Genomic DNA, 118865 nt, shown 5'->3' on the forward strand with positions numbered 1-118865 from the left:
GCTATTCTTCCACACACCATTATTACAGATCCCCAAGGCGCTCTATTACACCACCACGTTACCACCGCGCATACTACTCGAGATCTCCATGTCAACATTCGCATTGCTCACAATCCCCGAGATCTCCTCCTCGCTCCCGTTACTATCGTCAAAGGAGCGCCGCTTCTTACTCACCGCAATATTCACACCACGGCTCTCATTATCGTGGGTACACCTCGCCCCATCGTGATCGTTCACGTTCTTTCACGAGGCACTCACCAACCTTGTCTCCAGAGCAACGCCAATTATACTCGCCACGGCCAACGACCCAGGACTCTATCCCGCTGGCTCAACGTCCTCCAACACCTACTGGGGATGAGTTAACAGCTTCGGTCCCGCACGGCGACATCACTCAGTCACCCATCGCAGAGCAACAACCCGCAGCTTCTCCAACAGATGTTTCTTCCTCTTCCCCAGATGACACAGTTTTTAACTATGAACCCGCGCTCGTGGATGATTATAAGCAATTCCATGAACTTTTTAAGCGGGTAGCATAGTCTCAAAAGCTGCGTACCTCCGAGGCGCCTCAGAAGCAACATGCCCTCCTCAGAAACCTACAACACTCTAATAAGCCGAAACTCGCTCTCCCCTTTGATGCCGCGATCCTTGAGATAGCTAACGACATCTGGCAGACCCCAGCATCTGTGCCTCCTACCAACAAACGCACAGACAGGAAGTACTTTATTGACTCCAAAGACGCAGAATTTCTTTTTATGCACCCCACTCCAAATTCCATCGTCGTCGATGCAGCTCAGCAAAGGGCGAAGTCTGCACAATCAAGGAACTCTGCCGCGGACAAGGAATCCAAGCGCCTGAATTTGCTCGGGAGGAAGGTATATTCCTCGGCCACAGCCACATTGAGGATGGCCAATTATTCCGCCCAACTCGCCAATCACGACTTCGATAATTACCTGAAGTTGGTGCCTCTAATTCAATACCTACCAGACTCCAAGCGGGACGTACCAAAATCTATCGTGCAGGAGGGTTATACAACAGCCCGTAATGCACTCCAGATATCGCTGGATATTGCAGACTCGGCCTCCCGCACTACGGCGACATCGGTCGTCATGCAACGTGCCTCTTGGCTCCACCTTGCTTCAGTACCAAAAGATCTACAACCCCAGGTGGAGGACCTTCCATTTGATCGAGCTTCCTTGTTCGCCCAGAACACTGACCAGGTGTTCCATTATGGAAAAGACTCCCGAACTACTCTAAGAACCCTCGGGATGTACACTCTGCCTTTCAGGCGCAGGAGGGCATGGCCATATAACAAACAAAGGCCTTCTTCCTCGTATTCCACCCAACGCTTCAGGCCCTATGACCAACAGAAACAAAGGCAGTGCCCCCAACGTCGTCACCAGCAACCTAATAAGCAGCAGAGTCACCAACAACCTCGGCAGCAGGTTTGATGCCCTTGTCGAGGGTTTGCGCATCATCCCCCTATTGGAGCCTTTGTTGTGAGTAACCAAGCTTTTCCACCGCCGCCTAAACCCTTATTGCCACCACTGGTTTGCCATCACCATGGACTGTTGGGTCAGAGAGATCGTAACCTCTGGACTCGCCATTCCCTTCTCCACTCTACCTCCCTCCAACCCCCCATCCCCGTCCCTTTTCAGGGACCCCTCTCATGATCTGTTGCGTCAGGAGGTCATGCACCTACTTACCATTGGAACGGTAGAAGAAGTTCCCTCCGAGTTCCGAGGCAGAGGTTTCTATTCCCGGTACTTCCTCACCGAGAAGAAATCCGGTGGATGGAGACCGATCCTGGATCTTTGCGGCCTCAACCGCCACCTGCGAAAACAAAAATTCAAAATGGTTACTTTGGGCTCCATCATCCCAGTGCTACACAAAGGGGATTGGTTCGTGTCCCTCGATCTCAATTTCCATATTGCCGTCCATCCAGCTCACAGGAGATTTCTATGCTTTACTGGAGGCAACGATCATTATCAATATGCGGTGCTCCCCTTCGGCCTCTCCGCAGCCCCAAGAGTGTTCTCAAAAACCCTGGCAGTCGTAGCTGCGTACCTTCGTCGGGCCGGCATTACCATCTTTCCCTATCTCGACGACTGCCTCCTCACGGGCCCTTCCATACAAGAGACCGAGACCGCAGTTACAGTTACAAGAGGTATTTTTGAGACTCTTGGACTAATCATCAATCTCCCAAAATCTTCTCTGGTTCCCACGCAAGCCATCGAATTCATTGGAGCCAGACTGAACTCTATAACTGCTATGGCGTACCTACCCATGGACAGAGCCGACGCCATCCGAGACCTAGCGAACGTCTTACTTACTGCTCCAGCAGTCTCGTGCCATACCTGCCTGAAGTTGTTAGGCCACATGGCCTCTACTACGTATGGGTATGTCTACACTACCCCGCTAGTTCGAACTAGCGGGGTAATGTAGGCATACCGCACTTGCAAATGAAGCCCGGGATTTGAATTTCCCGGGCTTCATTTGCATAAGCGGGGAGCCTCTATTTTTAAAACCCCGCTGGTTTGAACCCCGTGCAGCGCGGCTACACGGGGCTCGAACTAGGTAGTTCGGACTAGGCTTCCTATTCCGAACTACTGGTACACCTCGTTCCACTTGCCGCCACTTTGCCCACCAGATCCAGGGAACCACACTACAGATCCTCACAGACAACTTATGCACCATATTCTATATTAATCGACAAGGCGGAGCCAGATCCAGAACTTTGTGTGCGGAATCAGTACGCCTTTGGAATTGGGCGATTCGCCACAACTCACGCTCACAGCCTCCTACCTCACCAGCAGGATCAATACCATTGCGGACGCACTCAGCAGATCCTTCCAATCCCAACACGAATGGGAACTCCTCGATTACGTACCCATCTTTTTCAGCGGTGGGGCTATCCAGAAATCGACCTCTTTGCCACTCGCGACAACAAGAAGTGTCGCTGTTACTGCTCGAGAGCGGGCATAGGCAAGCAATCGAAAGGAGATGCCTTCCTGCTCAATTGGGGGACATATTATCTCCTATACACCTTTCCCCCAATTCCCCTGATACCCCAAGTGATAGGGAAAATACTATCCGACACAGCGACAGTAATCCTGGTGGCTCCCTTTTGGCCTCGCCAAACCTGGCTGACGCAGCTCATGCAGATGTCAATATCCCGACCTCAGCGACTTCCACAGCTGAGCAACCTGCTGTCGCAGCAACTTGGCAATCTTCTCCATCCGAACATCGATCATTTGCACCTGACAGCTTGGCTCCTAACTGGCTCCAAGGCCTAGAGCTGACCTGCTCCCAAGCAGTCAGAGATGTACTGGTACAAAGCAGACGCCACAGCACTCAGAAATCTTACCTCCATAAGTGGCGTCGCTTCTATGCTTGGTGCCAATCGCAGACCATTGATCCTCCCAAGGCACATATCCAATGCATCCTAGACTATATGCTTCACTTACATTCGCAAGGCTTGGTGGTTGCTTCCCTAAGAGTGCATCTGGCAGCGATTTCGGCCTTTCACACTCCGATAGACGGTTTTTCTGTCTTCTCACGCCCTCTCACGAAGAGATTCTTTAAGGGTATTTCTAATCTTTACCCACCACACAGGCCTATCGCAGAACCTTGGGACCTTGCCTTCATACTGGATACTCTTACTCGCCCACCATTTGAACCTTTCGCAACTTGTGATTTGCAAACTCTCACTATCAAAGTTGCCTTTCTCCTTGCGATCACTTCAGCCCGTCGAGTTTCTGAACTCGCGGCACTCTCCGCTGATCCTCCCTACACCGTATTCACTCAACACAGTGTCTCCCTGAGATGTCACCCCGCCTTCGTGCCGAAAGTTAATTCATCATTCCACATCAACGAGCCTATGGTTTTTCCTACCTTTTACCCTAAACCACATGCTACACCTGAGGAAGCGCGCCTGCATACATTAGACGTCAGAAAGGCGCTGGCATTCTACTTGGACAGAACACGTCCCTTCAGGAAGTCCTCACGATTGCTATTATCAGTGGCGACCCGTTCTAAAGGTCATCAGCTATCATCACAACGCATATCGTCCCATATCGTTAACTGTATCTCTCGCTGTTACACCCTTAGGGGCAGGACTCTACGCTGTCCACCAACAGCACACTCAACCAGGAGCATGGCTGCCTCCACAGCATTCCTGAAGAACGTCCCCTTACATGACATATGCCGTGCAGCGACCTGGTCGTCGTCATCCACATTTGCTCAACACTATGCCCTTGACCATCTCAGAGCTGCAGACGTAGCAGTCACTCAGGCAGTCCTTTCATCTGTGCACAAATAATTCCAAAGCACGATCAACTGTCAGGGTGACTGCTTCATATTCACCTATAGTGGAGCACCCACGGGGACATCACTCAAAGAAGAAGAAATTGTTACTCACCTTGTGCAGTAACATCTGTTCTTCGAGATGTGTGTCCCTGTGGGTGCTCCACGACCCGCCCTCCTCCCTGCTTCGGAGCTCTTGTCTTTCTCTTTTTCAGATGTTCCAGCTAGGAGGAACTAGCGCGTCGGACCGCGCGATGCAGAAAAGGCGCAAACGCCGCAGGGCACTCTGGGCATGCGTGGTCCTTCGGAGGGGGCTACTGCTGGCGAAAACATTCCGGATTGTGGCGCCGGGACGAGCCCGACACCTGTAGTGGAGCACCCACGGGGACACACATCTCGAAGAACAGATGTTACTGCACAAGGTGAGTAACAATTTCATATCCATCCTAGACCTCCCCCACTGTAACTTGAGACCATTGCTCCTTGTTCTGCCATCTGTCACTACTGAGTACAGCCTTTCCCCATCCTCTTCGGAACCTCCCTTCAGGAAGTTGAAGGCTGCTATCAAATCTCCCCTCACTCTTCTCTTCTTCAGACTAAACACACCCAGATCCCTCAGTCTTCCTGTACATAGGTCATCCAAAATGTTTCAGTGTCCTCTTCCTTATGCCTAGTTTTTAGAATACTATTGTTTTTCAGCTCTATCATCTCTTCTTCAAATGTGGCCCTCTCAACACCAAATCTCACTGCTGAAGGTGAGACTGCCTTTACCTCATCTGAAAATGGATTTTCAGTAAATTCAAGAACTGTCTTCAGGAATTTGACATCTAGAAAATGAGAAGAAAATTCGGTTTTCAGCTCTCAGATTTACTCCATAAATAAATCAGGCAAAAAAGATGCATATTCACTCAGCTGTGTCACTTGTGAGTTGAGGATGGGAAAGTGAGTTAAATCTTTCTCATGAAGCTGATCTGCAAAAAGGGCCAGTTTTGTTTCAAATGCGGAAACATCGCATATCAGAGAAGGCAGGTTTTTTTCTTTGCCTTGAAGTTTAAGATTGAGTGCATTTAAGTGGCATGTCATATCAGTGAGAAAAGCCATATTTAGCAGGAATGTCTCTTTGTTTAACCACGACAGTAAATCCTGGAGATCCTTTGCCTCCAAAAACACTCATGCAGCAGGCAGTAGATCCATAAACTGATCTAACACTTTGCCTCGACTCAGCCATCTAACTTCTGTTGCAAGCATTGCTAAGTCACCTTACTACGTTTCTTACTCCTCAAGTAAAGCTCAAAATTTTCAATATTTCAAGGCATTTGCAACAATGAAGTTGACGATTTTTGTGACATTATCCACTGTGCTCTTGAGAAATCCTCTCTTCAGTTTGCTGCATAGCTGTTCTTGGTGCAGAATGCAATAGTATGAAAAGAAATTTGGAAACTGTGGATTTTTCTTCAGCAATTAGCCCCTTCTTTTTTACAACCATGGAGGGAGCACAATCAGTTGTTACCGAAGTAAGCTTCTTCAAATCAATGCATTTTCCTGGTCCTTCAAAAAATGCCATCAGCGCAGAATAAGCATCCTTTCCTCTAGTTTGACCCATCAAAGGTATCAGAGTAAGCATTTCTTCAACATACTTTTTGCCATTGAAAAAACACACCTGATTATGAGCTGAGATATGTCTGAACGATCATTAGATTTGTCAATTGCCAGACTGAAATACTTAGTGCTTTCAGTGTCTTTTAGCAATTTAGAAAACAGATCGCCTGAAATGCTTTCAATTCATCTTACAACTGTTGAATCAGACACTTGGGCTGTGTCTAGAATGGCATGATTTTCCAGAAATACTTTTAACGGAAAAGTTTTTCCGTTAAAAGTATTGCCGCAAAAGCGCATCTAGATTGACAAGTGCCTTTGCGCAAAAGCATCTGTGGCCAGTCTAGATGCGATTTTGCGCAAGAAAGCTCCGATCGCCATTTTAGCCATCGGGGCTTTTTTGCGCAAAACAGTTCTTCCCTTAGGGTACACTGGCCGTCTTGAGCAAGTATTCTTGCGCAAGAGGGCTTTTTCCCAAGCGGTAGCGGGAAAGTATTTGTGCAAGAAGCACTGATTCTGTACATTACAAAGTCAGTGCTCTTGCGCAAATTCAAGTGGCCAGTGTAGACAGCTGGCAAGTTTTTGTGCAAAAGCAATTGCTTTTGCGCAAAATCTTGCCAGTCTAGATGCACCCTTGCAGTTTTGATATTTGTTTAACTATATCCTCTTTGTTTTTAATTCTGCAAAAAGTGATTCACTGCAGTCAAAGAAGCACGGCTTCATCAATTCACCTTCGGTGAAAGTTCTTTTTGATGTAGCTATGTGTCAAGTCATTTTGAAGGTGGCTTCTGTAACAACATCGCTGTCTTTAACCTGTGAACTGAATGTACCTTGTTGAGTACAGAAACCTTCCAGTAAGGAATGTATCTTAGTTTTCCTTAAATTGCTGTCAAATGGATACAAGTCTTTGAACTCAGGTTGACAAGATTCATGGTGCTGTTGCAGGTTGGTTTTCTTTTAACGCAGCGATAGTCTTTTGACAAAGAAGACACATTTTCCATTTATCTCTGCAAAAGTGAATTTCATCTCCCAAACAGGGTTGAAAACCCTGTATTCATCCAACAAGCGTCTCCTCTTTGATGCCATTTTTAATGCTTCTTATTAAAAAGAAAATTGTATACCAGCGTTCTGGGTGTTTAGCTTGAAGGATCAGGTTGTGCATTTCTTGGAGTGATTTCGCAGTAAAAAGAAAAGTTTCCAAGTCAGAGTGCTCCAACCTGCGGTGGGCGGGGGCTGGGTGAGTCAGGCCAGATACAGGAGGCAAAAAAGGACAGGTACTTGGGAGCCCTGCCCTGGATTCCCAGCAGGGCTGACATCCCTGCGTGGGAATCCGTCGCTCCATGTGGGACGGAGGCAGGGCTGCCCAGCTGCGGGACTGGACCCAAACATGGCCAGTGTGACCCAGTCAGCACCTCTCAGGCTCTGGCCACTTCCCACAATGCCCCGGCACCAGGGGTGCGCAGTCCAGTGTCGACCACCAGTGAGGGCCCATGGACCGCTGTCTCCCCCAGGATGGTGTGCATCTGGTCTTACTGGGGCCAGGTGTTGGCTCCTGCCCTCTCGCCCTCAGTGGCCCTGACAGCCCAGGTGCAGCTCCTTGACCTTGGCCCGGACCTGTTCCAGGATCCGGACAGGATGTCCCTGGTCTGCCAACGCCTGGGCCATGCAGCCAAAGATGTCCACGTTGTGGTGATGGGACTGGTGGTTGTGGAGGGCTTCCTTTTGCCCCCACTGGTCCAGGAGGGCCTCAACCTCTGACCCCAACCAGCATGGGGCTCTGTGATTGCTGCCCTTCTGTGGCTGCTGGGAGCCTTGGGGTGGCTGCTGGGATGGGGGTGCAGGCTCACGGGGTGACTCTAGGGCAGACATCTCCCTGGGGCTCCTGGGTGCAGCAGGCAGAGCTGTGTGGTGGTGCTGCTGTGTGTGCTGCTGCTGCCACACGGTGTCTACAGGGTATGTGTGCCTTTAAGTGGGGGTCCAGCAAGCAGGAAGTAGCGAGCTTGAGTGCAGGTATGGAGCGTCCTAGTGGTCACCTGCGTTTTTTCCTGGGAGGCCAGTTCTTGCACAAAAACTCTTGTTGCCCGTCCACACTGCCCTCTTGCACAAGAAGGCTTCTTCCTCGTACGGAGCATCAGAACTCTTGTGCAAGAAGCCCTCAGTTCCGAGACTCTACTGTAAATTTACTTAAGTGAGAATGCGTGTGCAGTGTAGACGCTCCGCAAGTTTTTGCCTGCAGTGTAGATGTAGCTTAGGAGTCTTGAGAGCAGTAAGGAACAGATCAACAAGAGGCTGAGCAGGTGTAGAATGACTGTGGAGTGTGCTTTTGGCCATCGAAAAGCCCACTGGTGATGTTTGTATGGGAAACTGGACCTGGCTGATGACAACATCCCTATGCTTATAGCCACATGCTATACTTTCCATATTGTTTGTAAAGGGAAGAGTGAAAGCTTCATTTAGGACTGGACTGCAGAGACTCAGCACCTGAAGACTGAGTTTGAACAGCCTGAGACCAGGGCTGTAAGAGGAGTACAGTGCAGGGCCATAGGGATCAGAAATACTTTGAGGAAGCAATTTGATGTTGAAAGCCAGGAATATCTGTTGCCAAGCCTGTGAGTACAGTGGCTGCAATGCTAATGTGGGATTCTGGTTGGTCCCAATGATGCAGTTAGTTCAATAGTGCCTGTTGCTTTGCTAGGATGTACTTGCTTGTTTTCATGTAAAGATTGTTTTCAAGCCCAAGAATTTCATTTATGAAAAGCAACAAACAGTGAACCCACACTCAGCATGACACTTCTGCAGTTTATGGGGGGGAGAAGGCAGAAAGAGGAGGTGTGGCCATGGCACATTTACAGATTTGTGTGTGTTCAGGTATCATAAGTAGCTGTGCTGTGCAATTGGTGCTGCAATTCAGGGCTAAACTGCACAGGGACAGGACGGGGGGGGGGGGGGGTGAGGCGGAGGGAGGATGCACATTGAGTGCCTGTGGGAATCTGCAGGATTGGACACTGTGGGGACAGGATGGTGGCCAAAATGGGTTGGTGGGGGGGGGGGGGTACATGGAAAACAGTTTGGGGACTCTAAACCAGAGACCGCCAGAGATTTCATGAAGGGACTTTGCTACTGAGTTTACCTGGACGGTGCTCAAATACCAGCAGAGATGGTCAGCTGTATGAAACAGTCAGCTGGCTGGATAGAGAGGGATATGTATGGGGATGGTGCATAGATTGTTTAACCCAAAATCTCTCCAGTCCACAGCCTTCCCCCAAACGCTTGGGACGGAAACCGGTATTTGCTGCAGTGAAAAAGTTCTTGGTGGAGGGGGACCCTGGGCAGAGAAGAGTGCTCCAGGTTGGGGCGCCCAGCCTGGTGAGGAACGCCCTGCAGCAGCCGCTCACCCCCCAGTTCTTTGTGCGGGGCCCCAGTCCAGGAGCGGCTCCTATAACCCAGCCAGAAATCCCAGAGCACCCTCCTTAAGAGTGCTGCGGGGTGAGGGCACCCAGAGTCACAGTCTCGGCAGGCTCCCTGCTGGGCTGACTTCCCCCAGCCCAAAGGCCGTGCCCGCTGCTAGCACAGGAGCACCGCAAGCCCCGCACCAGTGAGGGCGCTCCCGGCAGGCGGGGACGGCGGCTCCCTGCCGGCAAAGGCTGCCGTCTGCCCGGACTCCCCACCGCGGAATGTGAGCGCCCCCGGGCGTCAGAGGCTGGGCAGCCTCAGCCCAGGAGCCGGTGACTGGGGGGGGGGGGCTCACCCCAGGGCAGCCCCCGCCCGGCTCCGGGAGGCAGCTGCTGCCCCCAGCCCTGCGCGGCGCCCAGTCACATGGTGCCGGTCTCCCTGCCCTGCGCGGCCGGTCGCTTCCTGGCCCGGCAGGAAGCAGCATGGAGCGCGGCTGCTGAGCGCTGCGGCGTCGGATCAGCCTCTGCGCGCGGGGCCCGGAGCGGCTGCCCCGATGGCTGCTCAGGTACCAGGCTCCCGTCCACGCCGCGCCCCGCCCCGCCTGCAGCTCCCGGCTCTGCGCCACGCGCCCGCCCGATCCACAGCGGCGCCATCGCCTGCAGCGAACGGGGCAGAGGGCTCCCCGCTATCGAGCTGAGCCCTGCCGGGCGGGGAAGGGCAGAGGGCCCCTCCTTATAGTAACGAAAAGGGCTCGGCCCCTGTGATCATTCAATACCCCTGGCGTTGGGTGGCTGGCCTTGTTGTAACCCCTGGTCCACACGCCCTCCACGTAGTATTGTATTGTGCTGGGTTGGCTGCTCTCCCACCCGGAACCAAGTGCAGGGAGAGGACCCTGCGTGTGAACAGGTGGGTGGGCTTGGGAGGACCCAGTGTCTCCTGGGAAGGGTGTTTGCAGCTGCACCTCTCTGTGCAGGGCTCTGCCGGGGAGGCCATGGACCAGCGGCTCCAGCAGGCCCAGAGGTTCAAAGAGGATGGAAACCAGTGCTACAAGGAGGGGCGCTTCCGGGATGCTGTGAGCCGCTACCACCGGGCACTGCTGCAGCTGCGAGGGCTGGACCCCAGCGTGCCCTCTCCTCTGCAGGCCTTTGGGCGTGAGCAGCCGCCAGTGACACCTGAGCAGGAGAGCGCACTGCACAGCACCCAGTCTGACTGCTACAACAACCTGGCTGGTGAGTAGGGATCTTAACTAACATGTAATTGTGTAAACGTGTAATTGCTGGACATTTTAGCAATTGCACGTTACATGCCGGAGAGGGGGGGCGGAGGCAGGTAAGCACCAGCTCCTGCCTGCCTCCCCCTGCTGCCTCTGATAAAGAGGCAGCAACACGGGGGGCAGGCAGCTCCACACAGGTCCTTATGTGCGGGGAGCCAGCTTGAAATCTGCTTCCCATGTGTACTGGCTCCTGCTTGCCCCCTGTCTCCATGCTGCTGCTGCCTTTCTGTCAGAGGCAGCAGGGGAGGAGGGTGTTCAGGCAACTTCATGGGAGCCAATGCTTGTGGGGACCCAGCTCTTAAGCCAGCTCACCCCCCCCCCCAGCATTGGCTCTTGCCTGCCCTCTCCACCTGCGCTGTTGCCTCTGTTGAAGGCAGGGGGAAGAAGAAGAGAAGAGAAGAGAAGAGAAGAGAAGAGAAGAGAAGAGAAGAGAAGAGAAGGAGGCAGCTTCATGGGAGCCAGCACACACAGGGAGCTGGCTTAAAAGCTGGCTCTCATGGGAACTGCCTCCTGAAAGGGTGCGTGTAGTTGTTAAGATTAACCAGTAAGCCCAGGCTTATCGTTTATTCATGTAAACGACTACACACTGACCTCCCTAGTGGTGAGGGGGGGCTGCCTTCTAGTGACATCACCATTGAGTCCCCTGGGGGTGTCCTAGCTCTCCAGTGACATCACAGTATCCTCTACTTTTCCATTGCTTCTCTAGGACAGCCTGCTGTGCCCCCTTCCGCACTGATGCCCTGGTTCTTTGGTGATACCAGTGCCATCACCATACCCTGCTTGTGGGTTCCCTAATCCTCAGGGTGGCACTGCCACCCCACCCCTCATTCTCTGTAACCTGTTTGCTCCCTCAATGACACTCCCTTCACCTAGGAGTTCATCCTGTAACCACCATTTCCAACTGGGCATGCCAATTCTGTTAGTGATGTCACTGTGCTGTTATAACAGTGACCCGCCCTGGCCCCTTGCGCCCTTTCACTGGTGCTGTTCCTCCTCCTCCCCAGCCTGCTTGCTCCACATGGAGCCAGTGAACTACGAGCGGGTGAAGGAGTACAGCCACAAGGTGCTGGAGAAACAGCCTGAGAACCCCAAAGCCCTGTACCGCGCTGGCGTGGCTGCCTACCACCTGCGGGACTACGACCAGGCCCGGCACTATCTTATGGCAGCCACAACCAGCCAGCCCCGAGGTGAGAGACGGGTTGCTTGAAGAGTGGCAGGAATTGAGAGAGTCACTTTGATAGGGAAGAGTCAAGGCCTTGTCTCCACACCCCCGGGGAACCATCCTGCTGCACCTCATCCCCAGAGGGGATCCCTATGCCGAAGGACAGTGGGGGTGGCAGGACAGCTGCACTGGTGGCAGAGGCATCTCTTGGGGGCAGGCAGCAGGGACATGTCTTGGATGCAGCTGTCCAGGGGCAGCAACGTTGGCAGCTGATAAACATTGGTCTGGGGATTGGGAGGGGGTAGTGGTGATATCGCTGTGGGTGGGCGGGCAGGGAGGAGACTTCTTGGGCAAGGGGCAGCTAGTCAGCCTCAGGGGTATTATTAGCAGGTGCATGACTTGGTGCTGGTGGAGGATGCTGGAAGCTCAGCTAGGGCATAGGAGGAAGCTGGGTTTGCTCCTCAAGCTGAGGGGACAAAGTATGTTTGGGGGGGGGGGAGAATGAGTTTGGGCATTCAGCTCATGCCTTGGCCTGTCCTGTCTCTCCTCCTGCTCCATGGAGACGCCAAAGTCAAGCGGTACCTGCAGCTGACAGAGACCCAGCTCAGCACCTACCACCAGAAGGAGAAGCAGCTCTACATGGGAATGTTCAGCTAATGAAAACATGGCTCCCCCCACTAGACACCACCAAGGCCACATGGATGCACCTCCTTTCCTGGACAGACTGCCAGGCCACGGGGATACCTCCACTCATGTAGCACCAGGGTCACGGGGACATGTCTGACTTCTGCTGATGTTATTGCACCCACAAGGTCTCTTGAGACCTTGCTGAAGAGGAAACCCTGGGCATATGGCTGAGACCTGGCTCCCTTCCCACTTGTCTGCAGGGCAGTGTCCTTTGTACCCCCAAGGGCCTGCGCATGCCCAGTCACAATTGCACAGGCTTTGCCACCCCACCTTGTGGTGCCAGAGACAGAGAGCGAGGGCCAGATCATTGGCTCTGTCACTCCCCCGGCCCTCTTCATAAAGGGACCTGTCTCTGCAGCTTGTGTGTGTGTGTGTCTCTCTCTTCCCTGCCTGGGCTCTCTTGCAGGGAGCTTGTTTTAGGGAGTGACTCCCAGCTTTGCTGCTTCTGGCCTGAGCTACGTGACCTGACCCCCAGCCCCGTCTGGCCCTAACAAACAAGAAATAGCTCCTCTCTTCACTGTCTGCTGCTAGCTAGTCTGCCCTGGGGCTCATGCAGTGACTGCATGCATTGTGTTGGGCATCACCTGCACCCTGCAGAGGGGCCCAGATTAGACCGGGACTGGAGGGAGGTGGCTTATCCTCAGACAGAGCACACACTGGGCTGCTGCCTGCAATATGCCCCACCCTGCAGTGATGCTTCATACCCTTCCTTCTTTGCCCATGAGGCCCCAGTGATAGCTGGGCAGGTACAAATGAAGGGTGGGAGGAGCTGCATTTCAGGTGCTGACATTTTGGCTGCTCATATCAGCCTAGCCTGAAGCCCAAACGATCCGGCTTACTCCCAAGCAGGAGATTTCCTCTGGGGGACTTGGGTCTCCTTTCATGTGGGAGCTCCCAGCTCAGCCTGGCATGTATCACCCCTCCCCCTATGCCAGATGTGTTGTGATGACCAGAGGTGAAAGTGAGGTGTGCGCCCCAGTGCACTACTCCAGATAGCGCTGGCTGGGGCATTCGGCTCTGCTGTGATAGCAGCAGCCAAGAGGCAAGAAGGCAACTTAAAAGGGGCCAGCTGGGGGCATGCTGTAGGGGAGGTGCACACACTCCCAGCCGGCCTACTTGGAGGGCTGGTAGCAGCTCTCATCTGCCATAGTGGCCTGGCCCTGGTCCCACTCCTGCCAAGGGGGGATGGAATCAGCTCCTGTCCAGCCGTGGCAGCCCCACAGTCTGGCCCCATCTGGTTGCAAGAGGCACTGTCATCAGCCCTGCTGCAGGCATGTTTGATGGGTATGGGTGGGTGTGAAATCAGCCCATCTGGTCCTGGCCAAGTAAGTTAACCCAGGGCCCCCACACACACTCTAGCCCCAGCCCGCTGCCTTGTGTCCGGTGACCTCCACTCACACCCCTTGTCTGCAGGGCAGTGTCCTTTGTACCCCCAAGGACCTGCGCATGCCCAGTCACAATTGCACAGGCTTCGCCACCCCACATTGTGGTGCCAGAGACAGAGCGAGGGCCAGATCATTGGCTCTGTCACTCCCAACCCTGACTCCTGCACCTTCATGCCCTGAGCCCCTCATACATCCCAGCCCTGATTCCTGCACCTCCCTCCACTCTCCTAGCCTCTTCCCCTCTCCCCTGCACCTTTACGTCCCCAATCCGCTGCCCTGAGCCCCCAGCACTCCACCCCTCATAATTCTTGCCGATACTGTTGTATAGCAACCCCTGCCTTGAAGCTGCCCCGGGAGGCAGGTTATGATAGGACAGTACCTGTCAGAAATGTAAGTTACTTCACCCCTGGATATGCTTAGGGGCTGAGAATCGCAGTCCCTGGGATCAGCCAGTACTGGGCGTTTCTCTAGGTCCCACAAGCCTGGCCCCTCCACCTCTCACCCATCCTAGCAAAAATCCTTCATTCCTGCCATCCACATGTCCTGACTCCTCCCTGCTGCTTAAGCAAACAGCTCCCCCAGGCTGACAGCTGGGAAATGGGGCTGTGGACTCTCCTCTCCCTGTAATGTGCAAATAGCAAATTGCCAGCAAATGCTGGCACGGCCCCAACTTCTCAGCCCCAGCACCCAGGCTAAAGGGTGCTAAGGTGAGGCCAGACAGGGAGCTGTTCCCTCCCAATGGGTGAACCCTGCCCCAACCAGAGAGCTGGGCTCTGCCTCCTGCAGGGCCATGCGTAGTGCATCTGGGTGAACAAAGCCCCTCTGTCAGGCATCCTGGAATTAGCCCCAGAGGCTGGAAGGGCAGGAAGGAAGAGCCAGAGAGCCATTGCAGGTGGGAAGGACAGGCGTCTCAGGTGAGAAACTGATCCAAACCAGCCTGGAGCAAGCATCTGCCCCATAGAGATGAGCATGGGTGTGAGGCTGCACTGGGTCACATGAGGCCAGGGCTCCAAGCTCTCAAGGGCTAGAGCTGGCCAAGGGATTGTTTTTAGGAACTCCCGGCAGATGCTATTGTTGCAGCTGGGGCACTGATCTGCCCGGCTTGTAGGACACATGGGAGGGGGGGCCTGCCTGCACACAGGGCAACACCAGTTCAGTGAGACTGGTTCACTTCAAGAGCTGCAGAGCCCTGTTTCAGTGCAGCAGAAGCAGATTAGGAGCTTGCAAGAGCCCTTCAGCCAGGATCTCACTGCACAATTCAACCGCCATGGCTACGTCTAGACTGCAAGCCTCTTTTGAAAAAGAGCGTCTAGAGTACAACCAGTACTTTTGAAAAAGTGGGTGTTTACTGGCACCCCTGGCCCTGGCTAAGGGCAAGGCAATTAATGCAATGCAGGGAGGGGTCATGCAAGCACCATGCTGAGAGTCCATGCTAACAAAGCAGCTTGTACATGCCTTCCTGGCCAGCCTTTCCTACCACCCCAGAGCAGGATGGTGCCTGGGGCAGCGAGGCCCTACCCCTCCCAAGCCAGTAAATCCTGCACATCTAAAACAACCACCAAATCCTGCACATTCACTTTTTATTTTTTCATTTAGAGTGGACATGAGCAGTGAGGCTCCTTGAGGTAGCCAGAGCCAGACAGTTCTACCCCCTCTCCTCCGCCCCACAGCAGCCGCCTGTCCAGGCTGGGCAGACAGCAGCACCTACCCCTAGGCTTTGGGAGACACAGGGACCCAAGGTACTTATTGAACATTTGCTTTCAAGCCCATACTAGGGGTCCAGACAGTCTGTAGAGCCCAGTGTGGCTCCTGCCCCCTCTCGCCTTTAGAAGCTGAGGGGCCATTTCAAACTCTCTGCCTCACAGCAAGAAGGTTGCTCTGGCCTGTCCACACTCTAGGGAGAGGGTCCTCCAAGCCAGCCTAGCCCCTACAGTTCTGTCAGCATTGGGACAGGGATAGATTCTATATCCCCTCCCCAGCACGTAGGAGATCAGGGTGGATGAAGCATCAGACCCTGCCAGTTCCAGGTGGTTTTCTACTCAAGAGAAGAAACACAAAGGGTGTGTGTGTGGGGGGGGGGGGATGGTGCAGACTGTCTAGGGAGGGGGCAGGCAGAGCTGGCAGTCCCACTAAATGGGGAAGCAGCCTGCAGCCCCAGGAAGTCACTTGGAGGCTCCACTGGCCTTTGGCACCAAGGGCCTCTTCATTCTCATCATCCTCTTCAGCTCCTTGAAGGAGCAGGCCCTGTGCAGTTTGAAACTGGCCATGGCTGGGTCGCTGGAATCCAGGGTGGCAGAGGCTTGGAGTGTGCGGGCCCTGGGTGGGCCCAGCTGCCGCAGGCGCCAATCCCCATTCAGGCTGAGCACATCCACCTCACTGAGACTGGAGGCACTGCTGCCCTCAGCCCGCGGGGGCTGCAGCGCAAGCTGGCTGCCAGCAGGGAAGCAGGAGTCTGTGGAGAAGGCGAGCTGGCGGCTTGGTGGGGGGAAGGGCTCAGCTTTTGGCCTCTCCAGGGCCTGGCTGGAGATCTCCAGGACGGATACCCACTTGTGTCTGCCAGGGGGCTCCAGGCAGCGCTGAGAGCTGCAGCGGTACACAGGGCCTGGCATGCGGACATTCATCTCTGAGCTGCAGCGGCTCCCGCCCTCGGCCCGGAGAGCTGGCCTGCGCCGGAGGCTGATCCTGCGGAGCAGCTCCCGGGGGCTGAGCCAGCTGCGCTCTGCACCCTCACGTGCCTTCACCAGCTCCCGTGAGGCGTGCTTACCCTGGTACAGCCGCTCCTGCTCACAGCCAAGGCCCTTTCTGGAGGAGGCCTTGACCCTGACCACGTGGGTGAGACAGGATGAGGCCTCCGCCCAGCTGGCTCCCTCTGGCTGCTCCCGGCACAGCGAGAGCTGCTCCAGGAGTGACCCCACAGAGCGCTCACTGGACCCCACTGAGGAGGCAGTGGAGCCTCGGCCCCCTGGGCCATCCAGGGACTGGGAGCTTTCAGGCCCTTCTGGAGAGCGGAGATGGGAGCAGGTGGAAATGCGTCTGCGGATTTTCCAGCCAGGGAGTGGCCCAGGCCACAGCGGGGATCCACAGACTGATGACATGGACTGGCTCTTCTGGTGCCCTGCCAAGTAGCCAAGCTCCGCGCGGCCAGCTGCCAAGCGACACCTGTACCTCAGCACCAGCTTGGCGATGTAACGGTCCAGCTGGGCTTGGCGCTGCTCCTCCGAGAGGGCCGGCTCGCTCTGGGGAGAGCCCTCCTGCACAGTGCAGATGGCTGCCCGCTCACTGAGGTCCTCCTGGGATGGGCCCCGGGACAGGCCACTAGTGAAGAGCGGGCTCTGCAAGGCCACGGCATGCAGCGGGCTGGGGTAGTGGTAGATCTCGCTGGTGCTGCGGGACACCAGGTCACACTTGTACCGCAAGAGCTGCAAGTTCTGAGGGAAGGCTGGAGAAAGCTCACCTAGGCTCAGCAGGAACTCCAGGTCCCCTGTGGAGAGATCAGGCACCCTGGATCAGAGACAGAATCTGGCCTATTCTGGGACACACCAGGTACCAGAGCCAGTATTCCCTGCATGTTGCAGGGCTTGGCTACACCAAACTGGACCCAGTATCTGAGCTGGAGGTAGCTTGGCTGAGTGGTGACCAAATGGCTGGGTGCCCATGGGCACTGGCAAGGATCCTGGGGCAACTCCTCAACTTCAGAGGAGAGCTAAGAGAACAAGTTGAGGGTAACAAACCTGCCTCTGAGACCACGGGCTTGTCCCCACTAGGCGGGGTCTGCTGGTACAGATATCCAGGCACAGATACCTCAGTGGAGGTGCAGCTTAGACCATTTTCCCCAGCAAAATAAATAGGCCTTTTTTCTCAGAGAGCTTAACAGGTACAACTGGATCTACACTAGGGCTTTTGCCAGCATAGCTGTCAGTGAGAAAGATGAAGAAAAAAAAATCCCCCCCAACACAGCTGTGCCAGCAAAAGCCCAGGCATAGCTGCAGTTTTGTCACCCAAAAAGGCCTTTTGCCTGCTGAGTGACATGTGCTCAGGGGGCTGGAATAAGCTAGGCTGGCACCAGCCTAAGCTGCAGCCCCATTCCGAGTGCTTTGCTGGTGTAGTGCACAGGCACCACATACGGACATAGATACACCAGCAACGTGCTCCCAGCACAGGCCTGGCCTCGGACTGGATGTAAATAGGGTTGCCAGATGGTTCCCTCCTCCTCCACCCCCCCAAAAAAAATACAGGAGAAAAATTCTGTTGAGGAAAAAAAAGGGGGGTGGAAGGGAGTTGTTAAAGCAAAAAAAAAAGAAAAAAAAAGTGCAGAGCCTTTAAGTGGCCCCGCACTCCCCACTCCCCCGCCAGACACAGCAGGGGAAAACTGTCCCCGCCAGGCTTCCGTCCAAGGGAAACAGGAAATACCGGACATTTCGCATGTTTGATATTTTCTGTTTTTCTTTTTTTAAACCGGACGGGGGACCTGAATACCGAACTGTCCGGGCGAGAACCGGACACCTGGCAACCCTAGACGTAAAGCATGTCAACAACATTAGCCTTTGGCCCAGAAAACCCAAGAAGATGGGTGATTCCGTGTCCCAGAGAAGAGTGGGACCAGAGGTGGGGTCAGTAAATCAAGCCCAGGCTTCTAAGGCCTTTTATACATGGGAAAGTTTCCTGCTGTGGCTGCCCAGCTGCAGTGAAAGCGTAGAACCCGTGGGGACACGGTTACACTGTTGGGTTGGTCTAGCTGCCATGCATACGAAGTGGAATAAACTCTCCTGCGGCACGCCACCTTCCTACTGCAGCCTCATTGGGTGAACTACGCTTGTTAGGGGTGGGGTTTTACTCTATTGAGGCCTTCTCAGTGCTGACCAGCCCTGAAGGCCTGCTTTGGCTCAGCCATGAGTGGCAAGTTCCTTGCAGGAGTGGCAAGTTGTATGGACCTATGGTGTCCATGTTCTAGCAAATTCAGGGCCCTGGAAGCCCAGCCTCACAAACGTTCAGGGCGGGGTCTCTCCCACAGCCCTGTCTGCTGCCCCTACATGCCTCACCTGCCACCCCCACGCGCCTCCCCTGAGCATCACCTGTGCCCTGGGCAGCAGGCAGCCACTGCTGGCCCTTGACAGCCACTGCTGGCTAAGAGCAAAGTGCTGGGGCAGGCTGACTGCTGCAGCTGTGCAGGGAGGAGGTGCAGTTGCATGGCAGCCCTCCACCCCAGCAGGTGACTCTGAGGGGGCTTAACTAGTTTGAACCTCCTGAGCAGCAGCCTGGGGCTTGGGTTAGTGTCATGCCAGGAGGAAAGGGGGAGGGAGAGCGTACCCCAGAGCTCACTGCTGGGGGAGAGAAGGCTGAGGGGAGTCCTCTGTGGCCTGAACTCCAAGGCAGCGTTCTGGCTACTCCCCAAAGTTCAAACTCCTCATCCCTGGCCCAGCTACAGCCCCCCAGCACCAACCCTCTGCCCCAGCCCTGAGCTCCTTCCTGCACTGTGAACCTCTCATCCCCAGACTTACTCCATAGCCTTTACCCACAGCCCTGAGCCCCTCTCACATCCCAGAGCCTGCCCCCAGCCTTCACTGCCTCACACCCCAACCCTCTGCCCCAGTCCCGAGCCTTCTTCTGCACCATGAACCCCTCATCCCTGGACCCATTCTTTACTTAGTTCTTCAGAAGTAGTTCTTCGGGATGTTTTGCTGTGGGTGCTACATTGTCTGATTTGTCTGCACTAGGTTATTTTACACCAATATAGCTGCAGTTGTGCAAGCCCCTTGTGCAGACGATTCATGCCCAGTTAAGCAGGACTTGTGCTGGCACAGTTTCTCTCAGTGTGAAATCCTAGTGCAGCCAAACCCTTAGGAAGGTGACAACTCCACTTCATCTAAAAAAATTAGTTTTATAAAAAGAAGCCCGAAAGACCCACAGAAAAACGTTTCCCCCATTGTTCTTTTAAATTCCATTGAGAATGCTGTTTACTTCCTCCTGAAGGACATCGCAAAAGGCAGTGCTACATTTTGTTTTAATTTTAAAAAGTATTTGCATTTGAAGGTTATTGACCCAGGAGTGTTTGGTTGTTTTTGTATGCAACGGAGTATGAATAAATTTGATATTCTTAGTTAGATGCACAATATCACTATTGTAAGGAAAATGTAATACTGTTAAACTGTTACGCGCTCACTGCATCCAGTCCGTTCTTACGTTATTTTAAAAAATGGATAACACCTTACAAGGGGGCATGCACAGAGTGGGAGAGGAGAGGGGCCAGACTTGGAGACATTCTAGACACCATCAAAAATCAGACAAGCCTGCTGCCACTGGCTACATGCCGGAGTCCCAGGGCTGGGTTGTCCAGCCTGACCCATCACAATGAACTTTCCTGGCCTTCAGATCTGTAACAACTTGGAACAAAGTTCCTGGAGTGTCTGTCAGGCAGCAGGGAGCAGGCAGGCCCCACTCCTGCCTGGCATCCAGAAATCCGAGAACATTTGGTAGGGGACAGGCCCAGAGACGGATGAGAGTTTTGCGGGGCCCAGGGTTTGGGACCTATTGAAGCGTGGGGCCGGGGGCAGCACAATTTTGCGCATACACCACGGCCACGGCCGACAGGTAGTAGCGCATGCGCGGGGCCTATTGAAGGGCGGGGCCTGGGGCAGCCACCTCACTCGCCCTGCCCTCTATCCGCCGCTAGACAGGCCAGCCCCTCACCCATGGGGGCTTCAATAGTACCTAACAGGTTGTCCAGAGCCCCTGTGCCAATGGGGAAGTTAGAATGAATCAGCGTCCCCCAGCCAGATTCAGGGTTATGTCCCCATCTTGCTGCTCCCAGAAGCCCACTGGCTGGCAGCAGGACTCTGCACCCGGAGCTGCCCATTTCCCAAATACCTGTTGAGACGGGTCTCCTGGCAGCAGCATGGGGGCCACTGGGAGCATTGGGTGCTGTTACCCGCTGCAGCCGGAGGTCAAGAAGACGGACGGTGGCCTCATCGGTAGAGTGCGGTCGGACACAGCCACTGTCCCGTAGGCCTGGGAGGTGGGAGAGGGACCCGACGCTGCAGTACGAGCCCCCTGGGCACTCGCTGTGCATGGACATGGAGGAGTCAGACAAGGAGCCCATCTCGCTGGTCTCGTAGAATCCTGGGGCAAGAGGAGAGGTTCACTGTGGGGGCCTGGTTGCCCCTCTCTCACCTTGGCCCCTCAACCCCCACTGCGATGGTTCTCCCCTCCCCCAAGTCCTCCACTAGCATGTCCCAGGAATCTGGGTTGTAGAGGATGATCCCGACAGGATAGAGGGCCCAGTTTGGAGCCTCTGCTCGCATCACACTTCCCACAGGAAGAGCAAGCCACGATGCCTTATTGGTCCTGGTGGCCAGGGCTTGCATCCCAACTGCACATACCTGAGCTGGGCCTGGAGTCGGCCTCTGAGGTCTCTGGCGCAGTGAAGCTGGGCTCTACCTGGGCCCTGGGCCTCTTGGGCAGCAGGAGCTGCTCGCTGAAGCCAATGGCTCTCAATCCCAGGCTCATGCCTGGTGTTCTGCTCTCCTTGGTCCCGGCCTGGAGCCCCACGTCGATGCTCTCGGAGGAGCAGTAGGCGACACATGGCTTCTCAGGGATGCCCAGCAGGTCCTCAGATTTGCTCCGGTCAAGCTTGACTGGGGGCAGCGGCTCCTTAGCCCCCAGGCTGCCCCATCCCTGCTGTGGCAGGACCATGAACAGGGTTAGTCAGCGATGCCCACAGCCACCAAACCAACCCGGGGCACTGGCATCTAATGACTGACGTGATGTAACCAACATGACACCAATATTTAAAAAGGGCTCTAGTTGCGATCCTGGCAATTACAGACCAGTAAGACTAACTTCAGTACTGGGCAAATTAGTTGAAACAATAGTAAAGAATAAAATTGTGAGGCATGTAGAAGAGCATAATTTGTTGGACAAAAGTCAACATGGTTTCTGTAAAGGGAAATTCTGTCTTACTAATCTATTAGAGTTCTTTGAAGGGGTTAACAAACATGCGGACAAGGGGGATCCAGTAGATATAGTATACTTAGATTTTCAGAAAGCCTTTGACAAAGTCCCTCACCAAAGGCTCTTGTGTAAATTACATGGTCATGGGATAAGAGGGAAGGTCCTTTCCTGGACTGAGAACTGGTTAAAAGACAGGAAACAAAGGGTAGGAATAAATGGTAAATTTTCAGAATGGAGAGGGGTAACTAGTGGTGTCCCCCAAGGGTCAGTCCTGGGACCAATCCTTTTCAACTTATTCATAAATGATCTGGAGAAAGGGGCAAGCAGTGAGGTGGTAAAGTTTGCAGATGACACCAAACTGTTTAGGATAGTCAAGACAGAAGCAGACTGAGGGACTCCAAAAAGATCTCACCAAACTGAGTGATTGGGCAACAAAATGGCAAATGAAATTTAATGTGGATAAGTGTAAAGTAATGTACATCCGGAAAAATAACCCCGACTGTATGATGGGGGCTAATTTGGCTATGACAAATCAGGAAAGAGATCTTGGAGTTATCGTGGATAGTTCTCTGAAAACTTCCACACAGTGTGCAGTGGCGGTCAAAAAGGCAAATAGGATGCTAGGAATTATTAAGAAAGGGATAGAAAATAAGACACAGAATATCTTATTGCCTCTGTATAAAACTATGGTACGCCCACATCTTGAATACCGTGTACAGATGTGGTCTCCTCACCTCAAAAAAGATATTTTGGCCTTGGAAAGGGTTCAGAAAAGGGCAACTACAATGATTAGGGGTTTGGAACGGGTCCCATATGAAGAGAGGTTAAAGCAACTGGGACTTTTCAGTTTAGACAAGAGGAGACTGAGGGGGGATATGAAAGAGGTATATAAAATCATGAGTGGTGTGGAGAGGGCAGATAAAGAAAAGTTATTTATTAGTTCCCATAATAGAAGAACTAGAGGACACCAAATGAAATTAACGGGTAGCAGGTTTAAAATTAATAAAAGAAAGTTCTTCTTCACACAGCATGTAGTTAGCCTGTGGAACTCCTTGCCAGAGGAGGCTGTGAAGGCTAGGACTATAACACAGTTTAAAGAGAAGCTAGATAATTTCATGGAGGTTAGGGTCATAAAAGGCTATTAGCCAGGGGATAGAAATGGTGTCCCTGGCCTCTGTTTGTCAGAGGCTGGAGAAGGATGGCAGGAGACAAATCGCTTAATCATTGTCTTCAGTCCACCCTCTCTGGGGCACCTGGTGCTGGCCACTGTCGGCAGACAGGATACTGGGCTAGATGGACCTTTGATCTGACCCAGTACGGCCATTCTTATGTTCAGACACAGCCCCAAGCCTGATCTAAGCAGAGCGCATCCCCAGCTATGACTGGGCCTCCTCCATGGCACTGGAGACCCCCCAACTCTGCCCCAGACTGCCTGCCCCAGCCAGGCCTGTTGGGCACTGAATAGACCCTGGAACCTGACCAAGATCAGGGCTCCCACCACATCAGTGGCTTTTCAACTCCTGTGCTGGGCACCACAAAAACCTCAGAACCCTCCCGAGATCAGCCCCACCCCTCTCATCACTGCAGAATACCGTCCCTGCTCCGGCAGGCAGGCCCCTTCTCTCCTTTGTGCTGGCACTGCACTCCAGCAAGCTCCGGTCCATAGGGGAAGTTGCACAGGTTGAATCAAGGCAATTCGGTACCAATTGCTGGTGCAGGCGCAGCCTCCCATTGATTCCAACCTGGCTCAGTGCGGTGTCACTGCCAGAGGTACTCCTCCGAGAGCAGGCTGAAGTGACAGAGACAGTCCCCTGCAACCACACCCATGCGCAGTGCTGGTTTAGCCCCATGGCAGCCGCCCAAGAAGGAAGGGATATGCCCACTGCTGAGTGAGCACTGCAAAGCTCCTGTTGGCACCTCCTGGGATCAGAGCACCCTGGCCATTAGCCTCCAAGAAAGGAGCAGCATCACCCCCTTACAGTGACAGGCTGACAGAACCTGCCCCAGGTGGCACAGGAGAGCAGAGACCCCAGGAGTCCTGTGCACCGCTATGTGCTTAGCCCTCTAAGTATGGTCTCCTCCACCTAGCTAGATGCCCCTCCCCCCAGCTTCAGACTATCTGTGGAAACAGCCTGGAGGCACAGGGAGGGCAAGCTGCTCCCAAACCTTCCCCAGGGGTGGAGGGGGGTGAGGGATAGTTTGGCTGTTCTAGCCCCCAGCAGCGGATGGAGGCAGTTCTTTAGCCCAACCCCCTCCCTCATTTTATTGCTCTCTCTCTGGGGACAGGACTTGGCAGTCAGGGGCCTCCTTCCCCGCCCCAGGAACCTGGAAGCAGCAGCAGCCACAGCCAGGCTAGGAGTTCAGGAGGCCAACGGATGATGCACCTTGACCCCAGGCTGGTGATCAGAAGCACTGATAAGATCACAAACTTCCCTGGCTCCCTGCACTTTACCTCAACCTCCCCTCCAGCCCCCTGCCTCCATGGGTGGGGGAGGGGGCCGGCCCTGCCCTTCTCACCCCCCAAGATATTTGCAGATCTGTATCCTGGCTGACGTGGAGCTGGGGGCTGCTTAGCTTCCTCCGCAAGAGGGGCTGGCTCAGGTTTTATTGGACTCTGTGGTTCAAAGTGGTTAAAAAAAAAAGTTAAGCAATATGGGGGGGGGGGGGGAGAAATCACAGTGGAAAACAGGTCCTGTTCCCTCAAACCACAGCCCTAGACACCTCTCAGCCTAGACCCACAGCCGCCAGCACCAGCCAGGGTGACTTGCTCTGTAGCATCATCCCTACTGCCCCACATGCCTGGCTTCCCCTTAGCCTTAGGGCCCAGTAACTGGGAGGGGAGCAATGGGAACCCCCCCACCCCCAGCCCCACCAACAGCCAGGCTAACATAGCCAAGGAAGAGGGGGGAGAGCTCCAGAGCCAAGCTGGCGGCAGGAGTGAAACATGAGCCTGGAGGCCCCTCTCAGCCTTTGAGCTCAGCTCCATCCCTCCCAAGCCCTGACCAGGCAGCTGTTGCCTTTGTGTGAGCCCCCCTCTCCCCGTCCATCTTACCTACTCAAGCAGAGAGACACGCTCCACATGGGAAAACTGAGAGTGCATGTACAAGACTTCAGGAGTTGGGGGGGTATGTACATGCAGGAGCTTGCTGGGGTGCCTAGGGTGGGTATGGGGGTTCACATGCACCCTTCACCTTGGAAAACAGCCAGGCCCCACTGACATTTCTGCCACCCACCCCTGACTCAATGCCTTCACCCAATAATTTGGTTATTCAAAGCCTCTGCTGGCATTAAGCCAGACTGGTCCTGAAAGCCAGGCCTGGCCTCACTGCTATCCCCTGGGAGGGGGCAGGTTGCAGGTTCCCAGCTGTTCAACCCCCCCCACCCCACCCCCGCATAGGCACAGCTGTGTATGTTACTGGGCATGAGTGGGCATGCACTGGCCAGGCTGCCCTGGGGCAGTTCCCCCCTCTTTCCACTCTGCCTGCAATGCCAGGTGTGCAGGGCAGGCATGGAGGGAACAGATACTGGAGCTGGCTAGTTAAGACGTTCCTCATAAAGAGTAGACTCCAGTTCTGCTATTTGCTCTTGAATGACACCAGGGAGAGGATGGAGAAGCTGGCACTGCCCACGCCAGCGCAGAGCTGGCCTGGGAGGACAGCCAGGCAGGAAGTGAGCTCAGTAAACAACAGGTGGTTTGTTTCCTCTAACAGTCATCAGGCTGACCAGCCAACGCCCACCTCCCTGCAAAACAGATCCACAAAGACCAACTCACCAAGGCCAGGGCAGCAGCCTAGGCCTGAATCCTACTCCCTGCCTCAACTCCCCAGACAGACAGAGCACAGACACTATAATTGACAGGGGTTTCCCCACCCCTCCCCGCTTTTTCAGCTTTACGTTTTGGGGTTTCTGTGTGCCTCTTGCCTACTTATCTGAAGAAGCGGGCTGTGCCCACAAAAGTTCATGATACTATTGTTATATTTTTGTTAGTCTCCAAGGTGCTACACGACCACTTGTTTAAGTTTTTTTAAGTTACAGACTAACACAACTACCCCTCAGAGTCAGGGGAGACACCAAGAATTCTCTCAGAGTCCCACAAGGCTTCAATGCCCTCTATCCTGGGGCTCTGACTGTACAAATGAGGGCACATCTATTCCAAACAAAGTAGGCTGAGAAATGCAAATAGCACAGCCCGAGGTACAGCAAAGTGCACACTGCCCCTTAGTTAGGCACCAGAGCACAGGGCAGACGAGGGAGGCCTCCTGTATGCTGAGTGGCAAGGTGAGAGATAATATCTTCTCTGGAACAACTTCTACATTGCAGAGTCAGATCAAGGCAAGGCAGCTTATGTCAACCTAACTATGGAAGTGACTACATTTAAATTTTACTCCTGCCAATGTAACGGCCATGCAATGCTGATTTAATAATACCATCTTCACGAGCAGAGTCAGTTGATGTAGTTAGTTGACAGTTACTGGCTTTCAGGAGCTGCCCCTCACTGCCAGTATAATCAATACAAGTACTCCTGAGGAGAACACACACCACTCACACAAGGAGCAACAGGTAGACATGCACAAGCAATGTAATTATTTGTAGAAGTGCTGTAAGTCAGGAGCCTAGACATGGCCTCAGAATATCACTGCTAAATACAAGACAAAACAGCTTGTTTAACATAAGTCATTAACAGGCCATTTCACCTTGAATATGAATATGCTGAAATATGTTAACAACTTATGCTCAACAATCTGTTCCATCTTCTACTAAGCACTGACATGCTGAGTACATTTTCCAGGTCTGAGGAAAAGCTCTGTGTAAGTGCCAAAGCTTGCATCTCTCATCAAGAGAAGTTGGTTCAATAATATCTATTATCTTCCCCACCTTGTGTCTCTCAATATCTTGGGACCCATATGTCTACAGCTCTGCACAGATAGTCTAAGAGGGAAAATGGATTCTCTTTTCCTTCTCCTAAGCTGTTAAGCAGCACTGCAATGTACTTTTGGGTAAGTTGCCCCAGCCCACACCAGACGTGGTTGCATTCAAGAAGTGGCTGAAGAGAATTTATAAGAGACAACTCACAATACAGGTTGTATCTAGTATCAGGCAATAAAGCACCAATGCCTCCACATGCCAGGAAACGGCTATACAAACTTCATGCACAAAAAGGAGGAAGTGGGATTGGGATGGGTGCAAACACAAGGCAGAAATAGAAGATAGGTAGAGACTTCAGTCTAAAGTCAGTTAAAAGAGCCTGAAACTATTTACTTCAGATAAGAGACATGAGAGAGTAACACAGAATAGTAACGGGCAGAGAAAAGGCAGACGGGACTCCATTCACCCCCAAAATTGATGCAGAACAAGGAGATATTGAAATTAAAGAGGCAATACTTTTAAAACCAAAGAAAGGAAACAAGCACTGAATTAGCCTGTGGAACTCACAGCCACAAGGCATGACGGGGACAAGAGCCCCCCCCCCAGCAGGATTCACAAATGGGCTGAACATGTATGTGGGTAATGGGACCATGTCCAGGTTTCAGACAGGAAAGGCTATATAAGGGATGCAGACTCAACCTCAGGGTACTTCCCAGATCCTAAGGGAGCAGGGAACTCCTCCTGGACAAGAAATAGTCCTCCGCACTGGAGTTCCTTGTGCCTTTCCTTGATCAATCTGTGCTGGCCACTCGTACAGGCACTGCTTAGGCCTGGGCTGTTCCCCCAGACTGACCGACCCTGCCTTTGAGGAGCTTTCCAGGCTTGTTTGCTGCAAAAATAATTTCTTTCTCCAAGTGGAGCACACTCTACCCCCAGGCAGAGCACTGGGGATGTCACCCAGCTCAGAGCCCTGGAGCCTTCCAGCTCTCCCACTTGTGCCCTGCCCAAGGGCCACTAACCCTTCAATCCACCTCCCCACGGCCAGGGCAACCATTGTCCCTCCAATCCAGCATACCCTTTTATCCCCCACGCATGCCCCTGTCCTGCTCCATCACACTCCCAAACTCACTATAGTTACACCAACTCCCCAGGCCAGCTCCCATGTTCCACCTCATATCCCACTCCTAAGCCAGAGCCATCACCATCCCGCCAGCCTTCCATATCCCAGTAACAGATGCCCTCCCTCTGTCCCATCCCATGCCCCCCCCCAATTCCACTGTACTCCCCCTACTCAGAACCAGCCCCTCCTGCAAAGTCACAGAGTTTCAGGCCAGATCACATACACTCCTGTGTATCACAGGCCGCCAACACAGCCCCCTAAACCCAACCGCCTTTCCCCTGGCCAATGCATCCCCCCTCTCACCTGTCGCTGCCTCCCTGGGCCAGCCCCCGCCGGCTCCCAGATGCCCAAGGCGCTCTCCACTGTTCCCTTTTGCGTGTCTCTCAGCAGCTCCAGCTCCAAGATCCCAGCCAGGCTGGCCTGCAGCCGCTCCCCGATCCGCACCCGGTCGCTCCCGGACCAGAGGGAGGGCAGTACAGCTCTGCGGGCCATGAGCACTCCGAGTCAGGCGGCAGTGCTCGGCTGGGGGAGGGAAGAGGCGCATACACCGGCGGGAGGAGACCGAGAGAACTGGGGGCAGTGCATGCAGCAGGGGCAAGAGTGACCCGGCGGGCAGCCAGGACTCACCCGGCGCAGCAGCTGCAGAGGGAAGTGTGCACCGCGAGCAGGATCAGGGTAAGTTGCATGCCGGGAGGGGGGTAAATTGCATGGACAGGGTCAGCACGGGTGGGCGAATAAATTACACCCACCGGCTGCAAGGAAATCGCATGCACCGGGAGCAGGCTGAGGGGAGCATTGTGGGGGAGCCCCCTGAAGCCGGCACCGGCTCTGGGCGCTTCTTGCCAGGACTCGACACACACAACAGCTCAAACAAAGGGGCTGGTTTTGAAAGAGTCACGTGGGGGCGGGGCCAAAGGCTCTGGGCTCCTGATTGGGCCCGAGCCGGGCAAAACATTTCGTAGAGCAAAGTTAGGATCAGAGTGGGAGTAGCCGGTAAATATCCCCTTAGGCTCCCCAAGTGCGCCGGGGGAAATTCCCTATGTACTCCTTCAAATGCCCTATAGGGCAAATTCCCCAGATACCCCCGGGGGGGGGGTCAAATATCCTCAGTGCACGCCCCGGAATACAGCCCGGGGGCGCAGCTCCCATCACTCCTGGGAGGGATTAAATGCCGCGCAAATCCCGAGAGGGGCCGGTGTCCCCAAATCCTTCCTCCAGCGAGGGGCAGCTTCTCCTCCAATGTACAACCCCCAGACCTGTATCATTGCCCCATGCCCCGGACTAACGATAAGTCCCATATCACCCTCGGCCCGGCCCCCACCATGGCGGGGGGCCGGGCCTGGGCTTGTTTGTCCATTCCTTGCTCCCGCTCTTCCAGCCCGGGGCACAGCCACGTGGGCTGCTGCTCGCTCCCGTAAGGGAGCGAGGCGACTGGATTCAATGACCATGAGGCCGAAGTCCCCTCTGGCCGCTGGGGACAGGGGCAACTAACAGACCTTCCTATACCCCATCCATCGGGGGCAGGGGCAATTAACAAACGCCCTCATCCACCGTCTATGGGAGGCTGGGGCAATTAGCCCTTCCATGTCTCTACCATAGAGCAGGGGCGATTAACAGGCCTGCCCTCCCTCAGTCTGAGCAGAAACAAAATCAGCCCCCAGTGCTCTGCGCCCCCAGCCCCGTCAGGGCCCGGGTCCCAGGGCTCCCCCCGCGGACGGGGCGGAGTTGCACGGATCCTGCTGCAGTGGGGCAGCGCTATTTAAAGGGCCTCAGGGCCGGGCGACGCTTGCTCGCGTCCTGCAAGATGCTGCCAGTGGCTGGCAGCCGGGAGCCCCGCGCCCCCTTTAAGCAGCGGAAATGCTTCGGTGAGAGGGGAGTCCTGGAGGGTCCCTGCAGAGAGGGGAGATGACAGGGCGTCTCCTGCAAGGAAGCTCTGGCCGTGGGAGACCTTGGGGTGCCCTGCCCCCTTCGGGCTTTAAGCAGGGGAGCTGAACCGGGGTTGGATCTCCCTTTGCAGCGGGGGAGCAGAGAGTCCTGCTCCGGGCTAGCTGCCCCACCCTCGCTCGTTTTCTCTGAGGGTCCAGAGCTCTGTGGGCGCGGACGGGTCTCTCCCCCTCCTTCCGTCCGGCTTCGGAGGGCGCTGCTGGGGGTAGCCCTGACTCAGCCTCGGCCCCTCCGGCTGTGACCCTTCTTGGACCCACTTCTCGTTCCAGCTACCAGGAAACGCGAAGTAGCAGCGGTCCGCTCCAGGTTCCCCAGCAAACTCCCGGTGAGTGGGTGGGGCGGTTGCCTGGCGGGAGGAGGTGGGGCGCGAGGGCTCAGCGTACAGCAGCGGCCGAGAACACCAGCCACTGCATGGGAACTGGATCCTTCCGTCCGCAGGGGCAGGGAAAGGCAGGGGGTAGCCTGGGCTGGGGGAGGAGTGCTACCTTCCCCCTGCTCCCGAGCCACGTGCCTTTTTTTCCTCAGGTGATCCTGGAGCGGTACCCTAAGGAGAAGATGCTGCCAGCTTTGGATAGGACCAAGTTCCTGGTTCCCCAGGAGCTGACCATGGGTCAGTTTGTGACCATTATCCGGTAAGACAAGAGAGGAGCAGTGTGATTGGAGGTGAGGGTCTGGTTGGTATCACACTCCTGGTGTCTGTGCCCCAGCCCCTGCTGGCTCCTGCTTCCCTCTCTGAGTTGAGACAGGAGAGAGCTGTGACCCGGGCAGTCACTAGCCCACTTATGCTGTGCTCGAGTGGGTGCTAGAGAGAAAGGTGCTACCTACCAGAGGCTAATGCAGAGACTGTTCTCTGAACCATCCTTTCTTGGTGCCCTGGGTAAGGGGCATCCATCTCCATGCACTGCTGCTTTATGGGTGAAGTGTAGGGGGTGGCTGTCAACAAGTGCAGGCAATGTCCCAATACTGTTGTGCCCTGTGCCCCCTGCCCCCGGGCTGAATAGGCAGTGGGTGCTTTCAGGGAAGACAATTCAGTGCTTTCCCTTCTTACCTTCAGGTGGGACTCAGTTCTCCTGCTTTCTTGCTTCCCCAGAAACAGGATGTCCCTCAGCTCCACCCAGTCGTTCTACTTGCTGGTGGATGGTAGCCGGAGCCTGGTCAGCATGTCACTCACCATGGCTGAAGTGTACACACTGAACCGAGATGAGGATGGGTTCCTCTATATGACCTACGCCTCCCAGGAGATGTTTGGCTAAGGCTTCTGGTTGTCTTGGACTCCTGCACCTCTGAGAGAAGCCATTGTTGCCCATTCGAATGTTGCTACTTGGTAAATGGGATCATTCCACCCTATCTAGTCAGAATAGGAATGACATTCCTGCCTGGCCGGGGGGGAGGGGGCATCTACCCGGGTGTGCTGACACCAAGGAACCTGCCTATTTCCTCTCTGCCCCATGTGACTGCCTGAATGGTTTTGCTCCAAAGGGAACACTGCCTCCAGAGTAAGGACCCCTTCAGCCCTTACCCTGAGTCATGCAGTCCCCATGGGATGGCCTTATGTTGTGAGGAATAGTTACACCTACCAGCCTCTTGCACTGTGCATGATTCCCCTCACCATGAGACCAAAAGGATCCCACTAATTAAAGGTGGCATCGGAAGATGCTGGTCAGTGCTGGCTCTGAGTTCCTGCTGCACCACCTGGGGCTGATAAAAGCCCAGTCTATTCCCTCTGATTTTGGGGTGGATCTGAGGAGGTGAAAGATGACTTCATCTTATTTTGAGAGCTGTCTTCCAGCAACTTTTCTAGCCCCTCTATTGACCACCCTTGTAATCCCTGAGCAGGGTGATCCTCCTCCTCAAGGCTAGCCCTAGCTGTGCGGTAGGGCCGATCCTCCTGTAATGGAGGCTCTCATTTGTGCAGGGGGGAAAGGTAACCTTGCACTTGGCTTAAGCACTGTCTGTCCTTTAGACTGCATGTGTGCTCACGTGAGATTCAGAAGTACACCCTGTAGCCACCAGTTAACCCTGTTAAATGTTTCTGTAAATGCTTATCTGTGTGAAATGGGACTGGCAATCCAATCCAGCATGGCTGAGCCACTGCAGTTCCTGAGAGTAATGATTGCATTGGGAGGGCACAGAGCAATCCCTGCCAGGTGCAAGCAGCTCATGCTACCCAAGCCAGTAGAGAGGACTGAGGGGAGTGTGCCAATTATAGCTGTATTTAGAGCACATGGTCCCTTGGTCTATTATCCGGTGCAAATAACCCACTGTCTTGGGTAGAGGTTCTGTGCTTTGGAGAACCCCACAACTTTTTAGCAGCTCCCTGTATGAGGGTTGTTTAGCAGGTGCTTTGTTCACCCCCCCCCCTTGCCTCCAGTGCTGCTGAGTTAGTAAAAGCTCCTGGAGGCCTTGCTGGAAGCCCATCATTTCAGACAGATCACAGGCTGCTTCTTTTTTTTTTTTGTGCTGGGGGCTCTCACTGATTGAGAAATGGGGAAAATGAAAGCTGGGTTAGAGCACCCAAGGCTTCTAATAGTGCTGAGCAGGTAGAGGCTGAGATGGCAGTTTGTATCTTTTCTGCTCCCTGCAAAGTGGGCAGCATGTACCAAGGCCTCTCCTTCATTGCTGCTGTGAAAACTGATTTATTGGAGGGAAGGAAGGATGTTCTCCTGTTCTGGAAACATGTCTGAGAAGGCTGGAACATCCACTAAGAGTTCCTGCTCTACAGGAATAAGGCTTGCAGTCAGTCCTCTGGAGTCCTTGTATGTTGATAACAGGGACTCCTGCACCAGACAGATCTGAACAGGGACTTGGAACAGTGTAGGTGAGGTTTCTTTTTTTTTTTTTCTCCCTCTTTTCTTCCCATTCAACTCTGAGGAGGAAAAATTCTCTTTATTTTTTCCTACAAATTCATTCTCAGCTAGGTGGGAGTTCTGCCCATAGCACAAAGCACCGAGGAGGCCCCTTTCCGTGGCACCAGTGTGATCTTCCTGTGCTACTTCTGGAGCCTAGCTAATGCAAATAGGTATACAGCAGTTTGAAGTTGGAAATTCCATTGGAAATTGGCTTGGTGGGGAGGGAGGGCTCTTCTCTGGACCTAGCCAGAAGCCTATCTGTCTTCTCTCTATGCTCAACTGATCCATACACATACTGCCCCCCTCATTCTTCTCATGATCCTGCCATTATTAGCAGCATTCCATAAACTAGAGGTTACTGCCTCCACCAGCTCCCATCAGTCAGAGATACAGAGGCTTGGTGCTGTTCACCTGCTCTTACCCCATTCCAGAGTGGTAGTGGCTAACTGACCGTCTAACCAGGAGGATTGCCTCAGACAGACTGGCTGTATCATAAAGGTGAGAGCCACAAACACTGAAATCCCTCCTCCACTATAGGAGTGAGTTGTGCAGTTTGCATTGCTATAGCCTGTCCTGTGGATAAACACAGGACTTGCTGGCCTGCGCCAGAGGCTGGGACTGCAGCAGAGCTGACCCGTCATGACCCAAAATGTGCTAGAGAGAAGAGACCACAGCACAGACAGCGGAAGCACCTGGTGCTAGTTTTACTATTGAACTCACATCCTAGGCCATGACCCCTAACTCCCAGCTTTGTACAGAAATGAGTACTTTCACTCTGCTTTATATTTAGACGATCAAACAATGAATCAGATAAAAGGTGACTGCGCTGTTGGGTTTGGTAGCATAAATATGAGGACCGTTTAGCAGCACTTCAGCGTGCTGAGACGCTTCCTCCCCGTGGAGTGAGCAGGAACCCTGCTGCATTCACTGTGGAGGGCAGTGTTTGAAGAGAGAGCTGTAGTGACTGGCAGGGACAACGTTAGCTTAAAGAGCAGCTACCTAGGGCCATGGGGTGGTTTGGAACAGTTGAGAGTCCGAATGTTGCCATAGGAAACAACAATGGGAATCCGAAACTCTTGGCCTGGGCCCCTATCAGGGTTTTGGTTTCCTGGCTTTAGGTGCTTTCTATCAATTTGCCCTGATAACCAAAGACCCCAGTTAGCAATACACATATAAACCATCCCCTGCAAATAACCCACTAGAACCTTTTTGTCCCTTCTTGGGTACTTTGCAGAAGGGCTAGTTGTCTCTAAAGCCCCATAGCTGCTGGAAATTTAATCTTTTGGGATGTTGGGTGGCTTCCTGGATTCCCTGGTAGCTCATTTGTGGGGGGAGAGGAGCTGAAAGGGCCACTCCTATCGGTGGGGAAACCATTTTTTAAAACTAACTTTACTTCTCTTGATAAGTCATGATTTGCTTAAAAATAAAACCCTAACAGCAGGGAGCCTTTGTCTAAGGGGGACTGTGTGGAATGAGAATAACCTTCAAGGAGGAATTATCTGGGCAGAATTAGCCCTACCAAGATTAACAAGAACCACCAGAAGGAGTGGATGGCAGGAAGGGAAAGTGAAGGATGTGTGTCTGCTCAAACTCACTGAAGCAATCACTCTTAAACCCCCCTCTGTACAGCGCTTCTGTCCAGAGCAATAATAACCCTTGATAGTCAGATGCTGTCCTGGGCCTGAGCTCCCAGCTGCTGCAGCCTACTCTGAGCATAAATATATGTGAAAGTGTTCTCTGGATAGTTTAAATTATTCTGATCAACACAGCTGTTTCCAAACTATTTACAAAGCTGGCAGCAGTCCAAACTGGAAAGGCCAGTGTAGTGTGCCCAGAACAGAACTACCCTGTATAAGAAATGACAGTGACTCCTTCAGGCAGGGACAGAGGTCTTACATGTGGTTTGGGTAGGAAGACAACTAATCAAGGGTATGAACCAGAGCAGCTCCTGATTTGCAATGAGGTCCCTGTGCTGATGGTTGCTGTGGCTCCTGATTAGAGTTCAAAGTTCCATGCTAGCATCCAGGGGGGCCTCACCATACATCCAACCCATCTCTACAGGAGAGAATCCAAAGGCTTCCCCTATGGTTTCGAGAAGTCCGGCCTGTCCTAAATCCCCAAGTGGGGCACAGCGGGGTTCACTACGAGGGGTTCTCCACATCCTGTTTGCAGCGCTTGGCTGCCAGATCTTCATTGTGGGCCTTGCGAATATGCCTATACAGGTCCCCAGACTGGGTATAGCTGCGCATACAGTAGCGGCACTCATAGGGGCGCTCACGTGTGTGCACAGTGGCATGGCGTCGCAGTGTGTAGGAGCAGGAGAAGGTCTTGCCACATGTCTTGCAGGTGGGAACATCCTCAGTGAAGATACCGAAGTTGGGGTGTGCCTCGTACTCTGGCAGGTACATCTGCTCATGCAGTGGTGGTGTCACCATGCTGGAGTAGCCCTGTCCACCTGGCACTGGGATCATGTGGTAGGGAAGATGTTCTTGTGGAAGGAAGCCACCCTCTGAGGATACCTCCTCCATGCCACTGGGCTCCTCAAAGCCATTGGGGTGTCGGCTGCAGCCCCCAGCTGGCCCCACCTCCACTGTGGGCCTCTGGAAAATGCTCTCCATCCTCATCTCCATGCTCCGCCTCTCCAGCTGCTCCACTGTGTCGGGCTCCTCATCAGAGATCACAATGGCTTCCACCTTCACTTTGATGGGGCCCCTGTCCAGCTCCTTGGGGTAAAAGCCATCTAAGCTGCCCACCCGTGGCTCCACAGTTAAGTTCTCAGGGATGGTTTCCAGGCTGGATGGAGCCTCTGACACATTGCCTGGGGGGAAGTAGCTATGGGGGATGGTTTCAGTGGAGCTGCTGGGGCTGGGTAGGGAGACATCTGCAGAGGCTGGGGGGAGAGGCCTGCCCAAGACAGGTCCACGGGGTGAGTCACCCTCCATTCCTGGTTGGGTAGTATCGGCCATGTCTGCAGTTGGTGCAGGAGGCTGTGGAGGGCCTGCTTTCTCCAAGGGATTGTTCTTCCACTCCTCTTTCTTGTTCTTTCCTGCCTCACACCGGTGCAGAGGTGGTGGCAAGATATCAGGGCTCTGAAGCTGGCACTTGGAGGTGCTAGGCAGGAACTCAGAGCTGGCTGGGGAGTCCTCCTCCTTCTTAGTACTGTCAGCCTCCGCTAGTGCCCGTGCCTGAAGCTTCTTCTTGCATACCTTGACAATGTCATTCATGTGCAGGTAGCTGGCAGCTGCCAGCACATCCTCTACTGGAGTGTCATTGAAGGCAAGTGTACCCTGGTACATGAACTCCAGCAGGAGCCCAAAGGCTGGTGCTGTGACAATCTCATTATTGATGCAGACTAGGTCCAGCTTGTCCAGCCGCTCCTTGTAGAACATGTGAAAGAAAGTGCTGCAGGAGGCCAGCACGGCCCTGTGTGCTAGGAACTGGGTACTGCCCACCATGATTGTGCAGTCACAGAGGAAGCCTTGGTGTCGCTGCTCTCGCAGGCTCTGCAGCAAGTGCTTACTGTGGTCAGGGAACTCCATGCTGAAGGCTCTTAAGAGGACAGAGCAGGAGTGGGCATAGCCTTGAATCCCTTGGGCAGAGGGGAGGAAGGAAAGATCATAAGTGTTACTTTAAGCTGGAGGGGCTGAGGAAACATCTGCTCCCCTCCAGACAGTCCCATGAGCCCCTAAATCTCATGCTTTATCTGTCCCCTTGCTGCCTCAGCCTGCACTTCTTTACCTCATGGGCTGTGGGGCACCCCTTGCCTTGCATCTTTCATTATCTAACCCCTTGGTCCTCTCCAGTCTGCCCCATTGTGAACCCTCTTATCTCATGTTGAGCCTCTATACCCTTCTCCCCCCACAAATTGCCTTCTATCCACACTTGTCGTCTTCCTCCTCCAGCGGACACAATAGCTAGTGGCCCCTGCTCCTGTCATCCGCTAGGCAGGGGCCCACCTGCCCTACCCACGTTAGAGCTGGAAGCTAATAACCCCCCTTATTCCCCGCTCGTGGCAGTTCTCTAGGGCAGGTGTCCCCCATGCTTCCAGGGGAGGTGTGCGGTAACGTGGCTCTGGGTGTCCCCTTCTACGTGAGCCTGAGGTGGGAGAGGAACCTGCAGAGAGAGAACCTGGGAGGGAGGAGGGTTGGCGAGGGGGTCCCGGCTCTAGGGAGGGGACTGGGACAGAGAAACTGGGCTAGGTGGTTGCTTTCCGCCCCCGTGGTGCGTGAGGGGCACTCGGGGATCCCAGGGGAGGGAGATCAGGCCAGGGCTGCTCCGAGCGGGGCGCTCAGGCGGGGGAGGATGATGGGGGTTGCGAATCCCGGTTTAGGGGGCTGGGGCCGGCCTAAGTCGGGGGTAGTGGGGCCGGTTCTGGTCCCGCGTGAGGGGAGCGGGGCCGGAGATCGCGTGCGCGGGGCCAGGGCCGGTTCTGGTCCGCGTGAGGGGAGCGGCGCGGGCGGCTAATCCCGGCTCAGGAGATTCTTTGCCCCTTGCCCCCCATATCCCCACTCACCACAAAGCCGCGGCCTGAAGGGATCCGCCTACTCCCGCCCCATGCTGCCAGCCTTTGCCCCTTCTCCCATCTCTGATGCTTGATTGGCTGGGGATCTCTGTCACTCTCCAGTGTCCCCCGGAGATTGGATATCGGCCGCTGTCATTCAATCCCCATTTCTCTCCATAGTTTAAAACACCCGTCACTCAATGCGATCCGTCTGTTGATTGGTTTCCTATCTGCTGTCACGCTCACGCTCCGCTTGCTGACTGGCCGATTTCCAGCCAGCTCATCCCTCCGACTTCCAGACAGCTCAACGAGCTAGTGTCAGAACCGATCCTTCCCATTGATTGGTCAATGCGTTGTGTCACTCCACTGATCCCGACTGCTGATTGGTGAATTAATCATTTCGCGTAAGGGGGAGGGACTTCGGTCTCCACAGTACCCACGGAGAGGCGTGTGCGTGAAGGGGGCAGTGTGAGCGACGCGGGCATAGTTTCGCTGGGGGAGGGGGGTGGGTTTGTTTGCTCGCTGCGCTCCTCCCTTCGCTTGTCCCTGGCCACTCGTTGGGCCCGGCGCGTGTCCCGGCCCCTCCCTGGCTGCGCTGGCCGAGAGGCGCCGCCTGGCCCCCAGAGCGCCGGGGTTCGCCGCCAGGGGGAGCCGCGGGCCCTGGCCTGCCCCCCGCCCGCTGTCATTTCAAACCAGCCCCGGGGTTTGAATGTCAACGTGCGCGGGAACCGCGCCCGCCTCTTCGTTCCGCGCCAATCGCCCGGCATGAGGAGACGGGGGGCGCCGCGAGCGGGGACTCCCGTGAGGCGCTCCGTGCGCCTGGCGCAGGGCGGCGCGGAGGAGCCGGTGAGAGCGGGGAGCCCAGCGGGTCGGGCAGGGCGGCCCCGGCCCCTCACTGGGTTGAAAGGGCGGCGGGGCAGGCACCGCGCCCGGAGCAAGCTGGCGCTCAGTAGCGCGAGACGGCGAGAGCCCCGACCCCCGGTTCCCCCGGCCAGCCTGCTACCGCCCGGCGGGCGAGGCACGGAGCAGGGTCCCGGGTGTGGGCTGCGCTGGCCGAGTGCAGCGGGGGGCGAGAGAGCCAAGCTGATGAAGGCTGCGTCGGCCGACGCTACGACGGCAGGGGTGCAGCTCCCCGGCTGGGGCATCCCCGCGTGCTGCGGCTCCCCCGAAGGGCTCCGTCTGTCACCTGGCGGTGTCTGGTCCAAGGCTTTGGTCCGCGTATCTGTGTCTCTCGGGCTGTGAGGTTTCACAGGCCCGGGGGCGGCCGCTAGATCAAGCTAAGTTTTAGGTGCAGACCAGGCTCTTGCTGCAGGCAGTTATTTATTAATCCAAGAAAAAGCGGAGGTGACTTGACGACAATCTGTAACCGTAGAGAGGGGAGTTCTAACAGCAGAGGGCTCTTTAGTTCAGCTGTCAAAGGCAGTGGGTGGGAGCTGAAGACCCTCAGACTAAAAAAGTGACTCAAACTGAAAGAGACTCGCTTTCAACAGTTTTAGAGGGGTAGCCAGTGTTAGTCTGTAACTTTAAAAAATAAGGAGTAGTCCTGTAGCACCTTAGAGGCTAACAAATCTATTTATGCTATAATGAGCTTTTGTGAGCAAAACCCACTTCCTCAGTTGAGCAGACTGGAGAGAAAAGGGAGACCCCTCACAATTTATTACAGAAAAAGGGGGCATACCTGTCAATTGTAGTGCCCATACTAATGAGGCTAATTAAGTGGGTTGGAAGTGTCTCATAATTAGCTTTTGATGTCAATTGGGTGTTGAATGTAAGGAAAGCAGGTTTTATAGTGGCTCATCCAGTAGGGATGTAATAGTGTAGTCAGTTAACTGATAAGCAAAAGCTTATAGGTTAATGCTATAGACTACTACACACATTTTCCCCCTCTACCACTGCCAGTAAATTTTTTAGCAGGCTGGCTAGCAGCCCTGCTCAGTCTCGGCTTGCGATGCGTCCAGGACCTACCCCTGCTATGGCTCTGCATTTAAAATGTATTATGAACCAAGCAGGCAGCCCAGCTGAGTCCTGGGTTCGGGCCCTCCCCCTGCTGTGTTTTTAAAGTGTATTAGGAGCCATGCAGGCAGCCGGGCTCAGTTATGGCTCAAACTGGGTCCAGGAGCTCAGATCCTCTCCCCTCTCCCCCTCCCCCTCTGATACAGAGGCAGCAGCATGGAATGGCAGGGGGCTCCTTAGGAGTGAGGTGCACATGCTGCTGACCCCTCTCCCAGGGACTATAGAATACTGTAGTAGACTAACCGATAATTTGTGAGGTTACTTGACTATTCAATTCACCGATATTTAACAATCCTATCATCCAGTTCATGTCTTTGTTCAAAGCCATGAGTGAGTGTGCCAAATTTGCATAGGAAGGCCAATTCTGCAGTCTTTCTCTGTAGTTGATTTTTGAAATTCCTTTGTAGAAGAATGGCTATTGGTAAATCCATTAATGAGTGCCCAAGTAGGTTAAAATGTTCTCCTACAGGTTTTTGTGTCTTATCATTTCTGATATAAAAAACCTGTGAGGGTCCCCCCCTTTTCTCTCCACTCTGCCCATCTGAACAATTTGCCCAGCATCATCATGAACTGCTCATCATCTATAACCTTTACATTTTGCTTGGGTCATCTTTCTAGGAGTTCTGCTTTTGCACAACTAGAAGTTATGGGGTACAGTTGACTGAGAAATTATTTTGAGAATTTTCAACTTTCAACAGGTTGTGGATCAGGCCATAGTCGTTAACTGTTTTTTGCTTTGCGTTATAGTTTCCTTCTGAGAACTGTGACTTTCTTCTTCCAACTTTTTTTAGTGTACATGAACTTAGTTTTGAAAGTGGGATACTTCAGCAACTTCCAAACCTATCTATCTTCCTTGACAAAGCAGGAAATTCATTAAACATAATAGCTTTTCAGGATCAGTTGGAGTTTTAACATTTTTGGGCCAAAATTTCCTGCTAGCTCTAGTTCTGGACTTGAGGCAGGAACTACTGTATAAGGTTTGCTGGCTTGTGCTATGCAGGAAGCCAGTACCTTCCAGCCCTTATATCTATGACATACTATTGTCTGGACTCCAGTCAAGATTAGGGCTCTGCAGAAACAGGTGCTTTATCAACACACAGTAAGAACTACTCCCTACCATGGAGAACTTCGTGCTGTAACTAGAAAAGGCTGGGAGGGGAAACAGATTTACCCACAAACAAGTCTTTGGCAGACCCAAGACTTGACTGTAATCTAGTGATCTATCCACTATTGCACTGCTTCCTTATGCCCCGTTAGAGTTCCCTCTAACCCATAATGTTGGAGTGAAAGAAGCATCAGCAATCCACTGTGGGTTTTCAACAGCCTCAATAAAACCCCCTCCCTGCTCAGTCAGGTTTCACTTCCTTGCCACTTGTTGTCACAAAACCATCTGCTCTTCTTGTGCCTGTAGAGCCTGCTCTTCTTGTGCCTGCAGGTGAACTAGGGGTGAAGTTTTAAGAGGAAAAAAAAATCAACAGCAAAAAGTGATCAAAGTTCATCTTACTAAGAAAACACCCCTCTGCCAAGAATAACTTGAAAGGACAATTTCTCACCTGGGACTTGAGGTACTTTGAAGGGAGTCTCACACCCAACACCATTAGGAGAGAGGTTTAAGTACCCTCTTTCATGATTTGTTACCCTGAGGCACAAGATCTCACTGTTGTAAATCCAGTATTGGACAACACCCAAAATATTAACCATTCAGGATGCAGACCAGGTAGTAGGGTTACAGTCTGGCTTCAGGCCCTGCCACTTTCTCATTTTATCTTCAATCTCACATCAAACAATCTGACAGCTGGGCTACATGTAGACTGGCATGATTTTCCGCAAATGCTTTTAACAGAAAAGTTTTTCCGTTAAAAGCATTTGCGGAAAAGAGCGTCTAGATTGGCACAGACGCTTTTCTGCAAAGCACTGTATCAGAGGCAGCAGTGCAGGGTGGGGGAGCAGGTGGGAGCTGGTGCTTATGGGGAGCTGGCTTTTAAGCAGTCTCCCTGTGAGCACCGGCTCCTCGGAGGCTGCTTGCCCCCTTGAGCTGCTGCCTTTGCATCAGAGAGAATAGCATGGGGAGAGGTGAATGGGAGCCGATACATGTAGGGATCTGGCTGCCTGTCCCCTCATTCTGCTGCTACTGATACAGAAACAGGAGCATGGGGTGGGGAGGCAAGCTTAAAAGCCAGTTCCCCATGAGACTGGCTCCTGCCTATGTATTTGAAACAGCAGTGTGTGGGGTGGGGCAGGTGGCTCCATCTCGAAAACTGGCTCCTGCCTGCCCTTAACCCCGCCCACTGACTCCATGCTTGAGGCAGCAGTGCTGGAAGGAAGGGACAGGTGGCTCCATGGAAGCCAGTGCTCTCAGGGAGCCAGCTTAAAAGTTGGCTCCCCGTGCGCACCAGCTTCTGTGTAGCTGCCTCCTTCCCTCCACATGCAAATGTGTAATTGCTGAAAATTTCAGTGGCCAAACGTTTACAAAAAAATGCTTTTTCACATCCCTAGTTATGGTATGTCCATATCTTGAATACTGCATGGAGGAGGTCACCCAATCTTTAAAAAGTTATATTGGATTTGGAAAAGATACAGAAAGGACAACAGAAATTATTAGGGGTAAGGAACAGCTTCCATGTGAGGAGATCTTAACGAGAAAGGGACTTTTCATCTTGGAAAAGAAATGACTAAAGGATGGGGAGATCTGTTGGAGGTCTAGAAAATCATGAATGGTGTGGAAAAATAGAATAAGGAAATGTTATTTACTCCTTCACTAACAACACAAGAAGCTCACCCAATTAAATATATTGGCAGCAGATTTAAAACAAACAAAACAAATAATTTCTTCACTGTCAGCCTGTGGAACTCTTTGCCAGGAGGTGATGGAAAGGCTCAAACTACAACAGGGTTCCAACAAGAACAAAATAAGTTCAAGGAGGATACTAGCCAGAATGGAAAGGAATGGTGCCCCTAGCTTCTGTTTGCCAGAAGCTGAGAATAGGCGACATGGGATGTATCATTTGAAGATTTGCCTCTTCTGTTCATGTCTTCTGATGCACTTGGCATCGGCCGCTGTTGGACAGGATAGTGGGCTAGATGGACCATTGGTCTGACCCGGTATGGCTATTCTGGTGTTCTTATATAAAGCCCAAATATAGCTGTCCCCTGATGTAACCCACTAGACCCCACCACCCTTCCAGAGCTGAGATAGAGTCCAGGAGTCCTGTTACTCTCTGCAGTTAGTAACAAAGTAAGAATATATATTAAAATATTAAGGCTCTTAGGGTATGTCTAGACTACATGCCTCTGTCGCCAGAGGCATGTAGATTAGGCTACCAGACATAGTAAAATGAAGCAGCGATTTAAATAATCGCCGCTTCATTTAAATTTACATGGCTGCCACGCTGAGCCGACAAACAGCTGATCAGCTGTTTGTCGGCTCAGCGCGATAGTCTGGACGCGTGGGTGTCAACATCAAAGGTATTTGTCGACCACCCAGGTATGCCTCCTGGAATGAGGTATACCTGGGTGGTCGACAAATACCTTTAATGTTGCCACCCGCGCGTCCAGACTATCGCGCTGAGCCGACAAACAGCTGATCAGCTGTTTGTCGGCTCAGCGCGGCAGCCATGTAAATTTAAATGAAGCGGCGATTATTTAAATCGCTGCTTCATTTTACTATGTCTGGTATCCTAATCTACATGCCTCTGGTGACAGAGGCATGTAGTCTAGACGTACCCTTAGTCTACTCTCATGCTCTCACCCTTCCCCCCATCATGGCAAGCACAGGTTGCCCTCACCCCACCAAAATCTGAGATGGCACCCCTGCTCAGTGACTGCCCTTATGTTCCTCAACCTGGTTTCTAGGTACATGCTGTCATCAAAGTCCCCTGGTGTCATTCCCATCACCTGGGGAAGTAGGCTAAATTTAGCACTGGTGAGACTCAGCCCCTCCTCCTCAGTAAAGGATCAGTTCACTTGTGACTGGCCCCAAGAAATAATGACATTTAAAAACAAGAAAAAATGTATATTCTTTTTCATTTGAGCCTTTAGGGTCATACCAGGCTCACTTCTAGGGACTGTTAGGGGCACATCTAGGCCATGCTTTCAAGCTTTCCTTTGCAATCATGAAGGTTAGAATAGTGATAGAAATGTAGCCGTGTTAGTCTGGGGTAGTTGAAGCAAAATGCAGGACAATGTAGCACTTTAAAGACTAACAAGATGGTTTATTAGATGATGAGCTTTCGTGGGCCAGACCCACTTCCTCAGATCAAAATCAAGGTTAGAAACACTCTTTTTTAAAGAGCAAGCTGCAATTCTTACAGAATCACAGGATTCCAGGAGCTGAGGCTTTAGGCAAAGTGCCAAATGGCATGAAGATTGACAGGACTGTAAATTACAATCCTTTGTTAATTTGTAACCTCTAATGATGAAATTGAGCCTGCGGATGTAGGTAGCTCAGCAGTCCTCCCAGTGTCAGTGTCCAGCTCCTGCTCTACCTGAGAGTGGAATATTAACCAGGGCCCCATACTCCTCTACAGGTCCTGAGAGAAGAGACCAGTTCTGAGGGAGGGGGCATTCCCCTTATCCTGCAGCCCCGGGCAAGTATCAAGGCTCATAAACTACATTTCACGCTAACCCGGGATCCATCACCCACTCCGGCCAGCAACCCTACCCTCGTGCCAGCCATGAAGCCCTCAGCTGGACCAGCCATGGAGCCCTTGCCAGTATTAGCCAGGGAGCCTCCACTACTCCCGCTAAAGGATGAACCCACCAGGACTGCAATGAAGAGAGGCCTCTCCAAGAAGCAAGCAGCAAGGGTGGAGCCTTCCAGAAGCAGTGGGTGGGCAGCTCTAGACCAAGATGCCCCCTTGGTGAGTCACTCTGGTTTGTATGTCTGGGTCTGGGGTCATCCCTTCCCTCCTTCTCCCAAGGTGTTACTGGTTGGCTTAGCCCTCCAAGTGTTTCACCGGGATCAGAGGTTTGATCAGACCTACCCTGATGGTCCGCTGGCTCCATTAGCCCCATGCAGAGACTCTCATGGGCTGTGAGAACTGCAGAGCTGATATCTGGCTATTTCTGTTTTCCTTCCAGTCACCCTGTGTGAGGCTGAAGAGGCTGCAGATCTCAGAGGAGGATGAAGAAGAGGAGGAGCTTTTCCCCACCTTAAATGAGAGCTCAGGAGAGAAAGCGGTAGTGTGTTCTCTTCCTTCTCTAGCCCCTCTGCTTCAGCCCTCGTGGATCCCCCCAATGGTGAGAGGGATGTGCTGTGCTGAGGCTGCCCGCAGTCAGCAATAGTTGTACTGGGACATCTGCCTGATGCACTGGGGTCAACAAATAGCTACCAACTTAGAATGGCTTTCAGTCACTACTGATGTGGGTGGGGCTGGATCAGAGCCAGCATCACCTAGAGAGAAAAGACACTGTGTCCCATTCCCCAGCTTCCTGAGCCAACTAGTTTCCCCCCAGTGCTGAGGCTGGATTGGAGCTGATGCCACCCAGCAGTGAAAGGCCCTTATCCTGTGGCCCATCTGACTTAGCCAGCCAGTCCTTCCGCTTTGGGGCTGGATCAGAGTCAGGGCACTTTAGCAGTGCGAGTCCTGGCTTGTATCCCATTCCCTGTCCTCTGAATCCAGTCTGGCCCTCCCATGAGACGGGTTATACACATATTAGAAGCTCCTGCCGATGCCAGCCAGCCCACTGTAGGTGCAGAGTGGAGCAGCCTCACTGTGGCTGGGTAACAAACCCTCTCATTAGTATAGATAAAACAAAAAACAAGACTATGTAGCAAGATTAGTCTTTAAAGTGCTACATAGTCCTGTTTTTTGTTTCAGCTACACCAGACTAACACGGCTACAATTCTATCACTATTAGTATAGATAGTGGCTGATCCCAGGACTCAGGCCCTGCAGCCTCCTCCCTCCAACTAAAACCCCTCTGCTGCTCAGTGCCATTTTAGCTCATTCTTATGCTTGCAGCTGAGGGATAATGCTTGGGGGTGGGAGCTGCCTCTCTGTTAAGGATTGCCTTTTGGCTTGGCTGTCTCCCACTGTAGAATCCAAACCTGGACTGGCAAGAGTTCAGAGATGAGAGAGACCAACTACAGGTGCTGGAGACTGCGCTGCCTGGCTCAGAGACAACTGCTGTCATGGAGCTCACAGCACCCAGGCTGCAGGGCAAAGCAGCCAGCAACACCCCCAGGCTGCAGGGCACTGCCCTCTGGCTGCAAGGTGGGGCAACCAGCAGTCAACCTAGACTACAGGGTAAGGCCCCCACATTGCAGGACAGGACGAAGATCAGCACTCCTGGAGGGCAGAGTGAAACTTTCAAGCTGCGGAGCGTGGCACCTGGGACACCAGGTCTGACAGAGACAGATACTCCAAGGATGCAGAGCATTGCCTCTGGAACATCGAGCTTGGCAATGTGGAGAAAAACTGCAGCACTCAAGCCACCAGCTCCCAGCCCTAAGAGTCCAAGGAAGCAGAACAAGGTAAAGGAAGAGCCACACTTCTGCACTGGAGTGCCAGAGCAGTCCAGGTGCGGAGCTCCCTTTCCATGTCTAGTTGTAGTACCAGGCTCCCTTCCTTGTCCCAGTGCCTCTCCCCATTGCGTGCCAAGCGGAGTCTCCCTTTAAACAGTTGCCCCATTGCCTAACAGTCATGGCAGCTCCCCTCAGACCTGTACCCTAATGTCACAGGCAGGGAAGTAAGAGCCCAGAGTTGCCTTCTCACACTGGCTGGGAGCAGGCTCAGGGCGTGTGAGAGGGCATCATTGGCTCAATCATTGCTGGCTGGAATGGTCCCTGCCATGAGAGCATGGTGCGCAGCAACCTTTTCCTGCAGCACCAGATTCTGGACTCTGCTACTTGGAAGAGAACAGACCTGGTTCAACCAGGCTTTGTCCTATCCAAGGGGCTCCTGGAGAGGTGTCCCTTTTTGTGTTAGTTTCTGCCCGAGGCAGGGATCCCACTAAGTGCTATTCTCTTTCTTGTTAGCATTTCTTTTTCTCCTCCACCTGCTGCATCCTTCTTCCCTTCCTGCTCATCTTGGGCATCTCTGGTTGGTTCCTGTGGGAGCACAGCAGCCCTGTCTCTGTCCTGGGGCTTATGGGCCAGTGGCAACTGGCCTGGAGTCATGTAGCCATCCTGTGGAGAGACCCGGAGGAGGCATGCAGCTCACAGTGCAGGTAAGGGATCTTGCGGGAGGCAGGCTGTCACATGGAAGTGGTGGGCATTAGCAAGGGCTTAGTGACAGCACAGATCTGTAGATAATCAAACAGGAGCACATGGTGACAGCACAGGCTGCAATGGTAGCAGACGGCTTGTGCTTTCCCTCTGTCTTAGCAGATGCTTGGAGTGAAGGGGAACTGACTTTCGTTCTAGTCTCTGTTCTGGTAAGTACTGATGCCCCCAGTACCACTGTTCAAGTATCTGTCTCTTAACCCCCATCTCTGCTCTCCCTCTGTGACCGCTGCAGTTTGGTGCTAGTGGAAAGCATCCCTGTGGGCCTGGATTACAGCCCCTCCAGTCCCCGCCACCTCCCCATTTTCCAGGCCTGGATGGATCTGTTGGATGCAGCCAACCATTCTGTGGACATCGCTGCTTTCTACTTCACACTCCGTGATTCAGACACGCAGGAGAAAGAAACCTCATCCTGGCAGGTTGGCTTAGTGCAGGCAGAGGGAGCCCTGGTCTGCTCCTGTTCTGGGGGAGGTGGAAGTGATTGCTAAGCTGTAACACTTATGCTGCTCCCTGCAGGGCAGGCAAGTGTTGGAGAAGCTGCGGGACCTGCCGTCTCGGGGCATCAAGCTGAGCATTGCTGTGAATGGCCCTCAGAAGTCAGACCAGGACACCAAGGAATTGGCCAGCAAAGGTAACATATGGGTTGGGACAGTCCCCGCAAGCTTGCCTAGGGTTAGTAGTATATGGGGAAATGTCAGTCCTGGGAAAGGAGCAGACAAGACCCCACCCAGCTGGGCTGGGATAGCAAGGCTGAGAGAGTGGGAAGGGATATCTCTGTGTGATGGCCATTGTTCTGCTGATGCTCCCCACAGGTGCAGACATAAAGTATGTGGCGTTGGAGAGCCTGACTGGAGGGATTGTGCACACCAAGTTCTGGGTGGTGGATAGCAAGCACATCTACATTGGCAGTGCCAACATGGACTGGCGTTCACTGACGCAGGTACCACAGTGGGGAGGGGGTGAACAGAGGGAAGGTTATGGGAGGAGGCATGGTGTGCCCCCAGGGACTGGCGCTAGGGGGAGGGTGGGAAGAGGGGAGGTATGCCCCCAGGGGCTGGCGCTAGGGGGAGGGTGGGAATAGGGGAGGTGTGCCCCCAGGGGCTGGCGCTAGGGGGAGGGTGGGAAGAGGGGAGGTGTGCCCCCAGGGGCTGGCACTAGGGGGAGGGTGGGAAGAGGGGAGGTGTGCCCCCAGGGGCTGGGCTCACTCTCCTGGGTCCTTGTAGGACAGGGTGAGGCCTGGAGCTGGGCATTGGATGGTGAGGCTGGCTCTCCACAGGCTCCTCACTCACTCTCCTGGGTCCCTGAGGTTTCCAGTTCAGCCGGGGTCTCCTGCTGGAGTTGGGGCCATGTCTCGTTTGCTGCGCCCTGTTCCCAAACACCTTGTCTTGCAGGTGAAGGAGCTGGGTGCTGTGCTCTACAACTGCAGCTGTGTGGCCAGTGACCTGCATCGGATCTTCACCATGTATCAGGCATTGGGAGGGCAGGGGGCCTCGCTCCCCAAGACGTGGCCGGCTTATGTCTCCGCGCAGTCCAGCCTAACCCACCCCCTGAAGCTGCAGCTCAGTGGCAGCAGTGCAGAACTGTACCTCTCTGTAAGTGTCCATATGGGCTCTGTCAGGCTGAGTGGCTCATCGTGGCTGTTTCCTGGTCCTGACACCTCCTCTGTCATTCTGGTGCCCACAGCGGAGCCATTGCCTGCTAGCACTGCTGGAGGGGGCAGCATCTTGGCACAGGGGCTGGATCCAAGCCCTGGAGATGGCTGCCTTTCCAGGGGCCTCTCTCTGCCCTGAGAGGTCCTGTTACCCCCTCCCCAGAGTCAGTGCTGTGACACAGCCTGACCCTGATGTGGTTTGGCTCCTAGATTCTGTGCTTTGACATGACCTGCCTGTCTCTATACCTGTATTTGTTTGGGTTGCAGAGCTCTCCTCCCGCCCTCTGCTCCACAGGCCGCACCCCAGACCTCACGGCCATTGTCAGCACCATCCAGGATGCCCAGGCCTTTATCTACATCTCAGTGATGGACTATGTGCCCCAGTGCACCTTCTGCCAGCCCAAGAGGTGGGAACCAGAGGATGTGCAGGCAGGAGGTGGAGTTCAGGCAGCCAGCTCCCCTCACACTGCCCCTTCTAGACCTAGCCAGGAATCCCGTGCTACCCTCCTGCATGATGCTGGTGGTATGGACAACCTGGGAGCTGCAGACAGTGAGGGTGGGGAAGAGAGAGAGGATCAGACACAGGCTGGCACAATGTCAGATTAATGGCTAGGGATGGGCAAGTTGGGGGCTGTTCCTGGTGAGCTGGACAAAGGCAGGGGATGGGACACAGCAATGGGCTATGATCTAGGGCTGGGCTGGGGAGAAAGTAAGATAAATGGGGGTCTCTGAGCCAGGGGGACTGTGGCTTGAGGGCTGGGGCCCAGGATCTGGGCATTTAGGGGGCGATGGCTAGGGAACTGTTGGGTCCCAACCCCTGACCCACTGTCCTTGGGCTGCCCTCCAGGTTTTGGCCAGTCATTGATGACGCACTGCGCGCTGCTGCCTGCAACAGGCGTGTGAAGGTGAGATTGCTCATCAGTTGCTGGCAGCACTCGGACCAGTCCATGTTCCTGTTCCTGGAATCGCTCAGTGTCCTCAGCCAGGAGCCTCTAGGCTGCCCCATCGAAGTGGTGAGTCCTGGAGTGGGGCAGAATTAGGAGGCTGAAGTTCCCGGGGCTGGGAATGGCTGGGACCTGAAGTGACTTTTCCTCTCCATGACTCAGTCCAGGGGCCAGCTGGTAGGAAGCAAGGGGACTTGGGGAGAGGCCTTTTGTGTTGGGAGCTCCCTCTGTATCAGTGCCCTGCATTGGCCAGGGGTCACAGACCATCTGTATAATCTTTTCATAGAAGCATAGAATCCTAAGGCTGGAAGAGACCTCAGGAGGTCATCAAGTCCAGCCCCCTGCCCAAAGCAGGACCAATCTCAACTAAATCAACCCAGCCACGGCTTTGTCAAGCCAAGACGTAAAAACCTTTAGTGATTGAGATCCCACCTCCTCCCTAAGTAACTCATTCCAGTGATTCACCACCTTCTTAGTGAAATAGTTTTTCCTGATATCCAACCTAGACCTCCCTCACTGTAACTTGGGACCATTGCTCCTTGGTCTTCCATCCGTCACTACGGAGAATAGCCTATTTCCATCCTTTTTGGAACCTCCCTTTAGGAAGTTGAAGGCTGCTATCAAATCCCCCTTCGCTCTTCTCTTCTGCAGACTAAATAAGCCCAAATCCCTCAACCTCTCCTTGTAGGTCATGTGTTCCAACCCCGTAATCATTTTGGTTGCCTTCCGCTGGACCCTCTCCAATGTGTCCACATTCTTTCTATAGTGGGAGGCCCAGAACTGGTCGCAATACTCCAGATAGCCTCACCAGAGCCGAATAAAGGGAGATAATCACTTCTCTAGATCTGCCGGCAATCTTTTTGTAATCTTTGTATTGAAAAGTTCCCAGGTAATATTAAGTTGTTAAAGCTAAGGTACAATAAAACCCCGCTTAGTTTTCAGTTTCAGTTACAGAAAATGTATTTAGCAGAAGACCTCCAGGTAACACTTTGAATGCCATAACCAGACTTTCTTAAAAAGAAAAAAAGGCTTCAGAGGGGTAGCTGAATTAGTGTGTAACAGGAAAAACTTACAAAACAATGAATAGTCTAGTAGCACCTTAAAGACTAACAAAACATATAGATGATATCATGAGCTTTTGTGGGCACAACCCACTTCTTCAGATGACAGGAGTGTTGGAAGTCCAGATCCAAGAATAAATAAGGGAAGGAGGGAGGAAGAGGAAGAAGGAAAAAAAGTGGAGGGGAGAGAAAAAAAGAGAGACAGTGAGTAAATAATCTTCAGAGAGGTAGCCGAGTTAGTCTGTAACAGGCAAAAGCAAATAGTCTAGTAGCACTTTAAAGACTAATAGTTACAAGAGCTATTTAATTTGTAACTATTTAGTCTTTTAGGTGCTACTAGACTATTTGTTGTTAAAAAAGAAAAATCATTAGTTAAGCCCAGACACACTATTATTACTTACACAATACTACAATCTTAGGCCAGGTCTATACTATAACCTTACATTGCTATCGTTACATTCCTCGGGTGTGAAAAATGTACACCCCCAGTGATGCGGTTATACTGACCTAACCCTTGATGTACAGTGTGATGTCAACAAGAGGGTTTCTCCCATCAACATAGCCTCTTACGGAGGTGGATTAATGATATCGACGGAAGAAGCTATTCCATCCAGAGATGCTGGAACAATTTTTATAGTTGGGGTGCTGTGGTCCATGGAATCAAACTATAAATCCTGTATATAATGGGAACCACTTCGAGCTACAGCATCCCCCTCACCTCCAGTTCCAGCACCTATGGTTCCATCAGCATAATAGCATCTTTGCTGAAACTCTACAATGGTGCAACTCTATTGATGCAGCTGTGCTGCTGTGGCATTTGAAGTATAGTGTATCGGTGCCCAAAGCTGAAATAGTGTATCGGTGAGTGATCAGTCCTCTGACATCAGAGCGAAGTACAGCCTCATAAACCTGGAACTAATGGTACCTTTCAACATTCATTGAAGCTGTCTTGCAATTTAGCAAAACTACTCTTTTTATAATCTATTGCAATATTAATTAACATTAACCTGTCCATTACCTTAATTATATTCCCCCCATCTCTTTATTGGCCTTTTGCTTTACATGTTATTTAAATTAGCATCTGCACTAATGTCCTTTCCATAAATATAGAAAGCATTTTAATAAAGCATTTACAATTCTAGAAAACATTTATTATAAGTCTTGGTCAAACTAGTTGTAAGCACAACATAACAATAACAAGGTTGTGTAACTTTCTCATAACACGGTACCTCCACCTTATCTCTAACTTCCTTACACTAGCAACATCAGTTTCTCATAGTCCTCTACATTGAGGTTTTGGGTTTAATTTAGCTTAACTTGTACTTATTTCTTAACCTAAACCTTGTGTAGTAGGCTATACCAGGGGATCTGCTGGACCTGAGGGCTCAGAGATGACTTTGTGTTTGTCTCTTTCAGAAACTCTTTGTTGTCCCTGCATCAGCCAAGCAGAAACTCATTCCTTTCTCCCGTGTCAACCACAACAAGTACATGGTGACTGACCGCCTGGCCTACATTGGTATGTGCCTCCCTAACCTGGGGGTAAGGGATCAGCCCAGCGGCTGGAATCATGGACCAAGGGGGCCAGGGAAGCCATCACTGGGAACAATTACAAGATCTTAAGGCCAGTGAATGTTAGGAGCCAGGACTCCTGGGTCCTATCCTCAGAACTGGGAGGGGAGTGGAGTTTAGTGGGTAACAGTAGAGGAAAAGCAGAAGCCAGGATGGGGCCCTTGAATAAGTCAGTGTTGATTACCCACAAGCTGACCTTTGCTCCTCTCCTGGCAGGCACCTCGAACTGGTCAGAGGATTACTTCACCAACACTGCAGGGGTGGGGCTGATCATTAACCAGAGTGAGGCTGCCCCAGGAGCCTCCCAGCTCACCCTGCGGGAGGAGCTGGAAGCTGTGTTCCACCGGGACTGGAGCTCTCCCTACTCACAGGCACTCAGCCGCAAGCCCAGCTGTGCGGCCAAGAACTGAGGGTAGCTTCTCACCCGACAGCTGGGCCAGGTTCAAGACCCCTCCTCAGCTGGATGTACATTTGCAGCCTCCCTTGGAAACCCAGCGCTGTGGCAGCTTGCACTAGACCGCTTCTGCTCCCCCTGCACTGGGAGGGATCCCACTAGCCAAAGAAGGACCAATGAAGGCAGCAGCTGAGAGATGCTCTAGCATGTAGCTGTCAGCACTAGTGCCTTGGTACTTGCCTCCTGGCAGCATTTTGAAACTGAGTTGTGGGGCCCTGGCACATGGACATGAGCTGACGCTCAAGCATATGTGCTGACTCTGTGGGTGCTCTGTGGCTCAGGGTCTAAAACCGTCTCCCAGAAGAGATGGGCACCTTAGTAGGGAGAGGCGCTAACCTTACATTTTATTTGGGAACTGAAAGTCTCCTGTTTCATGACGGGTATTTTTTTAGGTGGGTCTCACTCACAGGTGCTGGATTGGAATCTGGCTTCCTGCACTCCGTGTGGCAGAAGGAAATAGGTCTTAGGGAAGTGGTTGGAAGAAATAGGAACAAAACTAGTACATAAGCTGCCAGCCAGTGCAAAGTGGCACTGCCCCAGAACTGAATGGGGGGCCAGTTGCAGCTGTGCCCCATGGCTAGAAGTGGCTTGCTGTATTGCAGGGGCCTGGGTCTTTGTGCTGTGGCCCTTCCAGTTGTGATGCCATTTAGCTGTTGAGCTGATGTGGATATTTCTAGATTTGGGGAATACAGTTTAGTGTGTGGAGAGATACAGGCAGCACTGATAGCTCGGAGCCACAACTGTGGCTGTAGCTGCTAGAAGAACAAAAAAGCACAACCACCTAAAGGCACTTAAATGCACAACGTTTGGTCTTAATCTATCCCTTGATGACAGTATCTTGATCTCCAAGTGCCAAGGACTGTAGACTTCCAAAGATCTCAGCTGACAGGGCTCAGAGAGGGCCTCTTCTGGGGCAGCACTCAGAGAAAGGGTCTCCCCCTTTTTCCAGTGCTGCTGATTCATTTATTGTCTTTCTTATCATAGAGGATATTGCACTTGCTTAGGGTATGTCTACACTACCCTCCTAGTTCGAACTAGGAGGGTAATGTAGGCATACCGCACTTGCAAATGAAGCCTGGGATTTGAATTTCCCGGGCTTCATTTGCATAAGCGGGGAGCCGCCATTTTTAAAACCCCGCTGGTTCGAACCCTGTGCAGCGCGGCTACACGGGGCACGAACTAGGTAGTTCGAACTAGGCTTCCTAGTTCGAACTACCGTTACTCCTCATTCCACGAGGAGTAACGGTAGTTCGAACTAGGAAGCCTAGTTCGAACTACCCAGTTCGTGCCCCATGTAGCCGCGCTGCACGGGGTTCGAACGAGCGGGGTTTTAAAAATGGCGGCTCCCCGCTTATGCAAATGAAGCCCGGGAAATTCAAATCCCGGGCTTCATTTGCAAGTGCGGTATGCCTACATTACCCTGCTAGTTCGAACTAGCGGGGTAGTGTAGACATACCCTTAGAGAAGTGGCTTAGGGGGCTTAGGGTGTGGGGCAGAATCCATACGTACATGTTTGGATCTGAGCACAGGGTGCTGTCAGACCAAGATGCTATTGCAGGGGTGGGCAATAATTTTTAATGGGAGGGCCACTCCAAGAATTTGGTAAGTGGTCAAGGGCCGCACTTCTATGGAGGGGGTACTGGGTGCAGAAGGGAGCTTGGAATAGGGGACTGGGGTGCAAGAGAGGATGTGGGAGTTGGGTGAGAGACAGGGTTGTGACCTGGGGCAGGGTCTTGCAGTGCAGGATCTGGGAGCAGGTATGGGTGCAAAAGAGGATTCTGGCCTGGAGAAGGGGTATGGGAGGGGATGCAGAGTCTGGGAGGGAGCTGTGACCTGGGGAAAGGGTGTGCAGAGGGTTTGGATGGTGATCTGGGGCAGATTGTGTGCAGGGGGAGGGGCTGGGGTGCCAGAGGCAGGCTCTGGCTGGGAGGCACTTACCTAGGTGGCTCCTAGTCAGCAGCCCTGCAAGAAACTGAGGCAGCCTCACTGCCGTCTGCTGCAATCCCTGGTTACGTCATGTGGCTCTGTTCTGGTGCTGAGGGGAAGAGGAAGGCTTCACATGTTGCCACTGCTCCCAAAATTTCTCAGATCCTGCTGGCCAGAAACTAGCCAATGGGAACTGAGAGGTTTTGCAGGGGAGCAGGAGCAGAGCGCAAAGCTTCCCCATCCCTGTTCAGCATCCAGAACAGAGAACAGCCAGCTGCTTAAAGCATCATGAGTGGTTCTGTACTTAGGATCCTAGCAAGGGAGCCATGGGCTGGATCTTCCCCACCCCTGTGCTTCTGTGTACTGGGAAGTGGTGGTTGGGGATTTGGTAGAGAGTGGGGTGTGCTGGCAGAGGGAAGGGTAGTGGAAAGCTGGGACATACTGGCGTAAGCACCCTTTGAGCTTGGCTCCCAGGAGTGTTGATCAGGGATTTGATACAGGGGGTCTCATGGCCCCTTTGATGGTGAATTGGAAAACGATGGAGGAACTGAGGTCTTCTACTCACAGGGGGGAATCTCTGACAGGGAATTGGGGGAGGAACTACAGGGCCCCCTCCCAGATTGGGGCAGGGGAATAGGCTGCACAAGGCTGGGGCGGGAGCTGCTGACTCAGGCACATGTGTTCCTTGCTTTCCAGAGTTTATTTTTGTACCTGACTACCTAATAAAACAGGATTTCGTATAACTCGCCTCCTGTCAATCACTCTTTGCCCCACCCTTCACTGTTTTTGTGCTCCTCTCTCACCTGCCAGAGCCAGAGCGCCCCGTGAAGTCCTCTGGCCAGTGCAGCTATACAATGAGCACTGAGGAACGCGTGTGCACAGAACTACAGGTTAGTTTCTCTGAAGGACAGGTGTAGAAACATGAACAGCATCCCTCCAATTTTGCTTCTGGTAGCGGTAATAGTATGTCACTATTTGCTTAGCCAGCATCATTTGCCACTTCACATCCTCTCATCCAGGGGCAGCAAATTCAGAGGAATAAGCAACAAGCATAGCTGTCACCAGTCCAGAGGTGCTGTTCACATCCCCTGGTCCAGAGGTAGCAAATTTGAAGGGATGAGGTTTGCCTTGACTTAATACACATACACACATTTTGGCTACGTCTACACTGGCCCCTTCTTCGGAAGAGGCATGCTAATTTCTAACTTTGGAATAGGGAAATCCGCGGGGGATTTAAATATCCCCCGCGGGATTTAAATAAACATGTCCGCCGCTTTTTTTCCGGCTTGGGGAAAAGCCGGAAAAGAGCGTCCAGACTGGCGCGAGCCTCCGGAATAAAGCCCTTTTCCGGAGGATCTCTTATTCCTACCTGAAGTTACCTGAAGTAGGAATAAGAGATCCTCCGGAAAAGGGCTTTATTCCAGAGGCTCGCGCCAGTCTGGACGCTCTTTTCCGGCTTTTCCCCAAGCTGGAAAAAAAGCGGCGGACATGTTTATTTAAATCCCGCGGGGGATATTTAAATCCCCCGCGGATTTCCCTATTCCAAAGTTAGAAATTAGCATGCCTCTTCCGAAGAAGGGGCCAGTGTAGACGTAGCCTTTTTGTAATTTGAAAAGCTATATTATTATAAATTGGTGTATAAACCAAAACAATTTGCTTTTTGTTCCAAGATGTTTTCAAAAGCAAGCATTCACTCTTCTGCATAGATTCTAGGGATGTAAAATTTTGATTATTTGGCTAATTGAATAGTCGATACAAATTGACTATTTGATTAGCAAAATAATCGAAATGAATTGTTGAAAACAAGACAGGAAATTAGTCACATGACAAGTTACCAGCTCTGCCTGTTAATTTGGGTATGCTCATTTATTAGGGTTACTCTTCTGGGAAGAGGGGGTTGATAACTCTATCAATATGCTGCTTAAATGGAACTGATGCAGAATTTGGATCCAAGCATCAGAACCCTTTCTTGAGCCTGGGTAGAGATTTGTTTTTTGTTGTTGTTTTGTTTTTTAAATTAACGCAGGCTGTAGGTTTTTCTGTGCCTTAGATGGACATCATAATACAATTAAGCAGCTTCAGTACAAACTGAACCTCTCTACTCTGGCACTCTCTGGTCCAGCAACATCCAGGTCCAGTATGATTTTATTTGCCAGATGTCTACTTGTGGATGTGGCCAGTTGCCCATGGTCCCATAGTTTGTTTACAGCCACCAGTCCAAGGGTGATGGAGGTTCAACCTATATTTTGGATACCAATAAAATGCTTGTTACTATAATTGGTCTGACAATTACTTATCTGGGTGCATGTAGGCATGAGTTCATTAGCAATTGAAACAGGAATGTCCATCAGGCAATGCTTCTATTCTTTTTGGGTCCCGGAGTTCAATGCAGTTCTTGCCTTGGACTTTCTGGTTTCCATTGTATATATTAAGGAAGTGATGCACATGAGTCTAGGGGAGCTTTCAGAGGGGTTTAGATCTATCTTCTCTTGCCTTTTCATTGCATTTTCCAAGTCTTTTGATCAGCTTTGGTGCAAGCAGAGACTGGGGGTGGGAGCGGGGGAAAAGGTCTTTAATGGGTCAGACAGACTATGCCCTCATTCTCTAAGAACAAAGAGCTGGTAGGTAACAGACCCAGCAGAAATCTACTTTTTTCTTTTTATAGCACAAGTTTAATAAAAACCTCTAAGTTACAAATCAAAGTACAAAACATATAGCAAGTGCTATAATAGCAACGAGGAGTCCTGTGGCACCTTATAATAGAAACACAGATAAAATTGCTAAAACCAGTAACTACTATTTACTTCAAAGTTTTCAGCATTAGCTATTAAAATAAAAACAAACAGGGTTTTTGACATGCATTGCACAATGATAGTATAGGTAAATGATGAAGTGTTCAGAGTAAAGGAAATAACATTTGCAAAGGAACAAATGGGTTGCAAGGACGGGAGCGCAATTCAAACACTTGCAGCAGCAAATAAGACACAAATTTATGAACTGTAATGAGACTTCATGTTGACGTATACATTGATAAGAGATAGAAATGTAGCCGTGTTAGTCTGGTGTAGCTGAAACAAAATACAGGACTATGTAGCACTTTAAAGACTAACAAGATGGCTTATTAGATGATGAGCTTTCGTGGGCCAGACCCACTTCATCTAATAAACCATCTTGTTAGTCTTTAAAGTGCTACATAGTCCTATACATTGATAAGAGACATTTAAATACTCAAAATGTGTTACACACTCCCTCAGACTCTGCATGTCTGATATTTTACAGCATCCAGACTCCTGAACATGCAGCAGTGTAGTTAGAGAGTCGCTTTGAAGGTCTACCAGTGAGAGCCAATGAATTAGGACAGTTGTAACTTTCAGAACACAGCGAGGAATCTGCCTTGTTCTCCAGCACAGGTACATAGTATCCTGAAAGGGAAAATAACCCCCCATTTCTATACTCCCATCCCTGTCTTTGCACACTGAGTATGTGGCTCATCCCACCCGGATAAGTATTAATCCCCTTTCCCCCCCCGCCCCTCCGGGACTGGCAGTATCTGTTCCCTAAGCTAAACCCCTGTTCCTACGCCCCTTCCTTTTTCCCCTCCAGCCACTCTTCTGCCTCACCCTGGTCAATGTATTTCTGTACCCTGCTCAGACCCTGCCCATCCCCGCGCGGCAATTTGCCCCCTTTGTAACTCCCTGCCAAAAGCAGCCGGCAGAACGCATAAAGTGAGGGCAGGGAGAAGGGCAGTGGCGCCAGCGGAGCTAACTGAGCATGCTCAGTACACGCGAAGCTGCACATTCCGACAGGAAGCAGAGTCTGAATCCCTGTGAGGGCCGCAGCAACAGCAGCTGTTACTGAGCATGCTCAGTTCGGGTGCGCATGCTCAGTACACCTGTGTGTCGCAGGCCAGTGAGGAAGGAGCCTGGGTGGGTGGGGATAACTGCGGGTTGCTTCCGGTCCCGGCCTCTTGGAAGATGTTTTACCACGTGAGTGACGGTCTCCGCCCAGGAGATCTATTGGGGAGTAGCTGCCCCCCCACCAGGCCCCAGCCATGCCCCGCCAGTGCCTGGACAGCCTTTCTCCCCCACTCCCCCGGCGGCCAGCCTCTCCCCATGACAGGGGTCTGGGCAATCTTCTCCCCCTTCTGGGGGCCAGCTGCCCCCCCCCCCCGCCAGAGCCTGGGCAATCCTTCCCCTGAGGCTCAGCTGTGCTTGTAGCCCTTTCACCCCAGAATCAGTTGCTCCTCGACTCCCCCCTCCAAACAACCCACCCCCAAGTGCATCAGCTGCCTCCTCCTTCCTGTCCCCCTTTGCAGTCCCAGAATGCATTACTGGCTCTGCCCCCACGGGGATTCTCTCCAGGGCCCCAGCATGCACCATTCCCTGTGCTCCAGGGGGAACCTTCCCCCAAATTGAGGGATGTCAGCTGCCACTGTTCCCTCTGCCCCAGGGGCACTGAGGTTCTGCCCCATCATTTACTGCCATGAGGTGGGGAAGGAAGGGAGGGAGGGGTTGGCTGAGGATTGCCTCCTTTCCCCTCTTAGTGACAGGTCTCTCCTTTTTCCCCTTTTTCATAGATCTCCCTGGAGCATGAGATCCTGCTGCATCCACGCTACTTTGGGCCCAATCTTCTTAACACTGTCAAGCAGAAGCTGTTCACAGAGGTGGAGGGGACCTGCACTGGCAAGTGAGTAGGGGCAGGAGAGTCTGGAGGGACAGGTCTGTGCGGGGTTGAGATGGAGGTAACAAGGCTGGGGGAGATGGGAATGTATTTGGAGGGTTTGGGAAGCAGTGGGGTGGTGGGTTGGAGATCCAGGACAGGTGCAGATTCATGGAAGGAAGGGGATAGGGTTGCTGTTTTGGAGGGACCGGAAGAACCTAGCCCCTGGTGGTGAATGGGGGAAGTCCCCTCTATTGCAGCTCATTCTTTGTCCTGTTCTCTGCCTGTGAATTCTCTAACAGAGCTGGTTCCCACTCTCCCCCAGATATGGCTTTGTCATTGCAGTCACTACCATAGACAACATTGGGGCAGGTGTCATCCAGCCGGGTCGTGGCTTCGTGCTCTACCCTGTCAAGTACAAGGCCATTGTCTTCCGGCCCTTCAAGGGAGAGGTGGTGGATGCTGTGGTGACACAGGTCAACAAGGTAAGCCATTGCTGCAGGGGTGGGGTGCATTTGTATGAATTTGTGGAGTATATAATGAGAGGACCATTATATCATCTCCTCTGCCCTCCTGTATAACACAGGCCAGAGAAGTCACCCAGACACCCCTGCATTGAATCCAATTACTTGAGTCCTGTGGTAACTCAAAAGTTGAGAGCCCCGGGCAGAGAACAGGAGAGACCAAACAGTTACCAGTGCCCCTCCGAGGACCCAGAGTGGCAGGGAATTGACTTGGCAAGATATGCCCAGATGATTTGAGCAAGTGATTTACATGCGCAGGTCTGTAAGGGAAAGCAAGATGCTCCAAAGGTCCATGTCAGTCTGAGTTGGAGGGGAAAATTCCTTCCTGACTCGTCTGGCAATTTGAGCATGGTGCCCAAGCCAGGCATTTAGGAAGAGGGTTCTCTGGACCATCTCAGAGTCCTGGCCCACTATGCCCAGTGTTCCATTTCCAGCAGTGGCCAGTCTCTGCTGTTTCAGAGGAAAGTGCAGTGGGGAACCCAGCCTAACACAGATTGTGCATTTGGAGGAAACTATTCCTTCCTGATTTCTGCTGAAGCTCTGAAGCATGAGATCAGATTATAGCCATTGTCATAACGCTGAGCTACAATGGTTGTGTCAATGCAAACAATCCTGTTCTCTTCAAGGCCGGTGAAGGAAAGGGTGATTCATGTAGCTAAACCTGTGGGTGGATCCCTAGCTTGGGACTATGCGGTGTCCTTGTACCAAGGATGTAGGAACCCCAAAGCAGCTCTGGGAGGAATGTGCGAAGGCTGTTCTGTCTGACTAGTATCTGAGTCCCAGGGTGTGAGCAGTGGCTGTCTTGGGGCTGGAGAGGGTGTAGCTATTGATGAGGGAACAGGATAACCTCCATGTGTACAGGCAGTCCCTGAGTTACGCGGATCCGACTTATGTCAGATCCGCACTTACGAATGGGGCTTTCTCGCCCCGGAGCTCGCAGGCAGCGGGACCGGCCAGAGCGCAGCGGTCCTGCCACCTCGACCTCCGGGGTGAGAAAAGCTGCTCCGGGTGCCCCTGGTCTGCTGGGGACCGTCTCCAGCAGACCAGGGACACCGGGAGCAAAGCCGCAGTGGCGGTGGGGTCCCGCGCCTCTGAGGCTTTGCCAGAGCAAAGCCTCAGAGGCACGGGACCCCGCCACCGCTGCGGCTTTGCTCCCCATGTCCCTGGTCTGCTGGGGGGGAGAGAGGGCGCAGCTAGTGCCCCCTCCCCCCCAGCAGACCAGGCTTTTGTTGTGGACCCTGGGGTAGAGCAGCTGGGGTGCTGCCGGGTTGGTCCTGCAGGGACCTACCTGGCAGCCCAGCTGTTCTGTCCCAGGCTCAAGATTCAGCTGCTGTTGAAACTGATCAGTGGCTGATTCCAGGAAGCTGGGGGCAGAGCAATTCTGCCTCCAGCTTCCTGTAGTCAGCCCCTGGTCAGTTTCAGCAGCAGCGGCTGAATCTGGAGCCAGTTCCGACTTGCATACAAATTCAACTTAAGAACAAACCTATAGTTCCTATCTTGTACGTAACCCAGGGACTGCCTGTATATGCTAATGGAATCACTGCTTCTGCTTCCTATAGGTTGGACTCTTCACCGAAATTGGGCCCATGTCCTGTTTCATATCTCGACACGTAAGCACAGTGCTGGGGAGAGGCAGCTTTGGGAGCAGGTAGGGTGATATATGGAGAGCTCCTTTTTCACTGACTCTTGTTCTCTTCTCAGTCCATTCCCTCCGAGATGGAATTTGACCCAAACTCCAACCCTCCCTGCTACAAGACAGTGGATGAGGTGAGTCCTGGGTAGATGGTGTTTTGAGGGGAGCTTGTGGTGTAATGGGGGTGCGTGGAGAGGGAGAGAGACTCAGCTGGGGACAAGGGAGATGCTGGAACAGGCTCATGGGTGGTGGGGAGAATTTTACTTCCTCCATATCAGACACGCTTTATTTGCTGGAGTTATGTGCAACTCTGTGTTTAGCCTTTTTGGCCTCTGCCTGAGAAAAGGAGGAAGTTTGTAAATGGGTCTCACTCTAGTGCTGCATGTCTCTAGGACATCGTGATCCAGCAGGATGATGAGATCCGGCTGAAAATCGTGGGGACCAGAGTGGATAAGAATGACATTGTGAGTCTTTGGTGCCTCTTTCAAATATGGTGCATGCACGCGTGTAGATCCACAGCTCTCAGCATGGAACTGGGGGCAGGAACTCATGGCTAATCCAGCCCTAGCCTCTCCCAGCAAGGAAGAGGGAGCAGAGCAAGAGGGCTAGGTCATTCATTCCCAGCCTCTTCCAGCAGGGGGTGCTAAAATACTGGGGATGAGCAGCCCTGCTCAGGTAGAGGCAACTCACCGTCTCTGTTTCAACACTAATCTCTGTGTTTGGTTTGCAGTTTGCAATCGGTTCCCTTATGGATGATTATCTGGGTAAGTCTCCTCTCTAGGGTCGGGAGGGAGTAACTAGATGGGCTGAGCTGGCTGAGTTCACATTGGGTTTGGGTGGCGTGAGTCTCTGCTGTAGAGTGCTTGACATGTGTCCTGGGAACAGTGTGGGCATTTCCCCTCTGTGATGGGCTAATGGTGTGGAGCAGGGGATCAACAGCACCTCCTGTGGGTCCGGGCTCTGGCTGCTCTTGATCTCAACCTTCTCTCTTCTCACTCAGGTCTTGTGAGCTGAAATATAAAACCATCCCTCTTGCTGCATGTCGGGATTCCAACTGGGAAACAATTGAGCTGTACCCAGGCCAGCTTCTGTACCTACTGCTGTATTTATAGGGTACAGATCCACTCTCCTCCACCCAGCAGCTGGGAGTTGGGGGCAGAGGGTGGCTGACAGACCAGTACTTTCTTCTTCACCTCCAATAAAAGTTCATTTGTTTTAATAAAGCAGCATTTTGTCTTTCACCCCTCAAAGCAGGGCCGGCCAGCTGCCTTGGCTGGGGTTTGTGGCTTCCTTTCCTTAGCACAGAGGGGGCTGTCCTGCTCACCAGCACTCTGGCTGCGTGATGCCTCAGCCTTACATGTGGGTAATAAGGGAGGCACAATTGTGTGGCTGTTTAGTTTATGCCATGTGTTGTATAGCTGCCAGTCTGCCTTTCCCAGAGAGCCTTGCTGCTGTTACTGGCTGTAGTCTGGCAATGGTCTGGAGCTGTATTCACACAGGCAGTTCATCCCCCCCCCCCCCCCCCCAGCTGACACTCCTAAGGCTACATCTGCACCACACCCCAGATCCTCACTGGGAGGTCAAACCACTGGCAGTAGATTTAGGGGGTCTAATAAAGACCTGCCAAATGGACCACAGATCATTCTCTAGTTGTCATGTTGCTCTGCCCCCCTGCCCCCCCCCACACTCCCATGAGAAGAGTAAGGGAAGTCCACAGGAGAGTTTCTCCCATCAACCCTGTGTGACATAGAGCCTTCAGTAACTTAAGGGATGTTGACTCCAACTATGTTATTGATGTAGCTGGAGTTGCTCTAGCTTGAGGTGACCTTCTGCTGCAGAGTAGATGTAGTCTAAAAGGCAAGATAGGGATAGCTACAGGCAAATGATAGACTAGCACTGGGGAGGGAGGCTGGGCTATTCTAATCCAGCAATGCAGGAATACTGGGTTGTGCACCCCTGCCTTTAGCTAGTCTGTGAGCAGTGTTCCCTGTAAGGTGAGTGCTTGGGCAGCTCCCCCAGGGGAGGTTCAAATGCTGCTTGGCTGTGTTTCCACTGGTGGTGTTCATCTGCACATGCCTTGGTGCATGTAAAAAAAGTTATTCCACACATGGATGGAGTTCTACATGCTGCTCGCATCAACCTATCCTAAAGAGCATGCTGGGTGCCCTTTGATGACGGACTTGGCTGCAGGAGTGGGGGGGTCTGCAGGAAAGAACAGAGAGAGAGTTTGGGGCAAGCTCTGCTCCAGGGAGCTACTGGCCAAGACCTGCACCTCTCCAGCTATGCCCTCTACAGCCTCTACCTCTCTCAGCCCCTGCCAGGTGGCACCCTGGGCCTCACTCCTGAAGAACTGGTGCAGGAGCTGACTCCAGGTTGTGGTGTCTGACCTGGAAGGGAGCAAGCTACCTTAGGAGGTGTGGGGAGGGCAGACACCAGGTGCAAGTTAAGGGCAGCTGGAGCTGGGGGAGCAACCCCAGGGCCCAAAGCAAGTACCACAGAGCCAGCAGCCCTGTCCCAGCAGTCCTGCCCCTCCCTCCCCGCCAGCTGGCGGCCACGTGCCCTTTCCCACTTCATGCAGAAGCGCGGCAGCGAGCCAAGCAGGGGAGGGAGGAATTAAGAGGGTAAGTTAGCGCTCAGAGGGAGGGGCCGGGGAGCGCCCACGTGGTTGGAGTTTCAAATCCACGTCCGGCCCCTCCCATTACGCAGCTCTCTGTGCACTTGGCTCCCAGAGACTCCGCCCCTCCTGTCGCGTGTATAAAGCCCCGCCCCGTGGTGACGCCCTATAAAGGCGCCGAGTAGTGTTGTGTCGCGCTGCGACTGGGCGTGCGGCGTCTTGCTTTGTGGCTCGTCTCCTTTTCCTTTACGGCCGTCCCGCCCCGCGCTCCTCCCTTTCTCTGCTCGCTAAGATGGCGGCGGCCGGGGTAAGTGTGTCGCTTCTGCGTGTCCCTGCTCTCCCTGGGCAATCCGTCCCCATCCGTTCCTGGCGGGCTGGCCCGGGCCTGGGGGAAGGGCAGGGCTGGGGTGCGGGTGGGCTCGTTTACCTGTGGCTGCTATTGCTGGGGTGCGCCCCTGGGGACTGGGTGGGGAGGGGGCTGACCCGCTGAAGGAGAGGTGGGGCTGGAGAGGAGCGAGCGGTTCAGGGAGGCGGCCCTAGGGGCCGGGGGGGTTAACGCGAGAGGAGAAGCTGTCGGGGTGTGTGAGAAGGCTCCTGCTGCTATGGGGCAGTTGCTAGGGGGTGCGAGTTTGTGCCTCCCCAACGACTCCCTACTATAGGGGGGTGTTTTTGCCTTGGAGTCCTTTTTTTTTGAGGTATTCGGGGCTGCCCTATAATTTAGGTATTGCTGGGGGGGTATAGTGCTCGCGGGGGAGAGGAGCCTTTCTGAGTGTGCTGGGGTACCTGGTGTTGACCATTGACTTGGATTTTCTTGTCCTTGTGTGCCTCTCTAGTGGAGAACTGGCCAAGGGAGGGTATTGGCTTCTGAGTTTGGTCAGTGGGATGGGAGCAATGGATGGGATTGGCTCAGCATGAGTCTGTAAAGAGAGGCATGGCTCTTTGGGTGCATGGCAAAGCTAGCAGTGAAAATGACAGGCTAGACATGTTGCACGGAGTGCTTGGGTCTGTGGGGGTAGAGGTCTTTGTGCATGTGTGGGGAATGCTGAAGCAAAGGGGGTTGTCTGATCTGGGGTGGTGATAATTTCAGGGGGAGTATTGGGAGGTAGGATAGTGGCTGTGAGAAGGTGCTGTCCCTGAACTGGTGAGGGACCTGGCAGGGTAGATGAAGGGAGCTACTGTCTGGTGGATGGGGGGTGGGGGGTGGGGGAATACCTGGGAGGTGATGGTAGCTGAAGAGGTAAAGGAGGTGTCTGGTTGGTATGAAGGCTGGTAAAGGTTGGTATGAAGGTATAAAGGAGGTAAAGGTTGGTATGAAGGCTGGTAAAATCAGGGTGCTGTCAGTTGAGTTTAAGGAGGTGACTTGTTCCTGTGTTTCTCATACTTGATTCATTTTCTGTGTCCTACAGACTCTCTACACCTATCCTGAGAACTGGCGGGCATTTAAAGCCCTCATTGCTGCCCAGTACAGCGGGGCTAAGATCAAGGTCCTTTCCACTCCACCCCAGTTCCACTTTGGGCAAACCAACAAGACCCCTGAGTTCCTGAAGAAATTCCCTGTTGGGAAGGTGAGTAACAGTGTTACATGTGCCTCCTTATGCTGAGTAAGAAGCAGGCTTGGGCAGTGGGTATTGCTGGATAGTGCCAGACTTCCAGTAACGAATCATTCATGTCAGAGAAACAGATGTCCCATGGAGTCACTGTCCTCTCCTGTAGTCTCCATGTGAGGGATATATGGTGGCTATGGGGTGAGGGGCGCACCTGGTCTGGTAGCAGGCAGATCAGCTTCAAACAATTTTGAATTGCATTTCGTGGTGTGGAAGATGTTGGTAGCTAGAGTGTGGTAGTCGCTCATGTCACCTTGCCCCTTGGGCAGGACACAAGTGACAGCTGTGCATGAACTTGGGAAGTAAGCTTAGAAGGGGCAAACTCTGAGTGATTCCTCTCCAAGGCATGCTTCCCATGTAGCCTGCCTCTTTGTTGCTAGCCATTCCAGCCTTCAGGTGGGCAAGAATGGCTGTCTAATGAGGCCATGAATGCCTTCTCTCCCCTCCTCCCGACTGTCCATGATGGATGTCAGTTGGAACAAGATGCCCTTGGGGTGACCAGTGTGTCAGATGAGGGAGGGAAGGGTCTGGGAACTGGCTGTGCTCTGATAGCTGGTAGAATTAGCCAGGGTAGCTGGAGTGAGGGGGTGCTGCACAGGCTGGTGAAAGCCTTGGTTGCTCTGTAAGGGGTGACATGGTGTTTGCTTTTTAGGTTCCTGCCTTTGAAGGGGCTGATGGATTCTGTGTGTTTGAGAGTAACGCCATCGCACACTATGGTAATGGCATGGGGGCAGCCCCCTACACCTGGGTGGGGAATGAAGGAATGTGGTGGGGGAGAGCATACCCTGTCCAGCTTGCTCCTAGCAGTAAAGCTAGAGTGTTCTTGCCCCATCCAGCTGCTCCTTCCTGTGCTGCTGGACTAATGGCACTGGCCAGCCCCTTCCTATATCCAGTGCAACTGTAGTTGGATCAGTACTTGTGTATTTGCTTGCCCTGTGGTACCCTTGGGGACTGGGCTTGGCTCTCCCCGCTGCTGGCTCTGCTAGGGCAGATCTGCTTTCTGTCCACTGATGGCAACCACACTCAGAGTGGGTAATGCTGGTGCTGCAGGGGATAGATGTTGGTCTGTGGTGGTGGGGGTGTAGGTTTGGGGTGGGAAGAGCTGGGCATGTCTTGGCTGGATGGGATTGGTGTCCTTGCCCATGCTGGTAACTAGCTGGCTCTCCTGTTCCAGTGAGTAATGATGAGCTGCGGGGATCCACCAAGGAGACAGCAGCCCAGATCATCCAGTGGGTGAGCTTTGCTGACAGTGACATCGTCCCTCCTGCCAGCACCTGGGTCTTCCCTACGCTGGGCATCATGCACTACAACAAGCAGGTCAGTGGCATGAACAGGTGGCACCTGATTTATTCATCAAGAGAAGAAGTTGGCTCCTTCCCATCCCTGTGTGTGTGTGGAAGAAGGGTAGTGGGAGCCCCTGGTAGCAAGCAGCACTATCAGGAGCAGAACCTACCATCCACTGCGGGAGACTCAAAGGTTTAGAAGTTGTCCATGAGGCAGGATCAGGACTCTAGAGGTATGCGTCACTAGCTATGTGATGGTAGCACTCGGTGACCTGGATCACCCCTAGTGTGGCACAGATACATGAGCCCATAGTCTGTGTCCACCATTCCAGCATCTCGCCAAAGGCCTGGGGGTGAGAGTGGCCAGAAATGTCTAAGGAAAAAGCTGTAGCTGTTCAAGGTCCCTGCTCTCCTCCCATCCACAGTGAAAGGTAGTGTTCCCTGTAAGCTGAGCCCTTGGGCAGTTACCCAGGAGAGAGTCCAATGCTGCCCAGCTGATTAGCAGAGCACCCACAGCCTGTGTTTCTACTAGTGGTACACATCTGCACATAACTTATTTCACCCATGTATGGAAAAATTGGAGGGAATGTTGGTGGAAGGGCCCTCCTTCCTGCTTGCTGGAGGCCCTGAGCCTTTGAGTCCAGGCTGCTGTGGTGCAGTCTGGCTAGTAGGGTGAAGTGAAGCTCCTGGCATGGCCTTAACTCCTACAGATGGGCACGTGCTGAGGAGAGGGTCTTGGGGCTACTGCTTCTTGGACTGGTGCCACCTCTGCAGCTGGAAGGGCGAATTTCCTGTTGCTAGTCTGCAGTGTGAGGAGGTGCTAGCTCTGCTGTCATCTTCCCGGAGGGTCAGAAGACTTCCATAGCTATAGGGCTCCTGTTTTCTTCCACATGGTAATCCAGTGAGACTTGCTGCTTTGCCCTGTTCATGCGGGACTGGGATGGGTGAGGGGTAGGAAGGGTCACACTGAGATGATGCACTTCTAACTCCCTTATCTCCCTGCTGGGCTCCTGTTCAGGAAACAGCCCCAGAGCCAGGCTAGCCTGAGGCTCCCTCTTGCTTTGAGGACCATTCTTGTCTTGGTGCCAAGCATAATAAGCTGCTGCATCTCCTGCCAGCTGAAGGCAGGGTGGGGAGAGGTGATACACAAGCTACCAGTGGCAGGGCATCTCAAGCACCTGGGCCTTGGAGTTCAGAGGCCTTCCGTTGGATGGGGAGGAAGGGATTTGTCTCAGAGGAGAGGACTTTCCTGAAGTTAGTGGCTGGACCTAAGTTTAGAACTCAGGTGACCTGGTTCCTTTGCTCTAACCACTAGAGCAGTGGTGGGCAAACTACAACCTGTGGGTCACATCTGGCCTGTCAGGCATCTTAATCTGGCCCTTGAGTTCTTGCTGGGGAGCAGGGTCTTGGGCTTGTCCTGTTTGATGTGGCTCCTAGAAGCAGCAGCATGTTTCCCCATCATCTCCTATGCACATAGGCAGTGCATAGAGCTGCCAGGCTGCATGTCTGCATAGGAGCTGGCAAGAGGTGAGATGCTGCGGCTGCTTCTGGAAGATGTTTGAGGAGGTAAATACAGCCTGGAGTCTGCACCCCTGAGCTCTGTGCTGATCTCCTTCCACTCCCCTGCCACCTTGTGCTGCTTAGTCCCAGCCTGGAGCATCCTCCTGCACCCCAGAGCCCTTGTCCCCAACCTCACCCCAGAGCCTGTACCCCCAGCTGGAAGCCTGTACCCTGAACTCCTAATTTCTGGGCCCACCCAAGAGCCTGCACCCCAGCTAGAGCCCACCCAAGAGCCTTTCCTGCACTCCAGCTTCAACTTCATGAGCATTCATGGCCCTCCGTACAATTTCCATATGCTGATGTGGTCCTCAGGCCAAAAAGTGCCCAGTCTTGCACTAGTGTGTGCTTGGTTTCCTGGGAATGCTGGGGAGGGGTGGGTGGTGGTGGCGGCAGCTGTTTCCTGGATGTGGTGGCAGTGTATGGTGGTAAAGTGAGTGCCTGGTGCCCCTGCCACAGTGGGGCTCACCTGATCTCTTGCATCTGCAGGCCACAGAGTATGCCAAGGAGGAGGTGAAGCGGATCCTGGGCATCCTGGACTTTCACCTGAAGACCCGGACCTTCCTGGTGGGAGAGCGCATCACACTGGCTGACATCTCTGTCGTGTGTGCGCTCCTCTGGCTCTACAAGCAGGTGCGAGAGCTTGGCGCTGCTGCCTGGGCTGTAGGCAGTGGCAGGAGGGTCTGCTTCTGGACTGTAGATTGGCTGAGTTCCTGCTGCCTTGGAGCTGTAGCTGGAGTCTCAGCTGGGGCACCAAGGTAGCAGGGCTGGGCAGGAATTCCAATGTGGCTGCAAAGGCTTGGAGTGGTTGCCTGGCCCTTGGGCAGGGTTGAATGCCCAGGAAGCTCCTCTTCTGTGCTCAATGTCCTGAGCTAGGGTGGAGCTGGCTCCACCTGTGCTGATCTCACCCTCTTTCCAGGTGCTGGAGCCATCTTTCCGCCAGCCCTACAGCAATGCCAATCGCTGGTTTGTGACCTGTATCAACCAGCCGCAGTTCAAAGCTGTACTGGGTGAGGTGAAGCTGTGTGAGAAGATGGCTCAGTTTGATGGTAAGCAGCTCCCCAGGCAGAGAACTGGCCCTCTGCCCCCCACTGAGGGGAGTGTTGCTGTTCTAGTGCCCACGGTGTGAGCAGCTCTGGCCCGGTTAGAAACTGGGGCTGCGCTGAGTCTAGAAAAGCTTGGCTGGGGAGAAGAGGTGGGAGGCAGGGACTTGCTGACCCTCTGAAGTGATGTTGCTGGGGTCTGTGCACTCTGAGTTCCTGGCCACCTTCCCCTGTGGGGCCTCCCAGGACTCGCTCTGCCCCAATTTTGTTCTGAGAGATTGCAGCCTTGTGGGATTAACCCCCCAAAATGCCAGCATGTTCTACTGTGGTCTGGATCTCCCTGGGTTAGGGCCTCAATAGCTGTGTTTCTGCCGTGACTGTCTCAGGCCGATCTGCCAGGCTTGCCTATGGGGCATAGGAGAGATCTGACTGCCGAACTGGGCTTCTTTCTCTCTCTCTCTCTCTCTCTCTCTCTCTCTCTCTCTCTGCTGCAGCCAAGAAGTTTGCTGAGAACCAGCCAAAGAAAGATGTGCCCAAGAAGGAGAAGCCAGCCAAGGAGGAGAAGAAGCAGGAGAAGAAAGAGGAGAGGAAGTCTGAGCCTGAGGAGGAGCTGGATGAGTGTGATCAGGCCCTGGCTGCTGAGCCAAAGTCCAAGGACCCCTTTGCTCACCTGCCCAAGAGGTGCTCCCCTGTTCTCTAGGCTGGACCAGCCCTGGCTGGTGGGGCACTTGCAGGGAGAGGGGGTGATGGGGCCAGATCTGGCAGCTGCATGCAGAACCTCTTTCTCCCCCCCTCACCCCCTTTCAGCTGCCCTGCAATAATCACGCTCCTCTCTAGTGCTGGTGGGCTGGGCCCTGGGAGGGGCCAGTTCCCATGCTCTGCTCTCCTTCTCTTCTGGCCTCTTCTGGGCAAACTGCCACCAGCTCTTGTTTTTGCCAGACAGTGGGGACCCAGCCAGCCCCCTCCTGCTGCTTTGGAGGGCCTCTGGATGAGAGAGGGCAGAGTGGTCTTTCCAGAACAAACAGGAGTTGGCTTTGGTGGGAGCCCAGCCCCTCCCTGCCTTGTGGAGGAGGGAAGCAAGCTGCTGGGAGTCAGATTTCAGGTTGGGCATCTTTGCTCATGGCTCCTCTGCTGCCACCTCTGGCCACTAGGGGGCAGTGGCTACAAGCTGGCAGGCAGAGCCTTAGCACTGCTGAGCTGGAGTCACTCTAATCCCACGCCCTGCTGCATGCCTGGGATAGCTTCATGCGCTGCACTGCACTGTCTGGGCCAGTAGTTCCCAAACTCTTTGGCATCACGCCCCCTTTTTCATTTTTGAGAAACCCTCGTGCCCCTCCCAAAAACCTGTGGGGTGGGGAGAGGAACTGACCGGGGCCAAAACAGTCATGGCCCCTTTAATTCCCAGGACCTGGGGGGGAAGGTGCCAGTACTCCAGGCGCATGGTCTGGTGGACACCCAACCAGGAAAAACCAAAAATACTGGACATCTTGCATGGTATTTTCTATGGTTTTTTTTTTTTGTTTTTTTTTTTTGTTACTGGCCAGACCGGGCTCTTTCGGGGTGGCAGGAGGGGCGGGGGGGGAGATTCCTCATGCCCCCCTGGAATCTCTTCACACCTCCCAGTTTGGGAACCTATGGTCTGAGCCCAGGATCCTTGCTGGCACGTGGTGCACATGGCTCCTAACGCCCATGCCGCTGGTCTAGTCCAGGCCCACCGGGCAGGCTGGAGCAGATGCTCCTGGCCCCCCTCAAAGCCTTCCCTTGCTCTTAGCTATGGGTTCTCAGTCACTGACCTGGAAGATGAGCTGTGCATGGTTCTGCCTCCAGCTCTAAACTCCTGAGCAGGAAGAGGGGCTAGGTGGGACAAACGCAGGTTGTCTGGAAGGCAGCTGCCTTGCTTGTCTCTGATGGAACCATTCTGCCCCAGCCCCTTCATCATGGACGAGTTCAAGCGGAAGTACTCCAATGAGGACACGCTAACGGTGGCACTACCCTACTTCTGGGAGCACTTTGACAAGGACGGCTGGTCTATCTGGTACGCACAGTACCGCTTCCCCGAAGAGCTGAGCCAGACCTTCATGAGCTGCAACCTCATCACAGGTCAGAGCCCAGCCCCTGGTCTGAGGGGGTCTCCTAGGGCTGGGGCACGGCAGTGACGGCTCTCCTGTCTCTTCTTTCTAGGCATGTTCCAGCGCCTGGACAAGCTGCGGAAGAACGCTTTTGCCAGCGTCATCCTCTTTGGCACCAACAACGATAGCATCATCTCTGGTGTCTGGGTCTTCCGTGGCCAGGAGCTGGCCTTCCCGGTGAGGCTCTGCCTGTCCTGCATGTGCTGCAAGTCTGGCCATCCCCACTAGGAGCGGGTACCCCCTCACTCTGCACTGCCACCCTACAGGGTGAGGCACTAGGCAGCTGTGTGTCTGCACCGTGCTGGCTTCCTGGCCTAGGAACTGGTAAATGTTCCTGGTGCAGATGCAGCTTGGGGCAGTCAGTGTCCTGGCATGGGGTCAACCTGCTCCCATGGGTGTCTCTCGCCATACCCAGTGGGAATGGCTCCTTGGCTGCCCCCTGCTGATCCCTTTCCTCTGTTCCTAGCTGAGCCCTGACTGGCAGGTGGATTACGAGTCCTATACCTGGAGGAAGCTGGATGCAGACAGTGAGGAGTGCAAGACGCTGGTCAAGGAATATTTCATGTGGGAGGGTGAATTCAAACACGTCGGCAAAGCTTTCAACCAGGGCAAGATCTTCAAGTGAGGGCAGTGCCTTCCCGCCAGCTGGGACTGCACAGACTGGCCAGTGAGGGACAGCAGCCTCTGGACAGCAGCCAGTAGGAGCATGGGCTGCTGGGAACTGTTCACCAGGGGTCAAACATCAGGAGCCTGGATCAGTGATGTGAAAAATAAAGCCCCCAGATGCTGGTATCCTGAGATCTGTTGTTCCTGGACCGGGGCTTGTGGGACTGGATGGGAGCTTGCTGATGCTTTCTCAGCACTCGGGGGCTGGCTGTGGGTTGCCACAACGCTGTGGGTACCTCTGTGGGTATGTCTACATTGCATTCCTCTTCCGAGAGAGGAATGCAAATGCAGACAAGTGAAATTGCAAATGAAGCTTGGATTTGAATTTCCCACACTTCATTTACATAATCATGTCCCCCTGCTATTTCGAAATAAGGCTGTGTAGATGTGGTTATTTTGAAAGAAACCCCTTCTTTCAAAATAAGCTTACTCAAAAAATGAAGCTTACCTGTTCTAAAAGGTTTCAAACTAACTGCGTCTACAAAGTGTTCATATTTCAAAGTAGCGGCTGGATGCAATTATGCAAACAAAGCACAGGAAATTCAAATCATGCTTCATTTGCACTTTCACTTGTCTGCATTTTCATTCTTCTCTCAGAGGAATGCAATGTAGACATACCTTTAATGTCCTGGGAAGGGCAAAAAATCTGGACTGTCCCTAGCAAGGGACCAGCTGCAGTGGGCTGGATGAGGGTCCTGCCTGGGGCATGGGGTGGGTGCCTCTGACAGGGAAGCCAGTGTTTGGCTGAGTGTCCTTGCTTCTGTTGAGGTGTTGTGCCACATCACCTAACCTGGCAAACAGGGGATCTGGGCAGAGCAGTTTTGGCCTCAAGGTCTGTACAGGCTGCTTCTGCCCCAGCAGAGCTCTGTTCCCCAGGGGCTGGCCATGGGCTCCTTCAGCATGGGGCCATGTGCATCTCTTCCAGGGTTGAGATGGGCTCTGACTTTAATGGTGCCCAGAGTGAGCTGCTGTAGTGAGCCTCTCCCATGCCTGGAAAAGGTAAACAGGTGAGAGCCGTCAGCACAGCATGAAGGGAGTGCAGGGAGGTGGCCCTGGCTGGGAGAATCATCCCTCTAATTAGTTTGGAGAGGCTGAGTTGCCAGGCCCCAAATCAATATTTAAGCTGGGTGGTAGGGTGTGGTCACTTCAAGTCTGGGCTCTGGCCCTGCCCTCACACCTACTGCTGATAAGCTTATCAGTGTCAGTGGGCAGGGCTTTGCCCTGCAGCCAGGTGGGTTCTGGCTGGGTGTACCGCAGGCAACTGGGCCCAGCCATTCCTATGCAGAGCTTGTTGGGTTCTCCCCTCCACCCCTAGCAAATAACTTGCTAGACTGTCTCCTTCTCCCTGTCTGAGTGGGCTGCCTTCGGCCTGTGCCCAGTTCTCAGCTGCTCACCACACACCTTCCCACCCTAGCATTATGCAATCCTGGCTCCACTAGTGCTCCGCCCCCAGCACTACAAGATGGGGAGCAAACAGGCTGGCAGGGCTCCTTGGGGTGCTTGACGTGTCCTGGTTTGGTCTGTGGCAACAGCCGAGCCCTGGGTGTCTTCCCCCTCACTGCTCTCTACAAGGACCCTTCCTCGGCCAGGATGGCAGAGGCTGCCAGCTGGTTTCTACAGCCTTTCCCAGGGCTTTGCCCTAACCTGCCCTGTTCCTGGTCGCTAGGCAGCTCCTATCCCTGCGCGGGGAATCCTGAGCAGTTGAGTCCCCTATGAAAGGGCTCTTCCCAGGGAGCAGCCTGGAGTGCAGGGTTGGCTGTTGACTCATGCCCAGGTGCTTGGCTGGCTGCAGAGAAGTGGCTTATTTCCCCACCCTTGGTGTAGCAAGCTTGTGCCTGACTGGGGATCCCTGAGCTGGGGATGGGGAGAGGCAAGGCAGAGACCAGGCCTGCAGCACACAGAAGGGTGTAACTCAGTGCATTCTGAGATTTGAACTAGGACCAGGGCTGCTCATGCCATCACTGGCTGAATCTGAGAGATGGTGAATGGTATCAGCGGGGCAGGGGGAGTCTGCTGCTTCACCATCTGTCCCATACAACTGAGGATGAGGTCTCAGCATGCTCCTGCCACACTGGTATGTGGGCAGGAGCTCCCTGTTGCTGAGGTCTGGTCTTAGTGTAGAGGCACCTACTGCAGCTACAAGCTAGGCTGCCTCCCCTCCCCACGACTCTGGCTTGGCAGCTGTGGCACTGCACTGCTCGCTGGTTGGGGCTGGCTGGCTGTTTTCAGGGACTAGCTGCCTCTCCCGCTCTTTCTGTCCTGCAGTTGTAGGAGGCAGCGCTGGGTTAATCGGATCCATCTGGTTCTTTGGGGGCCCTCAGGAAGCATGAGTCACTCTAGCATCCTGCTGCCCGGCTGCCGCGTTCCGTGCGGGTGTGGTTTGGCCACGCGAGGCTGTAGCTCTCTTGCCGCCTGACAGCAGGACGGGGGGCTGGGCAGCAAGCTACTGGTGCCAGCAGGGCTAGAAGCAGGAGCAACACGTGAGCCTTGTGGTAGTGTTGAGCTGGATGCTGTGGGGGTGTGATCCGGCTGCTAGTGTAGTCTCCCTGTTGGCTACTGTAGAAGTAGTCTCTACCGCTTGGGGGTGAGACTGGGCAGTGGGCGTAGGCCCTAGCATGGAAGGGGAGCCAATGCTAAGGCTGTATGTGAAGGGGTGGGGTTTCTGGCTCCTGGCCAAACCCCTGGGCTCATGGTACGTTCAGTGGCTTGAGGCCTGTGAAGTGGGCAGTGTGCACCCTGCTGGTGTCGTTAGAATACCAGACTTCTGTCCCTTTCTAGGGAACTAACCCTGCCCTCTGGCAAATTGCTCAGGTCCGGCTGCGTCCTCTCCTCTTCCTGCCCCTGCCAGGCAAGAAAGGGCCCTGCCCCGTTCTCCTCCTCAGTTCAAGAGTGTGGGAAGGGGAGAACAGAGACCTTCATACCAGGGAGCTATTGGACATGTAGAAGTTCAGGGCCCTAAGCGTGGCTGCCTGCAGTAGCAGCCTGCCAGTTCCTGTCTGAGGAGGGGCAGCAGGTTAGGGTAGAGGCTGGTGCTCCACCCCTCTGCTCTGCAACTGCTGCATAATCTGTGGTATTGCTGGCTGGGCCCTTTGGCCAGTGCTGTCACCACTCTGCCTCTCCCTGCCAAATGATTTGGGAGGGGAGCAGGATCTAGTGGGTTATAGTGGTGTGGGGGCTGGGAGTCAGGATTGCTGGGATCTGTTCCCCTTTCTTGGCCTCAGTTTTCCCCATCTGCAAAAGGAGTCCATAGAGCCTCTTCTGTAAAGCAGCAGTGAGTGTAGCAAGGGGATGCCAAGTGCTCTTGTACTGGAGCCAGAGACAAACAGTTCTAGAAGGTTTGGCAAAACTGGGGGGAGGGAGAGGAATCTGAGCACTAAGCAAGAGGGATTTTTACTAGTCTTTTGTGCTTGGGTAATGTAAAACAAAGTGTGTGTGTGTGTGGGGGGGGGGGGGTGTTAAAGCTGTCTGAATCAGTTGTCAGCTTGGCCCAGGCTGTTTTGCTTGAAGGTATGTTTCTAAAAAAACTCTGAAAAGTGCCTCCTGTGTGAGGGTGGCAATACTTGTCTGCTAATTAAGCACCATGCACATAGCAGGAGCGTGTGCAGGGTGCCTACCTACCCAGACTGCCCCCATCACTGGTGCATGGAGGGGTCTCCCCTTCCTCCCTTCTGGGCAGGAGCTGAGTGGGGACCCCTCAATGATGTGCGGCTCGGGCCCTCGGGCTTTGCTTGCTGTGCTGGGGATCGGAGGTCAGTAAAGGCTGAAGGGTATAAATACAGACACCTGTCGGGAATGATATAGACCATGCTTGGTCCTGCCATGAGGGCAGGGGACTGGACTTGATCTCTTGAGGTCCCTTCCAGTTGTAGGATTCTATACCCCAGAGCCACTTGCAGCAAACAGGAACGGTTTCCTCACAAGCCCCACTAGTTGGCTGTTGACTTGTGGTTGGAGCGTCTACATGGGTTTATGCCCCCCCCCCCCCCCCCAGCAGTGGTCTCCACTAAAGTACCAGCCTTTGGTCAGTGTCTTTCCCCTATTTCCTGCAACCATCTCCTGGGCTGGGGCAGAGTCTGCCCTAGGGCTTACACTGATGCAGCTACACTAGCAGGGAAACACCTGTCCTGTGCTATGTATTGCACAGCTGTTGCAAGTAGCCCCACAGCTACACCCCCAAGTTCTACAGGGTGTTTTTAGCTCTCCCCAGGCCCTGATGCTGGCATACAGTGGCTTACAGGTGGCATTTTGTATAACAGTCTTTGTGCCAGAGGGCAGGAGCAGGGATGTGAGGAATAACAAGGCTCATGCTTAGCCCTGTGATGCTGCAGCCCTGGCTGCTCAGTTTGTTAAACTTCGCTGCATATCCTGTAGCAAACTAGATGCTCTTTACTAGAGGGTGGGGTGAAGGAAGGGTTAATGCCCTAGACTGCCCCTTAGGAGTGTCTCCCCTGATTTTCTCCCCCCGCCCCGTCACGGGGCACATTTCCTCCCAAACAAACTTCAGTGCCTCAAGATGGCTGCCAGATGTGGGGGAGCAGCCGCAGCCAAGCCTGGCGCTGCTCCAATTTGCCTGTTCCCACATCTGGCTTGAGTTTTGTTCTTGCTAAATCAGCCCCACCCAAGCTCTCTGGGGCGGCTCTGTGCACTGACTCATGCCTCCCCTCTGCTTGTAGTTAGCTTCCAGCCCTTGAGAGGAAGCAAGCTGCAGCCGGGCAGCCCCAGCCCACTTCCATTTTAGCTTCTTACAGCTGCTCAAACAGGAAAGTGCCATCACTGCACTGCAGCGTAGGGCTGCTCTGTCAGGAGCCCTCAGCTCGGAGACATGGGTCAGGGGCCACCCCCTGCATCCTTTAGGAGAAGGTCACAGCAGCATGCAGAGGCCCCATGGGTCCGGGTCCGGGTCTGGCCCAGAGCTCCCTCTGACCCAGTGCTCTGTGACTGGGGGTGACTGAAGCCTGGCCCATGTTTTTAAATTTCAAGAATAGTCTGAGTAAAGAAAAAGCCTTTCCCATTCCTTGCTCCTGCCACTCCCCTAAAGTCTACTGTCCCATCCCCCTTTACCCAGTATATGGGGGGACACTGTGCTTGACTGGGAAGAGCTTTGATGGACACAACTAATGTAGTGAGGGAATTATGACAAGATGCAGAATGTAGCAGATTTAATGGGGGGCAGTTTTTTTTAGATGGGGGGCAGAAAAATGGGGACATGAGAAATACAATGGGGAAACTGAGCATGGTTGGGAAGGAAATAATGGGGATTTTAAGTGCATCAGGGACAAATATAATGGGAACACACCTGCGTGGGGTTGGGGGAGAGACTTAATGGGGGCATACTGTGCAGGGAGAACATCAGAATGTCCATACTGGGTCAGGCCAAAGGGCTATCTAGCTCAGTACTGTCTAACAGTGGCCCATGCTAGATGCCCTAGAGGGAATGAACAGGACAGGTAATCAAACAATTTTTCCCATGTTCTGAAAGGTGTGTTTTAATGGCGCACTGTTGTGAGAGGATGTTGAGCATTATTATGGGGATATTTCCCCCATGGCCTGCAGGGTAAGGTGAGCAAGGCAAATGCCTTGGGCCCCACATTTTCAGGGCCCTGCTCTGCTGAGTATTCACCATCCACTGCCAATCATGGGGCCCTGATGACCTGGCTAAGTTGCTGGTTCAGTAGGCATGGGATGTGACCCACTAATAGCAGGACCAAACCTGAGAGTAACAGCCTACTATTGCTGCCTACTAGTGACGCTGGAGTACAAACTCACCCTTTCAGCAAAGAGGGTCCTGGGTAGGAGCCCTGCTGGGTGCTGGGGAGGGTGCATGCCTAGGCACTGGCTAGGTTCCCTGCAGCGACGAGGGACTGTTTGTGCCCCAGGGCAGCACCTGGAATATGGTTTCTGTCTTGGTAGTCAGGCATGTTGGAACAGAGTCGCACTGATGAGGGGACTATCCCAGTGTTCCACGATTTGCACAGGAAGGACCCAGGCTTCCTGCCCTAGGGTACTGTGTCCTGGGGATGTAGCTACCTAACACCCATTAGTTAGGGGCAGTGGCATGTGCTTTGTGGGGGCTCTTATCTGGGTTTGGATGATCACATCCCTTCCCATGTGACCCTAGTAAAGTGGGTTTCACCTGAGATGAGAGTGACCATGTGGCCCTTCCCACTACTTGAATGAGAGAGGTTTAAATCAGCCATCACCAACCAGTAGCTCAGGATCTACTTGGTAGTTCTTGGAGCCTCTGACAGGTGATCTTGGTTTGGCCAAGAGGCTGGCAAGTGCCAGCACTTCAGCTACTCCCCTGCACTGCTGCGCATCTCCTGCCCTTTGCCTTGGAGCTGCTTCCCCCCCATCTCTGGGAGTTTCCTGTTTGCTGTGCAGGGCAGGGGGGAGAGAGGAGGGTGCTGATGTCAGGGTGCCCCTTTTCCCACTGTGTATCCTATCTTCACAGAGCAGAGTGGGAGGCATAACGGGGGATGTAGATGGTTTGCTGGCTGCTTTTGGGAGTGATAAAGGGCCAGGGCAGGGGTGAGCCTGCATTAGCCCCACTGCACCAGCACCCAGGAGCCACCTGAGGTAAGCAGTGCCCAGTCAAAGCCCACATCCCGAACCCCTCCCCCAGCCATGTCCCCCCTCCTGGGCCCCAAGCCTCTGCCCTAGCCCCACGCACCCCTGCATCCAAACACCATCCCAGAGCCTGCACCTCCAACTGCCTGCCCCAAGCTCAGCTCAGCGCCCCTCTCATATTCCAAACCGTTAATCTGAGACATGAGCCTGCCCCCCAACCCAGTGCCCCACCTGGTGAAAGGGAGGGAGAATGGGGGAGGGTGGGAGCAGGGGCAGGGCCTCAGAAAAGGGGCACGAAGGAGGTGGGGCCAGGGTATTTGGGTTTGAGGTAGATCCTGGATTGCACTTAAATGCAAAAAGTGATCTCATGCTTAGAAGGTTGGAGGCCACTTGTTTAAATCCACCTCTGTGGCCAAAGCAGTGTCCCTGCTAGGAGGGCCCAGACCCAGTGCTAGGCTAACTCTGGTGGAGGAGGCAGGGATAGTCCCAGGCTGACTGGCTCCTTTTCCTGGTTCCCACGTGAGATTTTGGGAACCGCTGTGCTGCATGCGGAAGCTAGGGCTGGGCCTGGAATGTGGGCCTGGAATGTTATCTTGGTGAGCTGTTTTCCTTTTGCTCTGAGCTTGGGAGGAGCCAGCCGGCAATCCCAGGGCTGTCATTCTTCCCTCCCCACATACTCCCCCAACCCCTCCCCCACCCAATACACACCCATTGATCTCTGGCCTGGAGTGAAAGTGTCCAGCTTCCAGACAAGAGGCTGTGCAAATTCTTGTGGTTGCTCCGGCAAGCAGGCTGGCCATGCACAATCCCAGGCTGATCCAGGACTCGCAATGTGTGGTGTGCAACAGGTGGGGCTAGAGAGGGGGCATTTGCAGAGGCCAGAGGTTTTGAAACCAGGTGTTGGTGCTGTTTTACTGGAGTCTTACCATGCCTCTAACAGTGTGGGGGGATGTGACACTACAGCTGTACCGTGGCAATGGGGTGTATGTAGAACTACAGTCCTGCCATGGCATGGGGGGGTGGTGCATGTGTGTGCATCTTACAACAATTCCTGCTCTCTTGGCACCTCTTTCCCCTCAGGTGTCCCTGCCCTTTGCTTTGGGTGAGTGTGGGATATCAGCTTCCTGAGAGGGCTGGGGAAGTGGAAGGAAGAGGCTTTGCCCAGACCAATGTGTGGAACCGCAGAGGCAGCCCCTTGCCCCGTCTGCCTGCTCTCCAGTGACCTGTCTGAGCTCCAGGTGTGGGGTGATGGACAGCCTGCCTCCTTGCAGTGGGGAGCAGGCATGGATCCTGTGTGGGGCAGAGGTGTTTGCTGAACAGTCTCTCTGCTCTGCTGCCAGCCCAGCGTGGGAGGCAGGCCAAGAGCCAGGGGAGGCGTGAGAGAGTCATGTTCCTAGGCCAAATTCCTATTTGTTTACTGGTGGTGGGAAGAATGCTGGGAGGCTGCTCAGCCCAGCCCTGCCAGAGCCCCGGGGAGGGGAGAGGGAGGAGGCAGGGACTGAATCAAAGTGTAAAATTACCAGCTTGGTTTGGCTGAGAGGTGGCTGTGTGTGGAGGCCTCTCTGAGCTAGTGGGGCAGGAGGTGGGAGAGGGATAGATGGGGAGATGGTCTTGTGAGCTGGGCCCCAGCGCCTGTGTCAGGATCAGTTCCCAGCCAGGGGATGGGGACAATTGCTGGCTCTGCCCTTCTCATTTACAAGCTGGGTTCTGAATAATGCATTCCTCAGTGTAAAGGTATTTCCCCTCTCACCTGGGAAGGGCAGGGGGCATGCTGCACCCGGGACCCTTCTCTAGGCACACAGGGGTGGCTTGCAGGCTCCAGAATACATGTCAAAAACTACAACCACTGCCAGCTGCAGATCCACATGGTGCCTTCCCAGCCTACCCTGGCCCATGCACCCTCTGGCTTTGTTGTAGGGTGGCTGGAGGCCCCTGCTCTGAGCTTTCGGCCCCCTGGCTGCCAGCCGATGGGGTCAGCATAGCATGGCCAGGGTCAGGGTGCCATTGTACTGTTGTGGCAATAGGCGGGCATGGTACACTCAGGGTGTAGCACCTGGCTTTAGTTCCTGGTAAGACGGTGCGGGAAGGTAACACAGGGTTACAGAGACTAGCCCCCTGCCTGGCCAATGCCACTTGCCACATTCTTGGGGGCACTGCTGGAGAATCACAGCTGGAGGAGTGATTCCAAGTGTATTAATGTAACTTGCTGCAATAGGCATCCTGGGAGGACCTGGCTGGAGGGGTACATTCTGCATCTTGGATCCCCCTCCTGCAGATTGGTATATCCTGCATAGGATCTCTTCTCCCCCCTCCCCACTCCACTGGGCTGCTACATCCCTTTCTGGGTTCCCTGCAGCTAAGGTGGGTCAGTCCTTGGCTTGGGGAGACCCACAACTGAGCTGGTGCATCACTGCCTTGTGTTCCGTCCCTCCCTGCCCCTCTCCAGAGCAGGATCTGTCTCCCTGGCCTTGGCAATCCCCAGCTGGGATGGCACTACCCACATCTGTCTCCTGCCTCCCCAGGAATGTCCCTGCATTAGTTTCATCAGCGCCCCCCTCCTATATTTCCATTTGCTGCCTAGAAGCCAGCAGGCTGTGGGGCGGGTAACCCAGACTTGGCTCAGGGCGCTGGGGCTGGCTCACAGCCAAGCTGCCTGGGCGGCAGGTTGCTCTAGTGAAATCCCAGTGCTGGCCACAAACTCTGAGCCTTAGTGTTTGGGAAGAAATTGCAAAGCTCAGGAGCCATCTTGATCCTGCAGCCAGGGAAGCTGTGTTTGCCAGGGCCCAGGCTCTTCCTTTGACTTGGGGGGGTGAGTGTGTGCGTGCCCCTCCACCAAGAGACAGGGCCATAGGAGGCAGCTCTCCGGTCCAGGCAGAGCTTGGTGCACCCTGCATGTGGCAGCAGAATGTGCCCTGAATTCCCTCCCCACCTACTTACAGGCAGCTGTGGACAAGAGGTAGGATGTGCTGGCCTGCACTGGGACCCTCCTGGTCCCTCCCGGGCAGAGCTAAGGGGGGGAGAGACTCCCCCCTGTATCTGCTCCAGCACTGCCAGGGCTAGTCTCATATCTGCCTGGAAATGGGGTTGCAGGGCCCATTGACTCCCCCACACTTGGTGACAGATCCAGAGCATGGGGCCCTGGGCACTTCCCACTGGGTGAGTGAGTGTGTGGGGATGGGGAAGCGGTGCTGCTCTGTGGAGCCCTGGCTGCTCTTTGGGCTCGTGGCCTCTGCCCTCCCAAAGTACAGGCAAAGCCAGTGCTAGAAGCAGCAGAGAACAGAACTGAGCTCACACCACTTCCCTGCTGCTCTCACCTGGCTGTGGAAGGTGCACTGTGAGGACTGCAGGGCATGGTGTGTTCCCTGAGCTGAGCTCTCCTGGCTCCCTAGCACTGCAGGGGGAAGCAGGGCAGGGAAACCTGACACTTCCAGGGCTGGGATGGGCCACCCCTTTCCCCCGCCTTTGGGTTTTGCACACGGCCCCATTGGTGTCTGGCCCAGCTTTGATATAGGTCACATTACATGTAAACAGGGGGCTTGGATCCGGGCAGCGTGCCCAGGCCCAGTAGAGAAGGACCCGAACAACAAGGAGTGAAGTACAAGCCAGAGCTGCTGGGGGCTCTGTACTCAATAAAGACCGGGGAGCTCCAGGGCAGAGCTGTCATGCGTGGGAGGGAGGTTGTATATTCCATACAGACAAGGGACCTCCAAGACAGAGCTGGGAGGTGGGGGAAAGCTGTGTACTGAACACAGACCAGGGAGCTCCAGGGCACAATTGGGGGAACTTCATTACTGAATACAGGTGTGGGGAGAGGCTGCAGGGTGGAGCTGTTGTGGGAAGGGCTGCATACTGCACAGCAGATAGGCTTATGAGTGGGCTGTATGAATTGCCTTCCTTCATCCGAGTGGGCCAGAACACTGTTGTAACCAAGGTGGTCTCCCTGGATTGAGTAGTGTCTCTAACTGTGCTTAGGTACCTAGACTGTGTGGGGTGTGTCAATTGATAGAGCCTTGCAAATCCGTGGATATCTACTTTATATCCACAGGAATGGAAGTGGATCTCTGCCGTTCATTTCTGTGGATGCAGATTTGGATTGTATATCTATGCAGGGTTCTGTCGATTGAAAGGTAACAGCTCATTGACTGGATGTGCAGGGAGCCCACAATCTCACTCACAAAGTTGTGGGCAATCTGCACCCACCTCACTTCACGTGCCCTTGCTTTAAGCATGTTTTAGTTCAGTAATGCAGGTAACTACACAGATGGAAATCAAGAAAATCTGGCAACCCTGCACATGGGTTACAGTTAACAGAAAACTCTGATAGGTCATATAAAGCCCTCCGGCCTCAGATTGCCCACCAGTGCTGCATAGAGACCAGGGAGGCGCTTGGGAGGGGCTGTATATTGCACAGAGACCAGGGAGGCGTAGGGTGGGGCTGTTGTGGGAGGGGCTGTATATTGCACAGAGACCAGGGAGGTATTAGGGCGGGGCTGTTATGGGAGGGGCTATATATTGCACAGAGACCAGGCAGATGCTGGGGTGGGGCTGTTGTGGGAGGAGTTACCGTAGATTATCTGGTGTGGGGTTTGCAGTGGCACATCCCAGAAGGGCATGGGGCACCCCTGCTGCAGTGGCTGTGACAAGTATTGGTTAAGTAAATGTTGTTTGTTAACCATATGATGGGGCTTCAGCCCATGGGGGTGTCAGTATCAGTAGAGTGGGTTTGCATGTTCCTGGCTGGCCTGTCACACCTTTGCAGATGTTGCTTTCAGGCTTGTGCTTGCTCAGGGCAGGGCCACCTTGGTTCCAGTGCTTTAGCAACAGCTGCTGCCCTGAGGGAGCCTGCACACATGGTTCTCTTGGGAGAGCTGCCATCTCACCAAGGGAGTGTCTAAGCTCTGCCAACAGCACACTTCACCAAGTGCTGAGCCCCCAGGCTTGAACCTGTCCCTGCTGCCCCCACCCCTGAGTCTCCTGGGGGCTGCAGTGCTAAGGGGATGCTGGTCACCCACCTGGAGGGATCCACACAGGGACAGTCATGAACTGTGGGGGGACTGTGGCTGCAGAAGGCTGGCCCAGCACCTTAGGGATCATCCAGGGTTGGCATCTTGCCCCTAAACCAGCCAAAATAACTTCGCTTGGGTGCCACCAAAAGTTGAATCCCTGTTAAGGCTTTGATAGAATGAATGGGCTGGCCCCATATGAGACACCTAATGCTGGTGGGTTCCCCAGTAGCTCATAATGTCTCCCCCACAACCACTGCACCTCTAGTATCCACCCCCTCCCCACACTGACCTCTGTGCTGTCCCCCCATTGTTTACTTGACCTCTCACCATCTGGCTCCTGGCTATAGCCCTTCCCCCTCTTCTCCATGAACCTCAAATGGCTCCACATAGAACTTGTTTTCCTTGCAACAAAACTTTCTGTGGGAATTTCTGAGGTTTCACATCCACACCTGCTTCTGTCTTTGGCTCAAAGGTTTGAATCAAAAAATGAAACCACCTCAACATGTTTTCTGCCATCACCCAAATGAGACAAACCCCAGTTTTCCATTGTAACCAAGCTGCGATAGAAAATGTTGCCCCGGATGGTGTAGCACCCTTCCTCCCCCTGCAAGCTTGTAGCAAGTTTTTGTGCGAAGATACAGAGATGACTCCCTAGGAATTTCTGACAGTATCCGCCAGGGCTGGCTGATCTGCAGGTATTTTTGTGTCACACGTGTGGCCCAAGAAAATGAAGATGCACAACGGGAATGAGGTTTTCTTCTAAACCAAACAGTGAAAAGGGGAGCAATGTAGAGAGGTGTGAAAGAAAGAGGAGGGGAACAATGCATGAGGCCCGGAGGGAAAAGAGAATGATCCTTAGAGTGGATCAAATGAAATCGCCCCTACCATGATACAAATAACACTAACTCCCTTAAGTGCGTCTGTCTCTCTTCCCTCCCCAGCCTTCTCTCACAAGGGCTAGCGGGCTGCTGTGAAGGGCCACTTTCCTGTTTCAGAGTAGAATCTACCCATTGCTTGTACGCTGCTCCACCCTCTTAGGCAGGGGTGTGCAAAAGGGCTTCCACAGGCCGGATTTGGCACACAGAGGCCCTGCTGCTCCCTCGCCCCTAAGCCAATTAGGGTCTGGGGGCAGGGGAGTGCTGAAGCCTTCTCCACTCTGCCTCTGCCCCTGCCCCGCAAGCAGCATGCCATGCACTGCTCGCAGGGCGGGGGCAGAGCCAAGAAGCCTTCGGGTGCTCCCCCAACCCCAGGCCTTAATTGGCTGGGGGGGAGAGCATGCAAAGCCTCCTCCCACCCTGCGAGCAGCACACGGTGCTTGGAAGTGTCGCATGCTACTCGCTGGGGCGGGGGCAGGGAGAGCGGAAGAGGCTTTGTGCACTCCCCTGGCCCCAGGCCAATCAGGACCTGGGGATGGGGAAGCTGCATGAAGCTTTCTTCGCCCTGCGAGTAGCCCATGGCACTTCAGAGTGCCACGTGCTCCTCGCAAGGCAGGAGGAGGCTTCAGGTGCTCTCCTGCCCCCAGGACCTGATTGGCCTGAGGGTGGGGGAGCGTGGCAAGCCTCTTCCAGGGCATGGGTGCCTAGCGGGAAGGGGGGGGCAAAGGGGCTCCCCATCTCCAGACCAATCATGGTCTGGAGGTGGGGTAGCCCTGCCCCTTCCTGTTTAGGCCCTGCCCCTTCTGGGGTGGCCTGGGGCTACTTCAAAAACTATTGCCCACCCCTGCTCTTAGGGGATATTAATGGCAGGCAGCTGTAGTGATGGAGCCCCCGTCCTTGGATTTGCACTGCTGGCCAGAGCCCACCAGGGCAGGCCTGGTGCTTTCCAATCACTTAAAGAAACAGCTGGCCACACACAGGAGCCTGGCTCTGATCAGCAGTGCCTTAGATTGGAGGTGGTGCCCTGCCCCTCCGAGCTGGGCTCATGGCAGCCAGCAAGCCCACACTGAGTGTGGGTGGAAATGGCAGAAGTGACACTGCTCCCGCTCAGGGGTGTGAGAGAGGAATTGGGTTCCCTACTGAATCTCCATACTGAGGAATTGGGTCTCCACAGCTCCCCACTTCCTGCCAATTCTTGCAGCAATCGTCCTCTCCTAGAGCCAGAGGGAGTTGAAGGTCCAGGGCATGAAGTAGTTGAGAGGGTCGCAGAACCACGGAAGTGTGGCAGCACCTGGGAGTCACTGGGGGCCTGCTATGGGCTGTGCCACTCCCGCCCACAGGCATGTGTGCTGTGCATGGGGGGGGGGGGGAATGGGACGAGTTTGTCTGGAGGGCACCATGCAAAATAACTTGCTGCTTCTGCGGTGCCCATTCCTGCCACAGTGAGCCCCCAGGGGGAGTGTCTGGAAGCACTAACACGGCACAGTTAAGACAGAGACCTGCTCAGACAGCTCTGGGCCTGCAGAAGATGGGGCCTGCCGTGTTGCAGTTTTTAAGACTATGAAAGGGAGGAATCTGTCTAGAAGAGGAGGGTTTGTATCTGTGCCAAATCTGTAAGAGGCATTGTTCTGCCTTTACCCCTAATTACTGAGCCAAACACGCTCTGGCTTGGCCCAGGCTCTGGGTAGAAAGACACACAACCTCCCCCACTCTCCTGGAGGTTCCTTGTCTTGGTCAGAGACTCCCTGGATTGTGGGCTCTTGTCACAGCACCTGGTGTTCCCCGAGCAATAGGGAGGACCTGGGAATCTCTCCCCAGTGATAGCCAGGCCATGGTTGCAGTTTCTGGGCCTACCCTGTCCAGAGCTCCAGCTCTTTGTTTTACCTACAGCGTCTATGGTTAAAGAGCACCTTTGCCAGGGAATTATAACCCAACAGAGCCTCCCGCTGCGAATCCTTCCCCGCCCTGCCTCCTCTCTCTGCTTGCCCTGGCATCAGGCTGTAGTGTGCGATTGCCTGTGAAATGCCCTTGGTTTGTCCAGAAGAAGGAGGTGCTGCCAGGCGGAGGGAAGTGTCACACTCAGTAGGTGCTCTCCAGCTTGTTGCCGAGGTGTGAAAGCTTCCAATTAAACCAAGCGGCCTTGGCAGACAGAGCCCTCTGGAGAGACAGAGAGAGATGACAAGCTCTATGGGACAGGGGCTGTCCTTTTGCTTTGTACAGCGCCTAGCACAATGGGCCTCTGATCTGTGACTGTTAACAGAGGCCTCTAGGGAAGCCAAGCCCTGGGGTGGCAGCTTTGATGCCAGCCCTGGAGGTCGATCAGCATCACTGCAGTGGGTGCAGCCTGTAGCCTGGGCCTACATACCACCATGAGTCAAACTACTGGGGCTAGTCTCAGCTGGCTTCAATGCCTTCCTGAGTCACAGGACAAACCATGCAGGCATGGCAGCACCCGATGGGGCCAGCAGCAGGCTGCTGCTGCGACAGCTTAGGGAATGCCTGCTGGAGAGGGGGAATGGTTGGTTTCTCTTGATCAGTAGAGAAGTTGTGGTGCTAGTGTCCATGTCCTGCAGCTTGAATGTGGGCAAGGCACATACTAGCTGGCTGAGGGGGTTGGGCCTCTCCCTCTATGGAAATTGGGATAGCGTAGAAGCACTGACTGGTTTTGCATAGAGGGGGGTGAGGGGTGACCCAACTCACGCAGGGTTCTGCAACGTTCTAGCCCCTGAGTGGGGAGGTGCAGGCCCAGCTGTTTTTCCTGTTGCACCATCCTGCCCTGCTAGGGAGAAGCTTTATCTCCCTAATCCTGCTCTGGGTTGCTCAACACACCCAAGGGTTGCATGTTGCTTCCCCCGCCACCCAAGTCCCAACCCCTTCCTGTGCATGCTGGGGTGTGTAGGGATGTGTCATGATTCCCCCCCACTCCTGCCACCTCGTCTTGTGGCTCTGACCTGTGGGGCCATCTGGGCTTGCATGCCTTGCACCCTCCCAGTTCTTCCTGCTCCTCTCTGTGACTAAGGCACTTTTGAGGCAGGAACAGGGGCCCGTGGAGGAGATACTGCACCTCTTTTGGTAACCAGCCCTGTTCATGAGGCTGTCAGATTTCCCTGCATTCCCAGCCCCTGTCTTCTCAGCTCTAGCACCCTCAAATCTGGTCCCCCAAATAAGATATATTCTGGGTAACAAAAAAAAGGTACTGGGGAACTCTGGGTAATGAGAAATGTAGTGCTGGGTCTGGGCAGGACCCCAGGAGGTTCTAGGTAACAGACTGAAGTACACTGGGGGCACGTGAGACCTGTGGGAATTCTGGGCACTAGGGAATGAGGCACTGGGTGTGGGCAGGCCCTGAGAGGTTCTGGGTAGCAGGGAATGGGGTTGGGTTGGCCACAGAGGGCATTGGGCAGCAGGGAATGGGGCTGGACATGCAGGCAGGCAGCTGTGCCAAACCTTTTTGAGGGTGCTGGGATGTTGGTTGGGCTGCATCCCAAGCTGCCTGCAACTCTACCCTATAATGTAATGGTTTTCAAACTGGGGTCACAACCCAGTACTGGGTCATGGAATGTCAGGCGCTGGGTTTTGTTGCTGCCGGGTGACCAGAGGAGATACGGGCAGCTTCCTGCCTGTCCTGCACCGCAGATTGCACTAAGCCCCAGAAGGGGCTGGAAGCAGGCCCGGCTCCTGGGGGGGCGGGAAGCGTATAGGGCTCTGCATGCTGCCCCTGTCCCGAGCGCTAGCTCCACACTTGCATTAGCTGGGAAACTGCTGCAGGCTGCTTCTGGGGCGCAGCATGTTCTGAGGTGCCAGGAGAGGCAGGAAGCTGCCTTAGCATCCCTGCTCCACTGCTGACTCAAAGCCCCTCCTGCCCCAGCCCTGACTCCCTGCCAAAGCCTGAGTCCCTTCCTACAGCCCACAGCTCTCATCCTCAGCCCCACCCCAGAGCCCAAATCATGTTGGGTCGGGGGCATCAATCATTTTCTTCAACTGAGTTGTGAGAGGAAAAAAAATTTAAAACTGCTGACCCAGTGAATTTGAGCCAGGTGGCCCTGCATGTGAGGAACCCACTCTGATTGGCTGCCTGTCTCACTTGCCCACCTCTGGGACTAAGCAACCAATCAGCACTGCTACAAGAGAGCTCAGTTCTCCTCACCACCGGACAGGAGGGCAGGTGTAACCCTGCTGCTTTGTGGGGCTCCACCCCTTCCCATTGACCAATGGGACAGCTCCAGCTCCCTTCTCCTGGCTCCTTCCTGGGGCAAGACCCCAGCTTCTGGGGGAAGGTGTGAAGAGCTCCAGAGGAGCAGAAGGGCGGGGGGCTTAGCTGGGGTTTGGATTGACTTTTAGGCTGGGGGTCAGGTTAATTGCTGGGCAGATCTGGGGTGACAGCTCCTGTAGCAGGGGCCAAAATCTCCTCAGCCAGAAAATCAGGGTGTGTGGCGGATGCTGATTGTCTCATGAGCGCTCTGCAGTGATAGCCCTGCAGTTTCTGCAGGAGATAGAGGCATTTGTGGCGAGCCCAGAAACCCAGAGGGATGGGCTGTGCTATTCAGCACAGGCAGGATTTAGCCCAGAGACTCTGTCCCAGGATAGTTCCTCCTCCATTTGGTTTGCTGGGCCTCAGGACTCTCAGGCAGAGCCACACAGGAGCACTGCATGCATGCATTAGGTAACTAGGACACTGGGCAGGGTGAGGGAGGCAACACCAAGCAGCTCTCATGGCATGCTGGTTGCCTGGGAAGTTGGACTGGGGGTTGTTCCCCTCCATGTGGTGCAGTGTGATCTCCCTGCCCACCTTAATGACAGGCTGGAAGACGTCTCTCCTCCCACACAGAGGCCCCACCAAATCTCATTCCCTGCAAGCTCACCCCACAGGTTCTTGGTGGTGCTTATCAAGGATGCAGATGCAGCAGCCTGCCACGCACCTGCCAGAGGACAAGGCTTTGGGTGGTTGCAGCATTGTTGTCAGTGCCAATTCCTGCCACTAGAGCAGTGGTTCTCAACTCAACTCGTTTCAGTCCATGGACCACCAGGCCAATCAAAAAATTTTCATGGACCACCTCCAGCACATGTACAAACAACACAGCAACCACTCAGCATGACGGCAGCAGCTACACTGATGCTCAGAGCCTCAGATGGAAGTTACTGGCAACACAGCGCGGTTGCGTCCTAGGTGACGCTATGGATGACGTGCCATGTGCTTGTGAACACGACGTAAAACAGCCTAACGGCGGTGCCTGCTCACACTGTGACTTTGGACAATGTTCCTGTGGACCACTGAAAAAGTCACCATGGACCACCAGTTGAGAACCACAGCACTAGAGTGTTAGTTGTAAAGGGAGAGCCAGATGGCTCCACACAGGGGTGCAGACAGCCCTGCTCGCGGTGCCTTGGCTATGGAGTCTTCTCCAGCTGATGAGGCCCTGAGAGGGGAACCTGGCTTCTGAGGATGGGTCTGTTTCCTCTTTCTGGCACTAAGCTAGAGTTTGCAGTAGGAGTCCTCTACCCCCACCCACAGTGTGTCTAAGGGGGAGCTTGTCCTTGTCCTCTTGCTGCTGTTTTTTGGGGCGCAATGCACAGAGGTTCAGCTGTCCCTCGGGAGCAGTCTCCTGTGTGTGACAGCCTAGCGTCAGCAGACCTACTTGCTCCCCTGCTTTTCAACTTGCAGATCAGATGGGAGCATTTTCCATGTTACCAGCTCAGTGGCAGTGAATGACTCATCTTGAGGTGTCCAGAGGTGCTTTTATTTAGACACAGTGATTACTGGCTCTGCAAAAAGGGATGTTTTGTGGGTGGGGGGCGGTGCCCAGCCGAAAATGCAGGGGCAGTCAGTTATAGCAATGCCAGTCAGGAGTGGTTCCTCTGGAATCAGTGGATTCACATCCATGTGACTGAGGGGAGACTCAGACCTGCTGGGCTATGCCTGGGGTCAGCAATGCCCCTGTCCATAATGTTCAACCTCATGAAACAGGATCCCAAAATCATGAGAGTAAATAAATAATTGTGTTGGTTCTTTTCATTTGCTTCCTGGTTTCGGAGCATTTGACTAGTGACTGGATCACATTTTCAAGCTTTTCACTGCAATGAATGAAGACCAAGAATCCCATGACTCTTGAGAGTGGGGGCTTTGAGAAAATAGCTGAAGGTTCATGATAAAATCACAAGAGTTGGCAAGACTAGCTTCCTCTTAGTTACTGCTTGGCCTTTGAGTCACAGGTGGAGATAGAAGAGCTCCTGTCAGTCTGGGGACAGTCTCCCCAATGAGAGGGGTGCCCCTCTCCCAGGGAGATTGCCCTGTGTCCCCATGAAAAGCTCAGGAGAGGTCTAATTATCCAGATGAGGTGCATATCTAACCTCCATGCACATCCTAGTCTCTGTTGAGCCACATAAAGTGTGTACTCAAGGTCACACAGAGGATGTGGGACAGAGCAGGGAACTGGACCTAAGTCTTCTGAATCTTAACTCATAACCCAGCCCCTGGACCACCCTTCCACGTCCAGTTCATTGCAGTGCAGAAGCCCTGACATTAGAATCTACATACAGCTAGACTGGCCAGAACATTCCTTCACAGGCCTCCAGGAAAAAGAGCTGCTAAGACATGGAGCAACACAGGCAGGCAGGTAGTGGCTGTGTCAGAGCTGCAGATGGTTACAGAAAGGACAACACAAAGCAGGGAAATGACTTGGCCAGGGTCCCAGAGTGAGTCAGTGGCGGAGCCAGGGATAGCCTCACTAGGCTGGATTCTCCTCTCACTGATTCTGGTACAGGAGTAACTCCATTGGAATTGCTGGTATGGGGGGAGAACCTTGCCCTGTGATCTCATGTCCAGGCTCCAATCACTAGATACCCCACCCCACTCCCATGCTGGCTGTGACTCATGGGAGGTGAGAGATTCTCTTTCCTGGCTTACTAGCTCCTTTAAAAGTAATTTTACATTGAAAAGGCCATGACCAGCCATGGCATTGTCTGACTTGCTTCCAAGGGTGTCATGAAGCAAATGATACATGCAGCAGCCTCTGCTGGGGAATGGGGGACAGGTGGCTGGGTTCCTGTGGGACAGGGGACAGGTAACTGTGCTTCCACTGGGAGTGGGGTGGATACCCTTGGGTCTGGGAGAAGCAGGCCAACACTAGGGAAGTGAGGGCTGGTATTGTGTTGGTCTGAAGCCTGGTCTGTGAACATCTGTCTCTGTGCTGAGGAGAGGGCTGAGTCTTGTCTCCAAGCTGGAGTGGAGATGGCCAACCCCTATGGCCTGGCACAGCTACAGCCACCCTGCGGCCTGCTCCAAGGCTCCTACAATGGGTAATTCTGCAGCCATTTTCTGGGGTAAGTGGGTGTGGCTCTGCCAGTGCAGGCATCCGGCCTGTGGTGACTCACACCGACACCGACCTTACTGCTGCTGTGCGAATTTTTCACGGAACCTCTAGGAAGGATGTAAGGGAAGGACACAGCTGCCTTGGGTTTCCATGGAAACCAGCAGCTTTACTGCCAGTTCTACTGGTGCTTCCTTAATCTCTAAATCCCTCACTGCCATGGTGACCAAAGGTGGGTTTTCCACAGCCTCTGGACCTGCATCTGGTACGGGGATTAATTAGGGCTCTGACATTCTGGTCTGAGGGATCCATTGAGGAGCCAAGCACACCCCTTTATGACCAGGGTGAGGGCATCTTCCCAGAGGGACAGTGCTAGGGCATGAATGAGCAAAAACCCCATTGGGATGATGGATGGATCTGAGAAGAGGGATTTGACACCAGCACCTCTGCACCTGAGTTGCCAAGCACTTGCTGAGGGGAATGGTGTAATGGTAGGGCATGAGTTTTGGACTTGGAAGGCCTGGGCACAATTCCCAGCTCCACCACAAATTCCATTGGTGACCTTGGGCAAGTCACTTAGCCTCTCCATGCCTCAGTTTCCTCCAGCTGTATTACCTTGCCTGTAACAGGGGAGTTGTGAAGGCAAATATATTAGATGATTACAGTGTGCTTCAATGCTACAGTGATGAGGTTGTATAAGTATGTACAAAAAGCAGTGGTGACTAGTGGTCTCAGCATGGGACTAGGAGCAAAGAGCCTTTAACCTCAGTTCTGTTTCCTTGTGTACAGTTCAGCTGATCAGTTCTCTTCAACTTAGTGTCCTCTCCTCCTTCCACGGTGTGAGTATACTATGAAGGTTAATGGAAATGGTGTGGAGAAATGGAGATGCTGATTAGTGTTGCTGTTAGCTATTTCAGCCTGAAGTAGATATTAGTCTCACAGAAGGGTTATTTCACCCAGTACAGAGGTGCAGCCAATGGGGCATGGCAGCTGTTTATAAAGGGAGCTGCCTGGTGCAGAGATGCAGCATTTCTGGGGTGAGGCATGGTGACTGTATATTCCTGGATCTCTTGCCGTTGGTTGAAATGCAGTTGTTCTGCAGTTGGAATGTGGCAGCTGTTTAACAATGCACAGCAATATTGCACAACTGTTTAGGACAGGAAGCAGGGAAGGATCCTGATTCAGTGAAAACTGCAAGGGGAATTGAAGGGCTCAGGAAGCAATGTCGAAGGCTTTCATGTTGACTGCTGCTGCTGTGCTTGTCTCTAAATGCCTGTGAGTTGCACAGAGATTCTGGGCTGTCCTTATGTAAAAGGGAAGCTGTATTGGGCACTCTGCAGAGCCTGGCTTCTGACTCCAAAGCCAGCAGTGATTCTCCAGGGCTTTGTGGCAGCGCTGAGCTTTTCTGTCTAACTTCAGCCCCTCTCTCCCTCCCACAGAGGAGGCTTCCCCATGCCAGGAACTGAAACCTGGCACTGTACTCGGTGTGCAGCTCAGGAAAGGCCATGGCTGAGCACCAGCTTGGAATCTGAAAAATCCCACTGTGTAGTTTTACTGCTGATTCTGTGCTGCGGCCATTAGTCTGTCTCTCTCCCTGTGTGTGTCTGTCTGTCTCACACATGTTCCTGACCACAGCCTGCTGCCATTTGCAACGGGCTTGCCCTGAGTCGTGGGCAGTCCCCCTGGTCGAAGCAGCTGCCCTTGGCTGCGGTGCTGCACAAATGTCCTTGGCTGGGAGATTGAAGGATCCAACCCGAATGCAGCTGGCCACGTGCTCTGCTTGCCTCTTCGGAAGAAGTGGAGGATGTGTCTGCAGGAAGCCAAAGCCTTAAGGCCCCCATCACCCTCCTCCCATGCCCTAGGGGGTCTCCTTAACATCTTCTTTCACAGTTTCCTAACCAGCTGAGCCTTTACACGTGACCCCAGGAAGTTGTGGCATGCCGCTGCTGCTCTGCCAGGGGCCATCTTGCCAACTGCACAGAAATAATGCACGTGCCATTTCCCCTAGTGCTTTCACTGTGCACAGTGGGGTGAGGGGAGACCATTCATGATGTGAAAAACTGACCAACAGAGGGATTTCCGGCCCTTCATGGTTTCTGTGAGCACAGCCACATCTGGAGTACATACAGCTGTTGCCAGAGCAACAAAACCTCTTCAGCATTCCAGTGTCCTGTCCTGATTCTGCCTGTAGCTCACCCAGCAGCGGCTCTGAGTTGTTCTGACTCTGCCCCAGAACAAGAGCATCATTATTTCAGTGAGGAGAACATCACAAGTGCTCTTCCCAGACAGCTGGGACTTGTCACAGTGAGCTTCCCTGCAGCTGTGCCTTGTCTGCCAGCACTGACCCCAGTTAAAAAGGGTCAGGCCGGCAGGGATGGGGCAAGACACCCTGGCCACATGAAGAATTTGCCCCTGCCCTGAAGAACAGACCCTGCGGAGCAGTTCAGGCTTCACAGACTTGAGAACAAACAGTGGCAGCAAAATGGCATCACTACCACCAGCCATGAGGAAGCAAGTGTGCAAAAGGCATATTTAAAAAAAATGGAAAGGGTTAAGAGCCCAGGACTCAACTTGCCCAAGTCTGGGGAACAGGGCTGTGTGGCTTAGGACAAGTGCTATGGTAAATGAGAGAATAAGGACCGAGCTGGCGGTGGCAGGGTGCAGGCAGGCAGTGAGAGGTAGAGATGTCAACGTGTAGTTGATTACAGGATTAACCGATAAGCCTTAGCTTATCGGTTAATCTTGTCAACTACTCACACTCCCCCCTCCTTCCCAGCCACCCTCCCCCCCGCTGCCTCTATATCAGAGGCAGCAAGGTGGGGGGAGTGGGAACCAGTGCCCATGAGTAACTGGATTTAAGCAGGCTCCCCAGGAGCACCAAATCCACCTGTGCCCCCACTCCCACACTGCTGCCTCTGATAGTGCAGAGGGTGCAGCATTGCAGAGGGTAAAGGGGTTGGCAGGAGCTGATACAAATGAGAAGCTGGCTTTTAAGCAGGCTCCCTGTGCATGCTGGCTCTGTGGATCCACTTGCCTCCCCCTTGCTGCCTCCTACAGAGGCAGTGAATGAGGGGGGGAGGCAGGAGCTGGAGGGAACCAGGTAAAAAGCCAGTTCCTCCTCCCCAGCACCAGCTCTGCAGTGCCGCTTGCCCCCACCCCCACCCCACTGCCTCTATCAGAGGCGGCAGCACTGAGTGGGGCAAGGGAGGCTTCCACAAAGCTCAGACCCCCGCAGACAGGGGCTGCTGCAACCCCACAATGCTGCCTCTGATACAGAGGCAGCAACGCAGGGTGTCAGGGAGCTCCCTGGGAGTGGGGACAGAAACACAGTAGCTGCCAGCCCCACCCCTGGGGACTATCAAATAGTTGAGTAACAACTAAGATTTCATGTGGTCACACGACTATTCAATTTCACGATCTCTAACATCTCTAGCGAGGGGGCCCAAGACTAGCTGCCTATCCTGGGCTCTGCAAGGAAGGGAGGGAGCTGCATTGCCCTTCTCAATAGGCCAGGAGGCTGACTCTCAATTGCCAGAGACCCACCAATCTGTCTGCCTGCCTATCTAGCCTTGTCTTTTGTGCTCCTCCCTCTGACTCCAGCCTTGGCGCAGATCATGGCTGCCTGTCCCACCGTTTCTGAATTCGCCTGCCCCTGCCTGCACCACAGTCACCAAGTGGCCTGCAAGTAGAGCTGCATTTTATAACTGGGCAGGCTTGTTTACGAAGCACAGGGGGACTATTTCTGGGGGCTGGCTGTGTGTGAATGTCCTTCTTTGTTGGAATGTGCCCGGAGTGGCGTGCAGCTGTCATGTGAGGGAGCATCGATTTCCCAGCTAGCTCAGCCCTTTTGAAATCCACTGGCTTTGCCAGGACCTCGTGGGGTAGCTAAAAACTGCCTGAGGAAGCTGAGTTGGGGCATGGAGGTGAGCTGGCAGCTCACTCCTGCAGCAATGGGCCTTGGGCTTTCCCCACCAGGTTGCTATGGCAATATGAATTTTCTTTTAAGAATCTCTGCTCGGCTTCTGCATTTCCACTGACTCATCCCGGGCAGACTGGGTCTTTGCTGCCAGGCCGCTCCCATTCATGCTGGTGGCTTCTGACTCACAGCCTAGTGGCAGCCAGAGCCGCTTTAGAAGAGTCAGCAGGAAACGGTTCCCCAGGAACCTATGCTGGGGCCAGCCTCCAATATCCTCCTCCCCTTTCCCTTCTCTTTGTAGCCACCCAGCCTGTGTGGAAAATAGGCTTCCCAGAACTAGACCCTTACAGAGTCTCCCAGGAGGCAGGGAGCAAGCCTGGAGTCAGGCCAGGGAGTTACAAAGTCAAACTTTTTAGTGTGGGAGCCAGCTACTGCGTTAAATGGAGACCCAAAGGCCTGGAGACGCAGGGAATGAGCTGGACCATGCAGCCTGTCTTAGCTCCAGGCAGGCACAGCTTCCCTCAGATCAGTCTACAAATGCTTAGGCCTTGCAATGTGCTCCCAGCTCCTTGTGCAGCTCTAGAGAGTGTTACCTGCACAGCTCCCTTCCTGCCACGGAGTTTTTCTGTCTCAGATGTGACAAATGCTCTTTCCTGTGTTAAGAGCTCAAAACGTTTGTACCACGGCCCCAATCACCTCTTGTTCTGAGTGTCTGAAACTTGGCACCTTTGAGTGTGGGCTCAGGGAGCTGTCAGAAAGCACCAGGGACAGGCCAGCTTGCCTCTGGAGGGAGGACTGGATATTGTGTGTGAGAGAAGAGGCAGGGGTTTGGTGCTAGGGATGCCCCGTTACCGCAGTAACATGTCAGGTGGCGTCCCCGGCAGATGCTCCGGAAGTCAAATGGGAGCTCATCTTAGAATGGCCTTTCTAAGGCATCCTTCATGCCAGACGTCCTGCACACAGGCCTCTGCCCCGCAGTCAAACCCAGTGCCCTTTGCACACCCGCTTCCTGAGGGCTGCTGGTAGTGACGCCATTTTGCTGCCAGTATTTTCAAGTCCATGAAGCCTCAGTTGCTTCTCAGGGCCGGTTCTTCAGGGCAGGAGCAAATTCTTCATGTGGCCAGGGTGTTTTGTCCCCTCCCTGCCTGACAGGTTTGTTGCTGGTGAGCGGGCAGAAACAGCACATTGCTCACGGTGCCCCAGAGGTGCTTGTCCAAATCAGGCTGGTTCCCCATGCCTCGCCCCACACAGCTCTCCGCTGTTCCCTGCCCTGCCCTCTCCATCAATCATAAACATGCCTCTCACTCTTCTCTGGCATCTCCTTGCCAAACCTGTTCTCTGGCTCTGGAGGGGAGGGGGGAGGAGGAGAGGAGAGGCCAAGTACTGTCAGTGTGAGAGAGGAAGGCACCCATGCCTATCCTAGCTCTGCAATGCCCCCTCTCCCCCCCGCTCCCATACCAGCACGACTGACACAAGAGGGGGAGGGGAAGCCAGTGCACGTCTCATGGCCACAAGCAAAGTGAGCTCCATCAGGCAGGTGTGGCAGGTAGTCCATAGCAGTTTGTCCTGGCACGTGTGCCCAGGGGCTATGGGGAAGCCTGGCTCCTGTGTGTGGCGACTGTTGTACACAATAACAGTTCTGAGCAGGGCTGGGTGCAGCCTGGAGCAGTGGTGGACAGGGGACTGTGGAAGATCCAGCTTCCTGTGTGGGCCTGGATTTCCTGTGGCGCATAGCTGGCACACCCTGGGCAGGACCCTCTGCTGCCCTTCATGCATGTGCCAACCAAGGCACCAAAATGCTCCCAATCAGAGCAGCAGCACTGGAATCAGACCCAGTGTGCAATGGCCATGCCCCCCCTGAACTGCTTCTGCCCGTGGTCTACATGACTAGGGTGCTAGTCTGAGGCACGTCCCCATGGGTACATCTACACTACAGTGCTAATTCGAACTAACTTAGTTCGAATTAGTTAATTCGAACTAAGCTAATTCGAACTAACGCATCTAGAACTAAAAACTAGTTCGAATTAGCGTTTTGCTAATTCGAACTAGCATGTCCACATTAAGTGGACCCTGAACCGGGGTTAAGGATGGCCGGAAGCAGTGCTGGCAGAGCATCAGAGGAGGACTTAGAGCGTGGAGATGCTGTCTCAGGCTAGCAGAGGGCTGCGCTTAAAGGGATCCGACCCCCACCCCGGACAGACTTGGCTTGGAGTGCCCAGAGTACCCACACTGGGCACATCACACCACTCGGCCATCAGCCTGGCTGCACTTGCCGCAGGCTGCCATCTGGGGAGAGGGGGCAATTGGGGGGCTGCAGGAGAACTTCCACCCCCAGAAGCCCATAGAGCCAGCCCAGTCCTTCCCATCGGGGGCTCGTACCCCATTCCTCCCTCACCTCCTTCCACTTACGCTTCCCTAGCCCCTTTTCTTGATGTACAAAATAAAGAACAATTGTGTTCAAAAATGGAATCTGTCTTTATTGAACAAAACTGGGGGAGACTGGGAAAAGGAGGTGGGAGAGGGGAAGAGAGAGGGTGGGAGAGGGGAGGGCAACTACAATGATCAGGGGTTGGGAACAGGTCCCATATGAAGAGAGGCTAAAGAGACTGGGACTTTTCAGCTTAGAAAAGAGGAGACGGAGGGGGGACAGGATAGAGGTCTCTAAAAGCAGGAGTTGGGTGGAGAGGGTGCATACAGAAAAGTTCTTCATTAGTTCCCATAAAGAAGGACTAGAGGACACCAAAGGAAAGGAATGGGTAGCAGGCTTCAAACTAGTAACAGAAAGTTGTTCTTCACAAAGCAAAGAGTCAACCTGTGGAACTCCTTGCTGCAGGAGGCTGTGAAGGCTAGAACTAGAACAGAGTTTAAAGGGATGTGAGATCAAGTCATGGAGGTTGGGTCCATGGAGTGCTATTAGCCAGGGGGTAGGAGTGGTGTCCCTGCCCAAGGTTTGTGGAAGGCTGGAGAGGGATGGCACGAGACAAATGGTTTGGTCACTGTCTTCGGTCCATCCCCTCTAGGGTCCCTAGTGTTGGCTGCTGTCGGCAGACAGGCTACTGGGCTAGATGGACCTTTGGTCTGACCCAGGACGGCCATTGTAAGCTCAGGGCTTAGGGTCGGGGGTCTCAGTGGACCCCCTTGATTTTCATGCACACCTGCTCCTGGGTGGCCAGGCTGGCAGCTCTCCTGCCCTAGATGGCCACTTTCCCGTGCCTAGTGCGGAGATCGTGGACAAGGTCCATGATGTCCGCACGAGCCCAGGCGGGTGCCCGCCTCTTGCGGTCTTGGGCAAGCTCCCGGGAGCCGCCAGCCTGGTCCCGGGAAGAGGGGGAGGGCTGGGGGGCATCGGGTGGCTGGCTCGAGCCGTGCCAGGTGCAGGGTCTGCTGGCTGGGTGCTGGCAGGCTTGCACCTGGCACGGGCACCGTAGCCAGCCCGTGCCCCTTTAAGGGCTCCGGGGCCGGGAGGGGGGCAATAGAGTTTCCCTGGTGTTGGCCAGAGTGGCCACCAGGGAAAGCTGGGGAGGGCTAGCCTCCCACTAGTTCGAATTAAGGGGCTACACACCCCTTAATTTGAACTAGCTAGTTCGAACTAGGCTTAATCCTCATAAAATGGAGCGCTAGTGTAGCGGAGCGCTAGTGTAGCGCCTATGAAAGTTAGTTCGAACTAACGTCCGTTAGTTCGAACTAACTCTGTAGTGTAGACATACCCCCAGAGAGCTGTGCAGAGGGGCCCTGGGAGAGGCCAGAGTGGGAGCTGGCTCACTGGGGAGCAGTTCCCCCTGTGCTCGGGGTGGCCCTTTGCAGGTGATGCACATGGAGCCTTGGGGGTGAATCATGTTGCTCTGAGGAGCTGTGCCCCGAGTCCTGTGCAGAGAGGGGGGCTGATGTGCCCCAGGCCACAGCAGGAGCTGGAGTTAGTGCTCAGGAAGCCTTCTGTCCCATGCCCAATCTCCCATATGCTAGTCTCAGCCCCTCCTAGTGATGCCCTGGGAGCATCACAGTGTAGCCAGGGTCAGGACTCCTCCTGCCAGGGCTAAGGCTGGGGGAGGGGAGACTTGCAGAGTCTGCTTTCAATGAGCCATGCCTCAGGTATGTGCTGGCTGGCTGCTGCAGTGCTCATTCAGAGGGAGATTCAGGGGTGTGATGCGGAGCTTGGAATTGCTGATCACCAGGGGCTGGGATTGAACAGAGGGGGCTTGGCATCTCTCAGGGTCAGACCCTGTGCCCCGTGGCCTGCCCCTTTCCCACATAGGGGCTGCTGGTCATCAGTGGCCCATCTAACCTGGCATCTGGACACTGCCAGAGGAAGCAGAACCCCCACCCACATAATGCATTGGGTCAGTGCTCAGTACTGACAGGGGCGAGGTCGTCCTAGCACAGGCCAATGACTCCATTAGCATACTCTGGTGCCAGAGATAGAGTCCTTGAAGTCACTGTAGGAGCGTGAGCTAACGAGAGTCCTGTTCAGCTCTCTCCATTCATAGGTGCTTGTTTGATTCTGGTGGCGCTTTGGGCCTCCCCGGTATCTGGCATCACACAGGTCCACATAGGAGATGCAGGTATTTTATAGGAGAAAGAGCTGGGGTTTGGAACTCCTGTGTCTTTGCTCTGTCTCTAGGGTGATGTGTCCAGTGGGTTAGAACCAGGGTGTTGGGACTCAGGAGTCCAGGGTTCTATCCCCACCTTGGAGAGGAGACTGGGGCCTAGTGAGGAGAACTGTGAGGGGTCTCGGATTCTGATGTTCTGGTCCTTGCTTCGCTCTGATATGCTGTGGGACCTGGAGTGAGTCTCTTCACCTGTTTCCCACTTGTGAAAACAGGACTCATGGCCCTGAGTGCTCGTCAGGGGGCTGTGAGCCTGCAGACGAAGAACTCCAAGAGCAACATGTGGAGGCCCTGAACTGATATTAAATTCACTGACCTCAATCTTCATGGTGAGACAGCTCCTTCTGGTAACCAGCTGGCGGAGAAGGAAACATTCCTGGCTTGTTCAGCTGGCTCGTAGATACTCCTTGGATAAGATTTTAGAACCAACACAGACAGATGTGCCCAATCCTTCCTTCTCACATCTCTGTAGCCCCCTTCTCTTTCCCATCCCTCAGCCTGTCAGCTCCTTGGGGCTAGCATGTCTGTAGAGGGCCAGCACAGTGGCTGGAGGTGGCCCACAAGAGCAATATTAAATAGTAGATCCTTGTTTCCTACCCTCCCCCCCCACACTTCCCACGGCTTGGTCATGCTGACTCTTCTATGGAGTGTTTGCAGGAGAACAGCCTTAGACCCAACAAACTTAGTGCTGTGGCTTTAGGCTTCCATTCTTGCCTCCTGCCCAAGGTCTCAAGCACCTGTCCATAACTCTGTGAGAGGATGGATCTGCTTCAGTCACTGCTGGCTTCATGCACCCACGCTTTCTGCAAGTACTGAGCTTCTGCAGCTGCTGCTGCCTCGGAGGCCTGTTTCACTGACACAGGAGCTTGGTCGAGCACTGTCTCTGATCCAGGTGCCTTTGGTAGCATGCTCATGAGGGTCAGTCAGATGATCCTGGAAATACAGGTTTAAAGCAAACGTCTGATTCCATTTAGTGGGGTCAACTAAAGCCAGAGCGGGGAGCCATTTTCCCCAGAGATGTGTCTGGCCACCGCCTGGTGGGCTGGAGAGCTGTCCTGGGGGAAATTAGAGCTGTGTTGTGCATGAGGAGATATATATGATGTGAGGATGTGGGTACATGTGGGCTGTGGGAGTGGTGTACTTACAATGAACATGCGCGGTGTGTGTATGAGGGAGGTGTAGTGTGTGGTGTATCTCTAGTGGGGGCGTGTGTGTTTGTACATGTATCAGTGTGTTGCCGGGCTTGGCTGGCTGAGGGGGTTGGTAGTAGCAATGGAAAAAGCCCTGATAACAAACCAGGCTTCATAAATTCATTACTGAATGATCAGAAAAACCCACAAATGAGTCATGTGCCCAGACCGCAGGGCTTGGTTTCTCTCTTGTTCTTATCTTAGCCAGAATCATGTGTGCACTTGGCCTGTATCCGCTTGCTCCCCCAGCAAGATGCTGTACCAGGGCCTCCTGGCAAGAGGTGCCAAGAGAAGTGGCATCATCCTCTGCTCTCTTTGCACTGAACCCCCACTGTGCCTGAGCCCTAGTCTGCATGGGAAGTGGAACAGGGAAAGGCGCACACAGAGCCATCGCTCTGACCTTTCCTCTGGTTCTTCTCCAGCAGAGCCTTTCTCAGTGGAGATGTCGTCCCAGATTGCTCCAGCCCCACAGGGGTTAACACAGTGCCTCTCTGCCCAGGTGGTACCGGGGCCACCCTCTCCAAACCTGATTACTTGCTGTTCAGATCCAACCTCTCTGTCAGGCACCTAAATACAAGTGGTCTGTTTTGCCAAGGAGCTGAGCAATGTTCCCTCTAATTTTTTTCCATCCATGTACAGAATAAATGCCCAAGACACATGTCAACGTGCACCACCAGTAGAAACATATGCTGCTGGCTGTGGGCCCTCTGCTCATCAGCTGAGCGGCAAATGAATCTTTCCTTCCTGGCTGCCCACGCACACAGTTTATAGGTAAAACTGGAGCTGAGTCCTGCACTGGCCTTTGCCATTTAGCAGAATCCCACCTTCTGCCCTTGTTCCTTGCTGCTCTACGACAGCCACTCCATAGAGTATGTACGGGTGTGACCCCTGCTCTGTGGGTGGTACATACCTCAGTGCACAAGAGATGTGAGTCTCCGCCACCTGCAGAGACTGGCTCTTTAGCTCATGGTGCAGAGACACTTACTGAGATGGGGCTGGGCACTGCAGCTCTCATGATCCCTGGCTCGTTCCCTGACATTGGCCAATACATAGTGATTGTCACATGAGGCTAACTCCTAGCTGTGCGTGGTGGCAGAAAGCACTGATGTTGTAACTGAAGGCACCTGCTCTTGTAGACTCAGGAGGGTGTGGGTGGCGGATCTGGTAGCTTTCCAGATCTCTTTGAAGCCCCACTCAGCAGCAAATATCCCCCACTACAGGGTGGCAGATGCGGGGACCTCACCAACATTTGCCCCAGCACAGGAGGCTGATTCTAGGGACTGAGGGAAGTGTCTCTTAATGTACGGTGCCCAGCACAACGGGAGCCCTGATCTCAGTCCGGATCTATGCAGCACCTGGGGAGCATCGGAGCCCTGATGTCAGTTGGGGCCTGACAGGGCCTCTAGATATTCTTGTGATAACCGGAGATGGTGGGTCTGTCTGTCTTATGTATCCTCTCTCTCCTGCAGGAAGGACTTGCAGTTGCAAGAGGGCGGCGGGCCAGGCCCAGCCTCACCTCACTCTTTATGATCTCACTGATCAGAGAAACCTGTTCTGCGGTCTCCCTCTCCCCGGCACTGCAGGCTCTTACTTGTCATCTGCCTCCTCTTGCACTGACGCACCTGAGGATGGGAGAGACTGGGAGCTCTCTCTGAATTGCAAGGACTGGCCAGACACATCTCCCATCCCTGCACATGGTGGGGGAATGAGGAGAAGGGGGAAGGGAGAGTTAGTTTTAATTTAACATCAGGGCTTGTGGAGCTGGGGACAGCAGACCCCTGTTCTCTTGCCAACCTGGGTTGAATGGCTGCCACACATGGACCATGACTGCTGTGGTGGGGCTGTAGGTTTGGGGCAGGATTTTCCTCATTAGTGCCCCAGCTGTGGCACTGGACGGAGACCCAGAGTGGCCAGGGCCATGTGAGACAAGCCTGAGTGACGCTGGAGGGGAAGGGGAGAGATAGGGGGCATGGCTGGTTCCCACCCCAATCTCCTGCTCCCTCTTGGAGTGAGTCAGGTTGTTTCTGTCCATTCCCTGCCAGGCAGGCAGGGGAGGGAGGCAGTTGGGTGGTGCACCCACAGCTTGTTTGAGACGGTGCAGCCTTGTTTGCACTTGAATTTTCTGCAAAGCAAAAGACAATCAAAGAGACCCAGCCTGCCCTGAGCTGCTGCAAATCCCAGCCTGCTGGGGATGGGATCCATCAGCCAGGCTTCCCCAAGAGAAACTTCCCTGTACTTGAGAGGGGAAACCCACTGCCTCCTCCCACTCCACGGGGGGGGGGGGGGGGAGGACGTTGTGGTGCTGGTTACTGGTTGCCATGGATACCAAACCATAATAAATGTACACAGTCACAGGGCTGGTATTGCCAGGCAACTGCAATGACAGCTTGAGATCCAAACAGGGAAACCCCTTGTCTGAGTGACTCAGCTGCTGACTGATGGTGCAGCCCCAGGCGATAAGCCCGAGCCCCCCAGAGAGAAACACAGGCTGTGGTGTGCACTGCCTGACCTGGGCTCTGTCACTGACAGCGTGCCGAGGGGGTGGCTGAGGGCCAGAAACGACTTGGGAATCCTTTCCACTGAGCAAGGATGGCCTGGTGGCAAATGCCCAGCCCCTGGCAGCCAGGACGCCTGGTTCCAGTCTCAGCTCCCTTTCTGACCTTGGAGAAGTCCTGTCCTGTCACTGCACTTCTCCTGCTGAGTGTCATGGAGGTGCAGGTGCTGGTCTATGCCCCAGCCCTTTGGCAGTCTCCTGGGAGTGACCCCCTATTGGGTGCCTGAGGTCCATACTTATTAAAAAGGGGGCTCTGCAACTCTCTGAGACTGAGCCGGGGGGCTCTAGTACCCCTATTTCTCATCATGAGCTCCCATAGGCTACGTCTACACTACAAGTTGTCTCGGCAAAAAATATGCTAATGAGGGACTCCTTTGCATGAGTTGCAATCTTATTTACATATTTTCTGCCAATCCGCTTTTGTGCTAGAGGTTTTTGTGCGAAAACAAACAGTGTGGACATTTTATTTTTGCACAAAACCCCCTTTTTCTGCAAGATCCTTATGCCCCAAAAAAGGAGGTATACTGATCTTGCGGAAAAAGAGGTTTTTGCACAAAAAGAAAACATTCACACTGCTTGTTTTTGTGCAAAAACCTCTACCGCAAAAATGGATTGGCAGAAAATATGCAAATGAGATTGTGATTCATGCAAATGGAGTCCCTCATTAGCATATTTTTTGCAGAGAAAACTCGCAGTGTAGACGTAGCTTTAGTGAGTCCACCTATATTCAGCTGCCTGGAGAGACTCTACCTTTGAGGTGCAATGCAAGCAGTGAGTATCTTCAGCAATACAAGGCAGCCTTTTCACAGTAAGGTAGCATTTATTAGCCTCCTAGAATACAGCATCTGGAAGTCCTTTGGTTAGCGTGGAAAAGCCAGGCTCAAGTCAGAGTCCATATTGGTAGAAGCAATGGCCCCTATATGCCAGGCTCATCTGAGATCCATCTTGACTCCTCATCTCGATGTGTTAGAAGTTGTGTATTTGTGAGCCCAGTTCTTAGCATAGGCCTGGTCCACACTGCAAACCTAGGCCAGCATCTGTCATCTGGGCTATGTCTAGACTGCATCTCTCCGACAGCAGAGGGATGCAGATTAGGCAGGTCAACATTGCAAATGAGGCAGGGATTAAAATATCCCATGCCTAATTTGCATAAAAATGGCCACCGCGTTTTGCCAACTCAGACTTTGGTCGGCAAAAAGCGGCAGTCTAGAGGGGGATCTGTTGAGAAAGAAAGCCTTTTTTGACAGATCCCTTATGCCTCATTTACAATGTCGACCTGCCTAATCTGCATCCCTCTGCCGACAGAGGGATGCAGTCTAGACATACCCCTTATGCTGGCCTACCTGCAAATGTGTCCACACTCAGATATGTTTCTGGCCAGTGTAAGTGCCCTATTACAGTGACACAGTAAAGCCATGTCCCCGATTGGCACGGAGCCATGCTTGACCTACTTAGTGTGAGTATAAACACTGCATGTAGTGTGAGTATAAACACTGCATGTAGTGTGAGTATAAACACTGCATGGCCTGTTCCCACCCTAACAGTCCTCCAGCAGTTGTCCCACAAATGCCCCATTCTCAGCAATGGTGAGCTCTGGTCACACTTTTAATTCCATTGCTCAGGAGTCACAGACACTAGAAACTACTCTTCTCCCCTTCAAGTACCTCTTTGTACATTTGTAAATGCCTTGTCTTGATTGCCCACCTGGGCAAGCATGCTTAGCAGGTCTTCCGAGTTGTGTGCAACTGCCCAACCAACCACGCCAGCGCCATGCCCACAGAGAGGTACTACCTGTGGTGCTGCCTGGAGCAGACAGGAAGTATGGGATCTCCTGGCCTGTGGGGAGAAGAGGCTCTGCAAGCACAGCTATGGAGCAGCAGTAGAAACATGGACATCCACAAGCACAATACATGGGGTATATGACAGACTGACAGAAGCTGCAGCAATGCTATGTGAAAGTAAAAGAACTTTGCCAGGGATAGCACAAGGCTTGGGAGCACACAATAGATCTGGTGCTGTGCCAAAAACCTCTCATGGGTACAAGGAACTGCCCTCTCTGGGTACGTCTAGACTACAGGCTTCTGTCGACAGAAGTTTTGTCGACAGATACTGTCGACAAAACTTCTGTCGACAAAGAGCGTCTAGACTACATTGAGTTCTATCGACAAAGCAAGCTGCTTTGTCAACATGGTAGTGTAGACGCAAAGGACAGTTTACATTCAATAACACCTTCTGTCGACAGAAACTCTGTCGACAGAAGGGGTTATGCCTCGTAAAATGAGGTTTACCAGCGTCGACAAAACTGCTGAGTTCTGTCGACGTTATGTCGACAGAACTCGGTGGTAGTGTAGACGCAGGTATAGTTTTGTCGACAAAAGTCCACTTTTGTCGACAAAACTCTGTAGTCTAGACACACCCTCTGTGTGGTGGAGGTGCCACCAACACCGTACCACCCACGCGATACCTTGGAGGAGCCCAAGACAGAGGCCAAAACTGGTCAGTTCTTGATTTGGCTGACCAGTTGTCCCCGTCTGATAAAAGGTGTAGTTTTTGTCTGGTATGACATGGGAGCCAATGGGAAGAGCATGCCTCTTCACTCCCATCAGCCTGACATTGCATGCATGCTGCACACAAGGTCAGACTAGAGTGACGCAGAGTGGTGTACTCTTCAAAATGGCATCCTAAGATGTGACCATGGTACAGGCAGGGGAGGCCCATGCAGTTTTGGGAAGTGCCAGAAAGTCTAGTATTCCAGGAATGCATACGGGGCCTCCTTAGACTGAGACAGAACCCTGCCATGAACAGCAAGGAGGAGAAGGAAGAAGAGGAGGACCTACAGTGAGGCTGTAGCCGTGCTGTAAGCTAGGACCTCTTTGACATTCAGGCCTTGTCTACACTATGAGATAAGGGCAAATTTATTAAAGTCAATTTTTTTTTAGCATCTGATTTTGTAAAGTTGAAGGTGCATGTCCCCATTGTGTGCAAGCATGTGACGTAGTTCAAAGTAGCACATCCCCAGTAGGGTGGCCACCATCGACTCTGAAAGTGATTCAGTGCAGGTAGCTATCCCCCAGTTCCTGCTGCTCCTCTGCATTCTGGGTTATGCTCCCAGTGCATGCTGCAACCAAAACTGTGCAGCATGTGGTTCTGGGTATATGTCATCAGTGACCTATAATACACTTGTGTCCTGGTTCCATCCCTTGCTTGAATGCAACAGCAAACACTCCTTTCACACCCTTTTCCCCCTGGTTATCCGCACAGATGTGATAGCAGGATAAGCATTGAGCCCATCGTGGAACTTGTTCAACAACAAAGCATTATGGCAACCACATTAACAATGATGCACCTGGCTTTTAGCCAGGGGATAAAATGGTGTCCTTGGCCTTTGTTTGTCAGAGGCTGGAGAGGGATGGCAGGAGACAAATCGCTCGATTATTGTCTTCGGTCCACCCTCTCTGGGGCACCTGGTGCTGGCCACTGTCGGCAGACAGGATACTGGGCTAGATGGTCCTTTGGTCTGACCCAGTACGGCCGTTCTTATGTTCTTATGTTAATGCTGTAGTATGTCCAGTTCATATCCAAGGTCTGCTGGAACGAGGAAGAATCTCATAAGGCCATGATCATACTCTCCTGTGAAGTACTTGAGATGAGCAAGTGGCAGATGTTGGAGGCATTCGGTCCTCTGAGCACAGTGGAAAACCTGTTCTGGTGCCATGAGACCAGCAGACTGGTGGGACGGCAGCGTGATGCAGCTATAAGATGATCAGCAGTGGCTGCAAAACTTCCGTATGCATAAAGCCACTTTCATGGAAGTTTGCAAATTGCTTTCCCCCACCATGAAGTGCAGCAATACCAAGATGAGATCCGTTCAGACAGTTGAGAAGCGAGTGGCAATAGCCCCGTGGAAGCTTTCAGTGCCAGACAGCTACAGGTCAATTGGGAATCAGTACAGAGTGGGGAAATCTACAGTGGGGATTGGTGTGATCCAAGTAGCCAAGGCAACCAACATCCTTCAGTTACAGAGGGTAGTGACTCTGGGAAACATGCAGGACTTAGTGAGGGCTTTGCCGCAATGGGCTTCCCTAACTGCGGTGGGGGCGATAGATAAGAATGCATATCCCTATCTTGGTACCCAACCACCTTGCCAAAGACTCCATTAACCATAAGGGGTACTTCTCAATGGTGCTGCAGGCACTGGTGGATCACAAGGACCATTTCACCAACATCAACATGGATGGTTGGGAAAGGTGCATGATGCGCACATCTGTAGGAACTCCGGCCTCTTCAGAAAGCTGCAAATTCTCAGACCAGAAAATTAACACTGAAGGTGTTGAAATGCCAATAGTGATTCTTGGAGACCCAGCCAACCCTGTGTTCCCGTGGCTCATGAAGCCATACACAGGAAGCCTGGACCACAGTAAGGAGTAGTTCAACTACGGCTGAGAGAGTGCAGAATGGTAGTAGAATGTACTTTTGGACACTTTCCCAATGTTGTGGCAGCCTGCCATGTGCTCCATAATGTTTGCGAGGGTAAAGGGGAAAGTTACATGACAGTTTTGGGGGTCAAGGCACAGTGCCTAGCCAACAATTATGAGCAGCCAGACACCAGGGCAAGAAGGAGACCACAGTGAGGGGCACTGCAAATTAGTGAGGCTTTGAAAGGCAGCTTTATGAATGGCAAGACAGTGACGTGAGAGTTGTGCGTGTTGCTCTTAATGAGGTGCCCTTGCATTAAGTGTGCTTGCCTGTAAACCCTGTAAGCTCCCCCCCCCCCCCACAACACAAGCAATAGAGACTTGTTCAGCAATCACGTGTTTTTATTTAGGGAACACAAGGCAGCAGGGACAGAAAAGGAGTTCAGGGTGGGAGCTTTGGGGATGAGGGTGATCACAGGTTTGAGGAAAGCCTTTTGCTCTGGGATGCATCTCTGGAGGTTGAGTGTGACTCTTCACTCCCAGCATTCTAGGGCCCCAGGGGAGGAGGCTATGGAATTCAGTGAGGAGGGAATGAGGGTTTTCTATGGCTGGAGAGGGTGCCTGTGTATGTACCTGTCCTGGAAGGCCGCCATGTGCCGCCATCACATCTGCCATGGTTGTCAAGACTCTCTCCTGGTTCTTTATTTCTAGCTCCCTGCGTGCTCTTCTGTCCTCACACTCTGCTTGCATCTCCTGAAGCACTGTATTCTTCCACTCGCTTAAGCACTCCCTGTCTGAGTGGGCAGATTGCATATGCTCCTTGAATATGCCATCCCTGGTACATTTTTGCCTCTGGATTAGCACTAGCCTCACAGCTGGCGGAGCCGGGGGAGTGTGCAGCATACTCGCTACTGGACCTGCTGTAACAAAAAGTGAAAGGCAGACTTTATAGACAATGGTGACAAGGGAAAGAGGGGAGCACCAGCCCCCATCTCTTCCTACCCCTTGCTCAGCCCCCGTCCCATCTTTCTCTACATTTCCCCACCTTCACATCTAGAGCTGCTCGGCTTGCACTTTCCCATTGCCACTGCCAGTGGGTGAGGGGGGGAGGGGCTGTGCCACATTGCATGACCCCCCCCTGCCTTGGCGGGTGCATGTGCCCCCATGTGCACCCCCTTGTATCACCAGTGTTTACAGGAGATACATTGTCATGCATAAACCCTAATCTCTTAGCATAAAAGGAAGGTCTATCTAAAGACAATAGAGATGTGTTATGTCCAAGGCCACAGTTATGCTTTTAAGTGCTCACTATTCACCACAGAGATTTTAGGGGAGCAGCTCGGTTTGGTGGCAGGCATGGTAAGGGACAGGCTTGAGGCTCGAGCCTGCTGGAGTGGGTCAGGGTCTAGATGTGGTGGCAGGACAGGGGCTCATGTGGTGCCCAAGCATTCAGCACCCTCCGTTTGCTGGGAGAGTTCAACTTTCCCTTCTCTCAGAAGTATGCGGGTGGGACTGGGTCCAGGCAGGGTGGCAGAGCAGGACAGGGGCTCACATGGTGCCCATGGGTTTGATACCCCATTTGCCAGGAGAGTGCAAACTTTCCCTTCCCCCAGGAGCATGTGTTCAGAGGGTGAGGGGGTGCGGGCATGGCAGCAGGACAGGGGCTCAACCCATGCTTCATTGGGGATGAGCAAATGAAGGTTTACTGCAGAGGCATCAGCTAATAATAGATTTTCCTGCTTCATCCAGGTTGCCTTGTGCGATATCAGTCTTCTCCGAATTACACAGTTATAGGGAGCAGATGGAATGTGGTCAGAAATGTGGGCCGTATGTTGGAATGCTTTGTGCTGCAATGACACCAGACCAGTTACTGCTGGCTTAGTGTGGAAAAGTGTCTTACTGCGAAGGACTAAATAAGGCCAATATCCCCAGAAACCTTGTGAGAAGGATGAAAGAGTTCCTCTACAAGAGCTTTATGGAGATGTCCAGGGAGGATTCCTGCTCCATCTCCAAACATGTTAATAAACTGTTCCAGGGAGCCCCTGCTGTGTAGACAGAGTGGCCACCACAGATTACATCCAATTTCCTTGGATAAAGAATGTGAACTCCGCAGAAATGCCTTCCCTAGCATCAACGCTACAAGATGTTTTGGGAGGAAGGGATCGTCCCCAAAGTTATAGAAAGGTTCTGTCTGTCAGTGACACTGGTTACCCTGTTCGCCTCCAAATCATTCTCCTTCTCCTCCTCTTCTTCATCATCCACTCTGTCCTCCATGCTGCTGCCTGAGGCTGCCAGAGGAGTGTCTTGTGAGGAATCCATAGACTAGCTAGAGAAGCTGGTCAGGTCCCGCCCCTAGGATCGCATGCAGCTGCATAGAAGCAGCATTTTGTGGCGATGATCCAGACCGTTCGTTTGCCTCCTTTGTCTTCTGGTGTGACTGCCTCAGGTCCTTTATTTTCGCACAGCACTGCTGAATATCCCTGGCTTATCCTTTCTTCTCCATGCCCGTTGCGATCTTGGCATAGATATCTGCATTTCTTTTGTTGGTTCATAGTTCTGCAACAACAGAGCTTTTCCAATTCACATGGAGAACATTAGAATTGAAAGTCCTGGCCAGAGTGGCCATAGCAGGGCATTGTGGGACACCTCCCAGAGGTAAAAAATGTCAACTTTCTCAGTGCTGTATTTGAACCACCCTAAAGTCGACCATGCAAGGTCAAATTTAGCGTCACTCTTTGTGAAAAGCAGGAATACCGAAACCAACTTTAACAGTTCTTAAAGTCGATGGAACAGGCTTGTTGGTGTGAACTCATTGTTTAGAAAATCAACCTAATGCAGCTAAGTTTGACCTAAACCCCTAGCGTAGACCAGGCCTCAATCAGACTCTAACCACTCCCATCAGGGGAACATGCGCAAGCCTGATAAAGGGGAAGGGAAGTCGGTTAAGCATGTCCATGCATTTTTCCTCTAAATGTTTACATTTAAAGGTGCTGCCCGGGCTCATCCCCAAGTTAACAAGACAAAAGTATTGACTTTTTACTCTGTACAACTAACAGTAATTTGATTTTCATTCACCTCTTGAGTTAGGCAGGGTGTCCTGTTTGTTCTCCTGGGAGATCTTGATGAAAATTTCACAGTGATATTCTGCAGTTCTCTCCCAAGGTGTGACATAGTGGGGGGTGCCGTCTGCTCTGTAACCCGGTGTCCCCTGTGCTGTGATGTGTGATTTCCACTGACTCACCCACATGTGTATTAGCCCAGACACCTGATAAGGCTCTTTCCCCAGGGGAAAGACAAAGGAAGGGAGGCGGAGAGCGAGGCAGTCTTGGGGCTGGAACCATGAAGGAAACAGACGAAGGAGGGGACTGGAATTTACGGGCCCAGAGACCAATCTCAAGGGGTCTGAGGCATCCTGGCCCAGACTCCTGTAGCCACGTCACGTCTAGGCTGCGCTGTATCCTGGAAAAGCAATAAACCCTCTTTATTCTACTGGCTGGTGGAGTCTGTTCTTGCTGCTATGGGGCTGCATGATTGGGGGACCCCCAACTCGCTGTCACACAAGGGTTACCAGGGATGCGGTGCCTTATGTCTTCCTCTGTTGTAGGATGCTTTCCCATGCCATTCTGCAAAGAGTTTGGCTGGAACCATTGCAGTAAACAGACGAATAGCACACAGGTTGGAGCAGCTTTTTTATGCCAGTAGCAACTGTGTTCTCTGTGCCTTTGTGACTCTCCAGCATGAGATCTCAGGTAACATCACCAGCACCTGAGCAAATAGGACCACTATTTGCTGCCATTGGCCTATACTTATTTATAGGAACCAACATTTTATAGTTACATGCAGCGTTTCCCCCTTTGCCCCTGTCAGGCTGTATTGACCATGACTGTGGCGCGAGGGTGTTGCTTCAGCTCTCCAAAGCCAAGTGTCAATAAGCACATCTGATTCAGAGTGTTAATGGGAGTAAGGGAAGGGAGTTTTGAAAAGTGTATTTTTCTCTCCACTGTGACTGTAAATCCAATGGTGCAGCTGACTGTTTTCATCAGCACCTTGGGGCACTGTGGCCTTGAAGACTGCCCCCTCCCCACCCGCGGAGCACCTGACCCTGATGAAAAGGAAAAAGAAGACAAGGGAGGACATGTCCAGTGAGTTCCTGCAAGCCAGCACTGGATCATATTGTAAACAAAGGGGCCCAGAGGGCCAATATGATTGTCAGTGGAGTTAAGCAGCAAGGCCAGGAAAAAGGCCCAGAAGTCCCAGCAGGACAAATAGTGGGAAATACACCAGGATATAGTGAATATTCTCAGGCAGCAAACCTAAATGCTGCAGACTCTGGTTGTCCTACAGTTCCAAAATCCTAGACTTCCCACTCTTTGCATCCTTAGAGAACTTGCTGGTTGCCACACCCAACATCCCCTAACATCCCACGTGGTATCATAGGGTGCATTATTACCCTTACACATCACAGCAAAGAAAACCACAGTTTCACACAACTGTGGTTCTCATGGGCCAGTGTAAATGTGCAGTGAAAACAGATTACATTTATGCACTCGAACAGAAATGTTTACTCCCTTTATAATTTTAAATTTTCGCCCCCATTAAGTTGTGTTAAAATTGTATAACATTGCACATGGTTTGTTTTGGTTTTGCACGTTGATTTTTTCTGCACTGTTTTTTCCAAAATATGAACATTCTATTATCTTTATTACTTCACAACAAATATTGCAGAATGCACAGTTGTACTCAAAGTAAACAGCCCTTGTAAATGCACAACAGAATTCAGAGCATCAGGAAAACCCCCAGCCACATTTATAAATATACCACAAGAACCACACAGTTCTGAGTGACACCTAAAGCACCAACCCCAGAGAACATGCCAGCAAAGATGCTTCTGTGGCTGACTATTAAAATGATCTTTCAAAGACTCCCTTAACCAAATAGCTTCATTTTCATGTTGGGCTGTTGTAATAGCACATGTATCTGGGTGTTCAAAGGTAGCAAACAACCACTTGCCTTCCACACTGGCCTCAGCATTTCCCCCATTGCCTCACAGACATTATGCAGGACACAACAGACAGCTCTAACCATAGGGATATTTTTCTCACTGAACCTCAATCTAGTGAGTAAACACTGGCAAAGTGCCTTCAGTCTACTAAAAGTACATTCAGCAGACATTCTGCACCTGCTGAGTCAGTAGTTGAATCTTTCTTTGGTGCTGTCAAGATAGCGTATGACTTCATGAGCCCAAGGAGCAAGGAATAGACTGCCACAGTTGGCATTTCAGAATCACAATTGGCATTTCACTATTGCCCATTTGTAATGCTCTGGGCTGAAAGCAGCTTTCTGAACAGCCGTGTGCTCTTGAATATCCAAGTGTCACGCACCATCCCTGAGCACCCCGTGCTGGTATCAGTGACACATCCTCAGTGAATCACCACTGCTTGCATAATCATAGAAAAGTAGTCCTTTCAGCGGATGTACTCTGTGGCAAGCTGGGCTGTCTCACCCTACCACAGTGTGGGAACCCAAATGGCTACAAGCCAGCCACTGCACATTGCTCAAGAATGTGCTCAAGTCCTGTGTAAAAGTGACAATTACACAATGGCACCCACTGTGGATTTTCCAACTCCAAAATGATTTCTCACTGGCTGGTAGCAATCTAGAGTTACAAGCTTCCAGAACATAATCACATTTTGCCAGGAGGGTGGACAGAATTGCTGAGCCCCTGGGCAAGATGGCAGGGAGGCTCTGTACTCCTGGAAGGGGGTGAAGCCTTGGATGGAAGGGGCAGGACCAATGTTCCCTCTAATTTTTTTCCATCCATGTGCAAAATAAATTTTGTTATGTGCACCAAGGCATGTGTGGATGGGCACTACCAATAGAAACACATGCTGCTGGTTGTGAGCACTGTGGGCACTCTGTTAATCAGCTGGGCAGCCACCCAAGCACTCAGCTTACAGGGAACACTGGGTGGGGCTGACCATGCCATGTCCATACTGCCAGCTCTTAGCACCACCCAGAGTGTGTTACTCGGGGCTCTGGCAGCAATGTAAAGGGCCTGCGACTCTGGCCCCCACTGCTACCACTCACTGGGAACATCATTCTGATGTCCCTGCATTGGAAGCGAAGGGGGTCAAGCTCTGCACACAGATCCAAGAAAATGGCCTTTCACATCCAAAAGTTCTGCAGCGATGCCTTCTGCCCCACACCTGCATCACCCTGCAATCCCACCAGTCAACATTGGTTTCTCAGGTCCAGAAGTGCCACTCCGCGTTGTGCTCAGTGAACCTAGAATTGTTTTTTGCTGTGTCCCTCAGCACACTATCCTCAGAGAAACTGTCATGCCCCCTGTTGTTGCTGCACTTCCTGCAGGTGTGCAAACAGAAGAGGATCACATAGCTTGTACTCACAGCATCCAGGAGAATAGTGGTGATTGAATTCTTCAGGCTCCATTTTTCTTTCAGACAGCGGACACAGAAAAATGCCACGTGGGATTTTTCAAAAATGGTGTAAAAATGATGGGATATGGATGGCTTTATGGGTTGGAGAAAGTAATGTGCCAGGAACTTGACCTCTGGCTCCCAGCGGTCCCGGAGTGAGTCATTTCTATCTCCCAAAAGGCACTGTGCTGATTCAGGCCCACACGAGGGATGTAAAAGTCTAGTTGATTAACCGATTAATTGAAGCAAAAGCTCATAGGTTAATGCTATAGACTACCTGCATTTCTCCCCCCTCCCGCCCTGCCAGTACATTTTTTAGCAGGCTAGCCAGCAGCCCAGCTCAGGTCCAGGACCTACCTCTGCTGTGACTCTGCATTTAAAGTGTATTAGGAGCCGGGCAGGTAGACAGCCCAGCTCACTTCCGGCTCGTGCTGGGTCCAGGAGCTCAGACACTCCCTAGACAAGGGCTACTGCCTCTTTAGCAGAGGCAACAGCACAGAGTGATAGGCAACTAATCTGCAAGGGGAGCTGGTTTTTAAACTGGCTTCCCTCACAGACAAGTTCCTGCCTGACACTCTATGCTGCTGCTACTGATATAGAGGCAGCAGCACAAAGTGGCAAGGGGGCTCCTTGGGAGTGAGGCCGGAGCGCACTGGCTGCTGGCCCCACCCCAGGGACTAGAGAATAGTCAACTAACCAATAAGAATTCACGAGGTTACTCGATTATTCAGTTAACTGATATTTAACATCCCTCGCCCGTATGCAGGACTTTCTGTGGGTGGGTGTGTTTTTTTGTAAATACAGACCACAAGGGTGTGAATGCACCCTCCATGGTCCCCCAGGTAAGCGGGAAAATCAGCCCCAGCCCTCCCCCAGCTGGTCAGAGCATGCTTACTAGGGGGATCATAGAGGGGTGCTTTTGCACCGTGGTACGTATGGGCCTGAGGTTGGCTACACATACATTGAAATGCCTATCTGTGATACACCTCACTCTGTGTTGGCACAGAGCACCCCTGGGAGAGCAGATACAAGCAGCTAAGTATGCATGTGCCCAAGTGCCCTATGAACTCTGGTGGCTGGTCACTGAGGTTACTTGTGTTGACCAAAGTTTGTAGTGTAGACTCAGTCACAGCCACCAGATGCCTCTCCCCTTTCATTGCCTGCCTCCAGCCATGTGGTGTTCCCAAGTCCAGCCTTCTATGGCTTCTTAGTCCTTAAATGTCAATATCCTGGTCATTGGTCCTTCCGCCATCTCATTCGTGTGTTGAATCCAGTCAGTTCTAGACAAAATACTGGTCCCAAACCAAACAACACGTGACATTTGGACATACTTCCTTTCTCTTTCCCCTACCAGAAGTTAATAGGTAGAAAGTTTAAAACAAACAAAAGGAAGCAATTCTGCACACAGCACACAGTCAACCTGTGGAACTCCTTACCAGAGGATGTTGTTAATGCAGGCTTTTTAACAGAGTTCAAAAAAGAGCTGGATAAATTAATGGTCCATCAATGACTATTAGTCAGGGTGGGCAAGAATGGTGTCCCTAGCCTCTGTTTGTCAGAAACTGGGAATGGGTTATAGGGGAGGGATCACTTGATTCCCTGTTTTGTTCCTCCTCCTCCTCCTCTCATAAGAATGGCCGTACTGGGTCAGACCAAAGGTCCATCTACCCCAGTATCCTGTCTGCTGACAGTGGCCAATACCAGATGCCCCAGAGGGAGGAATCACAACAGGTAATCCTCAAGTGATCCCTCCCCGTCACCCACCTCCAGAGAAACAGAGGCTAGGGACACCATTCCTACCCATCCTGGCTAACAGCCATTGATGGACCTAACCTCCACGAATCTATCTAGCTCTTTTTTTAACCCTGTTAAAGTTCTAGCCTTCATTGCGTCCTCTGGCAAGGAGTTCCACGGGTTGACTGAGCGCTGAGTGAAAAAAACCTTCCTTTTGTTTGTTTTAAACCTGATGCCTATTAATTTTTCACTTTTAATTCCCTGTGGGGCACCTGGCATTGGCCACTGTTGGAAGACAGGATAATGGACTAGATGGACATTTGGTCTGACCCAGTATGGCCATTCTTATGAGGCTATAGGTGTGGGGAAGTGTACTAACTGAATGAGGCGCTGGGAGAGGGAAAACTGGAACTAGCTGGGCAAGGAACCAAGCACTAAAGGGACAGGTAGGAGGAGTCAAAGTAGAAAGGGTCAACCTTTGGGGGTAGGAAAAGGGCAGAAGAATCTGTGTCCAATAGAACACACTCCCCTTCAAAGCCTGGCATGAAACTTAAGATTCCTGAGTCTCGCCATGTCTTTGCTGTCAGCAAATAGCTGTGGAACCCACTTGGCAAAATGTGATGCTGATTCCTTTCTAACACTGGCCCATGTGGAGGACGACAACCTACTACTGCTACCTGTTACTCCGTTTGTGGCAGGGGTCTGTGGCTAATGGTTCTATTTCTGCTGATGTCCCATGTAGGTGTACATATGATGCCATATGATGGGATTTCTGTTTTTTTTTTCAATTTGCTTTTTAAAAAACATCTAGGAAAGGAGACACAAAGATCCAAGTTAAAAGAACATTCTTAGGGTTGTACATTCCAGCACTCAAAAGCTAGGCAAGGCCAGAGTGAAGATTGCCAGTGCAACCCTAATTCAGCCCATGGTACTCACACATTATGATACAGATTTTAATTATCTGATCAGGTACATTTTTTTCCACAGGATCTTTGCCTTATCCAGTGCGCAGGACAGAGCTACGCTGAATAATGAGGAAAAAACAACATATCGAATAGGTGCTCATTAAATGAGCACTGTCCATGCTACCCATGAGGCAGGGGGCTTGTGGAAATACTAGACTGTGAGCGTGTAATGACAGGGAATATTGTAAGGTGTGTGCACATGGGGCTGAGTTCGTGTTGCATGGATAACTCTGGCATTTCCTCACCTTGGAGTACTTAGCTTTCCCACCTTAACAGTGCTCTTTAAATGCAGCTTGTGAATGTGATAGATGTACCTGGAAAGGGGGCAGCAGCATCACCCCCTTTCACAGATAGAGAAACTGAGGCCCTGAGGAGGGGACTTGCTTGAGGTCACCCAATAGGTCAGTGGGTGAAAGAAGCCCAGAGCTGGACCACAAGGCTTCCCTTTTAAATTCACCCTTCCCTCACACAGAACACCCTTTTCCCTGTGCCCCACCGCCTGGCTCTCTGGGTGCGCCAAGGGTACAACTGATGTTTCCATTGGCCTTGAAATTGGATGACAAATACCCACAAAAGTGTCATTTAACTCCAGTGTTCAGGGCGTGGCTTCTCCCGCTCTGCTCACACCCCCAAGTTGCTCCACCCATCCATAAGGAAGTGACGCTGACTTGATCACTGGAGTGATCTTTACACCTTGAGACTCCTGAACCCAAGGGCCTGCCATAAAGTGAAGAGATTCCACCCTGCCACTGCAAAGAGCCTGGGTGCTGCAGGGACCTGTGTGGCTGATCTCTGGGGTCCCTGTGCTGGGGGGAGGATGCAGAGTCTCATGTCCCTTTGTGACCCACCTGCCTTCTTCAGCTTCTCCCCTGGGTGTGAATTCCAGCAACTTTCCAGGCTGGGATTCCTGGGATTGCCCTGCAGCAGGTGGGGGCTGACCTCTGGTCTTTTAAAGACAGCAGGCCAGTCACTTAAGCCCCTCTCTAGTTCAGTGAGATGGGACACAACAAGCAACCCCCGTCCTCTACCCTGCCCAACAGCCCGCAGGGGGTGTCTCTCACACTAGGGTAGTTGGATGGTTTGCAACTGATAAACAGAGCCGAGGGAGGGCGGGAGTGTTTATTATGGAGGCGGAGGGGGCTCATGCAATATTTATAGCATCTAAACAAACCAGGCTCACTGGGTCATTATAGCCTGTCCGCAAACTTGGTGGTTGCAGGTAAGGGCTGGTGGCTGAAACCACGGGCTGCTCCTTGCCTGAAGACCACAGGCTCTTGCTGGGAGCCCTGTTGTGTCAGCAGCAGTTTGTAATCCTGGCTTTCTCCTGCAGCCCCTCTGTGCTGTTCTCTGGCTGAGGCATGAAGCACCAGTAGCCAGGGGCTCTGGAGTTCACATCCTGGCATCACTTCTGACCTGCGGCTAGTTCAGTTCCTCACAAGTGGGTGGTGAGTGTTACCGTGCTTGTTGGGGCTTGGGAAATGCAGGGAGATATTATTGTGGTGTCTCCACTGCTAAGGAAAGCAAGGCAAAGTCACCAATGCAGCAGCTCCAAGGAAGCAGGGACGGAGACCCTTGCAGGGATGTTCAAACATACTGTGGTTCAGCTGGAGATGGGACAGTCCAGAAGCTCGATTTACTCTGTGTTATGGAGAAGGAAGGGTTGTGTGGTTCAAGCAATGAACTTGGGTTCAGTAGCAGGTGCTGCTAAGGCTACC

The 118865-nt window shown here is 53.2% G+C and overlaps 7 protein-coding genes across 12 annotated transcripts; 5 read left to right on the top strand and 2 right to left on the bottom strand.

The window, feature by feature from the left end:
* The first annotated feature begins 9541 nt into the window (after window positions 1–9541).
* TTC9C (tetratricopeptide repeat domain 9C) lies at window positions 9542–12770 on the top strand. The gene is made up of 4 exons (XM_006113562.4): window positions 9542–9856; window positions 10265–10520; window positions 11569–11751; window positions 12289–12770. The coding sequence occupies exons 1-4, from the start codon at window positions 9845–9847 to the stop codon at window positions 12381–12383; spliced, it is 546 nt and encodes a 181-aa protein (XP_006113624.1). The 5' UTR covers window positions 9542–9844; the 3' UTR covers window positions 12384–12770.
* Window positions 12771–15361: 2591 nt separating this feature from the next.
* Window positions 15362–29015, bottom strand: LOC102444882 (uncharacterized). Of its 3 annotated transcripts, none has more exons than XM_075939309.1 (5): window positions 28481–29015; window positions 28035–28212; window positions 21175–21469; window positions 20663–20914; window positions 15362–17279 (listed from the first exon to the last, which is right to left on the bottom strand). In XM_075939309.1, the coding sequence occupies exons 1-5, from the start codon at window positions 28684–28686 to the stop codon at window positions 15961–15963; spliced, it is 2250 nt and encodes a 749-aa protein (XP_075795424.1). In that variant the 5' UTR covers window positions 28687–29015; the 3' UTR covers window positions 15362–15960. The 3 variants fall into 3 exon arrangements, with proteins under 3 accessions (XP_075795424.1, XP_075795423.1, XP_075795425.1); XM_075939308.1 differs by having other exon boundaries at window positions 21175–21472; window positions 28481–29011; XM_075939310.1 differs by having other exon boundaries at window positions 21175–21472; window positions 28035–29007.
* Window positions 29016–29484: 469 nt separating this feature from the next.
* Window positions 29485–31338, top strand: LOC102445122 (microtubule-associated protein 1 light chain 3 gamma-like). Its single transcript, XM_014568753.3, has 4 exons — window positions 29485–29596; window positions 29945–30000; window positions 30201–30307; window positions 30766–31338. The coding sequence occupies exons 1-4, from the start codon at window positions 29536–29538 to the stop codon at window positions 30926–30928; spliced, it is 387 nt and encodes a 128-aa protein (XP_014424239.1). The 5' UTR covers window positions 29485–29535; the 3' UTR covers window positions 30929–31338.
* Window positions 31339–33213: 1875 nt separating this feature from the next.
* Window positions 33214–37175, bottom strand: ZBTB3 (zinc finger and BTB domain containing 3). Its single transcript, XM_014568742.3, has 2 exons — window positions 37038–37175; window positions 33214–36113 (listed from the first exon to the last, which is right to left on the bottom strand). Exon 2 carries the CDS (start codon window positions 36061–36063, stop codon window positions 34666–34668), a length of 1398 nt encoding a protein of 465 aa, XP_014424228.1. The 5' UTR covers window positions 36064–36113; window positions 37038–37175; the 3' UTR covers window positions 33214–34665.
* A 373-nt stretch (window positions 37176–37548) lies between these two features.
* Window positions 37549–52577, top strand: LOC102463517 (5'-3' exonuclease PLD3-like). Its single transcript, XM_075939306.1, has 13 exons — window positions 37549–37871; window positions 43565–43897; window positions 44118–44216; window positions 45079–45513; window positions 46018–46208; window positions 46499–46682; window positions 46780–46894; window positions 47076–47203; window positions 47655–47855; window positions 48182–48321; window positions 48762–48927; window positions 51336–51435; window positions 51705–52577. The coding sequence occupies exons 1-13, from the start codon at window positions 37791–37793 to the stop codon at window positions 51896–51898; spliced, it is 2367 nt and encodes a 788-aa protein (XP_075795421.1). The 5' UTR covers window positions 37549–37790; the 3' UTR covers window positions 51899–52577.
* A 5253-nt stretch (window positions 52578–57830) lies between these two features.
* Window positions 57831–61907, top strand: POLR2G (RNA polymerase II subunit G). 4 transcript variants are annotated; one of them, XM_006113567.4, is made up of 8 exons: window positions 57831–57854; window positions 58445–58554; window positions 58853–59012; window positions 60611–60661; window positions 60753–60818; window positions 61077–61148; window positions 61415–61448; window positions 61685–61907. In XM_006113567.4, the coding sequence occupies exons 1-8, from the start codon at window positions 57843–57845 to the stop codon at window positions 61696–61698; spliced, it is 519 nt and encodes a 172-aa protein (XP_006113629.1). In that variant the 5' UTR covers window positions 57831–57842; the 3' UTR covers window positions 61699–61907. The 4 variants fall into 4 exon arrangements, with proteins under 4 accessions (XP_006113629.1, XP_006113631.1, XP_006113630.1 ...); XM_006113569.4 differs by lacking the exon at window positions 57831–57854 and adding an exon at window positions 57866–57989 and having other exon boundaries at window positions 58873–59012; XM_006113568.4 differs by lacking the exon at window positions 57831–57854 and adding an exon at window positions 58072–58355 and having other exon boundaries at window positions 58873–59012.
* A 1542-nt stretch (window positions 61908–63449) lies between these two features.
* Window positions 63450–71706, top strand: EEF1G (eukaryotic translation elongation factor 1 gamma). The gene is made up of 10 exons (XM_006113570.3): window positions 63450–63605; window positions 64705–64863; window positions 65555–65618; window positions 66077–66219; window positions 68232–68375; window positions 68662–68791; window positions 69280–69466; window positions 70713–70885; window positions 70967–71091; window positions 71381–71706. The coding sequence occupies exons 1-10, from the start codon at window positions 63591–63593 to the stop codon at window positions 71537–71539; spliced, it is 1299 nt and encodes a 432-aa protein (XP_006113632.1). The 5' UTR covers window positions 63450–63590; the 3' UTR covers window positions 71540–71706.
* Window positions 71707–118865: the final 47159 nt, after the last annotated feature.

This window comes from Pelodiscus sinensis, chromosome 11 (genome assembly GCF_049634645.1).
Source record: "Pelodiscus sinensis isolate JC-2024 chromosome 11, ASM4963464v1, whole genome shotgun sequence".
Lineage (NCBI taxonomy): Eukaryota > Metazoa > Chordata > Testudines > Trionychidae > Pelodiscus > Pelodiscus sinensis.

Coding starts and splice junctions, on each gene's coding strand:
- TTC9C (XM_006113562.4), top strand. Junction 10,521..11,568: donor CTGCTACAACAACCTGGCTG/GTGAGTAGGGAT, acceptor CCTCCTCCCCAG/CCTGCTTGCTCCACATGGAG. Junction 11,752..12,288: donor CACAACCAGCCAGCCCCGAG/GTGAGAGACGGG, acceptor TGCTCCATGGAG/ACGCCAAAGTCAAGCGGTAC.
- LOC102444882 (XM_075939308.1), bottom strand. CDS start 28,686: ATGTTTTGCCCGGCTCGGGCCCAATCAGGAGCCCAGAGCCTTTGGCCC. Junction 28,213..28,480: donor ATGCGATTTCCTTGCAGCCG/GTGGGTGTAATT, acceptor CATGGCCCGCAG/AGCTGTACTGCCCTCCCTCT. Junction 20,915..21,174: donor CGACTCCAGGCCCAGCTCAG/GTATGTGCAGTT, acceptor CTCTTGCCCCAG/GATTCTACGAGACCAGCGAG.
- LOC102445122 (XM_014568753.3), top strand. CDS start 29,536: ATGCTGCCAGTGGCTGGCAGCCGGGAGCCCCGCGCCCCCTTTAAGCAG. Junction 30,001..30,200: donor GGTTCCCCAGCAAACTCCCG/GTGAGTGGGTGG, acceptor TTTTTTCCTCAG/GTGATCCTGGAGCGGTACCC. Junction 30,308..30,765: donor CAGTTTGTGACCATTATCCG/GTAAGACAAGAG, acceptor TTGCTTCCCCAG/AAACAGGATGTCCCTCAGCT.
- ZBTB3 (XM_014568742.3), bottom strand. CDS start 36,063: ATGGAGTTCCCTGACCACAGTAAGCACTTGCTGCAGAGCCTGCGAGAG.
- LOC102463517 (XM_075939306.1), top strand. CDS start 37,791: ATGAGGAGACGGGGGGCGCCGCGAGCGGGGACTCCCGTGAGGCGCTCC. Junction 37,872..43,564: donor AGGGCGGCGCGGAGGAGCCG/GTGAGAGCGGGG, acceptor ACTCCTCTACAG/GTCCTGAGAGAAGAGACCAG. Junction 51,436..51,704: donor TGACCGCCTGGCCTACATTG/GTATGTGCCTCC, acceptor CTCTCCTGGCAG/GCACCTCGAACTGGTCAGAG.
- POLR2G (XM_006113566.4), top strand. CDS start 58,287: ATGTCAGCTGCCACTGTTCCCTCTGCCCCAGGGGCACTGAGGTTCTGC. Junction 58,356..58,444: donor CCATCATTTACTGCCATGAG/GTGGGGAAGGAA, acceptor CCTTTTTCATAG/ATCTCCCTGGAGCATGAGAT. Junction 61,149..61,414: donor GAGTGGATAAGAATGACATT/GTGAGTCTTTGG, acceptor TTTGGTTTGCAG/TTTGCAATCGGTTCCCTTAT.
- EEF1G (XM_006113570.3), top strand. Junction 69,467..70,712: donor TTTGCTCACCTGCCCAAGAG/GTGCTCCCCTGT, acceptor ATTCTGCCCCAG/CCCCTTCATCATGGACGAGT. Junction 71,092..71,380: donor GCCAGGAGCTGGCCTTCCCG/GTGAGGCTCTGC, acceptor CTCTGTTCCTAG/CTGAGCCCTGACTGGCAGGT.